Source organism: Muscardinus avellanarius (assembly GCF_963383645.1).
Source record: "Muscardinus avellanarius genome assembly, chromosome: 16".
Taxonomy (NCBI): Eukaryota; Metazoa; Chordata; class Mammalia; order Rodentia; family Gliridae; genus Muscardinus; species Muscardinus avellanarius.
This window is the reverse complement of record NC_137802.1, coordinates 33,567,270-33,709,888: the sequence shown is the minus strand read 5'-3', so window position 1 is coordinate 33,709,888 and position 142,619 is coordinate 33,567,270. Positions and strand designations below refer to the sequence as shown.

Sequence of the window (142,619 nt, the reverse complement as noted above, 5' to 3'; positions counted from 1 at the left end):
CTTAGTGAGACCCTGTTTCCAAAAAAAGTATAAGATAGGTCTGGGAGTATAGCCTGGAGGTAGAAAACCCCTGGGTTCCACTCCCAGGACCACCAAAAGTAATAATAATAATAATAAATAAATAAAGAATTAAAATAGGGCTGAGGGTATAGCTCAGAGGTAGAATGCCTTTGGGTTCCATCCCCAGGACTGCAAAAAATAGATAATAATAAAAAAAAATAGGACTGGATGTGTGGCTCAGACTATACAGTAGCTTGGACAATCCCCATTACCTCCGCCCCATACAATATGACTATTAGTGGTGGCTTATGCTTGTAATCCCTGCGCTTGGGAGGCGGAGACAGGATTGAGCAGGTTCGAAGCCAGCAGCACTGGTTTAAGCGACCCTGTTTCCAAATAAAAAAAATATAAAAAATAGGTCTGGGAGTGTGGCCCAGAGGTAGAAGTGTTTCCAGGAACCCCAGTACCACCAAAAAAAAAAAAAAAAGGCTATTATACTGGTTTACTTCAATTTGTGAAATTGATGGCTAATTTAGCATTAGGTAAATAAACTTTATATTTTATTATTATTATTTGGTGGTGGAAATTGAACCCAGGGGCTTTCTCCCTTTGAGCTAATTTATTTTTTACTTTGAAACGGGGTCTAAATTGTAGAGGGATCTTCCTGTCTTAGCCTCCCAATTACAAGGATTATAAGCCTGTGTCAGCTACCATGCCAAGCTTATATTTGTTAATTATAATCAATTACAGTTGAAGTTAATCTATTAGTGAGAGAAAATTTCTTCCTAAAGAAATGTGTGTGGAAGCCGGGTGTCGTGCCGCACACTTGTAATCCCAGTACTTGGGAGGCTGAGATAGTAAGATGGTAGGTTTGTGGCTAGCCTCAGTTACTTAGTGAGGTCCTTTGCAACTCAGTGAGATCCTGTTTCAAAATAAAAAATAAAGCTGGGTGTGGTGGCGCAAGCTTGTAATCCCCGTGCTTGGGAGGCTGAGACAGGAGGATCGTGCAGGTTCCAAGCCAGCCTCACTGGCTTAAGAGACCCTGTTTCCAAATAAAATATAAAATAGGTCTGGGAGTGTAGCCCGGAGGTAGAAGGGCCCTGGGTTCCATGCCCTGGGTTCCATCCCCAGTACTACCAAAAAAATAATAATAATAATAATAAAATAAATAATAAAAAATTAAAACCGGACTTGGTGGTGCATGCTTGTAATCTCAGCATTAAGGAGGCTGAGACAGGAGGCTCGAGGTTCATGGCCAAACTCAGCTACTTAGTGAGGCCCTTTGCAATTCAGTGAGACCTTGTTTCAAAATAAAGAAATAAAAAATAGGGACGGGGGTGTCGATGGGAGTAGAATGCCCCTTGGTCCCATCCTTGGTAATGCAAACAAACAAAAAACCTTAAGTGGGAAAAATGTGTTTCTATTTATTTATTATTTATTTGTTTTGCGGTACTGGGAATGAAACCCAGTAGCATTCTACCTCTGAGCTACACCCCCAGCCCTATTTTTTATTTATTTCGAAACAGGATCTCACTGAGTTGCAAAGGACCTCACTGAGTAGCTGAGGCTGTCCATGAACTGGGATCTTCCTGTCTCCGCCTCCCAAGCGCGGGTATTACAAGTGTGCGCCACCATGCCAGGCTGGTTTTTTTGCAGCTCTGTTCTTTGCTAGTATCTGCTATATGTTCAGGAATGAAAGTAATTAATTAAAATCAGTAACTACACATTGAGTTTGTCGCGCTCAGTGCTATTTAACAAACACGATCCGAACTAAATCTACAAAGCTTAAAGTAGGTACATTAATTGGCAGTCTTTATAGGAGCATATCTAATAATTACAAGCCACACACACACACTATATATATATATATATATATATGTAATTTTTTTTTTTTTTTTTTGCGGTACTGGGGATGGAACCCAGGGGCATTCTACCTCCGAGCTACACCCCCAGTCCTTTTTTATTCTTTATTTTGGAAAAGGGCCTCACTAAGTAGCTGAGGCTGGCCACGAACCACAATCCTCCTGTCTCAGACTCCTAAATGCTGGGATTATATTTGTGTGTGTGTGTGGAGGGGTACTGGGGATGGAACCCAGGGGCCTTCTATGCCCGGCCTACACTCCCAGACCTATTTTATATTTTGTTTGGAAACAGGGTCTAAGTTGCTGAGAGCCTCACTAAGTAGCTGAGGCTGGCTTCGAACCTGAGCCATCCTCCTGTCTCAGCCTCCCAAGCGCTGGGATTACAAGCGTGAGCCACCATGCCCTGTTTAAAATATTTTTTTTAAAAAAGTGTTTTTACACAAAACACAAGATTCTCTAAAAATGTTCAAATTTTGACTGTCTTTAACCTGTCAGAAACCACATGTACATTCTATATGCCTACTGGATTTTAGCAAATGATCACACTGTTCTGTTCTCTCGTGGAAAAGACAAATGGTAGATTATCACACCGTTGGGACTGAACAATGGTTCTTTCAGTTTATTAGGTCACCTACACTAACAGTGACCACACAATGTCATAAGTCAACATGGCTAGGGATACACCATGAGGTTTTTTGTTGTCAATTTCTAAGACTTCATGAGATGACCAAAATACTTTTTAAAGGTCAGTAACTCAGTTCTACCAGGAAGTATAGATCTGTCCTTAAGATTAGTCATAAGAGTAGTAAATGGCTGTATTCTTAAAACCATCAAGAATTTCATAAGCAAAGTACTTCCCGACTATTTTCCTTTTACCACTGACCTCTGAAAACTTCAGGGTAGGAACAGTGTACATGGCAGCGGGAGACTGTAGAGGAACTGTCTTAACAGCAGCACTACTTCTGGAAGATGGTCAGAGGCAAGGGCCTTTGGCCACCACCAGTACTTTGCCCAATATTGTCCTTAAGTTAATATTAACTTGGCCCAAGAAGTTCCTTTGGCCAGGAAACATACATAAGCCACGGTTCAATCTTCTATTTGCTTCTAGTGCGACAACAACAAAAAACCCCAGCACACGAACATTTTCCACCGCCCTCCCCCCGCGGGCCCTCGACGCGGCCTCAGACGGCGGCGCAGCTCGGGGCCGGCTCCTGCCGAGGTCGGGCGGCGGGGCCCGGGGCTGCTCGAGCTCCGGGTCGTGGAGGCGGACGGGGGTGCCAGGCGCCCGGGCACCGAGGCCAGTCCGCGGCTCCGCCGCCCGGCGCTCCTCTCTTCCGCGTCGCCGTCCTCGCTCCTCACCACTTACCCCGGCCTCGGCGGGCCTCGACCCGGGGGTCGGCGCCAGCCCCGCGCGAGGGCGGCGGGGCGCCGGCCCACGGAGTCCTCCCCGCCCGGCGCGCCCCGCCCCTCGGCGAGGGTTTCGAAAGCCGCGACCCGGGCGCGGTCTCGCGAGAAGAGGCGGCCCCGCCCCCGGCCGCGCCCGGCCCCGCCCCCGCCGCCCGCCCTCCCCCACTGCCCGCGCGCGAGCGGCCGGCGGAGCCTGGAGAGAGGAAACGGCGCTCGGAGCCGCGCTCCCGCCCAGGCCGGCCCGACGCGGGCCTCGTCAGCCGGTAACGGGGAGCAGAGGCGGGGGTCGGGGCGGCGACCGCGCACACGGTGAAGGTCAGAGCCGACGGCCCTGCGCCGACCGGGGTGAGGAGCGGGTCCGCGCCGCCCGCGCCCGGCTCCGCAGCGCCGAGGCGGGGTCGACCCCTCCCAGGGGCGGGGTCGGCTGGGCGACCGCAGCCCTGGGGACCGCCTGGGCGGGGCGCGCCGGGCCGGCGGCGGGGTGGGCGGCGGGCGGGGGCGCCCAGGCGGCGGGGGCGGGCGGGGGCGGCGGCGCCGCCGCGGCCGGGGGTGGGGTCCCCGAGCCGGGCTCCGCGGCGGGCGGGGGCGCCCCGGGCCGCGGCTCCTCCGCGCCGCCCCGAGACCCGGGCTGGAGGCTGGAGGCCGGGGGGCGGGGCGGCGGGAGGGCGGGGCCGGGCGCCGCTCGGCGCCGATTGGCTGCGCGCGTGTGGAATCGGGTGATGGGAAACGCCGCGCGGCTCCCGGGTCCCCTCCGGCTGCGCTCCCTCCCCCCCGTGGCGAATGTGCTGCGCGGCGGCGGGCGCTTACGCTCGCGGGGTTTGGCTGTTGCAGGCAGGAGCTGGGCGGAGGCGGAGGCGGCAGCGGCAGGAGCAGCGGCGGCGGCGGCGGCGGCAGCTGGGAGGAGGTGGTGACGGTGGCAACGGCAGCGTCGGGAACGATGGCGCGACTGGTGGCTGTGTGCAGGGACGGGGAGGAGGAGTTCCCCTTCGAGAGGAGGCAGATTCCCCTCTACATAGACGACACACTCACGGTGAGCGGGCCGGGCCGGGCTGGGCCCGCTGCTGCCCTGGCAGCTGTTTCCCCTCCTTCCCCTCCCCCAGGCTGAGCGCTGCGCACTGGAGAAAGAGTGTGTTGCAACTCCTAGGCGAGGCCTTCTCTCCGCCAGGCAGGCCCTACAAACTCGCCTTTGCGGTGGGGTTTTCGGCATCCTCTGCCTGCCCCCAGCGCGGCACCTCCAACGCACTTTGAACCCCTCTCCCCGGGTTTTTCTTCCTTTTAGAACCCACTTCCTTAACCCTTTCTCTTTAGGAGCCGCTGCTTTTGCCAAAGCATGCGCCTTGGAGAGAGAGGGTTTGAAGGATCTTGGGCGTTTAGGGCCTATCCCTTACAGAAACCACCTACCCTCGGGGAGGCTTAATTATCTGGAAATGTCGCAGCTGCATTGCTACCTGTATTTTTTCTATTTTAATATCATAGCTTTCACTACATGAGTATAATTATCGAGAGCAGAGTGACATGCTCTCGCACTGTAAAGATTCTACTATAATGATTCGATTTCGATGTAAGTAGCTTCATACAGTACATTAAAACTCTTGAAATGATTGTGTTGCTAGGCCATGACTCTTCAAAATGGGCTTTCTTGGCATTAGTTCATTTTTTTTAGTATACAGGTAGTCCTTTTTTTTAAGCTCAAATTATTGAATATATACGGGTATTGCAGAAAGCTGAATATTCATCTTAAGTATAAAGCCCCAGTCCTGGGTAATTTTCTTTCTTTAAAGAGTTGATGGTAGTATATCATTGCCCACCCTCTGCCCTGTGTTGCTGTACTACTTCCTTTAGGAGGAAATGGCAGAAATTTGAAATGAATCTGAACAGGAAATGAGTGCAATTGCTTGTGACTATTTCTTAAATGAAATGAACCTTTTGAAATTTGCATTTTGATGATTCTGAAGTTTTGGATTAGACATTTGCCTATTTTGATGAGATGTGTATGACTCTTCATCTTTTCACCTTTGGCCTTTATGCCCTTCAAGGGCAGCTGATCAGTTTTCTTTCTGAAATTTTTTTCACATGTCTATTGAAGGGTTTTACATTTTATATAAAATGCAAGTCATTGTAGAGATGCTAGTCTATGCCTTTCTTTTTGCTAGTCTCAATTAAGACTTGATTGAGCTGCAGTACGTTTAAAGGATTAGAAGAGCTATTGAATGACTTAATTTGTTAAAACTTTTCAAGTGAAAGCATCTATAATTATCCAAGTGCTTTTTTTTTTTCATGGAAAAAGGTGGAATGATTTAGCCTGACATAAATAGAATTTGTGATGATGCTTTAGAATTTACTTCTATGCCATGGTTATGATTTCTGACTTTTGCATTTGAATTATAATGGGCTTGTATTTATTTTACTAGATATGTAATAAAATATATAAAATACATATACAGGGTTTTTTTTTTTTTAATGAATGTCTCACTGTGTTGCCCAGTTTCATCTTGAATTTATGGGCTTAAGAGATCCTCCTGAGTTGCTAGAACTACATACAGGCCCACCCTATTGTACTCTACTCTGGACTTATATTTTAAATAGTAAAAAAAAAAAAACAAAAAAAAAACAAAAACTAGCATCCTGATTAAATTGAATGATCTTTTTAAACATTAAAACACTTGCTGATTGATTTTCTTCTTTTTCTCTCCAACATAAACACTTTTAAGTGTGATATCAGCCTTTCAAGTTTATTTTCCAGAATGGCTTTGAAATATTTTTTCAAATCCTAAGAGCTTGGATATAAGATTACATTTGAGTACCTTGAGTATGTGATAACAAAGCATAGGGAAAACCAATGTAAATTTGTGCATTTACAAAATTTTAAGATATTCTCTCCTCACATTTTTAATGGGAATGCAACACATTAATACACCTGTCATATAGTATTTTAATATGACCATTATATACCTTATATTCTCTGTAGTGTGAATTTTCAGAGTTTTTGTTGCAGAGATGTAATTTTGCACTGTGGCTTAGAATGGCAGTTATTTTGCTCTGTATTGGGCAGTTAAATTCTTGCTTTTATTGTATTAAGGTGAATAAAATTTAAGCTTAAGTATCTCAAAATGACATTTTATCAAGAAAAGGACAAGTTTTATTTTGCTTTGAAATGAGTTTTTAATCAGTAGGGAATGAAATATTATTAATTTATCTTGGAAACTTTTTTCCAGTCATTGGATGTTGTGAATGAATGAATGTTAGTGAAAATTCTCGTCAAGGATGCAGCATGTTTAGGGAGGCAAGTTTCTTTCAGGACCATTCTACCAAATACCACATAAAAAGAGAATGCAGGGTAAACACCTGTTGGTAGCAAACTGGGAAGAGAAAGTGAAGATGTCTGAGGTTTATACTCTACACTGGTCTATTGATAGTTTATGGCAATGTGTGCCTGAAGTTAACGTTTGGTTCGATCTTTGTTCCTTGGTTCTAAAAAAGTAAGGTACTGAGGAAACACTGTGTCATCCATATTTCAAGTATAGTAGTTTGAGTCTTATTGGAAGGTAGACATTAGTCTGGTTATAATGTTTACAGTTTACAGGCAGTTAAAAAATTTTATTGTTTTAGTAATATTCTAAAAACTAGCCTCAGTTAAATTTGTGTTTTTGTTTTGTTTTTTTCTGTATAGAACCCAGGGGCATTCTACCTCTGAGCTACACCCCCAGCCCTATTTTATAATTTATTTGGAAACAGGGTCTCACTAAGTTGCTGAGAGCCTCACTAAGTAGCTGAGGCTGGCTTTGAACCTGTGCGATCCTCCTGTCTCAGCCTCCCAAGCGCTGGGATTACAAGCGTGCGCCACCACACCCAGTTTGCAGCCTTCTATTTTTTTTTTTTTTTTTCAAGTCTGGGGATGTAATCCAGGGGCATTTGACCTCTGAGCTACACCTCCTGCCCTATTTTTTTATTCTTTATTTTGAAACTTGGGTCTCACTGAGTTGCAGAGGGCCTCACTAGTTGAGGCTGTCAGCAAACCATGATCCTCCGGTCTCAGCCTCTCAAATACAAGTGTGCGCCACCACACCCGGCTCACAGCCTTCTATTTTAAATTACATCTTATATCACATTTAAAAGATTCCTTTGAACTGGGTATGGTGGCACTTGCTTGTAATCCCAGTATTTGGGAGGCTGTGACAGGAAAATCACAGGTTCACAACCAGCCTTAGCTATTTAGTGAGACCCTCTGCAATTTAGTGAGACCCTGTTTTAAAAGAGAGAATAACAAATCAGCCCGGGGGTGTAGTTGTAGAATGCCCCTGAGTTCAATCGCCAGTAAAAGAGACACACACACACACACACACACACACACACACACACACACACACAGATTCCTGTGGAGAAATCACAGGTTTGTGGCTAGCCTCTGCAACTTAGTAAGACTGGGTTTATTTATTTATTTATTTTTAATTTTTGTGCTACTGGGGATGGAACCCAGGGTCATTCTACCTCTGAGCAACACCCTCAGCCCTATTTTTTATTCTTTATTTTGAAACAGGGTCTCACCGAGTTGCAAAGGGCCTCACTAAGTAGCTGAGGCTGTCTGTGAACTGCGATCCTCCTGTCTCAGCCTCCCAAATATTGAGATTACAAGTGTGTGCCACTACGCCCAGCTGGTTTTGTTTTGTTTTCTGGGACTGGGGATTGAACCCAGGGACATTCTACCTTTGAGTTACACCCCCAGCCCTATATTTTTATTCTTTATGTTGAAACAGGTTCTCACCTAGTTGCAAAGAGCCTCACTAAGTACCTGAGGCTGTCCTTGAACCAGTTTCCTCCTGTCTCAGCCTCCCAAATTCTGGGATTACAAGCCTGTGCCACCATGCCCAACTTCGAGACCGGTTTTAAAATAAAAAGATTAAAATAGGGTTAGGAGTATAGCTCAGACCTAGAATGCCCCTGGACTCCATCTCTAATACCACAAATAAATGAATAAATAAGTAAATAAATGATTTCTATGATAGTTTGGTGAGTTTTGAATACTTGAGTACAATGCTAATATTAGATATATTTGAGAAAAATCTCAAAGAACTAAACCACTGGAATAATTAGGAAAGATTAGGCTAGGTGGCCAAATGCTCTTAAGTGTTGTCATAAAAACAGCTGATATAAGCAAGGTGCTGTACCTGTAATCTCAGCTATGATGGAGACTGAGGTTGGAGAATTGCAAGTTCAAGACTACCCTAGGGAAAGTGGGGATTGGGTTGGGGATACAGCTGTGGTAGGGTGGTTGTGGATTTATTCCATAGTACCGCCACCAAAGAATTGTAAAATAACTGATAGAAAATACAGATGTGTTTTAGAGATACCATTGAAATATTCCTTTTTTTTAAATTTTTTACGGTACTGGGGGGACCCGGGGGCATTCTACCTCCAAGCGACACTCCCAGCCCTATTTTTTTTATTCTTTATTTCAAAACAGGGCCTCACTGAATTCTAAATGGGCCTCACTAAGTAGCTGAGGCTGTCCGTGAACCGCAGCCCTCCTGTTTCAGCCTCCCATATGCAGGGATTACAAGCATGCGCCACCAAGCCAGGCTGAAGTATTCCAATTTTTAAGCAAGTAATTATATTTTTAATTTTAATTTTTTTGTAGTACTGGAATTGGAACCCAGGGGAATTCTACCTCCGAGATATACCTCCAGCCCTATTTTTTATTCTTTATTTTAAAACAGGGTCTTACTAAGTTGCAAAGGAATATTTATCCTCACTAAGTCGTTGCAGAGGCTGTCCTCTAACTGTGATCCTCCTTTCTCAGCCTTCCAAATGCTGGGATTACAAGAATACGCCACCACGTGGCTTAGCAAGTAGTTTTCAAAAAAAGATGAACATCCAGGTATGGTGGTGCACACCTGTACTTGGGATGCTGAGACTTTGGGGCTTTAGCAACTTAGCAAAATGCTGGTTCAAAAAAAAAAAAAAAACCACACACATACACACTTGCATCACAATACTTGGGAGGCTGAGACAGGACAGGAGGACCGCAGGTTCATGGCCAGTCTCATCTACTTAGGCCCTCTACAACATAGTAACATAGTGAGACACTTTTCAAAATAAAGAATAAAAAATAGGGCTGTGGGTGGGGCTCAGGGATAGAATGCCTTCACAGTTTCAATCCCCAGTTCAGCAAAACAAAACAGTAAAAAGGGCTGGGAGTGTAGTTTAGAGATGTTCTAGAATCCATAGGGATTAGTCCCCAGTAATGACAACAAAAAATAAAGTAAAAATTCATATTCTTTATAAAATTTTGAAAAATCACAAGAAATAATCTAGGGAGGAATATCTTTCTCCCTAGAAATTAGCAGCATTAGATATAATCCCACTCTTATACACATAGATGCAAAGTTAAGGTACATTGTCTTTTGGAAGTTTTATATCATTTATTATTTTTCCCCCACTAATTGTGTGTGTGTGTGGGGGGGGGGTCCTGGGGCTTAAACTCAAGGACATTCAACCTCCGAGCTACACCCCCGACCTTATATTTTTATTCTTTATTTTGAAATAGGGTCTCACTGAGTTGCAGAGGGCCTCACTAAGTAGCTGAGGCTGTTCACGAACCCAGATCCTCCGGTCTCAGCCTCCCAAATTCTGGGATTACATGTGTGCACCACCACGCCCAGCTTATTCTTTATTTTATTTTATTTTATTTATTATTTATTTTATTTATTTATTTATTTACTTTTGTGGTACTGGGGTTCCTGGAAACCCTTCTACCTCTGGGCTACACTCCGAGACCTATTTTTATTCTTTTTTATTTGGAAACAGGATCTCTGAAGCCAGTGTGACAGGGTTTCATTAAGTTGTGAAGGGCCTCACTAAGTAGCTGAGTCTGGCTGCGAACCTGTGATCCTGTCTTAGCCTCCCAAGTACTGGGATTATGAGCATGCCCTCACTAAGTAGCTGAGGTTGTTCACAAACCTGGATCCTCCTTTTTTAGCTTTCCAAATGCTGGGATTGCAAGCATGCACCACCACGCCTGGTTTATTTATTTTTGAAACAGGGTCTCACTGAAATGCAGAAGTCTGGCTGTGAGTCAGGCTGCGAACCTGTAATCCTTATGTCTCAGTCTCCCAAGTACTGGGATTAGGAGAGTGCCCTCCATGCCTAGCTCTTCTTAATATTTTAAATGGCTGTATAACATTTTGTTGCATAACTTTTTTCTTTTAAGTCTTTGAGTGTGTGCTATTGGGGATTGAACCCAGGGGGTACTTGACCACTGAGTTTGTACCCTAGCCCTTTTTATTTCATTTATTTAGGTACTAGAGTTGGAACCCAGGGGCATTCTACCTTTAAGTTTCACCTGAAGCCCTTTTTATTTTGAAACAGGGTCTCATTACGTTTTGAGACTGTTCACCAACTTGCAATCTTCCTGTCTTAGCCTACTAAGTACAAGGATTACAGTTGTGTGCCACTATGCCCAAACTGCCTTTAAAAAAAATTTTTTTTTTTTTTTTTGAGCTGGGCTTGGTGGGGCATATGGTTGTAATCACAGCATTTGGGAGGCTGTGGTTCAAGGACAGCCTCAGCTACTTAGTGAGGCCCTTTGCAACTCAGTGAGATCCTGTTTCAAAATAAAGAATGCAAATAGGGTTGGGGGTGTACCCCAGAGGTAGAATGTCCCTGGGTTCCATCCATACTACCACACACACACACACACACAAAAAAAAATTGAAACAAGATCTCAAATTTCTGAGGCTGTCCTCAAACCTGTGATTCTCCTAACAGCCTCCCAAATAATGGATTAAATGTGTGGGCCACCATGTTTTGCTTTTCAACCTCCATTCCCCATGGTCTAAGTTACAAGGTTGGCCTTAAACTTGCCATTCTTCTCTCAGCCTTCCAGGTACTCAGATTATAGGCTTTGCCACCACACCTGGGTGATAATTTATAGTTTAATCAATCATTCCATTGTGGGACATTAGAGAAAGTTATAGTTTAAAGAATAAGCCGTACATGGTGGCACCTGCTTGTACTCCCAGTACTTGGGAGGCTGAGACAGGAGGATCGAAGTTCATGGGCAGCCTCAGCTACTTAGTGAGGCCCTCCGCAATTTAGACCCTGTTTCAAAATAAAGAATAAAAAAACAAAAAACAGGGCTGGGGGTATAGCTCTGAGGTAGAATGTTCCTGCATTCAATTCCTAGTAACACACACACACACACACACACACACACACACACACACACAGTAAGAATATAGATAATGATGTAAGTAAATCTTTGTATTAACATTCTTTTGGTCAGGCTTTTGGAAATAGAATTCCTAGATGGAAGGATAAGTGTTTCAAAACGTTCTCGACACATGTTGTTAGAGTGCTACAATATTTCTGGAACATAATTTACCCTTCTAATTTAAACCAATCTAAGTAAATTAGAAACTGATAAGAGTTTTTAACCGAGACATTAAAAGATAATAAGTGACTCCAGTGTGGTAGTACACATCTGTAATCTCCGTTCTTGGGAGACTAAGACAGGAAGAACACAGATGTGAGACTAGCTTCAGCAAGGGTGTAGCTCAGAGGTAAAATGCCCCTGGCTCTAATCCTTAGTACCACAAAAATGAAATAGGACTGGGGATGTAGTCCAGAGGTAGAATGCACCTGGGTTCAATCCCCAGTACCCCAAAATAAAAAATTTTAGATTTTATGTGGTAGCATCTGGAGAACTCATATAGGAAATTAGGTGTTTAGCATTTGTTATCAATTTAGTATTTAAAAGCTGGGTGTGGTGGCCCAGGCTTGTAATCTCAGTACTTGGGAGGCTGAGACAGGAGGATCACAGGTTCATGGCCAGCCTCAGCTACTTAGTGATTTAGTGAGGCCCTCCACAACCCTGTTTCAAAATAAAGAATAAAAATAGAGGTGGGGGTGTGGCTTGGAGGTAGAATGCCCCTGGGTTGAATGCCAGTACTGCAAAAAAAAAAAAAAAATTAATTTAGTATTTAATCCAGGCATTGTGGTACATGTTTATAATCTCTATACTTGGGAGGCTGAGACAAGAGGATCACAGGTTCAGGGCAGATTTCACCAGTTTATCAAGGCCCTCTACAACATAGTGAGACCTGTTTCTTTTTATTTTTGCAGAACGGGATTGAACCCAGGGGCATTCTACCTCCAAGCTACAACCCCAGCCCCATTTTTTATTCTATAAAACAGGGTCTCACTAAGTTGTGGAGGACCTCACTAAGAAGCCGAGGCTGGCCACGAACCTGTGGTCCTCCTGTCTCGGCCTCCCAAGTACTGGGATTACGAGGGTGCACCACCACACCCAGGGAGACCATGTTTCAAAATAAAAAAAAAACAAATTGGGTGAGGGTGTAGTTCATAGGTAGAATGACCTGAGTTCAGTCCCTTTTACCACACAAAAAATTAGTGTGTCATTAATGTTTTCTTTCAACTCTTGATTCTATATCTGATTTTACCAGAGATGGTAGATATTACAATTGGCTGTGCATATGAAGAGGTAAGAGTAAAAGCAAAGTGACAGTAATATTTGTGAATACAAAATTAATATTGTTGATTAAAGCTTTATGAGAATGAGCTAAAAAGATTTTTTTTTTTTTTTTTGTGGTCAGGAAAAACCAGGACAGATACTTAAGAGTGAAAGTGGGTAATGGATTCAGTAAACTTTATAAGGCAGTAATTGCAGCACAATGACTTGTTCTATTTTCGGCTAGCTTTGGTAGGCAACCTCATCATGAGGCTGAACACTAATGATTCCTCTATGAAGCCACACCTGGAATACTTTACAAGACTTCTTTTATGTAACCTAGACTTGAGGCAAGGAAGTGGGTTTAAAGAATGGAGAAAATATTGCAACTTGCCTCTGCCTTCCTTGTTTTCTTAGTGTCAGTTCATAAACCATTGAACAGCATGTAGTGATTAACTAGAAAACAGTAAGATTAAAAAGCCAGTCTGGCATGGTGGCGCAAGCCTGTGATTGCAGTATTTGGGAGGTTGAGACTGGAGGATCAAAAGTTGAAGGACAGCCTCACAATTTAGTGAGACCCTCAGCAACCTAAGGAGACCCTGTTTGAACAACAAAAATATAAACTGGGCCAGGCATGGTAGCACACGCTTGTAATCCTAGTCCTTTTGGGAGGCTAAAGCAAGAGGATCATGTGTCCAAGGACGCTATAGCTACTTAGTGAGTCCTTTTATAACGTGGTGAGACTCCATTTCAAAGTCAGTGAAGGGGCTGTGATAAAGCTCAGTGGCAGAGCACTTGCCTGCCAGTGTGCTCTGGGTTTGATCCTCATTTCCAAAAAGAGAAGGGGGTGGGGGTAAATCATGGATAGAATGCAAAAATAAAAACCAACAAGCCGGGCATGGTGGCGCACGCTTTCAATTTTAGACTTTATTTGGATTTTTAGACTTTATTTGGATTGCGGTTCGCAGACAGCTACTTAGTGAGGCCCTCTGCAACTTACTGAAACCCCATTTCAAAATTAAAAAAAAAAATAGGGCAGGGGGTGTAGCTCAGAGGTCGAATGCCCCTGGGTTCCATCCCCAGACCCGTGGGGGAAACAAGAACAACAAAAGGCAGTGACAACTGGGCGTGGTGGCGCACACTTGACCTCTGTCATCCCTTTATTTGGGAGGCAAGACAGGAAGATCAGAAGTTTGCCACCAGCCTCAGAAACTTAGTGAAGCACTCCTTAACTTGGTAAGACCTGTTTCAAAATAAAAATTAAGACAGAACTAGAGTCTGACTTAGAAAGCCCCTGGGTTCAATCCCCAGTACCTTTCCTCACAAAAAAAGGCAATGACAGCTGGGCGTGGTAAAGCACGCCTGTTGTTCCAGTGTTTGAGAGGATGAGACAGGAGGATTGAAGTTTTGAGACCAGCCTCAGTAACCTAGCAAGAACCTGTTTCAAAATAAATGAGGCGTGTGTGGTGGCATTCTTGTAACCCCAGTACTTAGGAGGCTGAGACTGGAGGATTGCAGGTTTGTGGCCAGCATTAGCTACTTAGTGAGGCTTTCTCAAACTTAGTAAGACCCTGGTTCAAAATAAAGAATAAAAAATAGAGCTGTAGGTGTAGACCAGAGGCAGAATGCCTCTGGGTTCAGTGCCCAGTACAGCAAAAATAAATAAAAACAAATAAAATAGTGCTGGGGTGTACCTCAGAGGTAAAATGCTTCTGGGCTCAATCCCCAGTACTACAACAACAGCAACAAAAGCCAAGGACAATAATTACTCAAGGCAGAATCTCTAGCCAGATTGGTAGACTATGGGCCAGGTATGGTGGTGGTGTATGCCTCCAGTCTCTACTTGGGAGGCTGAGACAGGATTTCAGGTTCAAGGAATAACCTTATCAAACAGTGAGACTCTCATTAACCTAGCAAGACTCTGTTTTTTTTTGTTTTTTTTTTTTTTTTTTTTTTTTTTTTTTTTTTGGTGGTACTGGGGTTCCTGGAAGCCCTTCTATCTCCGAGCTACACTCTCAGACCTTTTTTTTTTTTTTTAATCTATTTTTATTTGGAAACATGGTCTCTTAAGCCACTGCTGCTGGCTTCGAACCTGTGATCCTCCTGTCTCCACCTCCCAAGCACGGGGATTACAAGCATGTGCCACCACGCCCAGATTAAGACCCTGTTTTAAAGTTAAAAATAAGCTAGACATGTGATGCATGCTTGTAATACCAGTATTTGGAAGGCTGACACAGGAGAATTGCAGGTTCAAGGCCATCCTCAGCAACTTCATGAGGCCCTCTGCAACTTAGACCCAGTTTTCAAAATAAAAATGAAATAGAATTGGGGTTGTAGCTCAGAGGTAGAATACCTCTGGCTTCAATCCCCATTACTACACGTGCAATCATACACACACACACACACACACACACACACACACACACACACACAGAGCTAAGCGTATAGCTTGGAGGTATAATGCCCCTGGGTCAATTCCCAGCTACACACAAACACGCCCTTCCTTCTGGGCATGGTGAGTATGCCTATGATCCCAGTACTTGGGAGGCTGAGAGAGATTACAGGTTTTAAGCCAGACTCTGCATTAATTTAGCCAGGCTCTCAGCAACCTAAGGAGACCATGTTTCAAAATAAAAAGGGTTGGGGCTGTGATTTGGAGGTAGAATGCTTCTGGCTTCAAAGTCCAGTACCACAAAAAATGAAAAATAAGCTGGGTGTGGTGACACATGCCTGTAATCCCCTTGGGAGATCGAGGCAGGAGGATTATAGGTTTGAGGACAACTTCAGCAACATAGGGAGACCTATTTAAAAACAAAAAAGTAAGGCTGGGGATATAGCTCAGAGTTAGAATGACCCTGGCTCATACCTGTAGTATTAAGGAGGATGAGACTGGAGGATCACAGGTTTGAAACCAGCCTCAATAATTTAGCAAGACCCTGTTTCAAAATAGAGTTGGCGTGTAGCTCAGAGGTAGAATGTTCCTTGTTTCAATCTTCAGCACCACAAAATAAAAATAAAATGGAAAATAAGAAGGGCCCAGGTAGCTTGGCATGGTGGCATATGCTTGTAATCCCAACATTTGGGAGGCTGAGACAGGAGGATCACAGTTTGAGGACAGCCTCAGCCACTAAGGCCCTTTGCAACTTAGTGAGACCCTGTTTTAAAATAAAGAATAAAGCCGGGTGTGGTGGTGCACGCTTCTAATCCCCGCACTGGGGAGGCGGAGACAGGAGGATCATGCAGGTTCGAAGCCAGCCTCTTTGGCTTAAGAGACCCTGTTTCCAAATAAAAAATATAAAAATGGCTCTGGGGAGTGTAGCCCAGAGGTAGAAGGGTTTCCAGGAACCCCAGTACCACAAAAAAAAAAAAAAAAAGAATAAAAAATTAGGGCTGGGGGTGTATCTTAGGAGTAGACTGTCCCTAGGTTCCATTCCCAGTACGACAAAAAAAAAAAAAAAAAAAAAGATGGGCCCAGGTTTAACTTGTAGGTAGAATACCTCTGGGTTGATTTCTCAGTGACCCTTCCTCTAAAATAAGGGTAGCTTCAAACGAAACTCTTTAGTTTCAGTCTCCTGCGTAGTTGGGATTGTGAGTGTGCATTTCCCTAAACAGTTTATCCTGTACCTTTTTTTTTTTTTTTTTTCAATATTGGGGATGGAACCCAGGGGCATTCTACATGCTACAACCCAACCCTATTTTTACTCTTTATTTTGAAACTATCTCACTGAGTTGCAGAGGGCCTAAGTAGCTGAGGCTTTCACTGAACCATGATCCTCCTGTCTCAGCCTCCCAAATGCTGGGATTACAAGTGTGAGCCACAACACACATGCCCAATTTATTCTATTTATTTATTTATTTATTTATTTATTTATTTATTGGGTGGTATTGGGGTTCCTGGAAACCTTTCTACCTCCGGGCTACACTCCCAGACCTATTTTATATTTTTATTTGGAAACAGAGTCTCTTAAGCCAGTGAGTCTGGCTTTGAACCAGCGCCGATCCTCCTGTCTCCGCCTCTCAAGCGCGGGGATTACAAGCGTGTGCCACCACTCCTGGGTCTTTTTTATTTTTTTATTTTTTTCAGTACTGGGAATGGAACCCAGGGCCATTCTACCTCCGAGTGACACCCCTATATTTTATTCTTTATTTTGAAACAGGATCTCACTGAGTTGCAAAGGGCCTCACTAAGTTGCTGAGGCTGTCCACAAACTGCCATCCTCCTGTCTCAGCCTCCCAAATGCTGGGATTACAAGGGTGCGCCACCATGTCCAGCTCCTTATTCTTTATTTTTTTATTTTATTTTATTTTATTGTGGTATTGGGAGTGGAACCCAGGGCTTTCTACCTCTGGGCTATACTCCGAGACCTACTTTCTTTTTTCTTTTTTCTTTTTTCTTTTTTTTGGTAGTACTAGGGGTGGAACCCAGAGGCTTTCTACCTCCGGGCTATACTCCCAGACCTTTTTTGTATTTTATTTGGAAACAGGGTCGCGCTAAGTTGCTGAGAGCCTCACTAAGTGGCTGAGGCTGGCTTCGAACCCGCACGATCCTCCTGTCTCAGCCTCCCAAGCTCAGGGATTACAAGCATGCGCCACCACGCCCAGCTCTTATTCTTTATTTTGAAACAGGGTCACACTAAGTTGTTGTAGAGGGCTTTGCTAGGTAGCTGAGACTGGTGGTGAACCTGTGATCTTGTCTCAGTCTTCCAAGTACTAGGATTATAAGCATATGCCACCACACCCAGCAGTATTCTTTTTTGTTGTTGTGCTGGGGATCAAACCCAGGCAAGCACTGTGCCACTGAGCTACAGCCCCCAGACCTCGTTTAGGAATGCTTTTCTTTTCTTTTTCTCTCTTTTGTTTCTTTTCTTTTGCGATACTGGGGATAGAACCCAGGGATTTTACCTCTGAGCCACACCTTCAGCCTTATTTTATTTTACACTATTGATTGGTTGCTCTAGGGATTAGACCCAGTGGTATTCTACCTCTGAACTGTACCCCCTGCCCTGTTTTACTTTTTATTTGGAAACAGGTTCTCACTAAGTTGTAGAGTGCCTCACTAAGTAGCTGAGTTTGCCCGGAAACCCATGATTCTCCTGTCTCAGCTTCTCAAGTAGTGAGATTACAAGTGTGTACCACCACACATGGCTTATATATATATTGGTGTTTTTTTTTTTTTTTTTTTTTGGTGGTACTGGGGTTCCTAGAAGCCCTTCTACCTCCGGGCTTCACTCCCAGACCTATTTTATATTTTTTTGAAACAGGGTCTCTTAAGCCAGCGGGACTGGCTTCGAACCTGCGTGATCCTCCTGTCTCCGCCTTCCAAGCGCGGGGATTACAAGCGTGCGCCACCACGCCTGGCTTTGTTTGTTTTTTTGTTTTTTGTTTTTTTTTGTTTTTTGCGGGTCTGGAGATGGAACCCAGGGGCATTCAACATCCGAGCTATACCCCCTGCCCTATTTTTTTATTCTTTATTTTATTTTTATTTATTTATTTATTTATTTTTTGGTGGTGCTGGGGTTACTGGAAGCCCTTCTACCTCCGGGCTACACTCCCAGACCTATTTCATATTTTTGAAACAGGGTCTCTTAAGCCAGCGCGGCTGGCTTCGAACCTGCACGATCCTCCCAAGTGTGGGGATTACAAGCGTGTGCCACCACGCCTGGCTTATGCTTTATTTTGAAACTGGGTCTCACTGAGTTTCGGAGGGCCTCACTAAGTAGCTGAGGCTGTCTGTGAACCGTGATCCTCTGGTCTCCGCCTCCTGAATGCTGGGATTACAAGCGTGTGCCACCACGCCCGGCTCTATATTTTTGTTTTGAAATGGCCTCCTTAAGTTGCTGAGGCCGGCCTCAATCCTGCAGTCTTGTCTCAACCTCCCAAGTAACTGGGGTTATAGATGTGCACCATCACACCCAACTGGATTTGTGGTGCTGGGGGTTGAACTCGGGCTTTTCTACCTTTTTTTCCCCCTGTGGAACGGGGATGGAACTCGGGCATTCTACCTCTGAGGTGCACACACTTCAGCCCTATTTTTATTCTTTATTTTGAAACAGGGTCTCACTGAGTTGCAAAGGGCCTCACTAAGTAGCTGAGGCTGTCCGTGAACAGTGATCCTTCTGTCTCAGCCTCCCAAATGCTGGGATTACAAGTGTGCGCTACCACACTCGGCTTTTCTACCTTTAAGCTACACTTCTAGCCCTTTTTATTTTTATTGGAAATGGTCTTGCTAATTTGTTAAGAGCCTCACTAAGTTGCCAAGGCTAGCTTCCAACCTGGGATCTTCCTATTTCAGTGTCCCAGGTATTGAAATTACAGGTATGTGCCACCACACTTGCCTAGAACAGGCATGCTTTAAATGTTTCATTTCTAATGTGTAGGGAAGAGAATGTTCATATTCACTAAAGAAGAAAGTCTTCATGGTAATGATTGGAGAAGGGAGGGATTTATTTTTTATGTGTGTGTGGTACTGGGGATGGAACCCAGGACCATTCTGCCTCTGAGCTACCCCTATACCCCTCGCCCTATTTTCATTCTTTTATTTTGAAACAGGGTCTCATTAAGTTGCAGAGAGCCTCACTTAAGTTGCTGACGCTGGCTGCGAACCTGTGACCCTCCCCTGTCTCGGCCTATCAAGTACTGGGATTATAAAAGTACACAACCATACCCAACCTGGAGGGATTTTCTTTTTTTTTGGTGGTACTATGGGTGGAACCCAGAGGCTTTTTACCTCCAGGCCTGTTTTATATTTTATTTGGAAACAGGGTCTCAGTAAGTTGCTGAGAGCCTCACTAAGTAGCTGAGGCTGGCTTTGAACCTGTGCCATCCTCCTGTCTCAGCCTCCCAAGAGCTGGGATTACTACCAAGCGTGACTACGCCCAGCTAGTTCATTGTTTCGAAGCATACTCTTTACATATCTCTGGAATTGGGATGCTACTTTAATTTGATGGCATATTAACAGTTCAAATGGGTCTTTTATTAGTAATACAGCAAGAATGCCTTTTTAAAATCTGTGGCATTATATATCAGTGCAATGTACTAATAGTTCCCACCATATATCCCACCATAATCCCACTAGCATACTGGGATTACCTGTGTGTGCCACCATGCCCTGCTCCAGCTATCATTCTTAATTTCCTCATCTGTAAGGCAAGGTTATGCAATAATTTCTGGTATCTATCTCAGAGAGGTTGTAAGGATTATGTTATATTTTAAAGTGTTTGTTGCAGAGGCCAATAGTAGCATTTAGTAAGTCAGATAACCTGACATTTTCAGTTAATTGGTCATAACCTGGAATACATATAATTTTTTAAAATATCTAAGCTGGGTGTGGTGGCTCACGCTGTAATCCCATAACCTAAGAGACTGAGAGTGGAGAATCACAGGTTTGAGGCCAGCCTCAGCAACTTATGAAGCTCAGTTAACAAGACCTTGTTTCCAAATAAAAATAAAACAGGACTGGGGGTGTAGCCCAGAGGTAGAATGCCCCTGAGCTCAATCACTAGTACCATACACGCACACACACACGCGCACCCACACACACAAAATTTATCCTATCATGCTGGGGATATACCTCAGAGATAGAGCACTTGTCTAGCATGTAGACGGTGCTATATGAAAAAAAATCACTGTGTATCTCAGAACAGTGTCTAGCATATAGTGTTTAATCATGAAATAAAGGTATAGCTAAAATATTTATTCAATTATCAAAATGTTTTACCAGAGGAAAAATACTATAAAGCTAAGTCACCCTGGCTGGCCTTGACCTTGGGATCTTTTTGTCTCAGCTTTCCAAGTACAGGGATTATAGGCCTAAGATACCACCTCACCAGCTTTAAATTTTATTTTGAGCCGGACATGGTGGCCCACGCTTGTAAGTCCAGCATTTGGGAGGCTGAGATAGGAAGATCGTGGTTCGCAGACTGCTTCAGCTACTACTAAGTGAGGCCCTTTGCAATTCAGTAGACCCTGTTTCAAAATAAAGAATAGCCAGGCGTGGTGGCACACACTTGTAATCCCAGCATTCGGGAGGCTGAGACCAGAGGATCTCGGTTCTCAGCCAGCCTCAGCTTCTTAGTGAGGCCCTCTGCAACTCAATGATACCCTATTTCAAACTAAAGAATAAAAAATTAGGCAGGGGGTGTATCTCAGAGGTCAAATGCCTCTGGGTTCCATCCCCAGACTCTCACACACACACAAAAGAATAAGAACAAGTAGGACTAGGAATGTAACTCAGAGGTCGAATGTCCCTGGGTTCCATCCCCAGTACCGCAAAAAAAAGAAAAGAAAAGAAAAGATTTATTTTGTGCCAGGGTCTCAAATAAGTTGCCCAGTCTGGCCTCGTAATTTGTGATCCTTCTGCCTCATCTTCTCAGGGATCTTGGACTTACAGGTGTATACCAGCAAAGCCAACTATATTTAGATTTTTTTAAAACCTCTTTTTTGTATGGGAAGGGAGGAAATCTAGCATTTGAGGTCTATTTGTGTCCTAAGAGTTCATAAAGTAGACTGTATAAAGTGTTTGAAGTGAATAAAATATTTGATTTGTGTTCTGTTTGCATTTTAAGATGGTGATGGAGTTTCCTGACAATGTGTTAAATCTTGACGGGCATCAGAATAATGGTGCACAACTGAAGCAGTTTATTCAGGTAATAGTTCTTAAAATCAGTATTTTCAGAAGGTGGTATGTTTGTGTGTTTTAAAGAATCATTTAAAATGGAGCTATAGTTTTGTTTTACCTAATGTTCCTTAGGTATTCATATTGGACTGAATTTGGTTTTATTGTTATTATTGTTCTAGTTATATATCTTATTTACAGACTTGTTATATGAAGGAGAATTGGTGGTATTGTGGTAACATTTTGTTTATCCATAAGCCTCTGATCTCACTTGGTCATCTTTCTTGGTATATATGTATGTATGTATGTATGTATGTATGTATGTATGTATGTATGTATTTATTTGTTTGTTTTGTGGTACTGGGGAAACCCCAGGAGCTTGCTACCTCCAGGCTTCATGCCCAGACCTATTTTATATTTTATTTGGAAACAGGGTCTCACTAAGCTGCCAAGAGCCTCATTAAGTAGCTGAGGCTGGCCTCAAACCTGCACGATCCTCCTGTCTCAGCCTCCCAAGTACTAGAATTATAAGTGTGTGCCACCATGCCTGGCTTGTTGTTTTGTTTTGGTTTTGGTGGTTGTTCTGGTCAAGTTTTTTTTAAAAAAATACCCTGTGCATTCAATTTTTAATTTCTGAGAAATAATAATACTTTAAGCCAGGCATGGTGGCACACCCTTGTAATCCCAGCATTTGGGAGACTGAGATAGGAAGATTGCAAGTTCACAGCCAGCCTCCGCCCTTAGGCCCTTTGCAACTCACTTTTTTTTTTTTTTTTTTTTTTTGTGGTACTGGAGAAACCACAATCTGGAACGTCTGGGAGACCTCCAGATTGAGAATTCCTGTTTAAAAATAAAGAATAAAAAAATAAGGCTGGGGGTACCCCTGGGTTCTATCCCAGTACTGCAAAAAAAATTTTTTTTAAAGATTGTGTGTGTGTGTGGGGGGGGTGCTGGGGATGGATGAAACCCAGGGGCTTTCTACCTCCAGGCTACACGCCCAGGCCTATTTTACATTTTATTTGGAAACAAGGTCTCACTAAGTTGCTGAGAGCCTCATTAAGTAGATGAGGCTGGCTTTGAACCTGCAGATAGATCCTCCTGTCTCAACCTCCCAAGGGTGTTTCACCACGCCTGGCTGAAATATGATACTTTATAAATACACTTAAATACAAAATTTATAACTAAGATAATGGGAGATAACTTCTTAGTTTACTTTAGACTTCTACTCCTACCCAGGTGTGGTGGTGCACATTTGTAATCCCAGTACTTGGGAGGCTGAGATAGGAGGATCATAGGTTCATGGCCGGTCTCAGCTACTTAGGGAGGCCTTCCACATCTTAATAATACCCTGTTTCAAAATAAAGAATAAAAATCGGACTGGGGATGTAGATTGGTGGTAGAAAGCCCCAATATTGCAATACTGGAGTAGAACTCCAGTATTGCAAAAAGAAATTTATAATTCTATTCTGTCTTTTAGAAAAATCTTGATTGAATTGAAAATTAATGATAAATGTGACAAAATGTATTTTGGTAATCGTCTTTCCTGTCTGTTTGGTAAATGTGGAAGTGTTCATTGTAATTTTTTATGTGTGTGTCTATATGGTACTGAGGGTTAAACCTAGGGCCGTTCTACTTCCAACCTACACACCCAGCATTTTATTTATTTATTTATTTATTTATTTGTTTATTTATTTATTTATTTTGGTGGTACTGGGGTTCCTGGAAGCCCTTCTACCTCAGGGCTACACTCCCAGACCTATTTTATACTTCTTTTTATTTGGAAACAGGGTCTCTTAAGCCAGCACGGCTGGTTTCGAAGCTGCGTGATCCTCCTGTCTCTGCCTCCCAAACACGGGGATTACAAGTGTGCACCACCACGTCCAGCTAGCATTATTTTTTTTTTTATTCAGTAACAGGGTCCCACTGAGTTGTGGAGAGCCTTGGTAAGTTGCTGAGGCTGTCTGTGAACCTGCAGTCCTCCTGTTTCAGCTTCCTGACTACTGGGATTACAGCTGTATCTGGCTTGTAACTCCATTGGGCAGAAGTTATTACCAAAGATTTGCCCATTTTTTTACAAGTATGGCTTTCAGTTCTTTTTTCTATCTTGTCTTAATCAGCAAATAACATTCCTTTGCACAAGCATATTAGTTACTCACTGCAGGCTCCTTCATACGTAAGATAGGCCTGTTTTCTCCCACTAATTCATAACACCTGTCCAGACCTCCAGATTTAGAATTCCTGCTCTTCACAATCATCATCCCCAATATAACTCCTTTAGCAAAACCTAGTGTGGTTAAAAATTGAAAAGAAGTCATGGCAAAGCTGCATTGCCTCTTTTTTCTTTTCTTTTTTTTCAGTGATAGGACTAGGCTTAATATTCATTGTACCCCTAGATTTCCAGATGCAGGGCTTCCTTTTGCTCTGCCTAGGGTACATACTTCTTAGCCCTGCACCCCATGGTTTGGGGGGCAGGTTGTGGAGCAAACTCAGCACAGAATGGACAAGGCTGGTTATTTTGCCTTTCTGACTCAGTTGCGATGGAGGTGGCAAGTCTTGCCCAGGTTGTACTTACTGCACAAGGATGGGAAGCAGTAGCAGTGAAAGAGTAAGTAATTTTATGTCTTAAGCATTCTTCACTTTTTTTTTCCTTTTTCTCTCAGCGACATAGTATGCTTAAGCAACAAGATCTAAGTATCGCCATGGTGGTAACATCACGTGAAGTCTTGAGTGCACTTTCTCAGCTTGTCCCATGTGTTGGTTGTCGTCGGAGTGTGGAGCGCCTCTTTTCTCAGCTTGTAGAGTCTGGAAATCCTGCTCTTGAACCGCTGACAGTAGGGCCCAAGGGAGTCCTGTCTGTAACTCGAAGCTGCATGACCGATGCAAAGAAGCTTTATACATTATTTTATGTACACGGGTAAGTATAATCAATTAGGAGAAATGGCTTTGTAAACTTTTGTTTTGCGGTACTTGGGGTGGAACCCAGGTGCATTCTACCTCTGAGCTACACCCCCAGCCCTATTTTTTATTCTTCATTTTGAAACAGGGTCTCACTGAGTTGCAAAGGGCCTCACTAAGTAGTAGCTGAGGCTGTCCTTGAACTGAGATCCTCCTGTCTCAGCCTCCCAAATGCTGGAATTACAGGTGTGTGCCACCACGCCTGGCTTTTGTAAATTTTTAAACAATGTGATGACAGTGGTAACTTTTTTTTTTCTTCTAAATTTGCTTGGGGCAAAAATTGAGCTCAGTTCAACAGTTTTTATTGAGTAACTTCTAGTTTCTGCTATAATGTGTAGAGAGGGATATATTAAACAAATGATTAATTTTTAAGGTATAAGTTACAAGGAAAAAACTAGAGAAGAAAAGACAATCAGTGAGTAGCATATGAAGGATGGTCAGGGAAGGCCTCGTCGAGCGACACTGCATATGGGCTTGAGTGCAGTATAGGAGACAAGCATGTAAATGGGAAGGTAGAGAGGAGCAGCAAGTCAGAAGGCCCAGTGGCTGGGCTTCCCTTGGTGTGGCTCAAGGCCAGCAAAGAAGCTGTTGTGGCTGTAGCCAGACAGATGAAGGGAGCAGGAGTTAAAGGTGATATCAGAAGAGTAGAAGGGCCGGGCGTGGTGGTGCACGCTTGTAATCCCCGCGCTTGGGAGGCAGAGACAGGAGGATCGCGCAGGTTCAAAGTCGGCCTTGCTGGTTTAAGAGACCCTGTTTTCAAATAAAAATATAAAATAGGTCTGGGAGTGTAGCCCGGAGGTAAAAGGGATTCCAGGATCCCTAGTACCCCCCCCACACACACACAAGAATAGTAGAGGCCTGATCATTTAGTGCCTTGAAGGTTAGCCAGAGGTCTTTTTTTTTTTTTTTTTTTTTTTTAACTGAGCGAGGTAGGAATCTTTGAAAGGTTTTGAACTGATGAGCAACATAGTCTGACCTGAAGTTTGGCTTATTCTCACTTTCAAGTAGAGAATAAAGTGAGGGGGGAGTACAGGAGCAGAGATGGAAGTAGAGAAACCGGTGATTTAATGATCCATGAAAGAGGTCATGGGGAACTTGGACTAGAGTGGTAGTTGTGGAATAGAGAGAAAGGGTAGGTCCTGGATTTTTTTTCTTTTTTCTGGGGGTGGAGCCCAGAGGCTTTCTACCTCCAGGATATACTCCCAGACCTATTTTATATTTTATTTGGGGACAGGGTCTCACTAACTTACTGAGAGCCTCACTAAGTAGCTGAGACTGGCTTCAAACCTGTGTGATCCTCCTGTCTCAGCCTCCCAAATGCTGAGATTACAAGTGTGCGCCACCACACCCAGCAAAAGGTTCATTGTTTTTGGTGGTAATCAACCCAGGGCCTGCTACCTTACTAAGCTAGGGCTCTACCACTGAGCTATATCCCCAGTCCCCCAGCCATATTTTTTATTCTTTCTTTTCCAACAGGGTCTCACTGAATTGCAAAGGGCCTCACTATGCGAACTGCGATCCTCCTGTCTCAGCCTCCTGACTGCTAGGATTATAAGTGTGTGTCACCATGCCTGCCTTTTTTTGGAACAACTTGCTAAGTTGATGAGAGTCTCACTGCTTGCTGAGGCTGTCTTCATACCATCAATCCTCCTTTTTCAGTCTCCCAAATACTGGAATTACAAGCCTGTGCCACCAAGGCAGGCTATACATACATACATACATACATACATACATTTATTTGGTGGTACTGGGGTTCCTGGAAGCCCTTCTACCTCCGGGCTACACTCCCAGACCTATCTTTTTTAATATTTTTATTTGGAAACAGGGTCTCTTAAGCCAGTGAGGCTGGCTTCGAACCTGCGCGATCCTCCTGTCTCCACCTCCCAAGTGCGGGGAATACAAGCGTGCACCACCACGCCCGGCTCTACATACATTTAAAAGTCATTTGACAGCTGGGTGTGGTGGCGCACATTTGTAATTCCAGTACCTGGGAGGCTGAGACAGGAGGGTTGCAGAGTCTGGAATAGCCTCAGCGTGTTGTGAGACTCATCAACCTGGTGAGATCCTGTTTCAAAATAAAATAGGACTAGGGGGGTGTCTCAGGAAAAAAAATGCCTGTTTCCAATCCCCAGCACCACAAAAAAATAAAAACGAACTTTACTTGACAAACTTTGCTGATTGATTGAAGGTAGGGTGTATGTAGTAGCATAACATTTGTATTTGTATAAAATTTTTGTTGATGGCTTCTTATTAAGGATATTACATATTTAGAAAGTATTTGAGCAGAGGTGATTAAGAGTCATGTAGTCAGTAATAAAATATTGGCATGCCAGGCTCATCTCAAGGTAAAGGAATATTTGAGCATGTAGTCTGGAGCATAGAGCACGTTAAATAGAACAGGTTTATTCCAGCATTTTGACAGGCTGGGTATGGAGTGGGAAAATGAGCATATAGACTTTGGGTTGGAATGTATTTGATGAGAAATTTTCAGGATAAGCAATGTGTCTGTAATACTACACTTACCATGAAAAGGTGGCAAGTAGAGATCTTTAAAATTTGAAGGAAAAATGGCTATTAATAAAACCTTTAATGACTTGTTTTCCTTTAGGTCCAAACTAAATGACATGATAGATGCTATTCCAAAAAGTAAGAAGAACAAGAGATGCCAGTTGCACTCCTTAGATACGCATAAGCCAAAACCTTTGGGGTAAGTGGAATTCAATACCAAAGCGCCTCATCATGGTTAAGATGATAAATGTTGTTCATATTTAGTGAAAACAATAAACATGCTACTTTCAATTAACTGGTTATACATACCAATAAAAGTAAATATGTTCTTAATCTGTAGTCCTTTTGCCATAAGACTCTCTTAAGTCTATAGGGTCTCTATAGATTTGATTTTAAGCTTTTTTTTTTTTAAGAAGGAGGTTGAGATTTTTTTATTTTTTAGAATTGGGGATTGAAACCAGGGGCATTCTGTCTCCAAGCCATACCCCCAGCCCCATTTTTTATTTTTTATTTTGAAACAGGGTCTTCCTAAGTTGCCGAGGGCCTCACTTAGTAGCTGGGCTGGCCGCAAAGCTGCAGTCCTCCTGTCTCAGCCTCCCATTTACTGGGGTTACAAGCATGTGCCACCATGCCTGGGTAGGTTGAGATTTTTGAGGAAGTTTATGTAGCTAATATTGAGTTTTTCAAGGTCATGATATCCCTTCAGTCAATATCCATAATATATAAAGTACTTTCCTGTCTTATTTCTAGGTCTCCCTAATTATCAAGGATTTAAAAACATTTCTTGAATCCATTATGGCCGTACATTTATGTAACTAATTTGCAATTTCCTTCTTGTTAGATGCTACAATGTCCAATTGCTGCTTTTGCCCTATCTCTCAGCACAGTGCCACAGTTATTTCCTACTAATGTTTTTAGTTTATTATTTTGGTGCTGGGGATTAAACTCAGGGGCATTCTACCTCTGAGCTACAACCCCAGCCCCATTCTTTATTCTTTATTTAATTAATTATTCGCGGTACTGGGGGTGGAACTCGGGCATTCTACCTTCGAGCCACACTCCCAGCCCTATTTTTTATTCTTTATTTTGAAACAGAGTCTAACAGTTGCAAAGGGCATAAGTATCTGAGGCTTTCCTTAAACCCTGTCTTAGGCTCCCAAATGCTGGGATTATAAGCATGTGCCACCACGCCCGGCTTTTATTATTTAATTTGAAATAAGGTCTCACTGAGTTACCAAGGGCCTCTAAGTAGCTGAGGTTGGCTGTGAGCCTGAGATCCTCCTGTCTCAGCCTCTCAAGTACTGGGATTATAAGTATGTATCACCATGCCTAGCTGAAGTCAAATGTTTTAGAAGGTGGTTTGCTGGGCATGGATTCAGTATAAATGGAGTTAATAGATCTTAAGCAGTTTTCTTGACTAAGGTAGTTTCAGTTATTCCCACAGGGAATATGGATAGCAGGCCAGTGAGTATAGTTCATTTAGCAAAAAACTGTGTTAGGATGGTCACTATCGCTGTATGCTAGCTACTACAGCTCCCTGTTCTACATATTCCCACTCTTTTACCTCCCCATGCCTTTTTGTTGTTTATACTAGGCATGGGGAGGTACTCATGTATGTCATACTTTTTTTTGTAGAAAAAGTATATTTTATTAGTATATTTTACTACATATACTTTTTTGCTAGAAAAAGTATATTTTAATAGGCTTTTGCTTAATAGCAACAACCCATGTTATCTTTCTGAGAGTATTTTCAATATTCATGCTAGTAAATCCAGGTTATTTTCTGCCTGGGAGCAAGTTTGAGATCTGAAAGGAGGGGTAGGCCAGAGCTATAGGCCTGTAGCTGATGATTAAGGATTATGACATATAAAATTGCCTACAGGGAAAGAGTGGAGTATGAGAAAAGAATGCCAAGTAATTCAGTTTAATCATCAAAAAGAAGCAGCTAGACAGGCGTGGTGGTGCATGCTTGTAATCCCAGCATTCAGGAGGCGTAGGATTGGGGTTCGCTGACAGCCTCATCTACTTAGGCCCTCCACAACTCAGACCCTGTTTCAAAATAAAGAATACAAAATAGGGCGGGGGTGTAGCTTGGAGGCCGAATGCCTCTGGGTTCCATCCCCAGACCCACACAAAAATAAAAACAAAAAAATAAGAAGCAGCAGCTAGTAGAGAAACTTGGGAAACAGTGACCAGACTCAGGCATTAGTGGTGCACATCTGTAATCCTAGCTACTAGGGATGCGGAGGCAGGAGGATCCCAAGTAAAAGGCCCGCCTTGGCAACTTAAGCAAGACCTGTCTCAATAAATATAAAGATACTGAAAATGAGCATGGGATGTAGTGCAGTGGTAGAGTGCCCCCGGGTTCCATCCCAGTACAGCTTGGGGTAGAGAAACTGAGCCTACATGAGTAGGAGGAAGGCAAGAGCAAAATATTTCAAGGATCTCTCCTCAGTTTGCTGATTGCTCCCGAGTCATGGAGGATGTGAAAGTAGACATTGGATTAGCAACATTGAGATGGTTGGTGGTCTTGCTAAGAGCTTGTGGTTGATGAGAGTGGAGATGAAGTGAATACAAAGTAAGGTTGTAATGGATTAAGTTTCGGATGGAAAGGATAAGTGGAACAAGAGGTGGAAGGACTTCTCTTCCTAAAAGCTTGATTTTGAAGGAATCATATGAAAAATAAGGTCTAGAGAGATTATGATGTTCTGATTTGAGCTGTAGGTCACTAGCATAATTAAGGAAAGGAAATATGAGAGTCGTGAGTAGAGGCATTTAACACAGGAGGTAGAGCAGGACTTGAGGATTTTGTTGCCAAAAATAAAGGGAGCTAAATCTTGACTCAAGCTTTTATGAGAGGGAGTATTGGGGCTGAATTGCATGTATGGCATTATGTTGGGCTGGGGATTGAGAAATACCTGTTGTTATATACAGTAGACTAATTAAATATTCAGAGGGTTTTAATGAATTTCCATGACTATCCAAACCTGTAGAAGAATAGACAGGAACTATTTGTTGAGAATGATGAAAAATTAAGACAACTTTCCTTGAATGAAACATAGACACACATTCGTCTTGGAATGCATTTCTGCAACAAAACTTAGTGTTTGATCAGCACCACTTTGAAACCAGTAGGGAAGCCGGTTATGGAAGCACCTGAAATCACAGTGCTTGGGAGGCAGACAGAAGGATTGCAGGTTTATGGCCAGCCTCAGCTACTTAGTGAGGCTCTCAGCAACTTAGACCTTGTTTTCAAATAAAAAAATAAAATAGGTCTGGGGGTGTAGCCCAGAGGTAGAATGCCCCTGAGTTCCATCCCTAGTACCACAATCAATCAATCAATCAATCAGTCACCCAGTAGGGGTGGGAGAGAGTCTGGGAAATTTTTAGTAAGTTTAAAAATGTATATATTTGTATAGTACTTATTACTAACATAAGCTTTCTAAATTGTTTATCTTAGTGTGCTTTCTTTAATAAATGTGAAGCTTATTTACTATAGTGAAATTAATCTGTGACTTTCCCAACTACTTGTAATTGTGAAGATAATAATTTTTTTTTGTCATGGACTACCTATTAAAAGGAATGATTTTTTTTTTTAATTTATTTTTTGTGTGGTCCTGGGGATAGAACCCAGGGGCATTCTACCTTTGAGCTACCCTATTTTTTGTTCTTTATTTTGAAACTATTTTGAAACAGGGTCTCACTAAATTGGAGAGGGCCTCACTAAGTAGCTGAGGCTGTCTGCAAACCACAATCCTCCTGTTTCAGCCTCCCAAATGCTGGGATTACAAGCATGCGCCATCACACCCGGCGAATGATTGCTTTAAAGAAAAATCACTTAATGGTCATGTTAAGTAGATCAAACTTTAGAATTTTATCCCTATTTATCGGTGAAAAGAATTTTTTTTCTTTTTCTTTTTTTTTTTTTTTTTTTTTTTTTGCGGGTCTGGGGACGGAACCTAGGGGCATTCGACCTCCAAGCTACACCCCCTGCCCTACTTTTTATTCTTTATTTTGAAACCGTGTCTCATTGAGTTGCAGAGGGCCTCACTAAGTAGCTGAGGCTGTCCGCGAACTGCGATCCTCCGGTCTCAGCCTCCCGAATGCTGGGATTACAAGTGTGCGCCACCACGTCAGGCTGGTGAAAAGAATTTTAACTCTTGACTTTAAAACATATCAAGTATATTTGCTTATAAAATGCTTAGTATTTTAAACCAATTGCTATCTTGATAATTGTAAATATTATTGAATTGTAGCAGGTAAACTTGATAGTCATGTAGAAGTTTTTATATAAAGCCATGAGCACACATTTAAATAACATTTTAATATGGTTAATATGTTATTATACAAATTTGCAAACTTACCCTACTAATATTTTAATATATTAAAGAGTTGATTATTTTAATTTAGACTGTAGAAATGATTCCTTCAGGCTGTAGTGTCACTAAGCTTTGTACTATACTGCAGTGAAGGGAGCAGTAGCAGTGTCAGTTCAGAGAAGTTAAGTACAGATAAGAGAAGTAGTGAAGACCACAGGAAGGACAGCAAGTGTAGGATCATTTTCCATTATGGACCTTTCCAGGGAACAGCCAGGTAAAATAAAGCAATCCTTTATTCTGCCTTTTTAAATGTTTTACCCTTATATATTCCTCTGTTTCACTAATATCTGTTCTTTCTGCAGAGGTTGTTGGATGGATGTATGGGAACTAATGTCCCAGGAATGCAGGGATGAAGTAGTTTTAATCGACTCTAGTTGTCTTTTAGAAACGCTAGAGACATATCTGCGAAAGCACAGGTAAGTCTAAAGGTAATGGGGATCTAATGTGGAAGGTGCCTTAGTTGTCAGTCATCCAGAGTAGCATGTCCCTGCCCTCCTTCCTAGGATACTGCGCCAGCCTTTCCATTAATACTTGCCCCTAGTCAGAGCTTATTGTCAGGGTAGGCAATTCCTTTATGAGATGGCTTAATATTAGACAGCATCTTTTCTTTTTTTTTTTTTTTTTCAGTACTGGGAATGGAACCTGGGGCATTCTACCTCCAAGCTACTATACTCTCAGCCCTATTTTTTATTCTTTATTTGAGACAGGGTCTCACTAAATTTTGGAGGACCTCATTAAATAGCTGATACTGTCAGCAAACTCTTGGTCCTCCTAACTCAGCCTTCCAAGTACGGGGATTACGAGTGTGTGCCACCATGCCCAGCTCCGCATCATCTTTTTATAATTTCAACCTTTTCACTCTAGACCATCCTTTCAAGGAACACAGATTGGATGAATCAAAGTATACTTAATTACGTTGGAAGCTTGAATATTCCTTGTCTTAATGATAAAAGCATTTTATGACGGCATTTTCAAAATTAGTTAAATTAGCCACTTTTCACTTTGTAGTATTTTGAAGTATTCTATAATTATTTGCCAAGACCTTTAGTAGAATTGGAATTTGTGTGCTTCATGTACTATAAAAGTAACTTCAGATTTTTCTTTTTAGAATACTTTACAAAGGAATTTTCTAAGTGTCATTAACATTTGGAAATTCGTAGGGAGGGAGAGTGCATAGGAAAGGAAACTGGTAAGGGAGCCATCTAGAGGTGGTATTCTTGGGGTTCTACTGTTAATAAATTTGTCACATGTTGGGTTTATGGTTATGTGTTCTTTGACTTTCGGACAGATACACAATTACTCTGGGGACACTTCTAAAAAACATAGGTAAATGCTTTTAAAAACTGATGTTATCAAGATTTGGTGTTTATTTGAATATAGCATTGAGCTAATAATGACTTAACCTACAATACTAAATCCATTTCTTTTCATTTGCAAACTTTCTTGTTTACTTACATGTTTTATTTGGTTGGATTCCAAAGAGTAGAGAATATGTCAATTATTTGGGCTTGGGGGGTTTCTATATAGACAAAACATATATCATTCTTGTTTATTATTAGTGTGTGTGTGTGTGTGTGTGTGTGTGTGTGTGTATTGAACCTTAGTATTATACCTTCAAACAGGGGTTCTATATAGACAAAACATATATCATTCTTGTTTATTATTATTATTGTGTGTGTGTGTGTGTGTGTGTGTGTGTGTGTATTGAACCTTAGAAGTATTATACCTTCAAACAGCATCTCCAGCCCAATTTTTATTCTTTAGTTGGAAACAGAGTCTCTCTAAGTTGCAGAGGGCCTAAGTAGCCGAGGCTGGCCGCCAACCCACATCCTCCTATCTCATCCTCCCAAGTACTGGGATCACAAACATGTGCCACCACACCCAGCTATTTTTATTTTATTTTATTATTTTTATTTATTTATTTATTTTTTTGGTGGTACTGGGGTTCCTGGAAGCCCTTCTACCTCTGGGCTACACTCCCAGACCTATTTTTACATTTTTATTTGGAAACAGGGTCTCCTAAGCCAGGGCGCACGGCTGGCTTCAAACCTGCGCGATCCTCCTGTCTCTGCCTCCCAAGCGCGGGAATTACAAGCGTGCGCCACCATGCCTGGCCCAGCTATTTTTATTTTTATTATTATTTTTTGCGGTATTGGGGATGGAACCCAGGGGCATTCTACTTCCAAGCTACACCCCCAGCCCTATTTCTTATTCTCTATTTTGAAACAGGGTCTCACTAAGTTGCAGAGGTCCTCACTAAGTAGCTGGGGCTGGCAATGAACCTGTGATCCTTTTGTCTCAATCTCCTAAATACTGGGATTACAAGCGTGTGCCAGCATGCCTGTCTTCCTCTTTATATGTGAATTGGTTCACCCAAAAGATAGCTTTTTTTGGGGGGATAATATATTACTACTTATCAGAGCTAATGTTTTGGATTTTCCTCTGGGGCATGTTTTTATTTACTTATTTATTTTTCTGATACTGGGAATGGAACCCAGGGGCATTCTACTTTTGAGTGTCACTCCCAGCCCTATTTTTTATTCTTTATTTATTTTTTATTTTTTACATTTTTTTAGTTTTTGGTGGTACTGGGGGTGGAACCCAGAGGCTTTCTACCTCCAGGCTATACTCCCAGACCTTTTTTATATTTGGAAACAGGGTCTCACTAAGTTGCTGGAAGCCTCACTAAGTAGCTGAGGCTGGCTTCAAACCTGCGCGATCCTCCTGTCTCAGCCTTCCAAGCGCGGGGATTACAAGCGTGCACCACCACGCCCGGCTTATTCTTTATTTTGAAACAGGGTCTCACTGAGTTACAAAGGCCCTCACTGAGTAGTAGCTGAGGCTGTCCGCGAACCGCCATCCTCCTGTCTCAGCCTCGCAAATGCTGGGATTATAAGTGTGTACCACCACACCTGGTTTAAGAGTAATTTTTTTAGCTGAGCATGCACGCTTGTAATTCTAGCATTTGGGAGGCTGAGATCGGAAGATCCTTAGTGAGACCCTGTTTCAAAAATAAAAACACTAAAAAAATAGGGCTGCGGTTGTAGCTCAGAGGTAAAACCCCCTGGGTCCAATCCCCAGTACCGCATAAAAAACAAAAACTTTTTTTTTGGTACTGGGAATGGAACCTAGAGACATTAAGCATGTGCCACCATGCCCAGCTGATTAAAAGTATTTTAAAGCTGGGCGTGGTGGCGCACACTTGTAATCCCAGCATTCGGGAGGCTGAGACCTGAGGATCGCGGTTCGTGGACAGCCTCAGCTACATAGTGAGGCCCTCTGCAACTCAGTGAGACCCAGTTTCAAAACAAAGAATAAAAAATAGGGCAGGGGCTGTAGCTTGGAGGTTGAAAGCCCCTGGGTTCCATCCCCAGACCTGCAAAAAAAAAAGTAATTTAAAGGACCCAGACCGTAGTGGCGCATGCTTGTAATCCTAGCATTTGGGAGACTGAGACAGGAGAGTCTTGGTTTGCAGACCGTCTCACCTACTTAGTGAGGCCTTTTGCAACTCATGAGACTCTGTTTCCAAATAAATAAAAAATAGGGCTGGGGGTGTAGATCAGAGGTCGAATGCCCCTGGGCTCCATCCCCATTACTCTAAAAAATAAAAAAGTATTTTAAAGGAAATTGATTTGAATCTGGGTTCTATCCATTATAACTTTGTGCAAGTTACTTGACTTTTCTGTGCCTCATTTCTCTTAGGACAAAAATAATGATAGTGCTGATTTTATAGGATTTATTTTAGAATTAAGTTTAAATTTGTGAGGATTGATGTTATATAGTACGGTTTACTAAGAATAGTGTCTGACAGTGTTATAAGCATAGCAGAGAATGTTTGCATGCCAGATGTACAGATCCTTATCATTACTGTTTTTCTTGTTCTTGCTTCAAGTACAGTTTGAGTTAAGATATAACCAGGTATAAATATCATTTATTGTTATTTAGACACTTCTCAATATCTAAATAATGTACTTTTTTGCAGTATCTACTTTTTTAGCATTTATAAAAATGATTTAACAATACCATTTAGCCAGTATTATAATGTTATTACATCATTGGAAATAGGTGTTAGGAAACAGTGAAATCTCTACCATAAACTTTTGTTAAATTAGATGTAGTCATGCGTGGCTGTAATTCTGGTATGCTAAGACAGGAAGGTTTTAGGTTTGAGGGCAGCCTTAGCAACTTAGGCCCTCTACAACTTAGACACTGTTTCAAACAGAAAAATTAGATAGATATGGGAGTGTATCTCAGGGGTGGAATGCCCCTGGGTTCAATCCCCAGCACCAAAAAAATAAAAAACAAAATAGGGCTCGGAGTGTAGCTCAGATGTGGAAAGCCCTGGGTTTAATCTCCAGTATTACACAAATACAAGTCTTTTTAAATTAACAGGCAATGTTTCTTTTGCAAATGGGAAAAATCAAATTTTATTCTTAGAGTTTATATTTTTCCTTCATTTTAGTGCAGTGATTGAACCCACCATATATGCTAAGAATACATTCTGCTTCTGAGCTATATATTCCCCCCATATAATAGGTTTGATTTTTTTTTTTTTTTTTTTTTTTTTTTTGGTGGTACTGGGGGTGGAACCTAGAGACTTTGTACCTCCGGGCTATACTCCCAGACCTTTTTTTTTACATTTTATTTGGAAACAGGGTCTCACTAAGTTGCTGAGAGCCTCACTAAGTAGCTGAGGCTGGCTTCGAACCTGTGCCATCCTCCTGTCTCAGCCTCCCAAGCGCGGGGATTACAAGCGTGCGCCACCACGCCCAGCTCCCCATATAATAGTTTTAACTTGCTGTTTGTTTATGCTTAGAGTGCGATGATCAAACATATATTAAACTACTCTGGAGCTGGGTGTTTTGGCACACACCTGTAATCCCAGGACTTGGGAGGCTGAAACAGGAGGATTATAGGTTCACAGCCAGCCTCAGCAATTTGTAAGGCCCTCTGCAACTTAGTGAGACCCGGTTTCAAAATAAAGAATAAAAAATAGGACTATGGCCGGGCGTGGTGGCGCACGCTTGTAATCCCCGCGCTTGGGAGGCGGAGACAGGAGGATCGCGCAGGTTCGAAGCCAGCCACGCGCGCTGGCTTAGGATACCCTGTTTCCAAATAAAAACGTAAAAATAGGTCTGGGAGTGTAGCCCGAAGGTATAAGGGCTTCCAGGAACCCCAGTACCACCCAAAAAAAAAAATATATATATATACATATATATACATATATACATATATATACATATATATATATATATATGTATGTATATGTATATATGTATGTATATGTATATATGTATATATATATGGCTATGGGTGTAGCTCAGAGGTAGAATGCCCTTGGGTATTCAGTTAGTTCCACAAAAAAAAAAAAAACCATAAAATTAAATATATAAGATACATTTGGGGATGTAGCTCAAAGGTAGACTGTCCTTGGGTGCAATTCCCAAGATCACATAGGGGGAACAATTCAAGTTTTATTTTATTTATTTATTTATTTTTATTTAATTTTATTTTTTTGTGGTACTGGGGTTGGAATCCCAGGGGCATTCGACCTCCAAGCTACACCCCAGCCCTATTTTTTTTTTTTTTTTTTTTATTCATTTTGAAACTGGGTCTCACTGAGTTTCAGAGGGCCTCACTAAGTAGCTGAGGCTGTCTTCGAACCGCCATCTCCTGTCTCAGCCTTCTAAATGCTGAGATTACAAGCATGAGGCACCATGCCCAATTTCAAGTTTTTCATTACTATGCTATTTGCCATTTGGCCAACTATTTACCATTCTAACCTGAAAAATGTGGAATTATTGTTTCTGTGTCTGTTTTTCCTCACTTAAGGGGAAGATTGATTGGCCAGCCAGCCTGCCTGCCTTCCTTCCTTCCTCTTTTTATATGATAAAAGAATTCACAATATAAATTTAAACTCATTTTTTAAATTATTGTTTGGAGAGGGGGTATTGAGGGTTGAACCCTGAGGCATTCTACCTCAAGCCTATACCCCAGCCCTATTTTATTTTTCATTTTGAAATAGTCTCGTTAAGTTGCAGAGGGCCTCTCTAAGTACCCGAGGCAGGCCACGAACCTGTGATCATCTTATTTTTGTTGCTGCTGTTGCTGCTTCTCCCTCCCTCCCTCCCTCCCTCCCTCCCTCCCTCCCTCTGCCTGCCTCTCTCTCTCTCTTTCTCTCTCTCTCGCTCTCTCCTTCTCTCCTCTCTCCTCTCTCTTCTCTCCCTCCCTTCCCCTTCCTTCCCCCCCTTCACATTCTACTTCTGAGATACCACCAGTCCTGTTACTTTTTATTTTTTTTTCTTTTTTAATTTATTTTTTATTGGTGCAATGTATTTATACATCATAATGGTATAAAGAAAATACTTTTGTAGACATACATGCACACATCGCCCAGTTAGCCCCTACCCGATCCCCACCCCGTTCCCTCCCTGTTACTTTTTATTTTAAAACAGGGTCTCACTAAGTTGTGCAGGGCCTCACTAAGTAGCTGAGGCTTGTTGTGAATTTGTGATCCTCCTGTCTCAACCTCCCAAGTACTCGGATTAAAGCCTGTACCACCATACCCAGTTTACTCTGTTTTTAAACATATATTATAGTATTGTTAACATTGTTGTACAAATGATATCTAGAGAACTGAGTGTGGATGCACACACCTATAATCCCTGTATTTGGGAGACCGAGACAGGAAGTTTGCAGGTTCAAGACTAGCTTCAACATAGCTGGGCATGGTGGCACACATTTGTATCCTAGCGCTTGGAAGGCCGAGACAAGGAGGATCACACAGGTTCGAAGCCACCCTCAGCTACTTAGTGGGGCTCTCAGCAACTTAGTGAGATCCTGTTTCCAAATAAAGTATAAAGTAGGTCTGGAAAAGCCCCTGGGTTCCACTCTCAGTACCACAAAAAGGAGGAGAAGGAGAAGGAGATGACTAGCTTCAACAATTTAAACTCTTAGCAACCTAGTGAGATCCTGTTTCAAAACAAAAAATTATTTTAAAAAAGGGCTGGGAATGTAGCTCAGAGGTAGAAAGTCTCTGGGTTCAATCCCCAGTACCACAAAAACAGAAAACAACAACAAAAAGCTGGGTATGGTGTGCACACATGTATAATCCTAGTACTTGGGAGGCTGAGACAGGAGAATCGCGGTTCTTGGCCAGCCTCAGCTTATTAGTGATGCCCTCTGCAACTTAGTGTGGGACTCTGTTTCAAAATAATAAAAAACAGGACTGGGGGTATAGCTCGGAGGTAGAATGCTCCTGGGTTCCATCCCCAGTACTGCAAAAAAAAAAAAAAGAAAGAAAGAAAAGAACTAAAAACTCTAAAATGTCTTTACCTTAGGTAACCCATGAACAACGCTGTTTTTCCCTTCCTTCAGCCTCTGGCAGTCACCATTCTACCTTCTGTTTCTACGTTCACTTACATGTTATTTGAAATAACATATAAGTGAAATCAAGTTTTTTTGTGTGTATACTACTAGGAATGTAACCTAGGGCATTCTACCTTTGAGCTATACCCCTAGCCTGCTTTTATTTCTTATTTGGAAATAGGATTTCACTGGGATGATGAGAATCTCATTCTTTGATGAAGCTGTCCTCAAACCTGTGATCCTCCTTTCTTAGCTTCCCAAGTATTGGGATTACAGGTGTGCCCCTCATGCTTGGCTCTTATTCTTTTATTTTGAACATGATCTCACTAAATTGTGGAGGGTCTCATTGGGTTGCTGAGGCTGGCTGCAAACTTGCATTCCTCCTGTCTCAGCTTCCCAAGTACTGGAATTATAGACATGTGTTATAATGACCAGATTTTTTCTTTTTTGTTTTTGTAGTGCTAGGGATTGAACCTAAGGGCATGCTACCTCTGAGCTACACCTCCAGTTCCTCCCCTTTTTAATTTGGAAATAGTCTCACTAAGTTACAGAGGGCTATACTAAATTGTTCAGGCTGACTTTGAAGCTGCAATCCTCTTGTCTCAGCCTCCCAAGTTTTGGGATTACAGACATGGGCCACCACACCCAGCTTTTCTTTTCTTTTCTTTTCTTTTTTTTTCTTTCTTTTTTTTTTTTTTTTTTTTTTTCTTTTTTGGTGGTGCTGGGGATTGAACCCAGGGGCATTCAACCTCTCAGCTACACCCCCAGCCCTATTTTTTATTTTTTATTTTGAAACAGGTCTCACTAAGTTGTGGAACACCTCACTAATTAGCTGAGGCTGGCCATGAACCCTGATCCTCCTGTCTCAGCCTCCCAAGTACTGGGATTACAAAGGTGCACCACCATGCCCAACAGTTTCCATTCTTTTTAACACTAATGCATCTCATACTAAAATAATTTTTCTAAAACAAATCTAATTATTTCTCCCAGATTCAAATTTGTCCTCTGTATTCCTATTATTCCTGTTTTGCTGCTGCTGTTAAAAACAGGGTCTTTTTTCTGGGTGTGGTGGCGCATGCTTGTAAACCCAGTACTTGGGAGGCTGAGACAGGAGGACCACAGGTTCGCAGCCAGCCTCAGCTACTTAGTGAGATCCTCCGTAACTTAGTGAGGCCTGTTTCAAAATAATAATTTTAAAAAGGGCTGGGATTATAGCTCAGAAGTAGAATGCCTCTGGGGTTCAATTCCTAGTTCTTCAAAACAAAAACAAAAAATCCATGGTCTTGCTATATTTCCCTTGCTGTTCCCAAACTCCTAGGCTCAAGTGGTTCTTCTACCTCAGCCTCCTGAGTAGCTGGGAATAGTTAGGATTATACATGGGAGCCACCTTACCAGGCTATTCTTATTTATTTACAGCTTTTACTATAATATTTATCCTTATAATTGCCAAGCACTGTCTTGATGCCACATCCCAATAGTAGTTAACGGTATATCTATAAATGGATAAGTATTAAATTAGAGGCTAAATTATGGGTTAAATTAGAGGACTACTAGGCAAACAGAAGCAAAAAGGCTGACAAGTAACAGTCACAGTCACTGCACTTCACTAATGCTTTTAAGAATGGAGAGAAATATACAAAAATTAACTCAAAAGAGATTAAAGACCTAAATGTAAACTATATAACTCCTAGAAGAAAATATAGGAGAAAAGCATCATGGTATCAGACAGGGCAGCTCTAAGAAGAGGGAGGCCAGGTGCACATCTATAATCCCAACTATTTGGGAAGCTGAGGCAGAAGGATCACTTGAGCCCAGGAGTTTTGCAACAGGGTCTCACTGAATTGCGAAGAGCCTCGCTAAGTAGCTGAGGCTGTCCGCAAACTGCCATTCTCTGGTCTCTGCCTCCTGAATGCTGGTATTACAGTTTTGAGCCACCATGCCTGGCTTCTTCTTTCTAATTGATAAATGAGAGAAAATTTCTTCCTCCCCTAAAATTAATACAAGATCTCTGTACTTCTGCCACATTATATACATTTAAGTTTAAAACACTTTTCCATGTATATGTTGTCTATGTTATGTCTGTGTATTGAGAAATAAGCATTTTTGAAAGAAGTAATTGGATATTTTAGAAATTAACAATAAAGCCAGGTGTGGTGCTGCACACTTATAATCCCCACGCTTGGAAGGCTGAGACAGGAGGATCGCGCAGGTTGGAAGCCAGCCTCAGCTACTTAGTGAGGCGCTCGGCAACTTAGTGAGACCCTGTTTCCAAATAAAGTATAAAATAGGTCTGGGAGTATAGCCCAGAGGTAGAATGCCCCTGGGTTCCATTCCTGGTACTGCAAAAAAAAAAAAAAAAAAGAACAATAAAAATACATATACTACTTTGTCAAATGATAATCTAGCTATATTCATCTAATCCCTAAGTTTGTATTTATCTTAACATGTGTGTTTTTGGTTGGTTTGTTTTTATTTTTGAGGGTATTTTTTTGTTGTTGTTGTTCTTGCTCTGTTTTGGTATTGGGGATCGACCAGGGGCATTTTACCTCTAAGCTCCATTCCCCCAGCCCTTTATTTTTTATTTTGAAGCAGGATCTTGCTAAGTTTCTGAGGCTGTCCTCAAACCGGGGTCCTCCTGTCTCTGAATTTTAAGTAGTGGGATTACAGGTCTGTAGACTTGCAAATGGCTTGAGGGTCTTGATATGTTGCCCAGTCTGGCCCCAAACCCCTGAGCTCTCGCAATCGTTCTTTGTAGCTGGGACTCCAGGCATGCACCACTACGCTCAGCTATGCACCACTATGCTCAGCTATGTGTATGTTTTTAACGTGTGTATGGAGTTTTTTTTTATTTATTGTATGGGAGGGGAGTGCCATCATCTGTGCCATACTGTTATATGCTGCATGAAATAGTTATACAACCAGGTCTTAATTTTAGGGTTTTTCTTTTCAACAGATTTTGCACTGATTGCAAAAATAAAGTCCTCCGGGCGTACAATATTCTTATTGGTGAACTTGACTGCAGCAAAGAAAAGGGCTACTGTGCTGCACTTTATGAAGGCTTGCGGTGCTGTCCACATGAGCGACACATACATGTTTGCTGTGAAACAGACTTCATTGCACATCTTTTGGGTCGTGCTGAGCCAGAGTTCGCAGGAGGGTATGAGTATGTAGTTTGCTAGAATGGGCTATCTAGCGCTTTGCTTCATTTTATTACTGAAAGTTTATTTCTGTCATCTTCTGCCTCAATACATATGATACATGTATAAGATAATGCCTATAATGATTGTGCTCTCTCAATTACTGTGAAAATATGGAAACAACTGTTCTCCTCTGGTGTTTGGTCTAGTCCTCTGCTCCTTGCTTGAAGGGAAGGGAAGCAGGCTTTTTCTTTTTTTCTTTTTTTTTTTTTTTTTTTTGGCTATCATTATTATAGATTATCATTTTCACTTGAAAATGATTGAAAGGAATTTTTCTTTAGCTATGCATTATCATGTTTAGATTTTATTCATAATGATAGTTCTTGCATAGAAGTGAGATCTTTGCAGCAGGGGGTTAAGAAATGCTTTATTGAATGTAATTCATGAACTGTTTATACTATTATTAAATTATATAAGAACCAGAAAGGTTATCTCTGGCATTGTTGTGAAAGTAAAATCAGAAAAAGCTGTTCAAAGCATAAATCAAACCCATTTCGTTTTGTGTTTATGTCTCTACCAACCCTACTTAAGTGCCTACTTTCAGCTAGGCATCTTAGAATTCAAAGACCTCTTTTATTACTGTAGTGCTACAAACACTTGCACTAAAGACTGATCAAGAGGACTCTTGCCCATGATGAAACCACTTTGCTTTGTTTTTTTCCATTTTTTCTTAAAACCCAACAAACAAAAAACAAATAGGTATTTTTTGCTCCAATTTGAAGGTAAAAGAAACCAAGTCTACAATGAAGTAGGCACTTATTACTTTTCTAAGCCCTAAACCCCACCTCTGTGAGCCAGTTCCTGAATTACCTTATTTTATTTTTTAGCAAAATTAGGACTGTGTTCTACTTGCATGTGTATTTCTCACTGATTATACTTATGCATGCTTGTGTGTTTACATGTACATTAATTGATTATAAATGTATATATAGCTGTTGTTATTAGGTAGGCAGATTGTATTTAAAACTTTAATTTGTAGGTGTATTATTCTTTTATTGTTTTCAGTTGAGGGTACTAAGAATTAATGTGACTTATTCTCCCTTATAGGCGAAGAGAAAGGCATGCTAAGACAATAGATATAGCTCAAGAAGAAGTTCTAACTTGCTTGGGAATTCATCTTTATGAAAGACTGCATCGAATCTGGCAAAAACTGCGGGCAGAAGAACAGACCTGGCAGATGCTTTTCTATCTTGGAGTTGATGCTTTACGCAAGAGCTTTGAGGTAAGAACATTTGATGCTTTATGTAAAGTGTAGGCTGCTTCATGTCCAAAATTGCTTATTAGTTCCTCAGAGAGATGTGATTCACTCCTAACAGTTTCATAGCTTCTGGTGAGGAGTGGAGGGGGTGATCCCAGGGAACTATAATTTGGAAGTCTGCAGATTTTTTTTTTTTTTAATCCTATTACTCCTCCAGCATTATTAGACTTTCTTAGAGTAAAGAACAAAGTTGCTGATCAAAAAGATGCTGCTATGAATCATAACTAAAGAAAAGTTAAAAGCAGCAAAAAGAAAGCAACAAAATTGGAGACCTGCAGTGAGTCCCAGTTTGTCTGATGTCTGGTAGTATGAAGTAAATTAGTAATGCATGCCATGATACACTTTTAGAGGTTTGGATATGGCTGTGGTAGAATGTTTGCCTATGGTGCACAGGACCCTGGGATTCATCCCAGCACCATATGCATTCGTGCACAAACACACTTCTAGAAGTACATTCAAAGTTCTCTGTAATGCTGCTGTTTGGTTTTTGGCTTGTGATTTGGTAACATTTTTTAAAAATTACATTCTGTAAAACATATATTTGGCTAGTGAATATTTTCTATATATCAAGGCTTGATTGTAGCACTTTAACTAGTCACCAGTTGCTTTTAGGAATGGGGTGAAAGCATTCCCAGAAGCCCATTCATGAACTTCATTCGTTTATTTTTGTGGTAATGGGGATTGGAACCCTGACCAATCTACTTCCAAGTTATAACCCCTGGCCCTTTCAATTTTTTATTTTGAAACAAGTTATCTCTGCATTGCTGAGCATCTTGCTAAGTTGCTGAGGCTGGCCTCAAACCTGTGATCCTCCTGATACATGAACTGCCATGCCTGGTCTGTTCATGAACTGTAAGCAACCTGATTGGGATAATTTATACTAGTTTATGGAGAACAGATTTATTTATTTATTTATTTATTTATTTATTTATTTTGATGGTACTAGGGATTGATCCCAGAGGCATTCTACTTTTGAGCTACATCTCCAGCCTGATTTTATTTATTTGAAAACAGGGTCTTGCTAGGTTGATGAGAGTTTCACTACTTGTGTTGAGGCTGTCCTCGAACCAGCAATCCTCCTTTCTCAGCCTCCCCAGTACTGGGATTACAGGTGTGCACCACCACACTCAGCACATGAACAAATTTTATAAGTTTTTCTTTGTATGTTTCGTGCCTTTGGAGATTAGATCATTTAATTAAGTTAACTACTTTTTTTTTTTTTCAATACTGTGGTTTAAATTTAGCCCAGGGGCATTTTCCCCCTAAATTACACCTCCAGCCCTATTTCTTTATTCTTTATTTTGAACAGGGCCTTACTAAGTAGCTGAAGCTGGCCCTAAAACTGTTATCCTCCTGTCTCAGCCTTACAAGTGCTGAGATTACAAAGTGTGCATCACCATGCCCGGCTTAACTGTTCTTTTCATTAACTGAAGAAATGAATGTTTTACCCTGAGTCAGAATTGCAGCGGTCCAGGCCAATTTCACCAAATTTGTGTGAGACCCTTTTTCAAAATAGAAAATAATGTAGGGTGGAGGTGTAGCTCAGAGGTAGACTGCATCTGGGATCTAATGCCAGTATTCCAAAACAACAACAAATTTAGGCTATTAGCTGGTTTTGGTCACACGCGCATGTAATCTCAGTACTTTGGAGGCTGACAGGAAGATCACATTGCGCAGGTTCGAAGCCAGCCTCAGCTACTTAGTGAGATCCTGTTTCCAAATAAAATATAAAATAGGTCTGGGATGTAGCCCAGAGGTAGGAGGCCCCTGGGTTCCATCCCCAGTACCACAAAAAACAAAAACAGCAACAACAAAAGAAACAATTAGGCTATTGCTCATTGGAAGAGCAGTTTCTATAACTGTCTTCCTCATAGGGATTAATTGTATCAGCTTTCTGAGTGGATTTTTAAAACTGTCATTATTTAAGATAGGAAGAGTTTTCTGGACATCCAGCGATTACACACTTCAGCTAAAGATGCCAGGTGGCCCCTCCAGCCAGCCAGGCCCTCACATGAGAGCTATGCCTAGGCCTGCATCAGCAGCTCAGCCACCAGCAGCAGCCCCATCCTCTGTAGTGGGCTCACTCACGGCTGCATCCCAGCAGCCAGGTCTGATGGCATCCACTGCAGCTCATGTGGCCACAGGCGCTGCTGTTGGACACACACTGGGCCATGCCATCGCTGGGCTTAGTGGAGGAGGTGGTGGTGAGCCCTGGGCCTGACATCACTTACCAGGAGCCTCAGAGGGCACAGCAGCAGTCTGGTGGCCCTTGCCTTTTTTTTTTTTTTTTTTTTTTTTTTTTTTTTTTTTGTGGTGGTACTGGGGTTTCTGGAAACCCTTCTTCTTCTGGGCTACACTCCCAGACCTATTTTATATTTTTTTTATTTGGAAACAGGGTCTCTTAAGCCAATAAGACTGCCTTCGAACCTGTGCGGTCCTCCTGTCTCCGCCTCCCAAGCGCGGGGATTACAAGCGTGCACCACCACGCCCGGCTGGCCCTTGCTTTTTTAGATAAAACAGGTTTTTTTTTTGTTTTGTTTTGTTTTTGTTTTTTTGGTGGTACTGGGAGTGGAACCCAGGAGCTTTTCTACCTCCAGGCTATGCTCCCAGACCTATTTTATAATTTATTTGGAAACAGGGTCTCACTAAGTTGTTGAGAGCCTAAGTAGCTGAGGCTGGCTTTGAACCTGTACGATCCTCCTTTCTCAGCCTCCCAAGTGCTGGGATTACAAGCGCACACCATCATGCTCTAAAACAGTTTTTGAGTGTGCCCAGAACCAGTGACATAAAGCTCTGTGAGAATTTTAGTGAAGTGCTAAAACGGTACAAAATTGCAAATGGATTACTCTAATAAGTGGGAGCCAGATGTGGTGGTACATGATTGTAATCCCAATATTGAGGAAGCTGAGACAGGAGGATCACAGGTTTTGAGGGCAGCCTCAGCTACTTAATGAGGCCCTCTGCAATTTAGTAAGACCCTGTTTCAAAATAAAGAATAAAAAATAGGGCTGGGGATGTAGTTCAGAGATAGAATGCCCCTGGGTTCAATCCCCATTACCATACACAAAAAAGAAGTGGAAATTCTTCTCTGACCAAGTTACTTAGCATAAAAATATAATTGATAATGAAAGTATAACATGTAAAGCCGTAAGTTAAATTGCTCTTGGTATTAATAGCTCCATTGCTTCTGAATGTCAATGAAGGAGGTTATTCTAATTCTCTGGAAGTTCACTGAGTTGGTACGGAATTTGGGGCTGATGCCGGGCATGGTGGTGCAGGCTTGTTAACCCAATACTTGGGAGGCTGAGACAGGAGGATCGTGTTTTGCTGCCAGCCTCAGTTACTTAGTGAGGCCTCCTGCACTTAGGCTTTGTTTCAAAATAAAGAATAAAAAATAGGGCTGGGGATATAGTTCAGCGGTAGAATAGCCCTGGGTTCCATCCCCAGTACTAGGGGGAAAAAAGATTCTATGTCTGATTAAAATTAAAGCATAAAATTTTAGTTGAGTGTATGTGATATCATTTAAATTTAACATGAGAGCCAGGCATGGTGGCACTTGCATGGGAGGCTGAGATAGGAGGATGGCACGGTTTCAAAGCCAGCCCCACCTATTTAATGAGGCTTCAGCAACTTGGTGAGACCCCGTTTCGGGAGTATAGCCCGGAGGTAGAAAAGCCCCTGGGTTCCACCCCCAGTACCACACACAAAAAAAATTAACATGAGAATTTCTGTGGAAGTTATGACCAATATTCATTCTTAACTTTGTTTTTATAATAGATGACTGTGGAAAAGGTACAGGGAATTAGCCGCTTGGAACAACTTTGTGAGGAATTTTCAGAAGAGGAACGAGTAAGAGAACTCAAGCAAGAAAAGAAACGCCAAAAACGGAAGAATAGACGAAAAAATAAGTGTGTGTGTGATATTCCTGCTCCCTTACAAACAGCAGATGAAAAAGAAGTAAGCCAAGAGAAGGTAGTGTTTCTTAGTATAGTTCATAATTGTGTAGATACTGCTTTGGAAGTAAGTGTCCCTTTTTGCTATATTGAGATTTTTTGTTTTTCCAGAGGTGAGCTCTCACAGATGGTGTGTTGGCCTTTTTTGTGTACATCAGAATTTGTAATCTCAAAGTTAGTGTTGAGTAGTTCTCTCTCTACTTGACTATTGTACTTGGAGGCTGAATCAGGATTGCAGGTTCGCATTCAAACTCAGCTACTTAGTGAGGTCCTCCCCAACTCATTGCAACCCTGTTTCAAAAATAAAATAGGGCTGAGGATGTAGCTCAAAGGTAGAATGCCCCTGGGTTGAATCCCCAGTATAGCAACAACAACAAAAAGAGCCTGGCATGGTGGTTCACGCCTGCAATCCCAGTACTTGGGAGTCTAAGACAGAACGAATGTAGGTTCAAGGACAGCCTCACCAATTTAATGAGACTCTCAGAAGTCTAGCAAGATCCTGTTTCCAGATAAATAAAATCGGGCTTGGGGTGTAGCCGGAAGGTAGAATGCCTCTGGGTTCAGCCCAGTACCATAAATGAATAAATGAATGAATGAATGAATGAATGAATGAATGAATATAAAATATGGCTGGGGGTAGCTCGCCCCTGGGTTAATTCAAAAAAATATGGATTGCTACCTCTGCCTACAGTTCTCAAGTCACAGGAACCCTTTACATTCTTAAAAACTAAGGTGCCCAGTGAGCTTCTGCTTATGTGGTCATACTATTTTTTTTTTTTTCTTTTTTCTTTTTGGAGGGTATGTGGATGGAACCCGGGGGTATTTGACCTCCGAGCTATACCCCTGCCCTATTTTTTATTCTTTATTTTGAAACAGGGTCTCACTAAATTGTGGAGTGCCTCACTAAGTAGCTGAGGCTGTCTGCGAACCGCAATCCTCCAGTCTCAGCCTCCCAAATGCTGGGATTACAAGCGTGCATCACCATGCCTGGCTATGTGGTCATACTTATCAATATTTACTGTAGTGGAAGTACAGTGGAGCCAGGTGTGGTGGCACATGCTTGTAATTCTAGTACTTGAGAGGCTGAGACAGGAGAATCTTGCATTAACAGCTAGTCTTAGCTACTTAGGTCCTCCGCAATTTATTGAAACCCTGTTCAAAATAAAGAATAAAAAAATAGGGCTGGGGGTGTTCTATTAAAAAAAAAAGTGAATAATGCCGGGCGTGGTGGCGCATGCTTGTAATCCAGCATCCGGGAGGCTGAGGCTGGAGGATCACGGTTCGAGGACAGCCTCAGCTACTTAGTGAGGCCCTCTGCAGCTTAGTAAGACCCAGTTTCAAGTTAAAGAATAAAAAAAACTAGGGCAGGAGGGTATAGCTCGAAAGTCAAATGCTCCCGAGTTCCATCCCCAGACTCGCAAAAAAAAAAAAAAGTGAATAAAGAAAGTACAGTGGAAGCTGAGCATGGTGGTGCACTCAGGCCTGTGATTCCATTACTTGGGATGCTGAAACAGGAACATCAGATGTTCGAAGCCAACCCTCAACAACATAGCTAGACTCTCAGAATTTAACGAGACCTCTTTCTAAATAAAAAATAAAATAGGGCTGAGGGTGTAGCTCAGAGATAGAATGCCTCTAGGTTCATTCACTAGTACCACAAAAAAAGGTGTGAGGGAGAAAAGTAAAAAGCCCAGACATGGTGGTACATGCCTATAATCCCAGTACTTGGGAAATGAGAGGAGGATTGTAGATTTGAGGCTGGCTTTAGTAATTTAGTGAGACCCTGTTTTTCAAAGTAAAAAAGGACAAGTGGAGTGGCTGGATGCAGTCACTAGTACCAAAAACCAAAGAAAGAGAAGTAATTTTATTTTTGAATACCGTAAACTTTAGCTAGGCTTAGTGGTACACCCCTGTAATCTCAGTACTTTGGGAGGCTAAGTCAGGAGGATCAGAGGTTCAAAGCCAGTCTCAGCAACTTAGCAAGATCCTGTTTTCAAATTAAAAAGTAAAATAGGCCTGGAGGTGTAGTTCAGAGATAGAATGCCCCTGGGTACCACAAAAGAAACATAAATCTTTCTATGGCTGTATTCTTATATTCCAGTTACTTAGAAGGCTAAAGAAGGAGAATCCCGAGTTTGAGGTTAAACTGAGCAGATAGCAAGACCCTGTCACAAAATTAAAAAAAAAAAAAAAAAGACAAAACAACTTTTTTTTTTTTGGGTACTGGAATTGGAACCCATACACCCCCAGACCTATTTTATATTTTATTTGAAAATAGGATCTCAATATGTTGCCGACCCTCACTAAGCTTCTGAGGCTGGCCTTAAATTTGCTATCCTCCTGTCTCAGCCTCCCAAGTATTGAGATTCAAGCATGTGCCAGCATGTCTGGCTAAAATAAAAATTTAAATGGGCTGGGAATGTAGCTTAATCGTAAAGTGCCCTTGATTTCAATTCCTAGTAAAACACACACACACCAAAAAAACTCACCTCTGAGCTACACCCTCAGCCCTATTTTTTATTCTTTAATTTGAAATGGGGTCTCTGAGTTGCAAAGGGCCTCACTAAGTAGCTGAGGCTGTCCTCAAATCTGGATCTTCCTGTCTCAGCTTCCTAAATTCTGGTATTACAAGCATTAGCCACAATACCTGGCTGGAATGATAGCTGGTTTGTTTTTGTTTTTGTGGTACTGGAGATGACACCCAGGGGCAATCTACCTCTGAGCTACACTCCCTTCCCTATTTTTTATTTATTTTCAAACAGTGTCTCACTGGGTTACAAAGAGCTCACTAAGTAGCTGAGGCTGTCCGAGAACCACAGTCCTCTTGTCTCATTCTCCAAAATACTGACATTACAAGTGTGCAGCACCACGCCTGGCCAGGATGGTAGTTTTTGAAAAATCACATTTTTAAATAATGAGAGTATATGCCAGGCGTGGTGGCGCACACTTGTAATCCCTGCACTTGGGAGGCTGAGACAGGAGGATCGCATGTGTTTGAATCCAGCCTCAGCTACTTAGTGAGACCCTGTTTCCAAATAAAGTATAAAAATAGGTCTGGGAGTATAGCCCAGAGGTAGAAAGCCCCTGGGTTCCACCCCCAGTACCACCAAAAAAATTAAATAAATAAATAAGTAATGAGAGTGAAAAGAATGGTGTTATTTTTATATTTTTGCAAATAACTTTTTTTTTTTTTTTTGGCGTTACTGGGGTGGAACCCAGGGACATTGTGCCTCCAAGGCACACCCCTGCCCTATTTTATTTTCTTTATTTTGAAACAAGGTCTCACCGAGTTGCAAAGGGCCTAAGTAGCTGAGGCTGTCCTCAAACTGCGATCCTCAAAAAAGGACATAAATTTTAGTATTATCAACTTCACAATGCTGTATTCTGGTTTTGAAATTTCTGTAATTTCAAGGTGTGAAATTTTATCATTATCAATAGTATCTTATCCATTGTTTACCTTGAAATGATGGACTGAGTTCATTCAATTTTGAGGAAATGCCTGCTAAATATTCAAATTCAAATAACCGTGGTTTATCTCAGTCATTCTTTCAAGTGAAATTTATATTCCAGGGAAAAAACTAGTTTAGCAACAGCTCAATTGCCCAAGTACTTTTCCTTAAGGTAACCATTGTACTTTGGTGTGGGACAGAAATGCTTTAGGCATGCTTCCAGTCTTTCACACAAGCTGTTTAAAAGACTTTCATTAGCCAAGTGTGGTGACACACGCTTGTAATCTCAGCATTCGGGAGGCTGAGACCAGAGGATCGCAGTTCATGGACAGCCTCAGTTACTTAGTGAGGCCCTCCACGGCTTAGTGAGACTTGGTTTCAAAATAAAGAAAAAATAGGGCAGGAGGTGTAGCTTGGAAGTCGAATGCCCCTGGGTTCCATCCTCAGACCTGCAAAAATAAAAATAAGACCTTTATTCAAGCCAGGAGTAATGGCACATGCTTGTAAACCAGCAATTGGGAGGCTGAGATAGGAGGGTCTCAAGTACAAAGCCAACTTCTTAGTGAGGCCCTTTGCAGCTCAGTGAGACCCTGTTTCAAAATAAAGAATACACCGGGCATGGTGGCGCACGCTTGTAATCCCCGCGCTTGGGAGGCGGAGACAGGAGGATCGCGCTGGTTCGGAGCCAGCCTTGCTGGCTTAAGAGACTCTGTTTCCACATAAAAATGTTAAAAAAAAATAGGTCTGGGAGTGTAGCCCGTGGGAGTGTATACCGGAGGTAGAAGGGCTTCCAGGAACCCCAGTACCACCAAAAAAATAAAAATAAGAAATAAAGAATAAAAGGTAGGGCTAGAAGCTAGGTGTGGTGCCTCACGCTTGTAATCCCAGCATTTGGGAGGCTGAGACAGGAGGATTGTGGTTCAAAGACAGCCTTTTAGTTACTTAGTGAGGCTCTTTGCAACTCAGTGACACTCTGTTTCAAAATAAAGAATAAAAAATAGGAGCTGGGCTGGGCTTGGTGGTGCACAGCTTGTAATCCCTGCGCTTGGGAGGCTGAGACAGGACGATCGCACAGGTTCAAAGCCAGCCTCAGCTGGGTTAAGAGGCCCTGTTTCCAAATAAAATAGAGGTCTGAGAGTATGGCCTGGAGGTAGAAGGCCCCTGGGTTCCATCCCCAGTACCACCAAAAAAAAAAAAAAAAGAATAAAAATAGGGCTGGAGGTGTAGCTCAATGGTAAAATGCCCCTGGGTTTTATCCCCACTACTGCAAAAAAAAAAAAAAAAAGTTGGGCGTGGTGGTGCAAGCTTGTAATCCTGGCATTTGGGAGGCTGAAACAGGAGGATTGTGCAGGTTCGAAGCCAGCCTCAGCAACTTAGTGTGGCCCTTTGCAACTCAGTGAGACTCTGTTTCAAAATAAAGAATGACATATAGGGCTGGAGATACCATGCTCAGAGGTAGAATGCCCCTGGGTTCCATCCCCAGAACAGCAAAAATAAAAACCAAAAGACATTTATTCACAGTTGATATCTAATAAAATTAATACTTTTTATTGCTACATCAAAAGCATTCATTCATAAACTGGACATGTTTATGAGACCCTGTAATCCTAGCTACTTGGGAGGCTGAGGCAAAAGGATCACAAGTTTGAGGTCAGCCTCAGCAATTTATGAGATAGCAACCTAAGGAGATGTGTTTCAAAAGAAAGGGGCTGCCGGGTGTGGTGGCGCACACTTATAATCCCAGTACGTGGGAGGCTGAGACAGGAGGATCGCACAGGTTCAAAGCCAACCTCAGCCACTTAGTGAGGCTCTCAATAACTTAGTGAGACCCTGTTTCCAAATAAAATATAAAATAGGCTGGGGCTGTAGCCCAGAGGTAGAAAAGCCCCTGGGTTTCATTCCCAACACCACAAAAAATAAATAATGCCAAGCGTGGTGACACACACTTGTAATTCCCACACTTGGGAGGCCAAGACAGGAGGATCACATAGGTTCGAAGACCCTGTTTCCAAATAAAAATATAAAAATAGGCCTGGGAGTGTAGCCTGGAGGTAAAAAGGGCTTTCAGGAACCCCAGTACCACCAGGAAGGAAGGAAGGAAGGAAAGAAAAGAGGCTGGAGTATAGCTCAAAAGTAGAACATCCTTGGGTTCAGTCCTCCATACCACACACAAAAACGGGAAGGGGGAGCTGGGCATGGTGGCGCACACTTCTAATCCCAGCATTCGGGAGGCTGAGACCGGAGGTTCGTGGTTCGCAGACAGCCTCAGCTACTTACGCCCTCCACAACTCAGTGAGACCAGTTTCAAAGAATGGGAAAGGGGGTAGCCTGGAGGTTGAATGCCCCTGGGTTCCATCCCCAGACCCGCAGAAAACGGGGGCGGGGGGGGGGGGCTGAGGATGTAGCTCTGGTTGGAACACTTGCCTACCATGTGCTAGGGCCTCTTTCAGTCCTCAGTATCATAAAAAATTCTATCTGTGTGTGTGTGTGTGTGTGTGTGTGTGTGTGTGTGTGTGTGTGTGTGTGTGTGAAGTAAAATGTCAAATACTGAGAATCTGTGGCAAGTGGTGACTGCAGTGACTTTGATTACGCTTAGCTCACATTCTCTGATTTGAACTCTGGCATCATTGCTTTTGTGTTACGAGTGTGTCAGCCCAGATAAAAGTAAACAACAATCTACGTTTTGTGGAAAAAATAGTTCTGTTTTTGTTTTTAATTGGACTGGGCATTCACCCTGGTGTTCCACCCTGGAGCATTCAGCCCTTTTCATGTTTTTTGTTTGCTTTTATTTTTTGCGGGTCTGGGGATGATACCTAGTGGCATTTGACCTCAAGCTACACCCCTTGCCCTATTGTGTGGGGGTACTAGAGGTGGAACCCAGGGGCATTCTACCTCTGGGATATACTCCCAGACCTATTTGGAAACAGGGTCTCATTAAGTTGCTGCTAAGTAGCTGAAGCTGTCTGCAACTCCCCATCCTCCGGTCTCAGCCTCCTGAATGCTGGGATTACAAGCATGTGTGCCACCATATCAGCTTGTTATTTTTTTTTTTTTAATGGAGTTTCACTAAATCAGTGCACACTGGCCTTAAACCTCAATCCTCCCAAATACTGGGACTACAAGTGTGCACCACCACACCCACCCACCTGATAAAAATGGTTTTGATCTAGGGAAACATGCTAGGATCAGTGAATTATACTTTGAGAGAGCTTGATTAATACCATTCACTCTTTTTTTTTCTTTTTCTTTTTTCCGTGGTACTAGGGATGGAACCCAGGGGCATTCTACCTCTGAGCTACACCCCAAGTCCCCCCCTTTTTTTTTTTTTTTTTTGAAACAGGGTCTCACTGTGTTGCACTGTGTAGCTGAGGCTGGCCATGAACCACAATCCTCCTGTCTTAGGCTCCCAAAGTCTGGGATTATGAGTGCCATTTACTCTTAATTTTGTTTGTTTGTTTGTTTTGGTGCTGGGGGTTGATACCAGGAGATTCTACCTTCAAGCTACACCCTAGCCCTATTTTATTTTTTATTTCGAAACAGGATTTCACTAAATTACAGAGGGCCTCCCTAAGTAGCTGAGGCTGGCCGTGAACCTGCCATGTTCTTGTCTCAGCAGTGCTTGCGATCCACATACTTACTCTTAACTTACTTTTCATGGTTCATAGACATGAAGTAGCATAATGAGTTTTCATGATAAGAATCTTAATTTGTTAGCCTCGTAACTCCTAATTAGTTAATATTAAGGAAATTAAAATGTAGCCATTATAGAGGGAAAGTTTTTTACTATCTTAAATGTTAACCCTTAAAGGAAACAGACTTCATAGAGAACAGCTGCAAAGCCTGTGGCAGCACTGAAGATGGTAACAGCTGCGTAGAAGTGATTGTCACCAATGAAAACACATCGTGCACCTGTCCTAGCAGTGGCAACCTTTTGGGGTCCCCTAAAATAAAGAAAGGTGAGTAAATAATCTTTCCCTTTTTTTGTGGTACTGTGGATAGAACCCAGGGGCTTTCTACCTCTGGGCTACACTCCCAGACCTATTTTATATTTTATAAGTCTCTTTTTAATCCTTTAGAGATTTTGGAATCTGGATTTTAAATATTGCATTATCCCTCCCCCCCAAAAAAAACATAATTTAATCAGATACTTAATTTTTTTATGTTCTTTATTATTTGAAAGAAATAAAAAACTGTATGTTAACCCTATTTTTATTACTTAATTTACTTCCACTTTGTTAACCACCAATCTTAAAACTTTACTCTGGTCTTCAGTTGGTTCACTCCATTCTCGTGTAATTCCTGAATATTGATTGTAACTTTCACCTGGTTTATTCTCAGGCATATCTCCACACTGTAACGGTAGTGATTGCGGATACTCATCTAGCATGGAAGGGAGTGAGACAGGTTCTCGGGAGGGTTCAGATGTTGCCTGCACTGAAGGCATTTGTAATCACGATGAACACGGTAGGTTCAGATTAAACTTCCAGTTATTTCTACCGTATGGCTGACTTAAGAGCAAAAATAAAAAGAATTATTGATTTTTGCAGGTGATGACTCCTGTGTTCATCACTGTGAAGACAAAGAAGATGATGGTGATAGTTGTGTTGAATGTTGGGCAAATTCCGAAGAGAACAACACAAAAGGGAAAAATAAAAAGAAGAAAAAGAAAAGCAAAATGTTGAAATGTGATGAACATGTAAGTGTTATATCTCAGGTTTGGGGGGGGGGGTAGTGCAGTACTGAGAATTGAAGCCAGGGACATTCTACTTCTGAGCTACACCCCTAGCCCTTTTTTGACTTGGCATGGTGTCACACGCTTGTAATTCCAGTCCTTGGGAGGCTGAGACAAGAGGATCACAGGTTCGAGGACAGCTTCAGCAAGTAGTGAGACTCTCAGCAATGTAGGGAGACCCTGTATCCAGATAAAAATAAAATAGGGCTGGGGGTATAGTTTGGAGGTTCGATCCCCAGTGCTATAGAAAATAAAAATAATATTTTTGTTTGTTTGTTTTGTTGCAGTACTAGGTCAGGGCCTCATGATGCTAGGCAAGCATTCTACCACTGACCTACATCCTCAGTCCTATTTCTTAAAATTTTAAGCCTTTGCTGTTGAGAACACTCTGGGTTTCTTAAAGTGACATGTGCAGCCTAGCTGCTAGCATTTAATTTATTTACTTTTGTGGTACTGAGGATTGAACCCAGGGGCATTCTACCTCTGAGCTATACCCCAAAGCCCTATTTTTATGTTTTATTTTGAGATAGGTTCTCACTAAGTTGCAGAGAGCCTCACAAGTTTGCTAAGGCTGGCCACAAACCTGCCATATTCGTGTCTCAGCCTCCCAAGTACTGGGATTACAAGCGTGCGCCACCATGCCTGGTTTAGGATTTCTTTTTATAGAATAAGTATCTTAGGTAGTTCATTTTTGTGGTCATATATATATGGGAGGGTATTTACCCAAAAGTCCATTTGAGTTATAAATCCTAATTCATTCTTTGCATAATACTTTAAAATATTAGTCATATAATCTTGAGCAGTTTAATTTTCCTTTCATCAGTTGTGAAATGTAGGTAATAGTCTTTGGTATGTAAAGTTCTGTGAATATAAGTGAAGTGATGTGGCCAGTCAGCATAGCATCTGGGTTGTGTAGTAAATGCTTACTAGCAAATGCCAGCTGGCATTTACTAAAGGAAGCTGCTATTGCTCGGTGTTTCTTCTAAAGAGTTAATATCCCATCGGGGCATTTCGTTTTTTATTTTTCTCTAAAGAATAATTGCTATTATTCCCTGCCTTTTTACTTTGGAAACCTTTTACTATGATTTCAGATCCAAAAGCTTGGAAGTTGTATTACAGATCCAGGTAATCGAGAGACCTCAGGAAATAGCGTGCACACAGTGTTTCACCGTGACAAGACCAAAGATGCACATCCTGAAACCTGTTGCAGCGCTGAAAAGGGTGGGCAGCCACTGCCTTGGTTTGAGCATAGAAAAAATGTACCACAGTTTGCAGAACCCACAGAAATGTCATTTGGTCCTGATTCCGGAAAAGGTGCCAAGAGCTTAGTTGAACTCCTTGTAAGTAGTCCACTGTGCCTCGTTGTGGATGAGGGGATGGTATTTGAGGGTTTCGGGTAGGGAGTAGAGCAGCTTTTAAGAAATGTAGGAGCCGGGTGTGATGGTACCTGCCAGTGATCCCAATACTTGGGAGACTGAGGCAGGTTCCAAGACAGCCTCAGCAACGTAGACACTCAGTATTCTAGTGAGACTATGAAGAAGGGTTAGAAGTGAAGCTCAGAGATAGAACACCCCTGGGTTCAGTCCTCAGCACCACACAAAAAAGAAAGAAAGGTAGGGTGAGTATCCCATTATTCTTTTGTGACTTCATGTCTATTCTTCCATTTAAGATTTATGCAACTTCTTTGGAGCACATTTTCTTGTTCTCCTCTGTCTCGGTGTTTGAAGAGACTACTTGGGAGAGTAGGTTAGAAGTAGCATTATGTAGGAATCTGCCTCCTTGAAGAATTATTGTAAGCAAATTTTGCCTGAGTAGCAATTGATGGTAGTCACCTTTTCATGCAAGGAAAGAAACTAGACTCTGAAGTATAGCGTGCATTCTAGGTTACTTCCTTTACGTGTCATGGAGGGTAGAAACATAATAGAGGACTGGGGTGTGGCTCAGTGTAGAGCACTCACATGGTACACAGGAGGCCTCGGCTTTGATCCCAATCACGGGGGGGGGGGGTTGCATATAGCTCATTTTGGGAAATCTTTTATGATTGACGCCAATTAAGATGAATTATACCAGATTCCAAGTTGACCCAGTGTAGTGCAAGAGAGAGAGCTTGATTGATTCTCTGTGTGTGGGGGGGATTCTTGGAGGAGGAAAAAAAGAGAAGATTGGTGTCTTTTCCATAGTAATTAGGATCCTAGTGGACTTTTTTTTTTTTTTTTTTTTTTTTGGCAGTTTTGAGGATTGAACCCAGAGGCATTCTATCTTTGAGCTACACCCCCAGCCCTTTTTTTTTTTTTTCTTCTTTATTTTGAAACAGGGTCTCACTAAGTAGCTGAGGCTACGCTGAGCATGGTGGCTTACACTTTTATTCCCAGCATTAGGGAGGCTGAGACAGGAGGATCTGGGTTCGAGGACAGCCTTAGCTACTTAGTGAGGCCCATTGTAACTCAGTGAGACCCTGTTTCAAAATAAAGAATAAAAAATAGGGCTGGGAGTGTAGCTCAAAGGTTGAATGCCCCTGGATTCCATTCCCAGACCCACAAATAAATAAATAAAATAAAAAATATTATTTATCTTTTACTTACTTTGTGGTGGTAAGAATTTTGACATAAAGCTGGGCATGTGGTATATGCTTGTAATTCCAGTACTTTTGGGAGGCTGAAACAGGAAGATCGCAGGTTCAGGGCCAGCCTCAGCAATTTGGTGAAGCCCTCTGGGACTTAGTGAGGCCCTTTTTCCAAATTAAAAAATAAAGGCTGGGGGTGTAGCTTAGAGGCAGAAATAGCTCTGGGTTCAATTCCTGGTACCACACACACACACAATTTTAACAAAGGACCAGCCTATAGAGATAAGTCAAATTTGGCTAAGCTGGGTGTGGTAGTGCATTCTTGTGATCCCAGTACTTGAGAGGCTGAGGCAGGAGGATTGCAGGTCTGAAGCCAGCCTCAGCAACTTAAGTCCCCCACAACGTAGTGAGACCCTGTTTCCAAATGAGAAATAAAATCAGGCTGGGGGTAAAGCTTGGAGGTAGAGGGCCTTTGGGTATAATCCTCAGTACTAAAAAATAAAATTTGGTTAATTAGTTTTAAACATCTCTAATTAGTCATATATTCACCTCCCCCCCACCCCCCAGTACTGGGGATGGAACCCAGAGGCATTCTACCTCTGAATTACACCCCCCAGCCCTGTTTTTTATTATTTATTTTGAAACGGTCTCACTGAGTTGCAAAGGGCCTAAGTACTAGCTGAGGCTGTCCACAAATTGCGATCCTCATGTCTCCGCCTCCCAATTGCTGGGATTACAAGGTGCGCCACCATGCCTGGCTTATATATTTTTTTAAAAAAAAACAGAGATAATATAGTGATATTCTGATAGGCTAATAGGCTTCTAGGATAAATTGTAGATTCAGGGTTTCAAACCAAGTTGAGTTGGATTTTACTTTCACATTATTTTCTAAGACAAGGACATACTGCTCATTCTGTAAACACTGCAATTAAAGGCTTTGTGTGACTGAATTGAAACTAAACAGCTAGGCTGCTTTAATTTTTAGCTCTATCAACTTAGCATTTTGCATTTTTAAAGTCATGGTCTTAACTGCTGCTTTAATTTGCAGGATGAGTCTGAATGTACTTCAGATGAGGAAATCTTTATCTCACAAGATGAAATACAGTCATTTATGGCTAATAACCAGTCTTTCTACAGCAATAGAGAACAATACCGACAACATCTGAAAGAGAAATTTAATAAATACTGCCGCTTAAATGACCACAAGAGGCCCATTTGTAGTGGCTGGTTGACAACGGCTGGAGCAAATTAAATAAATAAAATAGCTCTGTCTTTCAATGAAACACTCAAGATGACTACTGCGCCTTCTCTTTCAAAAAAAAAACATAATTTAGTGACTTATGGCAAAAATTTACCTTAAATCAATGTGATTCTTTCTTGTTTGGGGAGACGGTGGAGGTAACTTCATTAGTTTGTTCTTTCTTCAGGCTTGTGTCTTTAGTTGCGTGGCTGCGCAGGCCTGCATATGATTTAAGCCATCTCTTTTCATTAAATGTTTCTCTTCTTGTGAGACTTACTAAAGCAACTTAGTGGCAAAAAGTAATGTTGTACTTATACTTCTGTACAGAAATGACAATGAACTGAATATATGGTTTTACAAAGTAGACATCCACTTGGGAAATGTTTGGATGTAATGTTAAAGCGCAATGTGCAAAATTTAAAATAAAGAATATTTATTAATACGCATAGTAAAATCTGGTGTACATGTTTTTACTTAATGTGTGGCAGTACTTGAGTTATTTGCTGCTTGTACTTGGCACTTGACCATGTCCCATGTAGAGAGATGGAGAACAAATGAGGATAGAGATACAGATTGTTGAAGATAAAATTCTTCCCTTGATCAGAGTTAACAGCTGAGAAAAGCATTTTCTCGTCTTTTGTTCTACAAGAATAAATTTATTGCAATACCTTTAAAATACTGGCTAGCATTTTACTTTTTCACAAGACATTTATTTATTTATTATTTATTTATTTTGCAGTCCGGGGATGGAACCCAGGGCATTCTACCTCTGAGCTACACCCCCAGTCCTATTTTTTATTCTTTATTTGGAAACAAGGTCTCACTAAGTTGCAGAGGGCTTCACTAAGTAGCAGAGGCTGTCTGTGAATCACGATCCTCTGGTCTCAGCCTCCCGAGTGCTGGGATTACAAGCGTGCACCACCACGCCCAGCTGAGACTTTTAATTACTATCATTTAAAATTCTCTAAGGTATATTGACCTAGAGGAATGAAAACAAAGCTTGACAATTTCAACTAAAGGCTGTCTAAAAAGTAATTACGCAGTATGTGTGACTGGATCAGAAGGCTGCGCTAAGAGCTAACACTGTGGTCTCTGTAGGTACATATTCAGCATTATTTGTGACCCGATAATAAAGTCACTGTGGTCTCACAGCTCACTTGCGGTCACAGCAAGCTGTCTGTGAGTACTGAAGAAGAAAAAAGATTCCCTGAGAGCAGCATTTTGCTGCCTTTTAAATAATTTGAGTCAAGTAGCTGGATAAACACATGTGGTTAGAGCTTTGCATCTGCATGTAGGTAATACCTCATGGGCAGCAACAAATGGTACGATACAACAGTACCTCTGTGCAGTGGAGATGGAGTGAATTTTACAGTCTTTGCTGCTTAAGATTTCTAATCAGCTTCCAAGTGGGTAGCAGTAGATATTGAAGTGAAAAAAAAAAATTTTTTTTTTTTTTTTTTTGGTGGTACTGGGGTTCCGGGAAGCCCTTCTACCTCCGGGCTACACTCCCAGACCTATTTTATATTTTTATTTGGAAACGGGGTCTCTTAAAGCCAGTGTGTCTGGCTTTGAACCTGCTCCATCCTCCTGTCTCCACCTCCCAAGCGCTGGGATTACAAACGTGCGCCGCCACGCCCGGCTTTGATGCGAAATTTAATTCTCATAATTGGTGGCATTTTTTAGATCCATCTCCTGAGTTCGTGTGTGTGTGTGTGTCTGTGTGTGTGTGTAACTGGAGATCAAACCCAGGGGCATTCTACCTCTAAGCCACACCTCCAGCCCTAATTTTATTTTTGTTTTTTGGTGGTACTGGGGTTCCTGGAAACCCTTCCTCCGGGCTACACTCCCAGACCTATTTTATAGTTTTTTATTTGGAAACAGGGTCTCTTAAGCCAGTGCAGCTGGCTTCAAACCAGCGGGATCCTCCTGTCTCTGCCTCCCAAGAGTGGGGGATTACAAGCGTGTGCCACCCCATGCGGCTTCCTCCGCCCTATTTTTAATTTTTTTTTTTTTTTAACAGTCTCACTAAGTTGTTGAGGCTGGCCATGAATCTGTGATCCTCCTGTCTCAGCCTCCCAAGTACTGGGATTACAAGTGTGTGCCGCCATGCCGGAGTCTGAGTTCTTTCAAATCTAAATGTTATATAGGAGTTGGGGCAGAGGTAAAATGAGTAAGGATTTCTCTCAGACCCTCATTTGCTTTCATTGTGAAATGCATAAAAAGTAACTGTGGGCGCTGGGCATGGTGGCGCATTCTTGTAATCCTGGCGCTTGGGAAGTGGAGAGAGGAGAATTGCGCAGGTTCGAAGCCAGCCACGCTGACTTAAGAGACCCTGTTTCCAAATAAAAATATAAAATCAGGTCTGGGAGTATAGCCCAGAGGTAGAAGGGCTTCCAGGAACCCCAGTACCACACACATAAAAAAAGTAACTGTGGTCCTGGGTAGCTCTTGGCTCTGTAGCTGATTTACTCCTCTTACCATTAGGATCAAATGTCTTTTGAGATCTCTAAAAGCAATGACTGGTTTTGTTTTAATCTTTGCCCTTGGAGTCAAACTCAGATTGGGCAAATGAGTTTGTTGAAGGAATGATATTAAATATCCTTTCTTATTTTGTTGTGCTGGGAATCAAACTGAGTGCCTTGTGCATGTGAGGCAAGTACTCTGCCACCGAACGACACCCTGGGTCACAGAGATCCTTTGGATGTGGTGGTGCACACTTGTAATCTCAGCATTTGGGAAACACTGGAGGATCGCAGTTTGTGGACAACCTCAGCTACTGCTCCTGGGCTCCATCCCCAGACCCCCATACACACACACACAAAAAAAATGCAGGGGTTGGGCATGGGGCGCACACTTATCCCAGTACTTGGGAGGCTGAGACAGGAGGGTCACTGGTTTGAGGACACCCTTAGCAAGTAATGAGACTCATCAACCTACCAAGACCCTGTCTCAAAATAGGCCTGGGTGTTTGGTTGGAGGTAGAATGTGCCTGGGTTCCCACCCCAGTACCAGGTGGTGGAAAAATGCAGAAGCCTGGCATGGAAGTGCACACTTGTAATCCCAGTATTTGGGAGGCTGAGACAGGAGGATTGCAGATTTGTGGACAGCCTCAGCAACTTGTGAGGCCCTCTGCAACTTAGTGAGATCCTGTTTCAAAATAATAAAAAATAGGGCCAGGGGAGCTTGGAGGTAGAATGCCTCGGTTCCATCCTCAGTTCTGCAAAGAAAATAGGGCTGGGGATGCAGCTCTGAGTTCAACCCCCAATACCACACAAAAAGTATGCAGAAGTAAGACAGTTTTCAGACCTTCAATGGAACAACCCTGAGTAGCTGAAGTTGTACACTGAGCTCTGCTTTTTTTGTTGTTGTTGATGGTGGTAGTACAGGGGTTCCTGGAAACCCTTCTACCTCTGGGCTATACTCCCAGACCTTTTTTTTTTTTTTTTTGCGGGCCTGGGGCTGGAACCCAGGGGCATTCGACCTCCTAGCTATACCCACAGCCCTCTATTTTTCATTCTTTATTTTGAAACAGGGTCTCACTGAGTTGCAGAGGGCCTAAGTAGCTGAGGCTGTCCGTGAACCGCGATCCTCCAGTCTCAGCCTCCCGAATGCTGGGACTACAAGCGTGCGCCACCCGACTCCCAGAGCTACTTTTATATTTTTATTTGGAAACAAGGTCTCTTAAACCAGTGAGGCTGGCTTCTCCTGTCATCTCCTGCCATCCTCCTGTCTCCGCCTCCCAAGCGCGGGGATTACAAGAGGGCGCCATGCCCGGCTACACCCAGTTTTAAAAACCTTTACTGGCTGGTTACGAAGCTCAGTGGTCGAGTGCTTCCCTAGCATGTGTGAGACCTTGGGTTCAATCTCCAGCACTACCAAAAAAAATTTTTTTTTAGTATATTGGGTGTGGAGAGTCGATGTAGCTCAGTGGTAGAGAGCTTCCTGGTATGCAAGAGGCCTTGGCTTTGACCCCCAATACTGAAGAAAAGTACTATCTCTGGATGGTTATGCAGATTCATTATTATATTTAAAGTGCTTAAAAATGCCTGCCACAGTAAGCACTTAAGTCATTGATTCTTGCTGTGTAGTCTTCGGTATACATCGTGATAAATTTACTACAAACGGGGTAAGGGGAGAAGTTTGAGACAATAGGGTCATCAGGGACAAATTCCCGCAGTACTCCCGTACTTGGAGGTTTCGATTGTCAACCATCTATTGTCTTTGGCTATAAAGCTAAGGAGTCCGGGTGAATAATAGCCCTGCCCAAGGTCACCCAAAGTAGATGGTGGGGACACTCCTTTTCCAGACCGAATCCTTCCCGTCGGTCACAGGGAGGGCGTTGGGGTCACCTTAGGCGCTCAAATTCTTCACCCCCGCCTTCGGGGTCAGGAGCGAGGAGGAAGACGCAGGAGTCAGGGCAGCTCTGCGCCTCGGACCGAGCTGGAGGACGCGCCCGAGCCGCCGCGGCGCAGGCCCTACGGTTCCCGGCCGAGGGGGCGGGGCGAGGGCGGGAAGAGCTGGGCCCGGAAGGGGCGGGGACTGTACCGGAAGGGCGGGGTCGAGGGGGCGGGGCGGGGCCGGCGGGCGGCGGCCTCCGCGGGATGTGGCCGGGCGCCGAAGACGGGAGGGCGGAGCCGCGGCCAGAGGCCGGCCAGCCCGGGGGCGGGCCAAAGCGCGGCTCGAAGCCCAGCAGGTTGGCCCCCGGGGCCGGCCCATTGACCGAGGAGCGACGAGGCTCCGGGATCCCAGTGCCCAGCTCGCCGAGCGAGGTGGGCAGGCGGCTGGGGACCATGGCCAGGGCCGGCATGGAGCGGTGGCGAAACCGGCTGGCCCTGGTGACCGGAGCCTCGGGGGGCATCGGCGCCGCGGTGGCCCGGGCCTTGGTCCAGCAGGGGCTGAAGGTGGTGGGCTGCGCCCGCACTGTGGGCAACATCGAGGTGAGGCCGGGCGGGGTGGGGACGCGCTGGAGGACGTTCCCGCGGGGTCCCCTGCGGGCAGGGGGCTGGCGGGAGCCGGGCTGTGCCCTGCCCTCGCTGGCCTGCCACCCCTCGCGGGCGCTGAAGGCTTAGGGCAAGAGAGGTGGGTGCCCAGTAAGGCCTCTTGGATCCCTTAGGGCACCTTTGCTCTAAGTCTGGTCTTTTAAGGAGCCCTTTACTACTGACAGCCCCTGACATATCTGATTCTTGGCATCTCACCCCCTATCCTACCCCAGAATATTGAGGAAAGGGGGAAAGCCAGAGATCAGGAGCTAGCTAGGCTGCCAGGGAGAAGAAAATCCGGCTATCTAGCCTTCGTGGCTAGGTTGGCTTCATCTGGTTCTCAGACCTCGCCCACCACTCCAGGCAAAGTGCTTGCCAATCAAATGAGCAGGAATTAAGAGGTTTTTATTTTTATTTTAACTTTTTTGGTACTGAGGATTGAACCCCGAGCTCTTCTATCTCCGAGCTATGCCGCCAGCCTAATTTTATTTTTATTTGGAAACCGGCTCGCTAGGTTTGATGAATCTCACTACATGCCGAGGCTCTCCTCAGACCCGTGATCCTCCTGTCTCAGCCTCCCAAGTACTGAGACTACAAGATTACAGCCGTGTGGTACCAAGCCGGGCTGAGATTTTTAGTATTTGGCCCAGGAGGGATTGGGGTAGGAGCTTTTCTTTTTCTTGTCTTTTTTTTTTTTTTCTTCTTCTTCTTTTTTTGGTGGTACTGGGGATGAAACCCAGAGGGCATTCTACCTCCAAGTTACACCCCATCCCTATTTTGTATTCTTTATTTTGAAACAGGGTCTCTCTGCATTGCAAAGGGCCTCACTAAGTAGCAGCTGAGACTGTCCCTGAACCTCCATCCTCCTGTCTCAGCCTCCCGAATGCTGGGATTTTAAGCTTGCTCCCACGCCCAGCTGGGAGCTTTTCTGAAGAGCACCTCCACCTCCCAAATCTGAGTTAAATCATACCAAATGGGCATAAGGGATGAATGGAATATTTACTGGCAGATTTTCCTCCTATTCATTTTCTTATGTGGCACTGAATAGACGAAATAGGTTGTGGAATATGTAAAACCTGAGGACAAAGGGCAGTGTAGATCCAGGGGAACTCCTGGTATCTGTGTCTGTCTCTTTGGTATTAGAGGGTTGAACCCAGGGGCATCTGCCTCTGAGCTACACCCCCAGCCCTATTTTATTTATTTATTTATTTATTTATTTTTATTTTTATTTTTTATTTTTTTTGCGGGTCTGGGGATGGAACCCAGGGGAATTCGACTTCCGAGCTACACCCTCTGCCCTATTTTTTTATTCTTTATTTTGAAACCTGGTCTTACTGTGTTGCAGAGGGTCTCACTAAGTAGCTGAGGCTGTCCGCGAACTGTGATCCTCAGGTCTCAGCCTCCCGAATGCTGGGATTACAAATGTGCTCCACCACGCCCGGCTCTATTTTTTATTTTTGAAAAAGATTCTCACTAAGTTGCTGAGGGCCTCACTGAATTATTCAGTCTGGCCTTGAACCTGCGATCCTCCTGTCTCTTGGCTTTTCTCTTAATATGGGTTTGGGAACTCCCAGGGTTATAAGCAAAGAGCTCCAGAGAAATAAGACATGAAGTTGGCTATTGTGGGGTAAGGAGGAAGGTGACAAGAGAAATTGCCATTGTAAGTTATCTTTGAATTTGCTCTGGCAACGCTGCTCTCAGGGCATGGATCAATGCTAGTTACAGGGCTCTATTTCCATTATAGCTCAAAGTCCTAAGGTAGAGAGAATAAGGAGGCTTTGGGTGGGGACAGAGGGAAAGGTGTGTAGGAAAAAGGACTGCTGTTCCTTTCCCTGGTGACCAAAGGTATGTTTTATACCCTCCCAGATAATCCTAAGGTCACAGGGCTCTGCCCTCTCTGCTCTCCTCTGTCCCTCCCTTTCTTCTGCACTGGGCCCTCAGGGCCCAGCCTGCCTTGGGACCCAGAAAATCAGATCAGGCCAATGATTAGGCAGCTAGATTTCCTAATTCTGAAGTCACTCATCTTTTTTTTTCTTTTTTTTCTTTCCTCTTTCTTTTTCTTTCTTTCTTTCCTTCTCTTCCTACCTTTGAGCTATACCCTTAGCAGTATTTTAATTTTTTATTTGGAAACAGAGCCTCACTAAGTTGCCGAGAGCCTTGGTAAGTGACTGAGGCTGTCCTTGAACCTGCAGTCCTCCTGTCAGCCTCCCAAGTACTGAGGTTACAGGTTGTGTGCCACGTGGCACCACTCTTGTCTTCCACTCCCTGATCCCAAGCTAGCCAGGAAAGGGGATCTCCTGGCTGATTTACTCAGCCCTGGGATGACTCACGATGGGAGAAGTCCCCTGCTGTGAGGAATTTCCATGATTTCAAATCTTTTTGGGGGGTAGGTGAGGGAGATGGTTCAGCTGGCACAGGTAGAAGGCAGTGAAGGAGAGACATCCTCAACCCTCCGTCCTGGTGGTGGGGACTGTGGGTCTGGAGGAGTAAGGATGAAGTTGTTGCTAGGGTAAGTGTGATCCCCAACCCCACCACACCAGGTAGAGGGCTGGCTGATCAGATGAGCTGGAGGAGCTAGAGGTTTTGAATGTTCGGCCCAGAACTGAGGGAGTGGTGGGGGTGGGAGCTTTCCTGAAGAGCACCTCCACTCCTCAGATCCGAGGGTTAACCTACACGCTTGGGAGGGGAGAACTCCTGGCTTCCTGTCCACTGTCTACTTTTATTGATGGATTCATTCATTGATATTAAAGCAAAGACAGGGTTCTGGCATTCTACAGAGAGGGGCCTATTTTCCAAGGTGGTCCTGAGTAGTAGAACTGGGTGGAGGGAACTTCTGAGTCCTGGAGGAATACATCTTTTGAACTCACAGAAAGTTAAAGCGGTTGGTGGTACATGCCTGTAATTCCAGTATTTGCGAGGCTGAGACAGGAGGACACAGGTTCAAGACCAGCTTCAACAAATTCGGGAGCCCCTCAGCAACTTAGTGGAACCTGGTTTCAAAGGAAAAATAGGGGTGTGGGGGTGTGGCTTGGAGGTAGAATGCCTCTGGGTTCAGTCTTCAGTAATACTAAAAAAGAAAAAAGCAGGAAAGTTAAAGTGAAAAGAATTTCCTCAGTCATCTGATGCAGTCCTTTATTCCTGGCTTGGTTCAGGAGGAAGAAGGGGCTGGAGGCCAGGGCAGCTGGCCAACTGGCTTTCCTCTGGGCACCCTGCACTCCCTCCCCCCCCCCCTGCCGGACACAGTCACCTTCACAAGCTTCAAGTGCCCGGTGCCTGACCTCCAAGGCCATGCAGCCTGTTTCCTTCCTGCTTCTGAGTGTCAGCTCCCCCCATAGCCATCTCTCAGTGGCTCTGCTTTCTCAGGTCTTTTCTCTGGAGATACATAGAGGGTGCACAGTGTCACCTGCCACCTGACTTACCTCAGTCTCCAGGGAAATTTAGGGTGGAGGGTGGCACACCAGGGGTTAGAGAAAGAAGAAATCTGTCCTGACCTTTTCTAGAAGGAGGAAAGGGGGTGGGGGGAGATGGGCTATTGGGCTCCATTGAAAAGCACCAGAGAAGCCAGGCACACGCCTGTAATCCCAGTACTTGGGAGGCTGAGACTGGAGGATTGAAAGTTTGAGACCAGCTTTAGCAATTTAGTGAGGCCCTCAGCAACCTAGCGAGACACTGTTTAAAAATAAAATAGGAAGCCAGGAGTGGTGGTTGTAATTCCAGTACTTAGGAGGCTGGGACAGGAAGATTACAGGTTTGTGGTCAGCCTCAGCTACTTAGTGAGGTCCTCTGCAACATGATACCCTGTTTCAAAATAAAGCATAAAAGCTGGGGGTGGTGGCACACACTTGTAATCCCAGCATTTGGGAGGCTGAGACAGGAGGATTGCACAGGTTCGAAGACAGCCTCAGCACCTTTAGTGAGGCCTTTTGCAAGTCAGTGAGACCCTGTTTTCAAATAAAGAATAAAAAATAGGGCTAAGGGTGTCGCTTGGAGGTAGAATCCGCTGGGTTCCATCCCCAGTACCAAAAAAAAGAAGAAAGAAAAATAAAGCTAAAAAAGGGAGTGTGGCTCAGAGGTAGAATGCCCCTGGGTTTAATCCCCAGTACTGATAATAAATAAATAAATAAATAAATAAATAAATAAATAAATAAAAATAGGGCTAGGAGTATGGCTCAAAAATAGAATGTTCCAAGGTTCCATCTCCAGACACACACACACACACACACACACACACACACACACACACTCACACTCTCTCTCTCTCTCTCTCTCTCACACACACACACACACACACACACACACACACACACGCAGAAAGGTGCCAGGGAGAACAACCTTAGAGTAGGCTGCTGGTTCAGAAATGAGCCTTTCAGGGATGGGTTGATTGACACCAGGAGGAGGAAAAATTGAGCCCCTGGAGTAGCCAGCTCAGTGGAAGAAGCGTGAAGGGGGACAAGAGGTGCTCCCTACTCCTACCTGTGGACAGAGGAGGTGTTCTGTGGGGAAGAGGCAGAAAAGAGATCTCCCTCCATCCCAGGATCCCTGCCCCCTCAGAACTGAAGGCTTGAGTTTATGTGCGGGGTTCCCCATTATCCTCCTGGGCCTTTCCCTCACTCACCCGCTGGACTTTGACCAAAGAATGCAAGGTTTGGGGATGGGAGTCCCAACATCTGTGTGGCCCACCACACAGTGTAGGAGAGCGCTCTGGAGTGTGATGGAGTGGGGCTGGCTCTGGGTGGGGCATGGGAATGAGCAGCTCACCCCAGTTAGACCCCTGTTGGGTTTCATAGGAGCTGGCTGCTGAATGTAAGAGTGCAGGCTACCCCGGGACTTTGATCCCCTACAGATGTGACCTGTCAAATGAGGAGGACATCCTCTCCATGTTCTCGGCCATCCGCTCTCAGCACAGCGGTGTGGACATCTGCATCAACAATGCTGGCCTGGCCCGGCCTGACACCCTGCTCTCGGGCAGCACCAGCGGCTGGAAGGACATGTTCAATGTAAGGCTGCGGCCTGTGGGGGTGGGAGGAGAGCTGGAGCAGGTCTGCCGGCCTAAGGGACGCTGGGTGGGACAACCACGAGGAGGGACCGCTTTGGCTCTCACCGGGGCATCTCAGCTCTCCCTTTGCTGCTTCTCCTACTAGAAGGGTAGGAAGCAGATCAATGCACATATCTTTTTAGCTCTCCTTTCCTTGGAGCCCCTAGAGAGAATTCTTAAAGTCTAGACTGCATTCCTCATGGTAGAAGAAAGATTGGTAGGGGAGAGAACTGCTATTTATTAAATGTCCCCCAAGGGTCAGCACCGTGCTGGGTGCTTGGGAACATGGTCTCATGGGAAGAAAAGGATCAAAGAGACAAGAGTTCTCCTCTACCCCTCCAGTAACTGTGTGACTTCAGGCAGGCTAATTAATATCGCTGCACTTCAGCTTTGCCATGTTCTAGTTGGGATGGACACACCTGTGTCATCAAAAAGTCCCCTGGAGCCAGGTAGTAAATAAAGGCTGGTCAGGCACAGGGAGCAGCGTGTGGCGAGCATGTGCCCATGGAAGGCGTGGCCGCCACTCACTTTTGGCACAGTCACTCTAAGGCAGTGTGGCTTCTTTGAGAGAAGTGGAGTCTGTGTTTTCGTTGTGATACCCCACCTCGCTCAGTCCACTAAACTGTCAGGTCTGTGAGAGCAAGGACTTTAGTCTGTTCTGTTCTTTGGTATAGCTCCAGCTACAAACTCCCAACAGATAATTGTTGAATGAATTAATACATGTTGGAAAGGTATTTAACTTGTGTGTGTGTGTGTGTGTGTGTGTGTGTGTGTGTGTGTGTATGTGTGGTACTGGGGATGGAACCCAGGAGCATTATATCTCTGAGCTATACCCCCAGCCCCTTTTTAAAAAATTCTTTATTTTGAAAAAGGCCTCACTAAGTAGCTGAGGCTGGCCGTGAACCACAGTCCTCCTGTCTCAGCCTCCCAAGTACTGGGATTATAAGCATGTGCTTACCCAAGCACCATACCCGGCTTGGAAAGGTATTTATTTATTTATTTATTTATTTATTTATTTATTTTTTTTTTTTTTTTTGCGGGTCTGGGGATGGAACCCAGGGGCATTTGACCTCCAACCTACACCTCCTGCCCTATTTTTTATTCTTTGTTTTGAAACCGGGTCTTACTGAGTTGCAGAGGTCTCACTAAGTAGCTGAGGCTGTCTGGTCTCAGCCTCCCGAATGCTGGGATTACAAGTGTGTGCCACCACGCCCGGCTTGGAAAGGTATTTAAAATATTTTATTTATTTATTTATTTATTGGTGGTACTGGGGGTGGAACCCAGAGGCTTTCTACCTCCGGGCTATACTCCCAGACCCATTTTGTATTTTATTTGGAAACGGTCTCACTAAGTTGCTGAGAGCCTCACTAAGTAGCTGAGGCTGGTTTCAAACCTGTGAGATCCTCCTGTCTCAGCCTCCCATGCGCAGGGATTACAAGCATGCGCCACCACACCCGGATTATTGTTTTTTATTTTAAAACAGGGTCTCCTCTCATTTTTTATTATAATTTATTTATTTATTTATTTATTTATTTATTTATTTATTGGTACTTGGGATGGAACCCAGGAGCATTCTATCTCTGAGCTACACCCCAGCCCTATTTTTTAATTTCTGTTTTGAAACAGGGTCTTGCTAGGTTGGTGAGAGTCTCACTACTTACTGAAGCTCTCCTAGAACCTGTGATCCTCCTGTCTCAGCCACCCAAGTACTAGGAGTACAGGTGTGTGCCACCATTCCCGGCTCCAGCTAAAATATTTTGAAGTCATGTTCAGGCCCTCACAGACTTCGGGGTGTGTGTTTTCAGTTTCCAGGCTCCATTATGGAGTGACATTCGGGTGTGAAAGCATTCCAGGAAGTTGAAAGCCTGTCTACATGGGAGGCTTCTTTCCCCCACAGTTCTTTTCACATCTGGCAGGGAAATGAAGCAGTGAACAGGAAAACAAAGCCTGTCCTCAGAGAGTCTTCTTGGGGTCATGGTCATGGCCCTAAACTGCAGCAAGTGTGTCTCTAAACCTGCACCTCAGCTTGCCTACCTGTAAAACCAGAGACTAGCCAGACGGGGTGGCACATGCCTCTAATCCCAGTACTTGGAGGGGCGAGACAGAAGGACCCCAGGTTTGAGGACAGCCTCAGCAACCTAGCAAGACCCTATTTAAAAAAAAATAGAGTTGAGAGCCAGGTGTGGTGGAGCACGCTTGTAATCCCCATTGCTTGGGAGGCTGAGACAGGCGGATCGCATAGGTTAGAAGCCAGCCTCAGGTACTTTTTTTTTTTTTTTTTTTGGTGGTACTGGGGTTCCTGGAAGCCCTTCTTCCTCCGGGCTACACTCCCAGACCTATTTTATATTTTTGAAACAGGGTCTCTTACGCCAGCACGGCTGGCTTCGAACCTGCGCGATCCTCCTGTCTCCGCCTCCCAAGCCGGGGATTACAAGCGTGCGCCACCACGCCCGGCTTAGCCTCAGGTACTTAGTGAGGCTCTCAGCAACTTAGTGAGACCCTGTTTCCAAATAAAAGTATAAAATAGGTCTGGGAGTGTAGCCCGGAGGTAGAAAAGCCCCTGGGTTCCACCCCCAGTACCACAAAAAAAAAAAAAAAAAAGAAAAAAAGAGAGTTGGTGTTCTAGCTCAGAGGTTCAATCCCCAGTACCAGAATAAGAACAGAGAAAACCAAACAAGACAAACACTGGGGACCTAAGTTCCGGTGAAGCTTGACATTAGCTAAGTCTATTAGGATCATCCTGGGAAGCCTCTGCTCCCCTCCCCTGGCCTGAGACTAGAACATTTCCTTACAGGGGCCCACACTGCTAAGCAATGAGAAGCCAGGCCGGTGGCCCTGTGCTGCCAAGCAGCAGCCACGCTAAGGGTGTTCTACGCTGACGCCTGGCTCTGGCACCTGATAAGGAGAATCATCTGCCTGCCATGGCCTGCTAAGAGCTTTATCTCTGCTTGTCCTTCTGGGTGAGGCTAAGGGGTGGAGCAGGACCAGCTCTGGCTTCAGTGCTATGAAGGGTGGGGACTTGGGGTCACCTCTGCAGACAGAACGGGAGTGGCAGTGTCCCCACCCTCTTAAGGATGTAGGTTATAGGTTAAAGGCTGGTATAAAAGGCAGGGAGGGTGGGCCTCCTCCTCCACACTTAGAGTCTTGGGGAGGGATGAGAAGGGAACAGGCAGCTGTGGAAGGTGGGAGAGGGTGGGTCTATGCTAGAGGAGAGAGATGTGAAGCCTTTTTAGGAAGGTTTTCGGTCTGTTAGGGAAGGAGCAGGCTCAAGGACACTATCCCTGAGATGATTGGGGAAGAAAATGATATTTGGGGAAGAAAAGGAAGTGACCCCCAGCTGGACACCTTGGCACATACCTGTACTTCCAGGCTGAGGCAGGAGAGTCTCAACTTTGAGGCCAGCCTAGGTAACTTACCAAGATACTGTCTTAAGATAAAAAAATAAACAGGGATTGGGATATAGCTCAGTGGTATAATGTCCCTGCATTCCATCCCCAGTATGGATGAAAGGAAGGAAATAAATAAATGATTCCCTATGGCAGAGTTCCTATGGTTTGCAGAGGATATGGCCAAGAAAGTCTCCTGGCAGGTTTGGGGGACTTCTGTTCCTATTGAAGGAGGGTAGCTTTGGCAGAGGGTACCTGCAAAGAATACAGGGTGCCCTTGATTGTCGTCGGTCTCTGGGAGGACCTGGACATTTTGGAATGCCATGACACCCTAACGCCCCAGTGCACAGGTGAGCACAAGCTGGGGACACCCCATTGCCCCCCCTGGTCCGCAGGTGAATGTGCTGGCCCTCAGCATCTGCACCCGGGAAGCCTACCAGTCCATGAAGGAGCGGGGTGTGGACGACGGCCACATCATTAACATCAACAGGTGAGGCCTCCGGGTTGGGACCTGCTGCCGCTCACTTGACCTCTGACGATTTCTGTTTCCTTGGCGGTAAAATAGGGATTCAAGCCCCGTTTAATACCCAGATGGTGTAATTTTGGTGAGAAAAACAATAGCTTCAAGCACCAGTCCTTGGTTGGCTGGGAGGGGTAATCATACCTCCTCTCTGCAAACAGCCTGGGAACATTCCTGGGACTGAGTATCACCAATCTTTAGGCCCAGCGACAAATGCCCCTGGTGTCCTAAAGAAAGCTTGCATGGGCTCAGCCATGGGGATTCTCAGGCTGAAGGGAAACTTGGCCTCTGCCTGTCCCCAGAGATCTTTCAGTAGAGCCATATCAGTGACCACATATATAAAAATGGTGAGGCTGCTGCCATCCTGCATGACCATGTGTTTGGGGCCAGCAAAGGGGCAGGTTTGGGACAGAGGTGGTTTCAGGAGCTGCTTACACAACAGAAGAGGATTCAGCGGGTTGCAGGATGGCCACCAGGATTCCCCTTCAGAGGCTCCCTGTGGGCCTCTGGGTATTGAGGCTGGTCGGAGGGCAGGGGTACCGGCTGCTTCTGTGGCGCTTCACTCTCCCCTCTCCCCTTCCCTCCTTCCACCCAGCATGTCTGGCCACCGAGTCCTACCACAGTCTGTGACCCATTTCTATAGTGCGACCAAGTACGCCGTCACTGCGCTGACAGAGGGACTGAGGCAAGAGCTCCTGGAGGCCCAGACCCACATCCGAGCCACGGTGAGGCTGTGGCCTGGCCCTGGCGGGCTGGGGGCACAGGCCCTCCCACCCACTGCCGGCCGGCGCCCCCCGGCTCTACCGTGCCTTGCATGGCTTTACTTGGCCCTCGAGGTTCCTCACTTCACTGACCAGGAGCTGACCACCAGGCTTAGACTTTAAGGTGGGAGGGGGCTGGCTTGGGGAACATGATGGAGAGAGACCAGGGGGAGCAGGGCTGTGGGAAGCCAGGCACACAGTGGCCGGACACCGGGGCTCTGGGCTCTTCCCTGGAAGGCTGCGTTATCCTGGGCAAACCCCTGAACCTCTCTAAGCCTCAGGCTTGTCATTTGTAAAAGGAACTGAGGATAGCTACCTGGTTGTGAGGTGTTAGGAACACGATTTTGTAAAGTGTTTGCCTTTACAAATACTTTGACGGGGCCGGGAACGTGATCATCGCCAGTGGCAGCTTTGGGGAGGTTGCCATCACTGTGAAGTTGGGGCCCTGGGGCTTTTGTCCTTTGCTCCCAACTTCCTCCAGGCCAGGCGATGCTCGGCCCCTGAGCAGGCCCTCTCTCTCTTGGCCCAGTGCATCTCTCCAGGCTTGGTGGAGACACAGTTCGCCTTCAAACTCCATGACAAGGACCCTGAGAAAGCAGCTGCCACCTATGAACACATAAAGGTGGGGCCTCCTCCTGGGCGTGGTGAAGGTGCTCAGGCCCCAGGTGGAGGTGCAGGGAACTTCAGTCGTCAGTTTCCACCCATCTGACTGCCACCCCTCCTGGAGGGTCGGGGTGGGGACACGCGTGCTGGAGGGGACCTCAGCAACGGGAAGGAGGCTGGCTCCCCTGCCCTTGTCTCACCCCGCTTCCCTGGTGCCCCCAGTGTCTCAAACCTGAGGATGTGGCTGAGGCTGTCGTCTACGTCCTCAGCAGCCCCCCTCACGTCCAGGTGAGTGCCTTGGCTATGTAGCCCTGGAGGAGCCCGGTTGCCAGCAGAGGAGGGGTTCAGGGAGGCTTCAGGGGTGGGGAGTGTCCTGGCTGCCTCAAGCTCTGTGCCTTCCACAGATTGGAGACATCCAGATGAGGCCCACGGAGCAGGTGACCTAGTGTCCCGGGGAGCTCCTTCCCTCCCTGCCCCTGGCTTGGTTCCTGCCTCTGGATTTTAGGTGTTGATTTCTGGACCTCTGGATCCTACTTTCTGCCCTCACCCCCACCAAGGGCTACAAAATTTGAAGTTTTTTATATCATCTTGTCAAATTATTTGCATTGCGATGTCACAAATGGGCTAGGGAGAGCACTCGTCCTGGGTCCCCTTCTTGAGCTCCATGGCCTTTGTCTGGTCTCCTTCCTTTGACCTGGGAAAGGAGACATGGCCAGAGGGGGGCTTCCCATCTTCTTGCACCCCAGCTCAGGGTTGGGGGTGGCTGAGAGAGGCCTTTGCCTTGTCTGAATGGCTCCCTGGGGCTCCAGCTGCCTTCTCTCTCTGCCCCACTGCCTCCCACCCCCAGATCTCCAGCCCAGTCCTGGCTCCTCGGCCCTCAGTGGGGTTATCACTCCACTCTATGGCAGCAGAACCCTGGGTTCTGACTCGCAGTCGATTTCACTGTGACAATTAAAAAGGGAGAATCACAACCAACCTATCGGGGCTTCAAGAGTGTCTTTCAATTCTCTTTTCTTTGTGGTCCAAGGTGAGTGGGGAGGTGGGTGGGTTTGGGGCATCACTTCTAGAGTACAGGCTATCTTGGGGAGCAGGAGAGGGCTGGGTTGGATCTTAAAAATGAAGAGGAGTTCTGGGTGTGGTGGCGCACGCTTGTAATCCCCGCGCTTGGGAGGCAGAGAGAGGAGGATCGCGCAGGTTCAAAGCCAGCTTCAGCTATTTAGTGAGGCTCTCAGCAACTTAGTGAGACCGTTTCCAAATAAAGTATAAAATAGGGCTGGGAGTATAGCCTGGAGGTAGAAAGCCCCTGGGTTCCACCTCCAGTACCACAAAAAAAGAAAAAGAAAAATGAAGTTTGCCAAAGACGAAGAGAAGGCAAACAGGGTTGGGAGGCCTGTGCGTAGTGTGTGCTTAGTGCAGGAGCAAGCTGGGCTGAATGAACATACAGGAGGCTGAGGCAGAGGACCAGGAGTTCAAGGCCATTCTGAGCAAGGAGAGGCCGAAAGGTGTCTCGTGGGATCTGAGCACTGTGCAGAAGAGTCCAGCCATTACCAGCGGGCCAAAGGCTACATCTTGTCAACTTGGACAACAAATTGGAGCTATCACTCCGGAAGAGAATCAGCTGGCCCAGGGATGGGAAATGGTTGGAGTCCTGCTGACTGGTGATGAGGATCTAACTCCGAGGATCTTATCCCAGATGGGATGTGTCTGGATGTGGGGAGGGAAGCACCAAGGATGACTAGTTGAACAGGAAGGCCAACCAATCGCGTGGGTGAATGCGCCTTGCCCTCCTGCCCCCCACCACCCACCCGGCTCGGCCCCAGGATGCAGCCAGGGGTGGGGTCAGCTCAGCCGCGCCTGGGGCTGCCGCTCGGCCGTCCCGGCAGGGGGCGCTGTGAGGCGACCCGGGGCCGCGCATGCGCGGGGCGGGGCCGCGGGAGCCCGGAAGCGGGGAGCCCTGCGGCCGGGGCAGTGCCAGCGCAGGGGTGGCGGGGTCCTCGGCGCCATGGGGCTGGGCGCGCGCGTGCTGGGCGCGGTCCGGCGGTGCTCGGGCCGCCCGGTCGCCCGGCCTCTCTCCCGGGCGGCGCGCGGGGAGCGCCCTGGTGGGGAGGAGCTGAGTCGCCTGCGGCTGGACGACCTGGCGCCGGCCCCGCGGCCGGAGCTGCTGTTCGGCCTGGCCCCGTGTCTCCTGGCGCTGCGCGCCTCCCGCCGCCGCGTGACCCGGCTCCTGCTCCAGGCCGGCAGGGCTGGCCTGCAGGGCGGTCGGGCCGAGCTGCTCCGCGCGGCCGAGGCGCGGGACATTCCGGTCCTGCGGCCCAGGCGGCGGCAGCTGGACGCCCTGTGCCACCACCGGGTGCACCAGGGCGTCTGCATGGAGGTGAGCCCGCTGCGGCCCCGGCCCTGCCCCGAGGCCGGGGAGGAGAGCCCGGGCGACGACCCCCAGCAGCTGTGGCTCGTCCTCGAGGGCATCCAGGACCCCCGGAACCTTGGGGCTGTGCTGCGCTCCGCTCACTTCCTCGGAGTGGACACAGTCGTCACCAGCCTGAGAAAAAGGCACGGACGCCCCTTATCCACCATGTGCCCAGCTTGAAGGGGCTGCCCCGTTCCTAAGCCCCTTGGCCTTGCCTTTGGGTGACGGATCCCGCAGCCAGACCCACCCCCCCCCGCCACAACTGTCACCCCAAACCCTTGGCATTCCGGGGGCGGTGGGGCGCCCGGCAAGAGACTGCCCGGCCTAAAGGGGGCCTGGGGAATCTTTGCAGCTGCCCACTCACTCCAGTAGTCAGCAAGGCCAGCGCGGGGGCTCTGGAGGTGATGGACGTGTTCTCCACTGGTGATGTCCCCGGATTTTTACAGGTAATGGGGACCGAGAGGGGAAGGAGCAGGAATGCGCCTGGCTCAGCCTTCCCAAGGGCAGCCGGCCCACAGCGGAGGAGGGGCCGCCAGAGAAGGGAGCTTGTCGCCGCCGCTTCCTACGGCCTCCTAAATCCCACTCAGACAGGAAGGGTCCCAGAGTTTTACCACAAATGAAACCCTACCTGAAGTTAAAGACTTCCTGGCTTCTTTCTTTCTTTTTTTTTTTTTTTAAACTCAACTCCTCCAAGCCGGGCGTGGTGGCGCACGCTTGTAATCCCCGTGCTTGGGAGGCTGAGACAGGAGGATCACACAGGTTCGAAGCCAGCCTCAGCTACTTAGTGAGGCTCTCAGCAACTCAGTGAGACTCTGTTTCCAAATAAAATATAGAATGGGTCTGGGAGTATAGCCCGGAGATAGAAAGCCTCCGGGTTCCACCCCCAGTACCACAAATAAATAAATAAATAAATAAATAAATAAATAAATAAACAAACTCAACTCCTCCTCCAGGCCATGGCCTCTGCCCTTTCTTGTAAGTCTACTTCAGTTTTATTGTTAGGTCTTCAGTAATGCTGTGGTTCCGCTGACGAGCAGGAGACCAGGGCTCCTGGAGTAAGGGCGCAGCTTGAAAGGAACTTGGTACCAGACACCTGCATACCTTTGGTGTGTAAGAAGGGGCAAACTTTTTTTTTTTTTTTTTTTTTTGAACCTGTGCGATCCTCCTGTCTCAGCCTCCCAAGTGCTGGGATTACAAGCCGGGCGTAGAAGGGGCAAACTTTAGGAAGCCCCTTTTACGGCGGCGCGGCTGTCTTCAGCTGTTTCTCTTGCTGGACACAAGGGGGCACTATGGCCCTATATTTGGCAGATCTCTGCCCCTACTCCTAGTCAGGGTGGTGAGAAATTGCCTTGAAGAGGGCTCGGGGATGGGGTCTAGACGGGGTCTAGAACACCGCTGTCCAATAAAAATGTAAGGCCAGTCGTGTGGTGCCGCACACCTGTAATCCCAGCACTTGGGAGGCAGAGCCAGGAGGATCACAGGTGGCCAGTCTCAGAAACTTACTAAGACCCTGTTTCAGAATAAAAAAAAATAGGCTGGACGTGGTGGCGCACGCTTGTAATCCCCGCGCTTGGGAGGCTGAAACAGAATCGCGCAGGTTTGAAGCCAGTCTCGGCTGGTTTAAGAGACCCTGTTTCCAAATATATAAAAAATATAGGTCTGGGAGTGTAGCCCAGAAGTATAAGGTCCCTGGGTTCCATCCCCAGTACCACCAAAATAAATAAATAAATAAATAATTAAATAATTAAATAAATAAATAAATAAATAAATAAATAAATAAATAGGCTGGGGGTGTAGCTAAGACGTAGAAGGCCCTTGTGTTCAATTCCCTTTCCCCCAAAAATGCCAGCCACAGCCAGACGTGCGCATGCTCGTAATCCCAGCATTCAGGAGGCTGAGACAGGAGGATTGCGGTTCACAGGCAGCCTCAGTTTATTTTACCCATATATTCAAATATTACCATTTCAACATATATTTGCGTGTGTGGGTACTGGGGATTGACTCCAGGGGCATTCTACCTCTGAACTGTACCCCTACCCTATTTTATATCTTATTTTCAGAGGACCTCACTAGGTTTCTGAGGCTGAGAACCTGGGATCATATTCTTTGTGTGAGCCTTCCAAGTAAGTAACTGGTATTACAAACATGCACCGCCATGCCTGGCTATTTAAATAATATTGTTAAATTATTATTATATTAATAATATTAATTACTATTATTATTTTGTGGTGCTGGGAATTGAGCCCAGGGGCATTATGTCTCCAAGCTATACCCAGCCCTATTTTTATTTTATTCTTTATTATTTGAAACAAGTTCTCACTAAATTGCAGAGGGCCTCAATTAAAGTAGCTGAATCTAGCTTTGAACTTGCAATCCTCCTGTCTCAGCCTCCCAGATACTGGGATTACAAATATGCACCACCACACCCAGCTTAAATATTACTCTGTGTGTGTGTGTGTGTGTGTGTGTGTGTGTGTGTGTGTGTGTTAGTTACTGGGAATTGAACCCAGAGGTATTCTCAAGTACTGGGATTACGGGTGTGTACCACCACACTCGGCTTATTAAATTTTTATTTTCTGCATTACTGGGGATAGAACCCAGAGGCATTCGACCTCTAAGCCTCACCCCCAGCCCTATTTTTCATTCTTTATTTTTTGAAACAGGGTCTCACTGAGTTGCAAAGGGCCTCAACAAGTAACTGAGGCTGTCCACGAACTGCATTCCTCCTATCTCAGCCTCCCGAATGCTGGGATTACAAGCAAGTGCCACCACTTCCGGCTGTGAGACCCTTTTCAAAACGAAAAAAAATAAGCTGGATGTGGTGGCACATGCTTGTAATCCCGGCATTCGGGAGGAGGCTGAGATTGGAGAATCGCAGTTCCTGGACAGCCTCAGCCTCAGCCAGGAGCTGGGCGTGGTGGCGTACGCGTGTAATCCCCACGCTTGGGAGGCCGAGACAGGAGGATCGCACAGGTTCGAAGCCAGCCTCAGCTACTTAGGCTTTCAGCAACTCAGTGAGGCCCTGTTTTCAAATAAAATAGAAAATAGGTCTGAGAGTGTAGCACAAAGGTAGAAAGCTTCTGGGTTCTATCCCCAACACCACACACACACACACACACACACACACACACACACACACGTAGGACTGGGGGTGTAGAATGCCCCTGCTGCAAATAAATAAATAATTAAATATTTAAAATTTTATTTATTTTTTATTTTTTTATTTTTTGGTGGTACTGGGGGTGGACCCCAGAGGCTTTCTACCTCTGAACGCGTGCAATCCTCCTGTTCAGCCTCCCAAGTGCTGGGATTACAAGCATGTACCACCACGCCCGGCATAAGTATTAAAAATTTTTAAAATGGCTGGGGGTGGGGGTGCACGTTTGTAATCCCTTGGAAGGCTGAAACAGGAGGACCGTGGGTTCACAGCCAGCCTCAGCTACTTAGTGATGCTCTCCGCAACTCAGTGAGGCCCTGTTTCAAAATAAAGAATAATTAAAAAAAAAAATAGGGCAGGGGGTATAGCTCAGAGGTAAAATGCCCCTGGGTCCCATCCCCCAGCACCACAAGAGAAGAAGAAAAAAAAAGATGTCAGATCATGTTACTTCTCTGCTCAAACCTTTCCAAGTCTTCACATTCCTCAGAGTAAAAGCCAGAGTCCTTCCAGTGGTTTTTAAGGTCCTGGCTTTGTGGCCATTGTGGTCTCTTTGGCAGCTCCCTCCCCAAGGCCACCGCACCCCGTCTCACACATCCCAGGTAAGCAGGGCCTTTGCACCTGCAGACCCCCAGCCACCTGCACTTGCAGGCCACCTCAGATAGGCCTTCCCGACCACCCTTCCACAAGGCTGGGATTTCGGTCTGTTTTATTTTGCTTGGGGCCTCATGCCTAGAACAGCCTGGCCAGGCCGAGTTGCCAAGTAACTACCGACTGAACTGAAAGGCTCTGTCAGTGAATACCCTCGTGGGCGAGGCTGCCCCCCTTTTTGGCCTGGGCTTTTATGATTTGATGAGCTAAAACTTGGTGTCTTCTTTCCTCTTTCAGACCAAAGCCCAGCAGGGCTGGCTTGTGGTGGGCACAGTGGGCTCCCCAGGGCCTGGGACCTCACAGTCGTCCGGGATCCCCATCACTAATTGCTTGGAGTTCCTCTGGGACCGGCCGACTCTCCTCGTGCTGGGTAGGTAGATGCCCCTGCTTTCCTGAGCATTTGTTGTCCAGCTGGGGCTTCTAACCCCTGCCCTGTCCCCGCAGGGAGCGAGGGCTCCGGCCTGTCGCAGGAGGTGCTGGCCTCCTGCCAGCTTCTCCTCACCATCCTGCCCGGGCGCCAGCTGCCTCCTGGATTCGAGTCTTTGAATGTGTCTGTGGCTACAGGTGAGTCACTGCTCTCCAACCACACAGGCATGGCTGACCTCTCAACCCATTTGTGGCTGAAATTCATTCTAAACTGGCTACTCAGGGTTTTTTTGTGTGTGTGTGATACTGACACTGGGGATTGAACCCAGGGGCATTCTCTCTCTGAGTTATACTCCCAGACATTTTTATATCTATTTATCTATTTGGTTTTTTTTTGGGGGGGGTGGAACCCAGGGGCCTTTTACCTCTGGTCTACACTCTCAGACCTATTTTATATTTTATTTGGAAACAGAGTCTCTTAAACCAGCTGAGGCTGACTTCAAACCTGCATGATCCTCCTGTCTCAGCCTCCCAAGCGTGGGGATTACAAGAGTGGGCCACCATACCTGGCTATTTGTTTTTAAATTTTAATTATTAAAAAACAATTATTAAAAAATTGGGTTTTTGGTGTGTGGGTCTGGGGATGGAACCCAGTGGCATTTGACCTCCGAGCCACACCCCCTGCCCTATTTTTATTCTTTATTTTGAAACAGGGTCTAAGTTGCGGAGAGCCTCACTAAGTAGCTGAGGCTGTCCGCGGACCTACGGTCTCAGCCTCCCAAATGCTGGGATTACAAGCGTGCGCTACCATGCCCGGCTTTAATTAATAATTAATTAAAATTAATTAACATTTACTTAAAATAATTAAAATTAATTATTAATTAATTTTTTGTGGTGTTGGGGATAGAACCCAGGGGGCTTTCTACCTCTGGGCTATACACCCAGACCTATTTTATATTTTATTTAGAAACAGGGTCTCACTAAGTTACTGAGAGCCTTATTAAGTAGCTAAGGTCGAACCTGCGTGATCCTCCTGTCTCAGCCTCCACACAGGCAGGCACACAGGTGGCACACAGGCAGGTGCCACCACACTGGGCTGCTATTCAGTCTTTAAAAGTGTCATGGCCTAATTTGCAGAATCTGGAATGTGTTTCCTTTTGAGAGGCAGTAAGAAAGTCCCTGGCATGACCCAGGGCTTCACCCATGGTCTTTCCTCTTTTGTCTCTCTCCTCCCCTCGTCGTCTGTCTGTGCAGGAATTCTTCTTCATTCCATTTGCAGCCAGAGGAAGGTTTGCCCTGTAAAGGAGACGAAAGAGGAAGACCCTCAAGCACCCTCGGCTACGGCTGAAGGATTCAGAGTGGCCTGGGACCCAGTACTGCCTTCAGGATCAGAAAAAGAGAGGGAAAACCGAGGCTGATGCGGGCAGCCGGATATGCCATGTGGGGGCCGTCGCAAGCGCATTCCCGGGCTCCGAGGTGCTGGAGTCCCTGCCGGAGGTGACCTGAGCCTCTGTCTGTGGACCACAGCAGTTGAACTCCAGAGAGGAGAGGACTTTGCCGTGGAGACCAGAGGAAGTTCAGTTTCCTTTTTGGTGTTGGACTTGCGGTTGGAGATGTAGTTTGTTGATTTCTGGGATGGGGGCTGGGCACGTAGCACAGCGGCGTGGCACTTGCCCAGCATGTACAAGGTTCTGGGTTCACTCCCCAGCACCACAAAAACAATTTCTGGGGTGGAATAGGATGGAGGGTGTCTGTCTTCCCAGGCCTGCCCTGTAAGCCAAGTGGAAATCTGGACATAGAAGGGATTCAGGCCAGCTGGTGTGGTGGAGCAGACCTATAATCCCAGTACTTGAGAGGCCGAGATGGTAGGATTGCAGTTCGAGGCCACCTCAGCAACCTAGTAAGACCCTGTTTCAAAATATAAAAAGGAGCCAGGCGTGGTGGCGCACGCTTGTAATCCCAGCATTCGGGAGGCTGAGACCTGGAGGATCGTGGTTCGCAGACAGCCTCAGCTACTTAGTGAGGCCCTCTGCAACTCAGTGAGACCCGGTTTCAAAATAAAGAATAAAAAATAGGGCAGGGGGTGTAGCTCAGAGGTCAAATGCCTCTGGGTTCCATCCCCAGACCTGCAAAAAAAATAAAAATAACAATAAATAAAAAGGGTGTAGCTCAGAGGTAAAATAAAAATGCCCCTGGGTTCAGTATGAGAGGTACAGATCTTCATCCTTAGGGGCCTTGGTCTGCACCTACCTTCCTGGGTTATTGTCAGAATCAAATAAAACATTACCTGGTATCCTGGAGGCACTCAGCCGAGGGGGTAGTCTACCCAGTTCCTCCACCAGGTGGCGACCTTGCTCTTTGGGCCATGGTTTTTGCACAGGTTTTGCAGCCACCTGGTGGCAGCCCCACAAGAGACAAGGAAAGTCAGCGGGCAGCCCCGCCTCCCACCACCAGCACCGCTGACCTCTCAGCCTGTCCATGGTAGTGGAAGGAACCAATGGACCAAAGCCCTCCTGGCATTTGCGTCTGGGGTGTGAGGAGAGGACCGCTGATCATTGGGCAACCCATATTGGCTTGGCATTCCTTTGTCAAGGTATCCGCAGGCAGAGCAGGAGCCACAGCCCAAGTGATGCCGATCGGTGGATCTGGTCTCGGCTGCACATTGGAGCTACCAGGCCAGCTTTAAGGAAGCCCAGGGCTGCCGCCAGAGCAACTGAGGCAGCCAGTGTGTGTGTGTAGGTAACCTGAGCATCGGAATGCTAGAGCTCCCGGCTGGCTCGCGTGCACAGCCATGGCGGAGATCCATAAGAGCAGCATTTTGCAATCTCTAGATCATCGATATCTGTGTGTGCTTGGGGACGGGGGTGGGGGTACTGCCTAGGGCCATTCTACCTCCAAGCTACACCCCCAGTGGTTTTTATTTTATTTATGTATTTTGTGGCACCAGGGATAGAACCCAGGGGCATTCTACCTCCAAGTTACATCTACGGCCAGATTTTTTATTCTTTATTTTGAAACAAGGTCCTACTAGGTAGCCAAGGCTGGCCGCGAACCTGCAATCCTCTTGTCTCAGTCTCCTAAGTACTGGGATTCCAAGTGTGCTCCACCACACCTGGCTTTCTTTTTTATTCTAAAACAGGGTCTTGCTAGGTTGCTGAGACTCCTACTAGGTTGCAGAGCCTGCAGTGCCCCTGTCTCTGCCTCCCAGCTACTGGGATTACAGGTCTGTACCACCACCATCGGCTCAGACAATTGATTCTTTGCCGTGAGAGCTGTGCTGAGCATTATAGGATATTTAGCAACAATTCTGGCTTCTAACCGCTGGATACCAGTAGCACTGCCCTCCCGGCCGTTAGGAAACCAAACTTGCCCCATCGTCCCCTCTTGAGAACCCTGCTCTGGAGCGTGTGTTGGGAGAGCAGCACCCACTAAATTGTAATCCTGATCACAGTGTGACTCGGGCAAGTTCCCTCCACTCCTGAGAGGTGCAGTTCACTCCTCGCTGAAAGGGGGCCTGTCTTACCTTTCTGGGTTCCTGGAAGGGTGTGAAGAGCAACGAGAACTTGGTGCCTCCTCTTTAGTAGCTGCTCAATAAATAGTACCTCTTAAAAATAGTACTGCTCTTCTCTGGACTTCATCAGGGATGGGTACATCTTGGATTTATAATGGCAATACTGATTTAGAACTAAATTTAAGCCGGGCGTGGTGACGCACGCCTGTAATCCCAGCATCCGGGAGGCTGAGACAGGAGGATCGTGGTTCGCGGACAGCCTCAGCTACTCAGTAAGGGCCTTTGCAACTCAGTGAGACCCTGTTTAAAAATGAAGAATAAAAAATAGGGCAGGGGGTGTAGCTCAGAGGTAGAATGCCCCTGGGTTCCATCCCCAGTACTGCAAAATTTTTTAAAAAATTGAATTTGCTTGAAAAGGGCCTAAGAAACTGGGCATGGTGGTGCACAGTTGTAATCCTAGGACTTGGGAGGCTGAGACAGGAGGATCATACGTTCACGGCCAGCTTCAGCTACTTAGTGAGGCCCTGTTTCAAAGTAAAGAATAAAATGTCGGGCTGGGGGGGTGTAGAATGTACCTGGGTTCAATCCCTAGTCCTGCAGAAAACAAAAAGGCCTAAGATCTAAGATCACTTTAAAGTTTTTCCTCTCCAGAAAGAGGACAAGTACTAGTGAGACTGTTTAAAAAAGAAATATATTGCCGGGTGTGGTGGCGCACGCTTGTAATCCCCACGCTTGGGAGGTAGAGACAGGAGGATCGTGCAGGTTCAAGGCCAGCCCCGCGCACTGGCTTAGGAGACCCTGTTTCCAAATAAAAATGTAAAAATAGGTCTGGGAGTGTAGCCCGGAGGTAGAAGGGCTTCCAGGAACCCCAGTACCACCAAAAATAAAATAAAATAAATATATTAAAAGAGCAGTATCCTTCTTTCCACAGGTGCAGTTAGCACACCCATCTGCTAATCCCTGGTTCAGTCTCCAGTACAGGAACAAGACTGTGCACCTCAGGACCAGCGCATACCTTGACATGATGCTTAATGTTCTGTCAACTTGACTGGGTCATGGGCTACCCAGATATTGGGTCAAGCATTCTGGGTGTTTTTTTTTTTTTTTTTTTTTTTTTTTTTTTGGTGGTACTGGGGTTCCTGGAAGCCCTTCTACCTCCGGGCTACACTCCCAAACCTATTTTTACATTTTTATTTGGAAACAGGGTCTCCTAAGCCAGCGCACGCGACTGGCTTCGAACCTGCACTATCCTCCTGTCTCTAAGCGCGGGGATTACAAGCGTGCGCCACCACGCCCGGCATTCTGGGTGTTTTGAGGAAGGTGTTTGTGAAAGGGATATATATATATTATATATATATATATATATATATATATATTTTTTTTTTTTGTGTGTGTGTGTGTGTGTGTGTGTGTGGTACTGGGGGTGGAACCCAGGGGCTTTCCTACCTCCGGGCTATACTCCCAGACCTTTTTTATATTTTATTTGGAAACAGGGTCTCACTAAGTTGCTGAGAGCCTCACTAAGTAGCTGAGGCTGGCTTAGAACCTGTGCGATCCTCCTGTCTCAGCCTCCCAAGCATGGGGATTACAAGCCTGCGCCACCCGGCTGAAAGGAATTGACATTTAAATCTGTAGACTGGCTGGGCCTGGTGGCTCAGGTTTGTAATCCCAGTACTTAGGTAGCTGAGACAGGGGGATCATGCAGGTTCAAAGCCAGCCTCCTCAGCTACTTAGTGAGGCTCACAGCAACTTAGTGAGACCCTGTTTCCAAATAGTCTTGGAGTGTATCCCAGAGGTAGAAAGCCCCTGGGTTCCATGCCTAGTACCACCAAAAAAAAAAAAAAAAAAAAAAAAGATTCATTACAATTAGTAAAGCAGAGAGTCATCCCGGAGGAGGGTGAGGAGGGCAGGACAGAACCTGGACAGAACAAAAGGCCAGCCATCCCCAGGAAGAGGAGTGCTTCCCACCCCCACAGCCAGCAGAAACATCTGGTTTTTGAGCCCGCTGAGTTGTGGAGGAGAGCCCTGCCGCAGGCTCTCCTGGTTCTCAGGGCAGACTCTGGCTCAACCCCGCCATTGGCTCACCTCATCTCAGGCTTTCTCACTTTCCCTGCAGATCTCGGGACTTGCCCTTCCTACATGAGCCAGCTCCTTATAATACATGTACACACACACACACACACACACACACACACACACACTTCATTCGGTTTCACTGTAGAACCCCAACTAACAGGCTGATGAGTAAGGATGTCGGTGCCCAGTGCTCCATGTTGGGGACAGAATCCAACTCTGCTCTCTGGGATCAAGCCCAGCTTGGAACCCAGAAGATGGTTGGGGTGGAGTCACAGCAGCGGTTCAGAGCAGGATGCTGGCCATTTTTATTTATGTATCTATTTGTGGAACTGGGGATTGAACCCAGGGGCATTCCACCTCTGAGATACCCCTTCCTGCTGTATTTTTTTATTTTTATTTTGAGACATGGTCTCGTGGGTTGATGACAGTTTCACTGCTTGCTGAGGCTGTCCTTGAAACTATCACCCTGTCTTAGCCTCCCAAGTAACGGGACTATAGGAGCACACCGCCGGGTCTGGCTAGGATGCTAGCTGTTCAGTACTTGTGTTGCATCCCAATGGTGTGACTTGTAGGTAGTATAAACGTGGACACATCCCTTCAATTGGAAGCCTCAATTGCAGGTTCGAGGACAGCCTCAACAAATAGTGAGACTTTCATCAACCTAGGGAGACCCTGTTTCAAAATAAATATTTTAAAAATAGGGCTAGAGGTGTAACTCAGAGGTTGAATGGCCCTGGGTTCGATATCCAGTACTATAAATTGGGACCCTCAGTCTTCACTATCTATAAAGTAGACACAGGTAGCAATAGACACCATGGTGCATGCCTGTAATCCCAGTACTTGGGAGGCTGGGGCAGGAGGATCACAAGTTTGAGGCCAGCCTCAGCAACATAGATCGTTTCAAACTAAAATAATAAATAGGGCTGGGGGTATAGCTTGGAAGTAGAATGCCCTGGGTTCAATCCCCAGGACCACAATAAATAAATACTGCCCACTTCAAAGGATTGTAATATGGATTAAAAGATCCATTAAAAAGCCCCCAGCCCCACCTAGACAAAGGTAGCTGTTCCTTCCAGCCCCTAAGGCATGTTGGAGATCAGGTCAGGGAACCGGTACACTATTCTGCCAATCTGGTCTCAGTTTCCCCTTTGGTCCTAGGGCCCCCCCTTTTTTTTTTTTTTTTTTTGGTGGTGGTACTGGGGATGGAACCCTTCTACCTCCAGGCTACACTCCCAGATATATATATTTTTTTATATTTTTATTTGGAAACAGGGTCTCTTAAACCAGCAAGGCTGGCTTCGAACCTGCGCGATCCTCCTGTCTCCACCTCCCAAGCGCGGGGATCACAAGCGTGCGCCACCACATCCGCTGCCATGGCTCGGTTGGCCCCTTTAAATTTTGATACCCTGATTCACCTGGGGGAAGGAGAGGGGGTCAAAAGAGCATCTGCAGGAACTCCTTGGCCAGCTCCCTCCCGCCCTGGCCAGGAGCTGGAAGAACCCAGAATTGGTGGCTGATTTGATATTCTCAAAGCAGGGGATGAAAGCCAGGCCTTTGGAGCCCAGCTCTAAACTGGAACCTTTTTTGGCAGGAGACAAAATTATCAAACCTCCCTCCCCCAGCCTGGGGTCCTCAGTTTAGGCTCCCTCCCTCATTCCTGGGGCCAAGCACCAGGGGTCCCCACAGTTTGTAAATTTAATCAACCTCAAGGTCTCTCACTTCCACAGGTGCAATTAGCATGCCCATCTGCTAATCCCTGATTAATGATGTTTACAAACACAGGACTCCACTCGGGGCTGTGCAGCCCCTCCTTCCTACAGCCAAGGTCTTCCCAGGAACCCCACTTCTGGCTTCCCCAGCCAAAAGCCCTCTCTGGCAGAGCTAAGCTGCCCCCCCCACCCCGGCACACTTGGGAAGCAGACAGGAGACCAGCGAGGCTCAGGGCTGGGAGCCCATCCTTCCGTCTTCCCAATCCTTTGAGGACACACTGGGACAGGTCACCTTTTCCACCATCTAGGCTCCAGCCCCAGGGCCACAGAGACGAGGCTCCCTGGGTGGAGTCCTGGCCAGGGGCGATACCAGGAGCTCAAGAACACACACTTCTGAATCTGATGGTCCTGGGTCCTGGTGTTGACTCTATAATCCAGTTACTTCACCTGATTAAAACTCAGTTCCTGCTGGGTGTGGTGGTGGCCCATGCCTGTAATCTCAGCATTTGGGAGGCTGAGACAGGAGGATCACGGTTTGTGGACAGCCCCAGCTACTTGATGAGGCCCTTTGCAACTCAGACCTGAATAAAAAATAAAGAAGAAAAAGAATAAAAAAATAAAGAATAAAAAATAGGGCGGGGGGCTGGGCGTGGTGGTGCACGCTTGTAATCCCCTTGCTTGGGAGGCAGAGACAGGAGGATCACCCAGGTTTGAAGCCAGCCGCACTGGCTTAAGAGACCCTGTTTCCAAATAAAATAGAAAATAGGTCTGGTTGTGTAGCCCAGAGGTAGAAGGTAGAAGGGTTCCATCCCCAGTACCACCAAAAAAAAAAAAAAAAAAAAAAAAAACCCCACAGGGCAGGCGCGCGCGCGTGTGTGTGTGTGTGTGTGTGTGTGTGTGTGTGTGTGTAGCTGGGGGGGTTGAATGCCCCTGGGTTCCATCCCCAGTGCCGGGGGAGGGGCAGGGATAAAACAGAATATACAGAAAAAAAGCTCTCTCTGCAGTCGTGGGGCTGGCTCCTCTGGATCCCCTTCGGACCTCTTTCCTCCTGGACTCCCCCGGCAGCATCATGGAATCCTGGCCTGTGGGCTTCAGTGCCTGGGGCACAGTAGGTGCTCAATAAACAAGCTTTTCACTGCGCTGCGGGCGGAGGCTTCTGAGCCCTGGAGATGCCGAGGGCTACCCCCACCCCTCTCTGAAGAGAAGAGCAGGTCCCAGCTCATTACTGCAGGGCTGGGCGGAGGTGTCAGATTGGAGTCACTCCCGGGTCTTTCCACAGCTTCCCCGTTTCATTAACACCTCCCAGGTGGTCCCCAGCTCATCCTGCTGGGGGAGGTGCTCCAGAAAGTTCTAACTTCCCTGCCCAGCCCTGAGCACAGTGCCCCTCACCCCTCACTCCCAGGCCCCTGCTCCAGATGTGCAGAGTGGGCTTTGTGCCTGGGGAGGCAGCTGCCGCCCAGGAAGCCATCCCTGTTCTGCTTCTCCTGAGGGCCCAGGAGGCTTGCTTGGTGGGGGGACAGGGCAGCTGAGATGACCCATCCCTAACCGCCCCTCAGACCTCTAATCCTCCCTTTGGAGTCCTGCGTGACTGTGTGACAGGGCTGGGCCTGGGTTCGGTCCCCACTCACTGCCTCCTTGCTGGCTGGCCTTGGCAAGCTGCTTATCCTCCAAGATATTAATTACTAATGTGCCTGTGCTGTAAAAAGAAAATATCAGGCCTCACAGGGGTTAGCGCAGTGCCCATGCATTGTAAATTCTCAATAACTGATAACAATTGTTATTTCACGGTGGAAAAACTGCTCTGAGAATTCTCTTTTTAACACTGAACTGTCTTCCCTCCTGTGGGTGGGTGGACGGGAAATGGGCCACAGGAGCAGGGAAGGTCCTGAGACCTAACCACGACCACTGTCCCAGCTTCTCCTACATTGGGAAGAGGGGCCGGTCTCCGCTGAATTGTGACGAGGAGGTTTATGCCAGGCTCTGCAGAGGCTGCCTCTAAATAAGACTCCTTTGGACTGTGCTCCAATGAGGATTTTTATGGAAAGGCCTGTCCTTTGTCCCTGCCCCATACCTTCTCTGATACAATAATCCATTTCAGAAGATGTCCTTTGTCAGCTGCTGCATGGGGAGTGAAGCCGGGCCTGCCTCTCTCTCTCTCTCTCTCTCTCTCTCTCTCTCTCTCTCTCTCTCTCTCTCTCTCTCTCTCTCTCACACACACACACACACACACACACACACACACACACATATCTCTTTGTAAAGCCTTTTTGTATGTTTGTTTGGTGCCAGGGATTGAACCCAAGGGTATTCTACCTCTGAGCCACACCCCCAGCCCTATTTTATTTTTTATTCTGAAACAGGATCTTGCTAACTTGCTGAGGGTCTTGTTTAAACTGCTGAGGCTGGCTCAAACCTGGGATCTCCTGTCTCTTCCCTCTCAATCCTAGGATTACAGGTGAGCACCGCCCTGTTGGTTGGGCCCCTCTTTCTCTGACACCTCTACAGCCCAGCCTCCTTCTGCCTCTCAGGCTCCTGGCTTTTTTTGCTAAGGTTTTTGGGTGCCCAAAGGGAGACTCTGCAAAAAGTGGTGTCTTTGGTGGTTTATCTGCAACCTTAAACAAATGTCCACAGGCTAAACACTTTCCCTTAAAAAGTAGAAATCCAGCCAGGGGTGGTGGTACATACTTGTAATCCCAGTACTTGGGAGGCTGAGAAAGGAGGATCGCGGTTCTTGGACAGCCTCAGCTTCTTAGTGAGGTCCTCTGCAACTCAGTGAGACCCTATTTCAAAATAAAGAATACACGCCTGGCGTGGTGGCCCACGCTTGTAATCCCTGCGCTTGGGAGGCGGAGACAGGAGGATCGCGCAGGTTTGAAGCCAGCTGCGCTGGTTTAAGAGACCCTGTTTCCAAATAAAAAAGTATAACAATAGGTCTAGGAGTGTAGCCCAGAGGTAGAAGAAAAGAAAAGAAAGAATACAGAATAGGGCTAGGGATGTAGCTCGGAATGCCCGTGGTTTCAATCCCCAATACCACACACACACACACACACAAAAAAAAAAAAAAAGAAAAGAAAAGAAAAGAAAAGAAAAAAGAAAGTAAGAAAAAGAAAAGAAGAAAAGAAAGAGAAAGAAAGCAGAAACCCAAAGACGTGGCCTTGACCCTTCTTGCAAGCAGTCTTACAGTCCCCTGCCTTGGTCCCTAAAGGTGTCTGCAGACGCTCAGTAGCCTGCCGCCACCCGAAGGTCTGCTCTATGGCACCCCTCAGCCCTGGGTTCTGCCCGAGGACCCTCCCACGGGCAGGACCGTCAGCACGGGGCAGGATGCGCAGGGCCAGTCTTGTCTAAACCTGCACCTCCGGCCGGGCGTGGTGGCTCACGCTTGTAATCCCAGCATTTGGGAGGGGGACGGAGGATCTTCGCAACCGTGTGACTTTGTTAAAAAAAAAAAAGAACTAAAGCTGCACCTTCGCGCGGTGTGGTGGGGAAGCACATGCTGGAACTGGGTCCTGCGCCTCGTCTCAATCCTTCCGTACTTCCCAGGTAACACTCGGGGCTTGGAAGGCAGGGAGGGAGGAGAGAGTGGGCGGGACCCGCGGCCCAGCGCGGCTGAGACCCAGCCTGCTCGCGCCCCAGGCCGCCGCTCCCATGTCCGCTCCAGGAGCCAACTGCGCCCCCAGAGGACAGGGTGGGGAGCGCGCCGCCCGGCTCGGGGACTGGGGCTGCTGTGAGGAGCCCCCACGCCCAGACACGCCTGACTCAGGCCTGGCTCTCTCCTAAACCCAAAGACACAGGTTGTGCCTACTCACCCTCTCCTCCTCCTCGTCCTCCTCGTCCTCCTTGTCCTCCTCCTCCTCCTCCTCCTCCTCCTCCTCCTCCTCCTCCTCCCCCACCTCCTCGTCCTCCTCCTCCTTGTCCTCCTCCTCCTCCTCCTCCTTGTCCTCCTCCCCCTCTTCCTCGTCCTTGTCCTCCTCCTCCCCCCCTCCTCCTCGTCCTCCTCCCCGTCCTCCTCGTCCTCGTCCTCCTCCTCCTCCTCCTCCTCCTCCTCCTCCTCCTCCTCCTCCTCCTTTCCGGTACTGGGGTTGAAACCCAGGGGCATTCTACCTTCGAGCTACACACCCAGCCCTATTTTCTATTTTTATTTTGAAACAGGGTCTCACTGAGTTGCAAAAAGGGCGCACTAAGTAGCTGAGGCTCAGCCGGGCGTGGTGGCACACGCTTGTAATCCCAGTATTCGGGAGGCTGAGACTGGAGGATGGTGGTTCGTGGACAGCCTCAGCTACTTAGTGAGGAGGCCCTCTGCAACTCAGTGAGACCCGGTTTCAAAATAAAGAATAAGCCGGGCGTGGTGGTGCACGCTTGTATCCCCGCGCTTGGGAGGCAGAGACAGGAGGATCGCGCAGGTTCGAAGACAGCCGCGCTGGCTTAGGAGACCCTGTTTCCAAAAAAAAAAAAAAAAAAAAAAAAAAAAGTAGAAAGTATAAAATAGGTCTGGGTGTGTAACCCGGAGGTAGGAGGGCTTCCAGAAACCCCAGTACCACCACCAAAAAAAAAAAAGTGGCCGGGCGTGGTGGCGCACGCTTGTATCCCCGCGCTTGGGAGGTGGAGACAGGAGGATCCGAGCAGTTCAAAGACAGCCCCTCTGGCTTAAGAGACCCTGTTCCCAAATAAAAAAAATATATAAAAATAGGTCTGGGAGTGTAGCCCGGAGGTAGAAGGGTTCCATCCCCAGTACCACCACCAGAAAAAAAAAAAAAAAAAAAAAAAAAGTAGCTGAGGCTGTCCACAAACTGCAGTCTTCTATCTCAGCTTCTCCCTTCTTGTAATAGAACCCAAGGGCATTCTACCTCAGAGCTACACTCTTAGCCCTTTTTAAAAAATTTGATACTTGAAACAGGGTCTTTCTAGGTTGCGGAGAGTCTCACTCCATTGCCGAGGGTGTCCTTGAACCTTCCATCCTCAGGCTTCCACATACTGGAATCACAGGTGTGCACCACCGCGCACAGGTGCATGGGTTTCTCTACCTCTGGCTTAGCTTCCTCCTGTAAGATGTGACCCGTAACTTCTTCTCCCCGGGCTGTGCTGGGGCTGGAGAGAAGGCTTGGCTGTCTGGCCTTTGGCAGCCCTTCCTCCTGGACCGCCACCTCCTCTTCCTCAGGGCCTCCCTCCCTGCCTGCCTTTCGCCCTTTTGGTTTCGTTTTGCTTTTTGTGGTACTGGGAATTGAATCTAGGGGCATTTGACCTCTGAGCTACACATACAGCCCTATTTTTTGTTTGTTTGTTTGTGGTACTGGAGATGGAACCTAGGGGCATTCTACCTCCAAGCTACACCCCCAGACCCATTTTTTATTCTTTATTTTGAAACAGGGTCTCACTGAGTGCAAAGGGCTTCACTATATAGCTGAGGCCGGCCACGAACTGCGATCCTCCTGTCTCAGCCTCCTGAATGCTGGAATTACAAGCGTGCGCCACCACGCCTGGTTCTATTTTTTTTTTTTTTTTTTGAAACAGGGTCTCACTAAGTTGTGTAGGCTGTCCTCAAATCTGCAATCCTCCTGTCTCAGCCTCCCAAGTGCTGGGATTAGGAGTGTGTGGCATCACTCTTTTTGTTTGGCTTTTTCTTTTCACCCTTTCACCTCAGGGTCGGCCTCGCCTCCTCTCCTTGGCCCTCCTCTCTGCCTGCCTGGCAGCCCCCTCTCCGGGCCTGTGTCCGGCCCCCTCTCCGGCTCCCCTGGGGGATGATCGATGGCAGCCGCTGGTTATTGATCCGGGTGGGCGTCCAAGTGTGGCTGCCTGAGGCTGGTATTGATGGACAGAATTGGTGCTGAGGCTGGGGCAGAGGCAGCTGGGAAGCCTGGGGCTGCAGCAAAAGTGGGGCTCCCCCTCCCCTGCCAGGACCTGAGAGCGGGGGTCCTTAAAGCTGCAGAGCCCATCAGCGTGGGAGTGGGGTCGGGGACCACTGAGGCCAGAAGCTCAAGGCTGAGCCAGTGTTTATTGAGGACCTACTATGTGCTGGCTGGAGACACAGTAATGAGAAAGTCAGGAAAAAATAAAAGGTTAGCCGGGCGTGGTGGTGCACGCTTGTAATCCCAGCATTTGGGAGGCTGAGACTGGAGGATCGCAGTTCGCAGACAGCCTCAGCTACTTAGTGAGGCCCTCTGCAACTCAGTGAGACCCGGTTTCAAAATAAAGAATAAAAAATAGGGCAGGGGATGTAGCTCGGAGGATAAAATGCCCCTGGGTTCCATCCCCACACCTGCAAAAAAAAAGGTTAGTAGGAGGAATGGGGCAGAGAGTTAGTAGGGTACATTCAGGGTGGCATGACTGAGGAGGACAGGGCTGGCAGCTTCCCCCACTACAGGCTGGCCTCTAACCTTCCGTCCTCCAGTCTCAGCCTCCCACATGTTGGGATCACAGGCATGTGCATCCACACCCGGCTCCTTGAAGTGTTTTTTGTGGGTGTGAAGCAAATGGTGAGGATGTGAATTGAAATCCTCTTATTACAGTATTGAAATTAGGCTACTTAATTTATCAAGTCATTTCATGCCTTGATTTTATATAGTTGTATCTCTCAAAAGACACTGTCACACTTGAAAAAACAATTCTGCCAAACACCTTTAGGTGCGTGAGAGGGAAGTGGGGGGAGAAGATTACCGCAACAGTGGGGGGACGGGCAGAAGCTCGCCCGGGAGAATGAGGCCCCCGTGGGGGTGGGGCGGCCACTGTGTGTTCAGTTTAGAATGGCTTTCTCGGGGCAGAGCCGTGACTCAGAGGCAGGATGGGGCCAGGGGGAGGCGACAGCAGCTCAGTCTCACAGGATTCCAGAAGCAGCATGAGGTACCTTGGTGGTAGTAAGATCCCTGTCACTGGTGGAGTGTAAGAACCCACCTGACCACTCAGGTGAGATGTCGTGCAGGGACTTCGGCAGAGGATCTGAAGGTGGAGCTGGTGGCTTCTGATCCCGTCTATGACTCTGTGTGTGTGTGTGTGTGTGTGTGTGTGTGTGTGTGTGTGTGTGTCTAGGTTCAGGGTTGTGGCTGGTAGGCCTCCCCACTCTGGGCCTGCAGAAGTCCTGTGGGCAGCGGGCCCCTCTGGTTTCCTGTCACCCTGGTGACCTGGGCTCCAAAAGGGAGACAGAAGATGCAGTGCTTTTAGCTGGGTGCGGTGGCACAGGCCTGTAATCCCTGTGTCTCAGGAGGCTGAAGCAGGAGGACCAAAAATTAAGAGGCCAGCCTGAAGCCGGGCATGGTGGCACATGCTTTAATCCCCGCACTTGGGAGGCTGAGACAGGAGGATCGCACAGGTTTGAAGCCATTAAATAGCTGAGGTTTGAAGCCTCAGCTATTTAGTGAGGTTCTCAGCAACTTAATGAGACCCTGTTCCAAACAAAATATAAAATAGGTCTGGGGGTGTAGCTTGAAGGTAGAATGCCTCAAAAACAAAACAAAACAAAACAAAACAGAAAAAAGAGGCCAGGCTGGGCAACTTAGTGAGAGCCTGTCTCAGGGAAAAAAAAAAAAAAGTCTGCCAGGGATGGTGGTGTGCATTTGTAATCCCAGTACTTGGGAGGCTGAGGCAGGAGGATCGCAGGTTTGCAGCCAGCCTCAGCTACTTAGTGAGGCCCTCCAGAACTTAGTGAGACCCTGTTTCAAAATAAAGAATAAAAAAATAGGACTGGAGCTGTAGCTTGGAGGTAGAATGCCCCTGGGTTCAGTCCACAGATGATTAAGAAAAAAAAAGTGGTGACTTCATTACCTAAAATGTACCTTCATTATGTTAATAAAGAAAAAAAAAATGTGGTACCAGAAAGGAGGAAGCCCAAGCCAGGCACAGAAGTGCAAACCTGAAATCCCAGTACTTGGGAGGCGGAGACAGGAAGATCACAGGCTCAAGGACAGTTGCAGCAATTTAACAAGACTTTTTTTGGGGGAGGGGGGATTACAAGCCTGCACCACCATTCCTGGCTCCTTTTTATTTTTTGAAACAAGGTCTCGCTAGATAACCGAGGGTCTTGCTATACTGCTGAGGCGATCCTCCAGGCTCCATCCTCCCGCCTCAGCCTCCCAAGTACTAGGATTACAAGCCTGCACAGCCACGCCGCTGCCCCAGGCTTTCTGCAGAGTGACAGCACCAGGCGCTTGAGCCTGGCAGGTGCTCTTGCCAGCCTTTGCAGCCAACCTGCAGGGCACCCACATCCTTGTGACTGTTTCCCACTGCTCTGGGCCCCTGGCAGGCCTGGACCCATGGGGCATTTGAGGGCTGCCAGGAGTCTGGACCCGGGGCTCACCTGGTCCACGCAGACCAGGTCCTCCGGCCTGGAGGTGGGCTGGGCGTGGCCCCGCGGGCCTCTGTCTCTGCTGAACCTGGGGTTTCCTCAGCTTCGCACCCTGCGCCCCGCTCTGTTTCTGTGCGTTACACCCAGACATCTCCACATAGCCACTAGCCCAGGCCGTTGTGAAGAAAGATCAAATCCCATTGAAAGCTATTGATTTTCTTCAAAATTTGCTGTGAGCACGCTTTGAGGCTCCTTGGTGTGCTGCGCTCAACGTCACCTACGGGGCGGTGGTGGGGGCGGCAGGGCGGGCCAGGGCCAGGGGTCTGCGGGGCTCGGGGCCGCCTTGGCCCTCCACTGTGGCAGGAGCCTGCGCACGCCCTGGGAGCCTGGGCCTGGCTCTCCCCTTCTTCCTTCCCGCCTTGGGCGGAGGGCGTGTCAGCGCGCGCTTGGGGGGCAGTCTGTAGGTCAGTCTGTCCTGAGTGCGGGCTGCTGCGAGACCCCGCAGGGGCGGCTGGCTCGCTGTAGAACTCTGACTCTGCTGCCCACAGCGCAGCAATACCCGGGGAAGAGACCTGACTTGGGTTGGACCCAAGGTGCGGGGTTGTCCCAGGGGCCAAGGGCCGGGTAGTGCTCCGAAAGGGGCTCCTTCTTCTCCTCCCTCCCACCTAGCTCTCTCTGTGTCATTTTGGAAGTGGAACATTATTGGCTCAGGGTTTGGGGGAAGGGGTCCCAAGCCTGATGGGAGTGTTAAGTTGGGTCCTGCACTCATGTGACTTTGTGTCACATGACCTCTGCAGGGCAAGGGAGGGGCTGAAACCCCCGCGAGAATTGGGCATTCCCGCGAGTAAACCCCCATCTCGCGAGATGCATGCCTTTAAAAGGAGAGCCCGCGTCCTCTAGCTTCGGACAGGCGCACGGGCCCCACGGTGCCTCACCCTGATCCCCGGGAGAGCCGTGCCATTAAAACTTTACATGCCATGTGTACCGGACCTCTCTCGTGTTTTTCACACTCCGCCGTACGCACATTATTTTTATTTTACTCGCATTTAATTTTTTATTTTACTTATCATTTGGTGCCGAACCGGGAGAACTCTTGGGTTCCTCCCCATTTTTTCTTTTTTTTTCGTATTTTTTTGTTTTTTTCTCTTTTTCTTTTTACTCTCTTTTTGAGCCCTGGACTCTCCGATCCGCCAGCAGCTCGACTGTGAGGTCCCACACCAGCGCTCCGCTTGCAGGCGTTGCTCCCGCCACTGCCGCCGCTGCCGCCCCGTGCCTGCGTGGACTACCTCCTGCACGGGCCAGGACCTCTGCCTGCTGCTTGGACCTCCTAAAACCGCCGTTCCCGCCTGCCCACGCTGCCGCCGCTGGAATGGGACCGCGCCACCCGCGGACTGCGCCACACCGCGCGCCTATGTCTTCTCCGCGCCTGGCGTTGCTTAGACCCGCCTGCCGGGGCCGCCTGCCTCCTCCATCTAGGTGGCCGCCACTCTGCTAAACAGCCCCCAGCCCGCCAAGTCCAGCCCGCGCTCCAGCTGGTTCCTCCACTCGGACTCGCGCCCTGGCGCCCTTCACCCTGTGCCTGCCCACCCCTGCTGCCTGGGCCTGGCCATTCCGGTAAGCAGCCACATGGGATTACTGGGGAGGGGGGGTCGCCAGCTTTGGCCCGCCATCTTGCACACGTGGAATCACTGGGGGGCCGCCATCTTGGTCCCACCATCTTTAACCCCTCCCACCTCATGGTCTCACTGGAGGCCTCGCCATCCTTAACCCCTCCCACCTCATGGCCTCACTGGAGGCCTCGCCATCCTTAACCCCTCCCACCTCATGGCCTCACTGGAGGCCTCTCCATCCTTAACCCCTCCCACCTCATGGCCTCACTGGAGGCCTCGCCATCTTTAACCCCTCCCACCTCATGGCCTCACTGGAGGCCTCACAATCTTTAATCCCTCCCACTTTCCACTCCTAACCAATCCTAGGAGTCGGCGGCCATCTTTCCGGCCCGAGCCAGGCAGCTTGGCACTTGCTCTGCCTGCCAACCGCCTGCGCGGGCCAGGACCTCTGCCTGCCGCTTGGACCTCCTAAAGCACCATTCCAGCTTGGTTCTCCAGTCACCGCCAGGACCTCTGGCCGGTTTGCCCCGCCCGCCCCGAGCCAGGCTCATTGGGCGGCGCACAGCCGGCTTCGGTGTCCGCCACAGTCACCCGCGCCAGGCGTAGCTCTACTTGCTGCTGCTGCTCCGTTTCACCCGCCCAAGCCAGGCTCACTGGCGGTGCTCCTCGGGGCCCAGCCTCAGTGACTGCCACGTGCCTAGAAGCCATTTTGTCTCCACGCCGCGGGCCCGGCAAGCCATGCCGCCTGCGCACCCCCACTGATCCTGCCTGCGCCAGCCGCCAGTGCCGTCCACACCAGCCACCGGCATCCACGCGCCCCAGCTCCACCACGCTCCCAGCAGCTTCTCAGCGCTTCTGTCGCAGCCAGCACTGGCTGGCAACACTTCACTCCGGTAAACTGCCTCCTTCCCTTGGTTAGCGGGTTCCGGACTTGGGTCTTCCGGTCCACTGGGACCCAAAAATCCAAGCGCTTGGTGACCCATTGTCCCCCGGTCCACTGGGACCACCCTGCGGATGACCAGGTCATCCTCCGGTTTTGAGAAGGAATGAAGACGTTCTTCCCTATCTCTTAACCTCTGTTTCCGAACGATTGAGCAGGGAAATCGGGGACGCCCATTTCCTGTTCTTCGTTTCCGCCCGCAAACCAATTATGGGGAGTCGAACCTTTATACTAGCAGATGCCCTGAGAGCCTGTCTGCCTTGATACGAGTTGGGAAATAGGTTGCGGTGGCCCAGGAATAGTTAGGAACTTTTATAAGCGGTCTGGTATCCCTCCAAATGCTCTCCCCCATCAGCTTCCATTTATTTTCCCGCCAGCTGCCATTTTGTGATGGCGCGTAGTCACTGCCTGGTGATGTCACAGTCACCATCTTGGCCCGTGCCAGACTGCAATTTTGCTGGGCGGCCCGCTCGGGCGCGCCCTAGGTGCTGTGGGAAACGCCGGGGCTGGGGCGACACCCTCTGCCCGTGGGGAGTCTGCGTTGCCATTCTTGCTGGACACCAGCCCCAGGACGCGCTCTTTGTGAGTATAGGTCCGTCACAGCTGACAGAACCTTAACATGGCATCTAAGCTTTAATTCCAGAGAGAAACAGGCGGAAATGGAGTGTACACTCCGACTTTGCCAAAAAGCAGATCCCTGGTAGCTGCCCTTCAGCTGGCGGTGGCGGCTCAGCCCTCTGGAGCGCCACCTAGGTGTGGAGGACTGCAACAACAACTACCTCCAGGAACCTGCCTCAAGTGGGGCAAAGCCACGCCCACCAATCAGACTGCTCCGTGTGTGGCCAGGAGGGCCACTGGAACAGTGCCCTTGGAAAAGGGTGGGCCCCAGGTGCCTCAACACAGGGGGAGCACCTTTCCAGACCAGGCCCCGCCGCTGGCCCTACTCAGCCTGGCTGAAGACTGATGGCTCCTGGATCCCTCAACCTCCATCCTCTTTGCCAGCTCAGGGTAGCTCTCCAGGTACTGAGTAAGCCAGTCTCCTTTTTGGTCGCCTGCTCAATCTCATGATTTGTTTTTTTCTTTAATAGCCCTTGCCTGTTCAAGCCTCCTCAAGCGCACATCACTAAGCTGTCCAGGGTAACCTCCAATTCGCACTGCAGCTATGCACCCACCCGCACCCCCTTCTGGGGAACTGGACTCCCGACTCCTCCCGGCCTGGGGCCCCCTGACGACGCCCCTTGACAGCAGGAAGAAGCTAGAGGGTCCAACGTCATCCATTATCCCTACCATCAAAAGGCCGGAATGTTAAGTTGGGTCCTGCACTCATGTGACTTTGTGTCACATGACCTCTGCAGGGCAAGGGAGGGGCTGAAACCCCCGCGAGAATTGGGCATTCCCGCGAGTAAACCCCCATCTCGCGAGATGCATGCCTTTAAAAGGAGAGCCCGCGTCCTCTAGCTTCGGACAGGCGCACGGGCCCCACGGTGCCTCGCCCTGATCCCCGGGAGAGCCGTGCCATTAAAACTTTACATGCCATGTGTACCGGACCTCTCTCGTGTTTTTCACACTCCGCCGTACGCACATTATTTTTATTTTACTCGCATTTAATTTTTTATTTTACTTATCAGGGAGTATGAGTTCCTGTCCCAAGCTTACCCCACCTGGCTGTTTAGAGATGGGTGGTTGTGTACTGACTGGTAAGTCTGGAGAGAGAGCTGAGATCAAGAGAGGCAGGGAGGGTTCCCTGTAGGAGGATGGCGTTGGTGGGCCCAGGCATGTTCCTGGGATAATGTCAAGCATGGAAGCTAGGCATGGTGGTGCACACTTGTAACTCCAGTATTTGGGAGTCTGGGACAAGAGAAGGACCACAGGTTTGAGGCCAGACTCAGCAACGTAGCAAGACCCTGTCTCAAAATGGAAAAAAAAAAAAATAGTCCAGGCATGGTGGCACACGCTTGTAATCCCAATACTGGGGAGGCTGAGACAGAAGAATCTCAGGTTCAAGACCAGCCACAACAATTTAACAAGATTTTCAGCAATGTACAGAGAACTTGTTTCAAAACAAAACATAAGCCAGGCGTGGTGGCGCACGCTTGTAATCCCCGCGCTTGGGAGGCTGAGACAGGAGGATCGCACAGGTTCGAAGCCAGCCTCAGCTACTTAGTGAGGCTCTCAGCAACTTAAGTGAGACCCTGTTTCCAAATAAAATATAAAATGGGTCTGGGAGTATAGCCCGGAGGTAGAAAGCCTCTGGGTTCCACCTCCAGTACCACAACAAAACAAAACAAAACATAAAAAAAGGGTTGGGCCAGGCATGGTAGTGCATGCTAGTAATCCCAGCATTTGGGAGGCTGAGACCAGAGGATTGTGGTTCTCAGACAGCCTCAGCTACTTAGTGAGGCCCTCTGCAACTTAGTGAGAACCTGCTTCAAAATAAAGAATAAAATATAGGGCAGGGGGTGTGGCTCAGAGGTCAAGTGCCTCGGGATTCCATCCTCAGACCTGTAAATAGATAAATAAATAAATAAATAAATAAATAAATAAATAAATAAATAAAATAAGGGTTGGGGTATAGCTTGGAGGTAAAACACCCCTGGTTTCAATCTTCAGTAACCCCACTTTAAAAAACAAAGCAAAACACATCACAGTAAGCCTTAATAGGGAAAGCATCACAAACTGGTACCCTTTGGCCCTGGTGGGTGAGGGGCCTGCCGCCTGGCTGCACACTGAGCCTCCTGCCAGGGCTGCTGTAGACCTGTGTTGGTTCTCTCAGCCCTAAGTCACCACTAACATGCCCCGCAGCCCCAGTGGGCATCTTGGTGGGGCTTCTTATAAATTCAGGGGGGACGGAGCGTGTCTCCGGGTTTGTGCCCCCCATGGAGCTGAGTGCAAGTGAGTTCACAGCTGTGCTCTCCCTGCGGCCTCTGCCTAGGAGCTGGAAGTGGCTCTCTGGGTTCCAGGGAAAGGCCAGATTTATGATGCTGGGAGAAATATTTAGGCCTGAGACAGTTTGGTTGTGTTAATTATGGAAATCTAAAGATAATCTATATTTAATGCTGAATTTTGTCAAATTTGCTAAAGAATTAGGGGAGCGTGTGCAAACAGTGACACTTCAATGAAGAACAAGGTGCAATTAAACTCTGAAATTTACAGTGGAATAATTGGAGAGCATGACAAATATAGTTATCAGCGGCGACTAATTAGGGGTCTGCTCGAGGTTTCTGGGCTTGATTAATCTCGCCTGGGTGCTAATAAGTTATGTGAGGCCCATAATACCAGTTTGCAGCCTCCTTCTTCCCACCCTCTCTCCAGAGCACGTGGGGGTGAGAATGTGATCCATTCATCTCCTCCCTTGGGACATCCTGAGCTGAAGGGGAGCGCGGGGGTGCTGCAGCTCCTACACCCCCTTCCCAGCTAACCAAGGTGCTAATACCTTGAGCTGTCCCTGCTTGGGCATCCTGGGGTCTCATTGGTTGATACATTCTTTTTTGGAGGAGAATACTGGGGATGGAACCCAGAACCCAGGGATATCCTACTTCCAAGCTACATCTTTACCCTTTTATTTTTTCATTTTTAAAATTTCTTTTCTGGCCGGGCGTGGTGGCGCATGCTTGTAATCCCCGTGCTTGGGAGGCGGAGACAGGAGGTGCTGGTTCGAAGCCAGCCTCCCTGGCTTAAGAGACCCTGTTTCTAAAAATAAAAAGAAAATAGGTCTGGGAGTGTAGCCCAGAAAAGGGCTTCCAGGAACCCCAGTACCACACAAAAAAAAATTCTTTTCTTTTATTTTTCCTCCTCCTCCTCCTCCTCCTCCTCCTCCTCCTCCTCCTCCTCCTCCTCCTCCTTCTTTTTGGTGATACTGGGGTTTCTGGAAACCCTCTACCTCCAGGCTATACTCCCAGACCTATTTTTTATATTTTTATTTGGAAACAGGGTCTCTTAAACCAGCGAGGCTGGCTTTGAAACTGCACGATCCTCCTGTCTCCGCTTCCCAAGTGCAGGGATTACAAACGTGCACCACCACACTGGGCTTATTTTTTATTTTGAAACAGGATCTCACTAAGTTGCTGAGGCTGTCCTCGAACCTGTGGTCCTCATGTTTCAGCCTCCCAAATTCTGGGATTATAGGCATGTGCCACCATGCCCAGCTGGTAAGTTCTTCTTGGTGTCTCACTTTGAGACTTCTTGGGAGAAAGGATTGGAGGCTGAGATTTAGGGTTTAGCTGATTTATTCCCTGGCTAGAGATGTAGCTAAGACTGACTCCCACCTCTCCCCACTTCATGCCTTGTGGAATAGGGTTCTGACCCCCATATTCTTCCCAGGATCCCATACACACACCCCGGCCTGGGCCCTGCATAGCTCCCTGTGTCCTCCCAGGCTCTGCCCAACTCCCCGCTCCTGACCGAGCCTGAGATCCTGATTAAAGTGTAGGCTGGAGCGAGCTCCCTGCCCGGCTGGCGTGTGCCTAGCACTCTGGGCACCATTGTTGGCCCTTCTGTGAATCCAGAGCCATCCCCTCCCTCTCCGCATCATCTCTCCCTACTGTCTGTCCTCTCCGCCCTTCAGCCCACTCCGGGAGGGGCTCCCCTCCAGCACCCACCCTTTCCTCAGAGGTTCTGCTGACTGTCAGGGGTCTCTCAACACCCCCAAAGCAAAGATGGGGTCTGCCAACTCTGTGCATGAGCCCCCTCCTGTGCAGCCCCCGCCTAACTGGTGTTTTGCTCAATGTCTGCCATAGGACAGGGACTCTGACTGGCAGCTTCAGACAAAGCTGAGGAATCCGAATAGGAAGGTAGATGCAGTGTGTGTGTGTGTGTGTGTGTGTGTGTGTGTGTGTGTGTGTGTGTTACTGGAGATTGAACCCAGGGGCATTCTGCCTCCGAGCTGCATATATCTCCAGCCCTATTTTTTATTCTTTATTTTGAAACTGGGTCTCACTAAGTTGATGAGGCTGGACTTGAACCTGTGATCCTCCTGTCTCAACCTCCCAAGTACTGGGATTACAAGTGTGTTCTACTGTACCCACTTCTTAGGCTATTCTCTCTCTCTCTCTCTCTCTCTCTCTCTCTCTCTCTCTCTTCATTAATTCATTTTTTTTGTGGTACCCAGGGGCATTTTACCTCTGGGTTATTATATTTCCAGCCCTATTTTATTTTTTATTTTGAAACAGGGGTCTTGCTAGGTTGCTGATAGCCTCACTGTGAAGCTGAGGCTAGCCTTGAACCAACAATCTTCCTGTCTCAGCCTCCCAAGTACTGAGTTTACAGGCATGTGCCATTATGCCTGGCTTGGACTATTTTTGTTTTTTTTTGGTGGTACTGGGGGTGGAACCCAGGGGCTTTTCTACCTCTGGGCTATACTCCCAGACCTATTTTATACTTTTATTTGGAAACAGGGTTTCACTAAGTTGCTGAGAGCCTAAGTAGCTGAGGCTGGCTTCAAACCTGCGCAATCCTCCTGTCTCAGCCTCCCAAGCACAGGGATTATAAGCGTGTGCCACCACGCCCAGCCTGGCTTGGACTATTCTTAACCATGTCAAGTTTGGGTTTTCTTCTTGTGGACCAAGGGTAATTACTCAATACCATTGCTCCCCGTGCCCTCCGCCCCGTCCAGGGCCATTAGGGGGAACCCAGTAAAGAGCTGGGAGCTGAGTGGACTCTCAGCATACGATCTCCCTCCCTCGGCCCCCAACTCCCTCCAGGTCCCCAGGCCTCGACTTCCAGGTGGACTTGGACTCCCATAGCTTCTGAATCAGTGGCAGCACCCTGCTGGGAAGAAGGCTGGGCTGGAGCCCAGAGCCCAGAGCTTACCCTGGTCCTTCCTTCTGCGCAGGCACAGGACCCACCAGCTCGAGGCCCGGCAGGCAGACCCACCAGCTCGAGGCCCGGCAGGCAGCAGTAAGAACCTAGGCCCGTGGGTGTGGTGCACACCTGTAATTCCAGTACTTGGGAGGCTGAGACAGGAGGATCGCAGGTGGGAGGACAGCCTCAGCAAGTCGCAAGCCTCTCAGGAACCTAGCGACACTCTATTTCAAAATCAAAATAAAATAGGGTTTGGGGTGTAGGTCTGAGGTAGAATGCCCTGAGATTCAACCCTTGTACCCCTCTACACCACATACAAACAAACGAATATAAATAACCACATACAAATGAGTATATATAAATAAATATGAATAAAAATAAAAAGGGCTAGGGGTGTTGCTCAGAGATAGAATGCTCTTAGGTTTAATACCCCTATCTATCCATCTATCTATCTATCTATCTATCTATCTATCTATCTATCTATCTCTGTCTTTCTCTTTCTATCTCTCTCACACACACCACAAATAATGAATATAAAGAATGAATATGAATAAATATAAAAAGGGCTAAGGGTGTAGCATAGATAGAATGCCCTTGGGTTCAAAACCCAGTATCTCTCAGTCTCTCTCTCTCTCTCTCTCTCTCTCTCTCTCTCTCTCTCTCTCTCTCTCTCTCTCTCTCTCTCTCTCTCTCTCCCAGAGTGTTGCCGTTGTTAATGAGTGCTGGGGGAGGTGATTCCAATCGTCACCATCTTTTCACACAGTAAGTCCTAATACAAACCAGGTCACTAGATCCTGTCCTGTCTCTGCCCAGAAACCTCTAATGGCTCCCCAGCGCCTCCAGGATCAAGTACAGACTTCTTAGCCTCTTGGTCAAAGCAGTCTGCCATTGACCCACATCTGGTTCCCACGTCCTCTCCGGCCTCGTGAAGCCCCTTTGCCCTCCCCCGCAAATGACATCCGGAGCCCTCAGCACCCACGAACCACGGGCTTTCATTAGAACTGTTTCCACTGCCCCCAAATGCTCCCTTCCCACGCCCAGCCCCACCCCAGCTTCCCCATCACCTCCCAAGCCCGCACCCCGTCCCTGCCCTCGGTGGCAGCCGTCCCTCCCGAGGCGTCAGACTCCGCCACCAGGGGGCGATAGACACCGCGGGCACGGGCCAGAAGGACCCAGGTCTGGCTTGCTGGCCGGTCCACTGGGTTTCCAGCTCGGGGTCCTCACTGCTGGACTTGAAGGCTGGGGATCTGGAGACACGGTTTGTTTTGTTCCCTTCTTAGAGATTTGGGTGGAAATGGCAGAACTCTCTTCTGAGCGTCCCGCAGTGTAGTGAGCTCGCGGGTCGTGCCGGGCTTGTCCGAGGTCCTGGGTCCCGGGGCAGGGCTGCGCTGGCCCGGGTTTCAGATGGGGAAGCACATCTGGGTCATGGCTGTGTCTCACAGAGACTGGCGAGTCACAGGTAGAGAATGTGCTGGGTACACTGAGGCCGGGAGCAAATGTCCAAAGGTAACCTCAGTAAAGGAGAGAGCTGGGACTCGAACCCGGGTCTCTCTGACTTCCAGGTTAGTAGCATCTTTTCCTCCACATCAGTTTTCCCGATCATTCGAGATCCTGGTCTGTTCCTTTACCTGTCATTGTCACAGCCCTTGGCTGGCTTCAAAACAACTGCAAATGGTGCTTTGGACCCCCGCTCCCGAATCTTCACGTGCTGTTGTGCATCTGTGGACGGGTGCCCAGCCCTTCTGAGCTTTCTTGAGGAACAGGCTGTGCTTAGCCCCTTGCTCAGAGGGTCTTGCGGGATGAAATTAGACAATGGATGGACCCCCTCTGACCCTGGACTGGAGCCCCCCAGGAGCTCTGGGTCTGCCTCTTGGGGGAAAGAGTACAAATCATCTGTCTCTGGGGGTCTCCCTCCCCGGGAGCCTCTAGCCCTGGAAGCTGCTGGACCCGATGGGGCTCCGTCACCATGGCAACGTGGGCCAGCCGCCTGCAGGCCAAGCCTGTGCCAGCAGCCTTGACCTCACTTAGGATGATCACCTTTGGGCAAATAAAATAATTGTGTTAATAAAGAGGCTGCTCCCCTCCCCAACTGCCTTGGCCTGCTCCCAGCCCCACCTGGGCAAGAGCAGCTTCTCCCACCCTTCGGGCCTGGCCTGCCTCCTCCATGAGGTGTGCAGTGCAGTTCTGCCCCGGCTTTAATCTTCACCAGCTCTAACCACTGCCCACCTGACCATCCTGCTTTCTGCCTCCTTAGTCCAAGGTCTTTGTTGAAGTTGCCCGATTGAGACACTGCTACTCAGCCTATCGTCCAGGGACATTTTTATCATCTTAATGAATCTGTTTACTAAGGGCCCAATGTGCATGAACAGACATCCTTACAAATGTCCCCCTCTAATTCCTGTACAAGTCAAGAGCTTCTGTATCATTTTACAGGTGAGAGAACAGGATCCGAAATTAAAAAAAAAAAAAAAAATATATATATATATATGTGTGTGTGTGTGTGTGTGTGTGTGTGTGTGTGTGTGTAATGATACTGGGGACTGAACCCAGGGGCATTCTACCTCCGAGCTACACCCCAGTCCTATCTCTTATTCTTTTTTTTTTTTTTTTTCGGGTCTGGGGATGGAACCCAGGGGGCATTCAAGCTCCGAGCTATACCCCCTGCCCTATTTTTTTTTATTTTTATTTTGAAACGGGTCTCACTGAGTTGCAGAGGGCCTCACTAACTAGCTGAGGCTGTCCCCGAACCACGATCCTCCGGGCTCAGCCTCCCGAATGCTGGGATTACAAGTGTGCACTGCACTATGCCCAGCTCTTTTAGTTTTTATTTGAAACAGAGTCTCACTAAGTTACAATGGGGCCTCATGAAATAGCTGAGGCTGGCTGCTAACTTGTGATCCTCCTGTCTCAGCTTCCCGAGTACTGGGATTACAAGCGTGTGCCACCATGCCCGGCTAATTTTTTTTTTTTTTCATTTCTGAGGATTATACCCCTGGTGTTTTATTACTGAGCTATACCCTTTATATTTTTACTTTCTATTTTGAGGCAAGATCTTGCCGAGTTGCCCGGGTTAACTTGCAGCCCTCCTGCTTCTGACCAGAGTTGCTGAGATCACAGGCCTGAGCTACTATACCCAGCTACAATCCATTTTTTGACAGAGCTAGAGAGTGAGACCTATCTAGTCCCTGGACTACAGAATGGCCTGTTTAGTAGACACACACCTGCCTCAGAGGAGGAAGAGAGAAACAGGGCTCCTAGGAGACACTCTGAGTCAGAGGTAGAGAGGAGGAACCGGCTGAGTGAGGCCTGGAGAGCAGGCTCCACACACAGGGCTGGGCACATCATTACGTGTGTGTGTGTGTGTGTGTGTGTGTGTGTGTGTGTGTGTGTGTGGCTGGGGATGGAACCTAGGGGCATTCTACCTCCGAGCTACACCCCCTGCCCTATTTTTTATTCTTTATTTGGAAACAGGGTCTTACTGAGTTGCAAAGGGCCTCACTAAGTAGCTGAGGCTGTCTGTGAACTGTGATCCTCCTGTCTCAGCCTCCCGAATGCTGGGATTACAAGTGTGCGCCACCACCACACATGGCTCTATTTTTTATTCTTTATTTAGAAACAGGGTCTTGCTAGATTGATGAGAGAGTTTTACTACTTGCTGAGGCCCTCCCTGAACCTGCAATTCTCCAGTCTCAGCCTCCCAAGTACTGGGATTACATATCTGGCTTGTGATCGAGGATTTAAAAGGTCCTTTAAGCCTTACAAATAAGTTAGGGCCCTAGCCAGGTAAAGTGGCAAATACCTACAATCCTAGTCCTTGGGAAGCTAAGTCAGGAGGAACGCAGGTTCAAGGCCCAGCAATTTAGCAAGACTGTTTTAAAATAAGAAAAAAATAAAAGTACTGGGGGCGTGGCTTGGAGATAGAGCACTCTTGGATTCAATCTCTGGTACCAAAAAACAAACAAACAAAAGGCCCTGTGGGGGTGTCTTCTAGTAACAAAAAGCTTTCAAATTGTGTGTGGGGGGGTGGTCCTCACGGATCCCGGGGTCTCTGCGATTGGAGGCCTAGTGTTATCCTGGTGCTATGTCAGAAGTGTAGACTTGAAGCTCTTTGTGGAGGTGAGTCGCAGGCTCCTCTGCGACTCCCATCTCACGGTTGGAGGTCCTGCCCCTGGACAACGTGAATGGACCCAGTAGCTGAGCTAGGCAGGGGCTGGAATGCCCGCTGTGCACACTAGGTGGCGCTCCGACACCAGTCAATCCTCAGATCGCGGGCTGAGGGTGGGGTGGGCAGGGCTTGAAGGGAGGCCGGTGTCACTGGACCTGACACCAGGACTGGGGCTGGCTGAAGGGACACTGGGATGTCAGGTGACGCCGAGGGATTGGGGACTCCTGGTCATTCGTGGGGTCCCCAGTGGCTGGGGCTGAAACTGTAGCACTGGAGGGACAGAGAGGCCAGTGGAGAGATGAGGGGCAGGGGCACATCTGCAGGGCCCGGCTGAACAGCCTGACCAGGGCCAGGGCCGGGGAGCCATCCTGTCGCTGATGCCAAGCCCAGGCTGTGAACCCAGCGCCCCCTCCCCTCATCCTGCAGGTGGGTCTCACGGTCTTACCTGCTCTTGGGGCTTATTTGTATGTCTCCAGCTGTTACTAGGGAAGCCTCAGGAGATGTCCGGGAGGGGCCATCTCTGCTCCAGGGTGGGCTGCAGGCACGGAACCGAAGGCCTGGCCTCCCTGTCTCTATTTAGCGGTGTCCTGACCACCATCGTGGGTGAGTTCCTTACACCTCTGCTTCATTCTTAGTGGGGTGGGGATCATAATATCAGATTTCAGAGTCCCGGGAAGCTTGAATAAGATCATGCATGCGGGGGTGCTCAGTATGCTGAACGCAAGAGGCCTCTACGGTTCTGTTTGTAGAAGTGGCATCTCACGTCCCTACGGCCCCACAGGCCCCCTTGAACGTTCATGCTGTTGTCTGATTAACGCTGGGGGTGGAAGAAGCTGCTGGGGCTGGTGGGAGATCAAAAGGGACCTTGGACACCTCAACCCATGGGGCCATCCTCCAGGGGACAGACACCTCTTAGGTTTTAGTAGTCTCCCTGTTTAGACCCGACACACACATCCTTGGGCTGGGCCCCGCGACTCCAGTGCCTGCCCTGCAACTCACCCCTTGCAGGCCTTCTCTGAGTGCCTGAAACTCTGTGGATCTAGAGAGGAAGGGGATCTCTGCCACCCCTCAGGCAGGAACACAGCCCCTTTCTCAGCTGCCTGTGCCGACTTCCCTCATATCGGTGCAGGTAGGGAAACCGAGGCAAGGGGGAGTCCTGGGACTGCCATCGTGTGGAACTCCCCACTTGTGGAGGCCTGATCCCCAGGGTGGCACCATTGGGAGGCGGGGCCTGGGGGGATGTCTTTAGGTCATGGGGGCGTGCCCTCAAAGGAGGCAGTGGACCCTTCCTCTTCCTTTCTTTTGCTTCTGGCTTTTGGGTGAGCAGTTTGGTTCCACCACCAACTTCCGGCCATTGCCATCTGGTACGCCTGCCAGAGATGTGTTCTCCCAGCCATGGACTGGAAACTCCAAAACTGTGAGCCAAAAGAAACCTTTTTTCTCTGACTTGTTTTTTGTGGTGCTGGGATCTAACCCAGGGCCTCACACATGCTAGGCAACTGATCTACCACCAAGCTAGGCCCCAGCGCAACCTTTTCTATCAATGGGTTCGCGCAGGTATCCTGTTACAGTGACAGAAATCGGTCTGACACAGTCACACAGCGTGCATCCCTGAGTGTTCTGGGAAGGGGGAGAGGTGGTGGGCTGACTTCCCAGCCCCTAAGAGGGCCTCTGTTACCCTGACTTCACTGAGGAGAGGGCTCAGATGGCTGGCTGGAGAGGTGTGGAGTCCAGATAACAAACATTCTACAGACGTTTAGAGAGCACCTCGTGTGGCCAGCCCAGTCTGAGTGCTGGGATTCAGCACCTCCCGCCCCCCAAGACAAAGTCCTTCTGCAGAATTTCCGTGGAGTTAGGCTGCTTGTGGCTGATCTACCATCACTAAATCCCTGTTCCATCAACTGCAAATTGGGGATAATAAGCAGATTGTGATGGTGCATGCCTGTAATTCCAGTATTTGGGAGGCTGAGACGGTAGGGTTAAAGGTTTGAGACCAGCCTCAGTAATTTAGCAACTTCGGTTAAGACTCTCAGCAATTTAATGGAGACCTTGTTTCAAAATACAAAATAAAAGGCTCGGCTGGTGGCACAGGCTTGTAATCCCAGCACTGGGGAGGCTGAGACCGGAGGATCACGCTTCATGGACAGCCTTAACTACTCAGTGAGGCCCTCGGCAACTCAATGAGACCCTGTTTCAAAATAAAGAATAAAAAATAGGGCAGGGGTTGTAGATCGGAGGTCGTATGCCTCTAGATTCCATCCCCAGAACTGTAATAATAATAATATAATAATAATAATAATAATAATAATAATAATAATAATAATGATGCTGGGAGTGTAGCTTGGAGGTAGAATACCTCTGGGTTCAATCCCCAGAAGTAACAGTGTCTCCCTCCTGGGGTTATCATGGTGTTAGATGCATGGAAAATACTTTACTCAGGCCAGGCTTTTTTTTTTTTTTTTTTCTTTCTTTCTTTCTTTCTTTCTTTCTTTCTTTCTTTCTTTCTTTCCTTCTGGTCTGGGGATTGAACTCGGGCATTCAACCTCTGAGCTACACCCTCGCCCTATTTTTCATTCTTTATTTCAAAACGGTCTCACTGAGTTGCGGAGGGCCTCACTAAGTAGCTGAGGGTGTCTGCGAACCATGATCCTCCGGCCTCAGCCTCCTCAGTGCTGGGATTACAAGCGTGCACCACCACATCCGGCTGGGCCAGGCATTTAATAGATGTGACCTTGGGTCGGTTTTGTCAGGTTATTGTGAATGCTGGCTCTGAAGAGCGTGACCTTGAGCCGACCACTCACCTTGAGCTTTGGGTTCCTCATCTGACAAATGGGTTCATAACATCTGCCCTGCCCTCTCCACCAGATCGTGTTGAGAGGTTCAAACCAACTAAAATAATGTAGAGGGGAGGCTTTGGAAACTACAAACACAGAGGGGGGCACCAATTTCAACCAGGGTGCAGGTAGGTGTTGTCAGCAGCAAAGGCCTGCACTGGTGCTGCGTCTTTGCCCAAGCTGCCTGGGCTCAGGGAAGCTGGCAAAGGGACCCTGGTGCTGCCCCTGTCAGGTCCTGGCAGGAGGCTTTCCTGGAGGCCTGAGGCTGCAATTGAGGTGCCTGCAGAGGGTGGAGATGCCCGGCTCTGTGGTTCTCCAAAGGCCCCAGGGAAGCCAAGAAATGAGTCTCCCAGAGGCTGGGATGGGATCCACCCTTCTCCCTGCTAACTCTGGGGGCTGAGCAGGGCTGTGTGTCTGCAGAGTTGATACCTCCCTTAGCCCCCAACCTCTCCACCACCACACCTAATTTCTTTTGCTAAGCTACAGAACAACACAGGAGAAAATAATAATACTGTTGTGCTCTGGATGTGAGGTGGTTTTTTTTTTTTTTTTTTTGGTACTGGGGATGGAACCCAATTGCTTTCTACCTCCGGGCTATACTCCCAGACCTATTTTGTATTTTATTTGGAAATGGTCTCACTAAGCTGCTGAGAGCCTCACTCAGTAGCTGAGGCTGGCTTTGAACCTGCGCGATCCTCCTGTCTCAGCCTCCCAAGCGCGGGGATTACAAGCCTGTGCCACCAGCCAGTCTCTGGATTCGAGGGTTTTGTTTTGTGATACTAGAGAGGTGTGGGTTGGGGGTAGAACCCAAGGACTTGAGCAGGCTGGACGAGCACTCTACCACTGAGCTACATCCCTACCCTTATTTTATTTTTATTTAAGACAGTGTCTTGCTAAATTGCCCAGGCTAGCCTCAAACTTTTGATCCTCCTGCCTCAGCCTCCCAAGTAGCTGCGATTACAGGTACCTGGTTCAGAGTGTTTTTTTTTTTTTTTTTTTTGCTTGTTTGTTTAAATAAGGCCTCACTGCCGGACATAGTAGAGCAGGCTTGTAATCCCAGTATTTGGGAGGCTGAGAGAGGAGGATCGCAGTTCAAGGACAGCCTCAGCTACTTAGTGAGGCCCTGTTTCAAAATAAAGACTAAAAATTAGGGCAGGGGGTGTAGCTTGGAGGTCAAATGCCCCTGGGTTCCATCTCCAGACCAGCCCCCCAAAAAATAAATAAATAGGGCCAGGGGTGTAGCTCAGAGGTAGAATGCCTCTGGGTTCCATCCCCAGTGCCGCAAATTAATCAATTAACTAATTAATTAATTAAATAGGATCTCACTGACTTGCTGAGGGCCTTGCTATAAATTGCTGAGGGTGTCCTCAAACCTGCAATCCTCCTGTCTCAGCCTCCCAAATCCTGGGATTATAGATATGGGCCACCACGCCCCACTCAGTGTTTGCTCACATATTTTATTGTGTACATGTACAATATGCAACTTGATGTTAGGAGTAGTATAACTTGTAAGATGATTACTAAATGGAAATAACATCTCCATCATCTCATACAGTTACTCTTGTTTTTGTTTTTGTTTCTGTGGCAAGAGCAGCTGAGCCAGGCGTGGTGGTGCACACCTGCAATCCCAGGACTTGGGAGGCTGAGACAGGAGGACGGCAGGTTTGAGGACGGCAGGTTTGAGGACAGCCTCAGTAACTTAGTGAGACTGTTGCCAATCTAGGGTGTAGCTCAGAGGCAGAATGGCCCTGGCTTCAATCCTCAGCACCAAAAAAAAAAAAAAAAAAGAGTAGCTGAGAATTTGCTCATTTAGCAGGGATCTCAGCCGGGCATGGTGCCGTGAGCTTGTCATCCCAGCACTTGAGAGGCTGAGACAGGAGGATTACGCGGGTTCAAAGCCAGCCTCAGCTACTTAGTGAGGCTCTCAGCAACTCAGTGAGACCCTGTTTCCAAATAAAATAGAAAATAAGTCTGGGAGTATAGCCCGGAGGTAGAAAGCCCCTGGGTTCTATCCCAGTACCACAAAAAAAATAAAATAAAATAAATAAATAAATAAAAATAAAATAGGGCTGGGGTGTAGCTCTGAGGTAGAATGCCCCTGGGTTTCATCCCAGCATCAAACACACACACACACACACACACACACACACACACACACACACACAGCAGGAATCTCAAATACAGTAAAATTTTAAAACCAATAGCCCTCAGCCAGTCCTGGTGGCGCACGCTTGTAATCCCAGCCTTGGGAGGCTGAGACAGGAGGATGGTGCAGGTTCGAAGCCAACCTCAGCTACTGAGTGAGGCTCTCAGCAACTTAGTGAGACCCTGTTTCCAAATAAAATAGAAAATAGGTCTGGGAGTGTAGCCCGGAGGTAGAAGGTCCCTGGGTTCCACCCCCAGTACCACCAAAAAAAACAAAAACAAAACCAATAAAACCCAATAGACCTCATGTTGTATATTAAATATATAGGTTTATTATCTTACATAATCTGCTATTTTGTGCCCTCTGACTGTTTTCTCACTGACCAGGAAAACCACTGTTTTATTTTCTATCTGTGTGTGTGTGTGTGTGTGTGTGTGTGTGTGTGTGTGTGTACTAGTTTCTGTGTCTGTTCACTTGTGGATGGACTCCTAGGTTGTCTCTACATCTTGGCTGTTCTGAATAAAGCTTCAGTGGACACTGGGGTGCAGCTGTCTATGAGCTGGTGATATCATTTCTTTTGGGCTTATGGCAGAAAAGGATTGCTACCCCAGGGAGGTCTCTTCTTCCCTCCTTCCCTTCCCTTCCCTTCCCTTCCCTTCCCTTCCCTTCCCACCTCTTCTCTTCTCTCCTCCTCTTCTCTTTTGCCCTCCCTCTTCCTTCTCTCCCTCCTTTTTCTTCTCTTCCTCCTCCTCTTTCTCTCTATCCTTTTCTTTTCTTGCAGTACTAGGACTTAAACCAGGGGCACTGTACCACTGAGCTACATTCCCAATTCTTTTTATTAATTTGAGATACTGTCTTGTTAAGTTGCCCAGGCTGGCCTTGAACCTGTGGTCCTCCTGCCTCAACTTCCCCAGTAGCTGGGGTTACAGGTGTCCATCATGGTGCCTGGCTCCCTGGAGGTTTCGAATGTCCGTCTCTGGGCTGTTGATGTGATGAGAAGGTGCCTGTTCCCTTCTGTTTAGTGCTCGGTAGGGCTGGACCCCAACCCCGCCCCACCTGCCCAACAGCTGGATGGGTTCAGCTTGGAACCAGGGCTGCCAAGGAAGGACCAGGAGGGGCATTAGGAGTGGAAGAGGGGACTCGAATGGACCCTTTCTAACCCTCCATCCCAGGAAAAGCATGTAGGGAGCAGAGGGGGCTCAGTCCTTCTCTAGGTGGGGTTTCTCGGGCAGGCGAGATAGAATGTGGATGGGGGTGAACACAACCTTTGGGGGTCATAGTGTCAGAACTGGGAATCCAGTTCCAGTTAACTGGAATGGGGCCGGTCCTGGCCTCCCATGTCCCCATTCCGGCTGTTCTCAAATGTGGATTCATTGACCCAGTGACAGGTGTCCTGGGGGGAGCAAGATGAGGCCCTCCAGTTGGGGGACGAGGTGCGAGCTGAGGATCCCAGACTATATCTCCCCTCTGGGGTAGCAGAGAAGAAAAATAGCTTTTCCATTTGGGAGAGTCCCACAGAAACAGGGAGTGGTTTGGAATCAGATTTCTTGGGGTTTGGAATCAGATTTCTTGGGTGGCTCAGATGCACAGTGGAGAGAGGTGGGGGGGGGGAACCTGGTGGAAGGAAACCAGTAGGCGAAGGGCTGGAGGGCGGGGCACCCGGAGCGGCACAGCTGGCTTCCTGGGGGTAGGGTGAGTGAGAGCACACATGCTGGAGAGCGGACATGCAGGTGCCTGTCTGCAGTCCCAGTGCCTGGGAGACTGAGACAGGAGGATGGCAGGTTTGAGGCCAACCTCAGCAACATAGCCAGACCCTGTTTCCAAATAAGAAATAAAAAGGGCTGGGCTGTAGTTCGGGAGTCTAATCCCCAGTCTCAGAAAACAAAACAAACCAGTCAGGGGTGATGGCCTACGCTTGTAATCCCAGCATTTGGGAAGCTGAGACCGGATGATCGCAGTTCACGGACAGCCTCGGCTACTTAGTGAGGCCCTTTGTAACTCAGTGAGGCCCTGTTTCAAAATAAAGAATAAAGCCAGGTGTGGTGGCACGCACTTGTAATCCCAGCACTTGGGAGGCTGAGACAGGAGGATCACACAGGTTCGAAGCCAGCCTTAGCTACTTAGTGAGGCTCTCAGCAACTTAGTGAGACCCTCTTTCCAAATAATTATAAAATAGGTCTGGGAGTATAGCCCGGAGGTAGAAAGATCCTGGGTTCCAGCCCCAGTACCCCAAAAATAAAAAAATAAAAATAAAATATAGGGCTAGGGATGTCACTCGGAGGTAGAATACCCCTGGGTTCCATCCCTGGTACCACAAAAAAGACAAAAACAAAACAAAACAAAAACCCCCCAAAACTCAAGGGAAGCTGGGTGTGGTGGCACAAGCCTGTAATTTCTAGTACTCAGGAGGCTGAGACAGGAGAATCACAAGTTTGAGGACAGCTTCAGCAGTTTAGTAAGGCTATTAGCAACTTAGCAAGACTGTTTCCAAATAAAAACTAAAAAGGACTGGAGGTGTAGCTGAGAGGTAGAATGCCCTTGAGTTCAATCCACAATAGCAAAACTAACCAACTAACTAACTCACTCACTAACTAACTAACTGGGAATGTATTGGAAAGAGAGCAGTAGGCTAAATTGTGTGGAAAATTACTCAAATGTTCTTTCAAATCCCTGGGTTTGCTTGAATCTTTCAAGGTGACCTGCCTCCTTTCACTTTCTTGTCTGGAATGAGAGGCTTAAAAAAGACAGAAGATAAATCCCCCCTCCCCCCCAAAAAAGCTTCCTTCCCTTTCCCTCCTCTTCTCCCCCAGCCCACTGTGTGGCTTAACCCATCCCCACTCCTCAGAGACGAGGGGAGGGGGATGTGAGGAGGGCGGCTGCGTGTGTATGTGCGTGTGTGTGTGTGTGTGTGTGTGTGTGTGTGTGTGTGTGTGTGTGGCTGAAGCCATGTTTTGTCCTGGTCCACTAGAGCAGGTACCCAGGAGGAGGGGTCTGTCCCCTCACTCAGAAATGTCCCTGAAAGTGATTCACAGCGTCCAGCCCTCCTCCTTCAGTAAAGGAACGCTGGGAGTTGGCCACAACTGGATGCTGTGGGTTGGACCACAGAGATGGAGGAGGGCGGGAGCGAGCGGAGGGGAAAGAGGACAGAAGGAGACGGGTAGAGGAAGGAGGAGGCCGGAGGCCAGCTGCCCCTACTGGTGGCTTATTTTATGTTTCTTATTGCTGGAACAGCTGCCAGAGCCAGTCCCTGACCCACAGCAACAGGAGGTAAGACGGTCGAAGAGCAGCCCATGGGGCCTGTTCCCCAGGCTCCTCGCTCCGCCTCCATCTCTCCACCTCTCTGCCCCTCTGTCTCTTTCCGGTCCTCTGTCTGGAGAGACAGATCCCAGTATCCCAGGCACCGCCCTGGGTTTCCCGGGCTGTGCCGGGTGGGCACAATGTTCCTTCCTTCCCAGTTAAGACCACTTGGGATTGACCAAGTCCAGTTCCTGAGGTATGGCTTTGGTCCTCTTGGGGGACCCGGGAGCCATATTTCTCTGTCCCCCCAGTCTTCCAGGGCCTAGCTGGCCTTAAAGGGCCACCGGCTCATCCTCACTAGAGAATCTTCAAAGCTCCTTCCTTCCAAACCCCTCCCTCCCTTTCTTCCTTTTTGATACTGGCAGTTGAACCCAGGGGCTTCACCTGCAGCTAATTCTTATTTTTTATTTTTGAAACAAGATCTCACTAAGTTGCTGTGGGTTTTATTAAGTTGCTGAGGCTGGCCTTGAACCTACAACCTTCCTGTCTCAGCCTCCAAAGTACTGGGATTACAGGCATGTAACACCATGCCTGGCTCTGTCTCATTCCTTTCCCCTCCCTCCCTCCCTTCCTTGAAAAAATTCTTTATTATAAAATTCACAGAGGCTGGGCGTGGTGGCGCACGCCTGTAGTCCCAGCATTCGGGAAGCTGAGACCTGAGGATCGCAGTTTGCAGACAGCCTCAGATACTTAGTGAGGCCCTCTGCAACCCAGTGAGACCCCGTTTCAAAATAAAGAATAAAAAATAGGGCAGGGGGTGTAGCTCGGAGGTCGAATGCCCCTGGGTTCCATCCCCTGACCTGCAAAAAAAAAAAGTGTGTGTATATGTATTTATAAACAGTCTCTCTCTCTCTCTCTCTCTCTCTCTCTCTCTCTCTCTCTCTCTCTCTCCCACACACACAAAGCTGGGTGCATACCTGTGAACCCAGATACTCTGTAGACACAGGCAGGAGGATCGCATGTTTGAGGCCAGCCTGGACAACTTAGCAAGAACCCGTCTCAAAATAAAAAAATTTAAAGAGATGGGGCTGTAATTAGCAGTAGAGTGCCCTGGGTTCAATCCCTGCTACTGAAAACAACAACAAAAACTCAAAAAACAGCCCCACACAAATGTGAGCACACTAGCGGCACTCTCCTGTGCCTCCCTCCCTTCTTCAAAACAGGTCCAAAGAATTTTAATTTCAAAACATTTATGTTCCCATCAATTTTTTTTCTGAATTTTTGCTGCCTTCAGGGGTAGTACTGTTGCTAAGTACCTGAAGGTCCTGTGTGCTGGGTACTGGCTGTCACACTGCTGGGACTACAGATGGACAACTGAGGCTCGTGAGTGGCCGAACCCAGACCCGAGCCCAGGTCCCCCGGCCGCGTGTCACGCCTGCCCTTGCTCTGTGTTTCCCGCTTGCAGCCAGCGGGACGCACGCAGACGCTCCCGGGGTGGCAGAGCCCACGGTCTTGTCACTTTAAGGGCTACGTGGCGCTCCATCATGCGGAAGGATTGTTTTGTTTGGTCACTCCCACATTGTTGGGCACAGGAAAGGAGTCTGATTTCTCGCTATGATGAATGCAACCGTCCTGAGTATTTTGTTCAGACGGCTTGTCTCCATCCCCACGAGCGTTCCACGCGCAGGCTCAGGGCTGGCGCCGTGGCTGCAGCTCCGCTGGGGCTAGACACAGGTCAGGATCTGTTATTTTGACCCCAAAGCCTGACCAGGGCAGGGATGGATGGCGGCCACTCTGGTGGCTGATTTCGATTCACTTCCAGTCAGAAGAGGTTACAGTGACCCCTCTGGGGGCCGGCACGTTGATGCTAGCAATTCTGTGTGCACGCGTGGGGCAAAGCCAGGTTTCGCTTCCCTGATACATGGCACGGCTTGTCTTAACAGAGCCACCACTGCAACCACATATACTGAGAGCTGAAACCACCGGCAGGATAATCTGCTTCAAGTGTTAGCAAGGCACTTTTTTTTTTTTTTTTTTTTTTTTTTGCAGTACTGGGGTTTGAACCCAAGGGCATTTGACCTCTGAGCTACACCCCCAGCCCTATTTTTTATTCTTTGAAACAGGGTCTCACTGAGTTGCAAAGGACCTCACTAAGTAGCTGAGGCTGTCCTCAAACCATGATCCTCCTGTCTCAGCCTCCTGAATGCTGGGATTACAAGTGTGCACCACCATGCCTGGCTCCAGCCCTATTTTTTATTCTTTATTTTGAAACAGGGTCTCTCTAAGTTGCAGACAGCCTCACTAAGTAGCTGAGGCTGGCTGGCTGTAAACCTGCAACACTCCTGTTTCAGCCTCCCCAAGTGCTGGGATTACAAGTGTGTGCCACCACACCTGGCTGCGTTTTCTTTTTCTTTAGTACTAGAGATTGAACCTAGGTTTGCTCTACCTCTGAGCTATACCCCCAGACCTTTTTTTTTTTTTTAACTTTGAAACAGGGTCTTGCTGGGTTGCTGAGAGTCTTGATGCATTGCGGAGGCTGGCCTCAAGCCTACAATCCTCCTCCCAAGTACTGGAGTCACAGGCATGTACCACCATGCCTGGCTCAAATATTACCAAGAAATTTAAGGTGAGCCAAATGACCAATGCTATTAGCAGAACCTCTAATACATTCCCCGACACAGTGACATGTTTAGAGATTAAACATGGTTAAATGGTATAACCCGGAAGTTCAGTCTTTAGCTCTACCTGTCTGGTGTGAAGTGTTTGCTTGATGAACAAAGCAGGTGATTTGAGAAAAGGAATTAACTACAGGAAGGGACCTTTGCTTCTGCTCCAGTGGAAGGGAGGTTTGTGGTTCAGGTGGTGGATGGAGCAGGGAATTCACTCCAGGGGTGTGAGGCTCTGGGATAGGCAGAGAGGGAGGTGGTCGGCATTGGTCACTGTGGAGGGACAAGGAAGAGGCAGGTCCTCCTGATCCAGGGGGAATTAAAGGCACGGAGCAGGATTGGATTCCTGTGGAGTTCCAAGCATCTGAGCCACGCTGCCTCCTGGTTTTGCAAAGCATGGATATTAATAAGGGTGATTAGTAATCATGACGTGTGAATAATAAGGGGGTGGTTAATTGTCCTGGTTATGATGAACAGCAGTCACTGAGAGAGGGTGGGGGAGTTGGAACCTCAGCACACACACACACACACACACACATGCGCGCACACACACACACACCCTTGCTCACAAATGCACTGTTCCTGTCGTTGCTTAGGGGACTGCAAAACAAGCAAGCTAGAAGAGGAACAGGATTTTTTTTTTTAAATAAAGCTTAATAAAGAAGAATCTGAGGCTGGGAACGCAGCTCAGTGGTAGAGCTCTTGCCTAGTATGTGCAAGGAAGACTCTGGGTTCAATACTCAGCTATGCCAAAAAAAAAAAAAAAAAGGCAGAAGTCAGGCGTGGTGGTGCACACCTGTAATCCCAGGAGTTGGGTGGCCGAGACTGGAAGATCGCAGGTTAGAGGCCAGCCTCAGCAATTTAATGAGGCCCTGTTTCCAAATAAAATAAATAAAATAGAGCTGGGGGTGTAGCTCAGAGGCAGAAAACCTCTGGGTTCAATATTTCAGTGTCCTGGGTGGGGGGCAGATTTTTAAACGTCAATTATTGTTTCCTTTGTGTGCATATGTGTGTGTTACTGGGATGACCAGGGTCATTCTAACTCTGAGCTACACCACCAGCCCTTTCTAGTTTTTATTTGGAAACAGAGTCTCACTATGTTGCTGAGGCTGGCCTCAAACCTGGGATCCTCCTGTCTCAGCTTCTCAAGTACTGGGATTACAGGTGTGTGACACCACATCTGGATATTAGTTTTTTTTTTTTTTTGAGTACTGGGGATTGAATCGAGGAGTGCTCTACTGAGCTAAACCCCCGCCCTTTTATTTTTTGAGACAGAGTTTCACTGAGTTGTTCAGGCTGGCTTCAAACTCATGACCGCCTCTGGAGTGGCGGGTATGACAGGCACACGCCACTGTGCCCAGCACTTTTATTAGTCTTTGTATGCAGGTTTAATCCATTCATTTATTCACCCACTCACTAAACGGGAATTATTCATTATCTACTTCATGACCAGCCAGCCCACCTGCCAGCTGCCACCACAGGCACAGTCCTTCACCTTTCTGTCTCAAAGTCCTCATCTGTAAACTGGGGCTACGATCACGGCACCTACTGCCAAGTGTGGGTGTGGGAATGCCGTGAAGGAGCGAATGTGAAGTGCTGGCTACAATTCCAGCCCCGTACACAGTAAGTGCTCGATAACCTTCAGCGATCATCATCACCGCCATCGCTGCGGGCCTCCAGCCAGGCGCTGTGGAGAAAGAGCCGCCCCAGACACAGTCCTGCTCTCAGGGAGAGCAGACTCCACCGCCCTCAGGACCCGCACAGAAGGGGTTCGCAGGCGAGCCCTCTACCCGTGCCCCTGCCCAGCGCAGGTCTGGTCAGCGTGCGGCTCCGTCCAGTCCTTCAAAGCTGGGCCGGCCCCCTCCCCGCACACCCCGCTCCGCTCCAGCACGCAGCCTGCTTGGAGAGGTGACGAAAAATTAAAATTAAAGCTAAATTAAAACGAAGATTCCCATTTCCTCTCCCCATCACACTTTCCACCTTAATTTTATCGCATCTTCCTTCTCGTTTTATTGACTTTTAGAAGCATTGCCACAAGATTTAGTGTGGAGCAGGAGGGGAGGCAATAAATGTGTTCCTCTGTCTCCAATTAATTCTGCCAGGGTGGGGGCAGGTGGAGAAGAAGGGGCGGGGGGCGGGTGAGGCCCCAGGAGGGGTACTCCAAGACCCCAGAGGTGGGAGACGTACCCCGAGGTGGGGTGATGGTGCCGTTTGGCTTTTGTCCCCTCCCTGGGCCAGTTTTCCAGTGATGGGGAGAAAGAGAAGCAGTCCCAACAGCTAATCAGGCCAGAAAAACAGAAAATAGAATTTACACTGTCTCTGTTCTAGCTATAAAAACAACTCCAGAACTCTCCCCTCCCCCAGTGCCACCCCTGATTCCTGGGACAAAGATTCCCCGCCCCCCAAACAGATCTTTATTTAATTTTATTTTATTTTATGCTCTGCTGGTGCAAGGCGTTTTCCCTCCTCCCCACCTCCCTCTCGTCTTTCTTCCTCTATTTACTTTTTGTTGCCCCCTCCAATCTCTCATATCATTTTCACCCACCCACGGCGACGCTGCATGTTTGTAATTTTCTTCTGACCCTAATGGCTTTGCTTTCCCCTCAGTATTTAAGCGGAACAAGACAGAGGTAAGTGGCAAATAAACAGCGTTTCCTATTTACGCTGCCAATTCTGGTTGACGGTGGAGAGGCTGCCTTGAAATGAATTCTGCCGCTGTCTGGTGCAGAGGAACGTTTGCGGGTGGCAGGCAGCTCCCACCATCTATTAAAGCCCCTTCCCTGTTTTTCCCTGGGGTCTCCCGGGAGAAGTGGGCGTGGAGGGCTGGTGTCCAAAGTGTCTTTTTTTTTTTTTTTCCCTAAATAGGCCCCTCTTCTTGGCCTAGGCCTTTCATCTCTATAGACCAGCCCCGGTTTCCCAGGTGTGTTCCCTTGACCAGCAGCAGAGAACTTGTTAGAAATTAACATTCTCCAGCCACCTAGATCTAAAATCAGGAACACCGGGGACAGGATTCACCAATCTGTGTTTAAAGAAACCAAAAAGCTTAGCCGGGCGTGGTGGAGCACGCTTGTAATCCCAGCATTCGGGAGGCTGAGACCTGGAGGATCGCGGTTCGCAGACAGCCTCAGCTACTTAGTGAGGCCCTCTGCAACTCATTGAGACCTGGTTTCAAAATAAAGAATAAAATATAGGGCAGGGGGTGTAGCTCGGAGGTCAAATGCCCTTGGGTTCCATCCCCAGACCCGCCAAAAAAAAAAAAAAGCTATTGATTAATAATTTACTATAAAACTCACCCATTTAAAGCATCCTATCCCATGATTTGTAGTGAATGTATTAAGTTCTGAAACCATCACACAACCCAGTTACAAAACATTTCACTCATCCCCAAAAGTTCCCTGGCGCCCATTTAGAGTGAATCCCCTCCCAACCTCCAGCTCTAGGCAACCAATCACTAATCAATTTAGATTTGCCTTTTCTGGATTACCTTTTGAATCTAGCTTCTTTAGCTTAGCATAATGTTTTGTTTCATTTTATTAACAGCTTTACTGAGATATAATTCACACACCCTGCAATTTACCCACGAAAAATGTACAATTCAAGCCGAGTGTGGTAGCCCATGTTTGTAACCCCAGAGGTTGGGAGGCTGACAGGAAGATTTCAGGATCTCAGCCAGTCTCAGCTACTTAGTGACGCCCTCTGCAACTTAGTGAGATTCTGTTTAAAAATAAAAATCAAAAAGTAGGGCTAGGAGTATAGCTCAGATGTAGAATGCTTCTGGGTTCAATCCCCAGTAACATAAAAGATAAGAAAAAAATCTGCAATTCAGTGGGGCATGGTAACATATGCTTGTAATTCCAATACTTGAGAGGCTGAGACAGGAGGATCACATGTTCTCGGTCAGCCTCAATAATTTAGTGAGGTTCTCTGCAACTTAGTGAGATCTGGTTTCAAAATAAAAAATAAAATAGGGATGGGGGTATAGCTCAGAGGTGGAATGGCCCTGGGTTCAACCCCCAGCATAAACCAATCAATTAATAAATAAAATAAAATGCACAATTCAGCTAAGCATGGTGTTCAAGTTCCAGGATCACCAAATACATACATAAATAAATAAATAAATAAAATGCACAATTGAGAGCCGGGCATGGTGGTGCACGCTTGTAAACCCAGCATTTAGGAGGCTGAGACAGGAGAATCGTGGTTATTGGATAGCCTCGGCTACTTAGTGAGGTTCTTTGCAACTCATTGAGACCCTATTTAAAAATAAACAATCAAAAATAGAGTTGGGGATGTAGCTCAGAGGTAGGATTCCATCCTCAGTACTGAAAAAACAAAAAGCACAAATGAGCCAGGCATGGCCGTGCATGCTTGGAATCCCAGTACTTGGGAGGCTGAGACAGAAGGATTGCAGGTTTGAGGATAGTCTAAGCATCTTAGTGAGACCCTCAGGAAATTAGTGAGATCCTGATTCAAAATATATGGGCTGGGGTTGTAACTCAGAGGTAGAATGTCCATGTGTTCAATCTCTAGTATCCTCCCAAAATATATCATTCAGAGCCAGGTATGGTAGCACAAGCCTGTAATCCAGGTACTCAGAAGGCTGAGACAGGAGGATCACAGGTTCAAGGACAGCCTCAGCAAGTAGTGAGACTCCTAAGAAGACCATCTTTCAAAAATAAAAGTAAAATAGGGGTGGGGATGTAGCTCAGAGGTAGAATGGCTCTGGGTTCCATCCCCAGTACCACACACACACAATGTATAACTCAGTGGCTTTTAGTTTATTTATAGAGTTGTATGACCAGAATTGCAATTTTAGAATAATTTTATTAGCTACAAAATAAGTCCTGTACCCAAAACCTGTTATCTCTAGATTCCCTTATCCTTCCAACTCTAGGCAACCACTCTTCTACTTTAAAGATTTGCCTATCTGCTGGGCGTGGTGGCGCACGCTTGTAATCCCTGCGCTTGGGAGGCAGAGACAGGAGGATCGCGCAGGTTCGAAGCCAGCCGTGCTGGCTTAGGAGACCATGTTTCCAAATAAAAATATAAAAATAGGTCTGGGAGTGTAGCCCGGAGGTAGAAGGGTTTCCAGGAACCCCCCACAAAAAAATTTGCCTAATTGGGGCATTTCTATAAATAAAATCTCACACTATGTGGTCTTTTGTGCATGGCTTCTTCTTTTTTTTTTTTTTGCGGGTCTGGGGATGGAACCCAGGGACATTCGACCTCTGAGCTACAGCCCCTGCCCTATTTTTTAATCTTTTTATTTTGAAACCAGGTCTCACTGAGTTGCAGAGGGCCTCACTAAGTGGCTGAGGCTGTCCGCCAACCCTGATCCTCCGGTCTCAGCCTCCCGAATGCTGGGATTACAAGCGTGCCCACCACGCCCGGCTTTGTGCCTGGCCTCTTTACTTAGCGTACTTTCACGGTTCATCCCTGACATAACAATGTATTTGTAGTTGAGTCCTTTGTATTGCTGAATAATATTCCCTTGTATGGATTTGCTGCATTTGTTTGCACATTTGTCATCTGCACGTTTGTGGTGTTCACGCTTTTTGGCTGTCATGAGTAATGCTGCCAAGAAAAATGTGTCTAAGAGCCAGACCTAGTGGCGCACGCTCGTAATCCCAGCTTTGGGGAGGCTGAGACAGGAGGATCGCGGTTCGCGGACAGCCTCAGCTACTTAGTGAGGCCCTCTGCAACTCAGTGAGACCTGTTTTAAAAGTAAAGAATAAAAAATAGGGCAGGGGGTGTAGCTTGGGGGTAGCATGCCCTGGGTTCCACCCCTAGTACTGAAAAAAAAAGACTAAAAAATAGGATTGGGAGTATGGCTCAGAGGTATAACGCGCCTGGGTTCCATCCTCAGTACTGGGGGGAAAAAAAGTGTGTCTCAGTTGCAGCATGAACATTAGAAATCCATTCTTTGCCAGCATGGTTGCACATGCTTTTAATCACTTTATCTGAGAGGCGGAGACAGGAGAATCGAAGGTTTGAGGCCAGCCTCAGCAACTTAGTGAGAATTTGTTTCAAAATAAAAAATAAAACAGAACTGAGAGTGTTGCCCAGAGGTAGAATGCCCCCCCACACCGTCTCAATTCCCAGGTCTACAAACAAAACAAAACAAGGACAAAATGAGTATTTTAATCTGATCAGGATAAATTTGAGAACTCCTCTCCAGGCCTCTTCCCCATTTCCCTTCTAGATCTTTCCTTGGCTCAGGACCTCCCCCACCTCACATGGAAGTGGGTCCTCTGTTGACCTCAAGTCCCTCCCTCCTGTCACCTGCCCCTCTTCCCAGACCTGCCTCCCCTCCCTGGAGCCCGGGCCCACCTCCATCCCGCCAGGAGCCAGGAGCGCAGCAGGGGCCAGGGGCAGGGGACAGAAATCCACAAAAATAGCCGGTGCAGAGTCGGGCGTGGTGGGCACGCTTGTAATCCTAGCATTGGGGAGGCTGAGACCATAGGGTCGCGGTTCAAGGACAGCCTCAGCTACTTAGTGGGGGCCTCCAAAACTTAGTGAGGCCCTGCTTCAAAATAAAAGAATAGAGCCGGGCGTGGTGGCGCACGCTGTAACCCCAGCATTCGGGAGGCTGAGACCTGGAGGATCGCGGTTCGCAGACAGCCTCAGCTACTTAGTGAGGCCCTCTGCAACTCAGTGAGACCTGGTTTCAAAATAAAGAATAAAAAATAGGGCAAGGGGGTGTAGCTCGGAGGTCAAATGCCCTTGGGTTCCATCCCCAGACCCGCAAAAATAAATAAATGAATAAATAATAAATAAATATAAAAAATAAAAGAATAGATCTGGGCGTGGCGGCGTACGCTTGTAATCCCTGCGCTTGGGAGGCGGAGAGAGTAGGATCACACAGGTTCGAAGCCAGCCTCAGCTACTTAGTGAGACCCTGCTTCCAAATAAAATATAAAATAGGTCTGGTAATACTGCCCGGAGGTAGAAAAGCCCCTGGGTTCTACCCCCAGTACCACCTAAATAAATAAATAAATAAATAAAGTAAATGAATAAAAACAAAACAATAAAAATAGGACAGGGGGTGTAGATCGGAGGGCGAATGCCCTTGGGTTCCATCCCCAGATCCGCAAAAAAAAAAAAAAAAAAAAAAGAAAAAGAAAAAAGAAAAAGAAAAAGAAAAAGAAAAAGAAAATGCAGGCCACGTCGCAGCTTGGGGTCTGTATAAACTCTGCCCCCTCGTCCAGGGCGCCCTGTTCGGTGCCAGACCGTCTCCCCGAAAGCGAGGGGTCCCGGGCCGCCCGGCCTCCTCCTCGCGCTCGCAGCCGCGCTAAACACCTCATTAGCGTGTTTGTTTTTATTGGACGCACAATAACCGTGATGGGCGCGGGGGCGCTAATTGCATCATGAATATTCATAGCGCGGCTCTCGGCAGGAGCGCGGGGCTGGGCCGGGATCGGGGTCGCAGCTCCTGCCCGCCTCCCGCCTCCCCCAAGCCCGCACCCAGTGCAGACTTCCCTCCCAGGCCGCTCCTGACATGGTTTTTGGTATTGGGGATTGAACCCAATGGGATTCTATCTCCAGGCCACATACACTAACTAGGTTGCTGAGTCTTGGGGTGTTGCTGAGGCTGGTCTTGAACCTGCAATCCTCCTGTCTCAGCCTCCCAAGTACTGGGATTACAGGTGTGCGCCACCACGCTGGGGTCCTGTCTTTTCGTTTCCTTTCCTTTCCCTCACCTCCTCAAAGCGTTTTGAGCGGGATTTGGGAATCTGGCGTCCCGACAGCAATCCTCCTGCGCTCCCCGCTACCCTTTTGCTGGCCTAGGTCCTCTTTCTCGGTGGTCTTTGTCCCTTTTTCTTGGTCTCCTCACCGGTGCTCTCGGCCTGGGGAAAGTTACACAAACTCCTCGTGGGGCCAGCGGGCTTGGGCGCCCATAAAGAGAAGCGTGTGCCTTGTGAATTAAGAGATATAGTCACTTGTGGAATGACTTTATTTTATAGCGACTTCCTCCCCGACTGAGTGATGTTGCATGCATTGGTTGTATTTATAACTTAATAGCTTTTCTCAATTTTATTATACTTTTTATGATACTTGTGGCTTTATGGGACTTCATAATTTTTCTCAGATTCATTAAATTCAGCTGAGGGTGGAGCTAAGGACAGATCGGGTACCCGATCATCCAGGTTTTTGGAGGTGAAGCAGGTGGGGGCCCAGCAGGCTCGGATCCGGCTGACGAGCCTGAGTTTCCTCATCTGGGGCCTGCAATGCCCGGCTCCTGCCTGAGAGATTCCTGGCTGTTTCTGGGTAGAGGCTGGTCCAGAGCCATCCTGCTCTAGATCATGGGCTGAATCTGATCTAGACTTGCTGTGGGTCCCCCTCCCTGCATTTCTTTCTCTCCCTCTCTCTGGTACTTGAGATTGGACCCAGGGGCACTCTACCTCCGAGCTACACCCCGGCCCATCTTTATTTGTTACTTTGAAACAGGCCCTTGGTAAGGTTGTGAGGCTGGCCTCAAACCCGCGACCTTCCTGTCTCAGCCTCCCAGGTACTGGGATTACAAATGCGCACCACCCTACCCAGCCTCTCTCTCATTCTCTGCAGCACCAGTTCCCAGAACCAGAAACGCCTCCAGATTTTCCAGTCCAACCGCCTCACTTTAGAGATGGGAAACGAAGGCTCAGAGACAGGGTTACAGGATCCCGGGCAGCAGACCCGCTTCTCTTCGCATCCGGTCCAAACCTCTTTCTCCCTCTTTCCATTGACTTCCAGCAACAATTTCCTCTTCGGAAGCTTTGTCCTCACTTTCCCCCCGGCTCTCAGAGGAGAGAATCATCCTAATAGTTAACATTTCTAGCGCGCACGTAGTATGTCCTTTAAGATGCCCTCAACAAGCCGACAAGTATGCCGAGCACGGCTGCTGGTGCTCACCTCCATCGCACAGGTGAAGCGACGGAGGTGTGGAGGTGCAGCCGTGGCGCGCTGGGTGGGAAGACTCCAGACCCCTGCACTTGGCAGCGTCTAGTGCTCAAAGCCCAGCCGGTCCTTTGCAAACGCTCCTGATGGGCGCTCTCTCTCTCCCTCTGGAAGTTCGTTTTTGTCGGAGGAGGTGAGTAGGAAGAACTAGTCCAGAGGCTAAGTAAGCAGAGCAGGGCCTCTTGCTTCCAGAGCTGAGGGAGAGGGTGGGCGGGCAGAGGGAGAGGCGGGTCGCCTCGGGGTCTCTAGCATCCAGGACAGTGGCACTTTGAGTCCTAGCCCTGTTGCCCAGAGCCTTGCTGGGACCTGCACGCCTCTTGTAATTTTAAGGCTTCAATATTTTTATTTATTTAATTATTTTTGGTACTGGGGATTGAACCAGGTGCATTCTGCCTCTGGGTTTTACTCTTGGACCTATTTTTTATTTTTATTTATTTACTTATTTATTTTTGTGGTGCTGGGGATTGGACCCAGGGGTATTTTTACCTTCGAGTTACATCCCAGCCCTATTTTCTTTTATTTATTTATTTATTTATTTATTTATTTATTTATTTATTGTGGTATTGAGGATGGAACCAAGGGGCATTCTACCTCTGAGCTAAATCTTTAGCCCTGTTTTATTCTTTTTTTTAATTGGCAATACTGGGGATTGAACCCGGGGGCATTCTACCTCTGAGCTACACCCCAGACCTATTTTTTACTTTTTTTTTTTTTTTTTTTTTATTCTTTTGGTACTGGGGATGAACCCAGAGGCATTCTATCTCCAAGTCACACTCCCAGAATGATTTTTTTTTTTTTAATTTCTTATTTGGAGACAGGGACTCAGTAGGCTGCTGAGAGCCTTGCAAAGTTTCAGAGGATGGCTTTGAACCTGTGATCCTCCTGTTTCAGCCTCCCAAGTACTGGGGTTACAAGCATGCACCACAATCCTGGCTTATTTATTTTCAAACAGGGACTCACTAAGTTGCAGAGGGCCTCACTAAATGGCTGAGAACCTGCGATCCTCCTGTCTCAGCCTCTCAAGTAGTAGGATTACAAGCGTGCACTGCCATGCCTGGCTTATTTTTTATTTTGAAACAGGATCTCACCAGGTTGCTGAGTCTCACTAAATTGCAAAGGCTGTCCTGGAACTTGCAATCCTCCTGCCTCCCAAGTACTGGGATTACAGGTGTTTACCATGTCCAGCTTCATCTTTCTTTCTTTCTTTCTTTCTTTCTTTCTTTCTTTCTTTCTTTCTTTCTTTCTTTCTTTCTTTTTCTTTTTTGTACTGGAGATTAAACCCAGGGGCATTCATCTTTGGGCTACACCCCTAGTCCTGTTTTATTTTTATTTTTAAGTAGGGTCTCAATAGGCTGCTAAGTCTCACTACTTGCTGAGGCTGTCCTCAAACCTGTGCTGCTCCTGTCTCAGCAATCCAAGTACTGGGTTACAAGTATGCACCACCATGCCTGGCTTTCAGTACCTTTAAAAATAAACAGCCTTGTAAGGTGGTGCGTACCCACAGTCCTAGCTACTTAGGAGGCTGAGACAGAAGGAAACTTAAAGCCCAAGAGATGGGGGACAGTTGGAGCAAAATAGCAAGACATTGTTTTAAAAGGAGGTCGTGCAGGCACATGCCTATAATCCCAGTGTGCGGGAGGCTGACACAGGGTTGTAGGTTCACCGCCAACCTTAGCAATTTAGCGAGGCTCTCATCAACTTAGTGAGAACTTGTTTCCAGATAAAAAAAATAAATAAGGCTGAGGATGTAGCTCAGAGGTAGAATGTCCCTGGGTTCAATCCTCAGCACCACCCCAAACAAGCAAGCAAACAAAACAACAACAACAACAACAACAACAACAACAACAACAGAAAGAAAAAGGGAGAAGAATGCTAAACAGGGTTACAAAAAGTATCATGTGATTGCCATTCTACAGGTTAACACTTTTAACTCACAGAACCAGGCCCAGGCTTAGCAAATGAGCCCTGGGGGATGAGATCCAGAGAGCAGGCCTTCTCGGCAGTCGTGGCCCCTCCGCAGCCAGCGGTGGGTGCAGTGCTGGGCGCAGCAGGGGCTCCCTGGGCTTTGCTGCACTCAGGAGTGACTGAGGGTCTCCGGGTAGTGGGGCCTGTGTGTCCAGGGTAGACCTTGAGGGAAGATGCCTTCTTTCAACCCCGTTGGAGCATCCTGGTGGTTGTCAACAAACCCCATCTGGGTATCATAACAAAAGAATCATTTTGGTCTTTGCTGGCTGTGAGGCCACCAGTCCCGGTCCTGCCCGGCTGCCTCCCACCCAGCCCTTCTCAGGGAGTCCTGGGTTCACCTTGCCCACGCCATAAACCCCTGGCCCTGTAGGCCCCGTCGGAATCAGAGCTGTGTCTGCAGGACCCTGGAGTCCTCGCCGGGGGCGGGGCAGGGGGGGTGGTCTTCTGATCCCCAACCATGCCTACGGTGCTAGGGGACCAACAGAGGCTCTGTCTTGGTGATGTCTCTGTGTTTATGGTTTTCTCCCCCAGAACTATAGCAACAAGTAGAATTAAAATTCCTTTCAAGTGTTTCTGGATTTAGTGTAGTTTTGGGTCATTAGGCATTTCCTCAATCTCTGGATATTAGACTCACAATCACTCTGTGCCTGTGAGTACACGTGGCTAGCAGGGTGCCCAGTAATTTTTAGAGTCTAAAAAAAGTTTTTTTTTTTTTTTTTTTTTTTTTTTTTTTTTTAATCTGGACAGCTGGATGCTCCAGCTTAGAAAATGCTATCTTAGCCAGGTGTGGTTCTTGGGAGGCTAAGACAGGAGGATCACAGGTTCGAGGCCAGCCTCGGTGACTTAGCATGGCCCTCAGCAACTGATGGGTCATGACCTGTCAGCCTAGCCACTCTCACGGCATGGTGATGGTGTGGCTTGTATGTGCACAGAAAGTATGTTCAGGCCGGGCGTGGTGCACACGCTTGCATCCCAGCATTCGGGAGGCTGAGACTTGGAGGATCGCGGTTCGCGGACAGCCTCAGCTACTTAGTGAGGCCCTCTGCAACTCAGTGAGACCCGGTTTCAAAATAAAAGAATAAAAAAAATAGGGCAGGGGGTGTAGCTCGGAGGTAGAATGTCCCTGGGTTCCATCCCCAGACCCATTAAAAAAAAAAAAAAAGAAAGTATGTTCAGTACTGATGCGCGGCCAGTGATAGCTCCTCGAGGGCAGTGGTGGAAGGGGTCCCTGGGTTCGAATCCTTGCTCCCCCTGTGAGTTACAGCATCATCTTCAGCCAAATCATGGCCTCTTATTTATTTATTTATTTATTTTTTGGTACTGGGGTATTCTGCCTCTGAGCTACACCTCTAACCCTTTTATTTTGAAACAGGGTCTTGTCAAAATCACCGAGACTAGCCTCGAACCTGTAATCCTCCTGTCTCAGCCTCCCAAGTACTAGGATTACCAACGTGTGCTCCCACACCCCGCTAAATCCCAGCCTCCTTAAGTCTCAGTTTCCTTCACCTGTAAAATGGGTGAAATAGCCGGGCGTGGTGGCGCACGCTTGTAATCCCCGCGCTTGGGAGGCGGAGACAGGAGGATGGCACAGGTTCGAAGCCAGCCGCGCTGGCTTAAGAGACCCTGTTGCCAAATAAAAAGTATAAAATAGGTCTGGGAGTGTAGCCCAGTGGTACAAGGGTTTCCAGGAACCCCAGTACCACCAAAAAAAAAAAAAAAAGGGTGAAATAAACCAGCTCCCCGAAGTGGGTGATGGTGATCAGAAAAAGACTTATAAATTACAAAGTGCCAAATCAGTTGTCATGGTGATACCCCCCCCCCAGTGATCCTTCTCATATGCGGGGTGCACTCTGTGAACCTGTGGGTGAAACACGAGACCCAACAACCAGGCCAACCGCGGATAAGGGGGTCCTCTGGCTCCCACCTCGCGGGCTCCTGGCCTGCGCGAGGGCTCCACGCTCACCCCCTTGTCCCGCTCAGAGCCTCCATTACCAACCTCAAGTACAACATCCTCCAGATGCATTTGTAATTTTTATTGTTATATCTTTTAATTTTATTTTGCTCTTCCCGCTGTCTTGAGTAGGGAGATAGGGAGCTGGTATTTATGGCTGCTCCTGCGACCTACCTCTTGGAATGTATGTATCAGTTAATTTAATCTCCTCCGGTTTTATTTAACTGTTTTTCCTGATTCACTCTCTTCACTTCTCCATCCACAACTCTCCCTCCCCTGCTCCTCCCCACCCAGGCCCCCTCCCCTCTGTTCACCCTCCTCTCTGTGTCCCTTCCCCTTCTCCCTCCTCTTCTTCCTTATCTTCCTCCCTCCGCCCCCTCCTCCTCCCTCCTCCCGCCTCCCCTCCCCCTCCCCCTCCCTCTCCTTCCCCTTCTCCTCCCCTCCTCCTCCCCCCCTTCCTCCTCCTCCCCCTCTCCCCCCTCCTCCTCAGGCTTCCTCCTTCTTGGCTTGCTCTTTCCCCCTCCTCCCCACCTCTGGTCCAGCCTTTCCCTTGCTGGGTTCTTGTATGGTGCTACAGTATTTTCCTGGCTTCACTCTCTCTGCCCTGTTGCCTGATTGACATTTACAAATTACCCAGCTGAAAGTGTTCAATCCCTGACCCGCCTGTTTCTGTTCAGCAATGAGTGAGATTTGCAAGCATTTTGTCATATAATTACTGCAAATCCCTTGAAAATTTCCACAACAAGGCCAGACGAATGGTAATTTGGGGGCCTCCAGCCCCTAGTCGCCTTGCCAGACGAATCCAGAGGCCAGAGATGCAAACCAGCCCCCAAGTCCTTGGGCTTTATTTATTTGGGGTGGGGAGGAAGGCTCATTGGTTGTTTTGTCTGTTTCCCTTTGAGATTTCTGGGAAAATCTTGACCGGTGCTCACACACTTCTCCACCCCACCTGTTGCGTGTGCTGTAAAATATTTGGATTGGGAGATTTATTTGCTTTACACGACTGTATTTGTGCTGATTTTATTGTATTGACTGGGCGCATTTTTTTCTGCGTTCTACTACAGTTTTATTGTGTGCCAGGCGTGGGCATACATCACCCACATTGTTTTCTGCAAAAATTACGCCCCGTTTCACTGTGTCTTGATAGGACTCACTGCATTAGTGTGCTAAGTGCCGGGATGTGCTGCCGCTGCTGCTGTAGCCGGCCCGCCGTCAGGGGACCAGCCCATCTGGGTGGCACCATGGGCTTTGGGCCGCAGACATGGGCGCCTGGGTTTCTGTGGCTGCCCCTGTGGCCCCTGCTACCTGGCAGACCCGGCTTGTAGACAGATGGAGCTGGTGACTGGAGATGGTGGGGTATAGATCAGTGACCATGGGTGGAGGGTGGAGGACTGTACCTGAGCAGTAGACCGAGGAAGGGGTGGCCTCTGAAGAGAGGCACTCTGATCATTGGTCTGCTTCCATCAGCAGTTATTTCCTACTCACAGTCTAGATTCATCTCCGAGGGAAGGATGCTCGTGGGCCTTTCGGGGTCCCTCCTGGGGACTTAGGAGCAGGATGGAGACCAGGAATCCCCCGCATACTGTGGGCAGAGGCTTGGCTGGTATGGCCTGGTTATTTCCCCCGATCTCAGATAGGGAATGGTGGTGCGGAGAGACATGGTCACTTGCGCTGGGTCACGGAGTTAATGAGTGGCAGCCGGAACACAAGCCTGTGTCTGTCTGATGCTGGAGCCTGGTTCTTGCCCTCCAGGAAAGCAGAAAGAAAGGGACATGTACTGGGGTGGAGATTTAAGGCCTAAGAGGAGCCAGGTGTGCATGCCTGTAATCCCAGTGTTTGGGAGGCTGAGATAGGAGGATCGCAGGTTCAAAGTCAGCCGACTGTTGAGGGTCAGGTGGAGGAGTCTTCTTTTCCCAGTGAGAGTTATAGAGTTGGGGTCTCACTTTGGGGCGTCTGTCTCACCGTGGCATTTAAGTGTATGTGTGTGTGTGTGTGTGTGTGGGTGAGTCAGTCAGTGTGTATGTGTACATGGTGGGGGTTGTAGAGTGTGTCATGGCCTGATAGGTGGGTGATCTGAAGTAGGTCCAGGATCCCTGCTGGCCCCCAAGGTGGTGTTGAACTTAGCCTGTCCAATTTTCCTGCCTGGTGGTTCCACGGTGAATTTTGTGTATGTGGCAGGGCGGGGGTGCTTCCATGGAAGATTTGAGCCTGACTTGTTACCAGGACTTTCAGAGTCACCTGCCCATTTATTTATTTTATTTATTTATTTTTTGGTGGCACTGGGGTTCCTGGAAACACTTCTACCTCTGGGCTACACTCCCAGACCTATTTTATATTTTTATTTGGAAACAGGGTCTCTTAAGCCAGCGAGGCTGGCTTCGAAACTGCACGATCCTCCTGTCTCCGCCTCCCAAGTGCGGGGATTACAAACGTGTGCCACCACGCCCGGCTTATTTTTTATTTTGAGATAGGGTCTCACTAAGTTGCAAAGGCTGGCCTTGAACTTGTGATCCTCCTGCTTCAGCTTCCCAAGTATCTGGGCTTACATGCATGTGCCTGTCTTTTCGTACTACTTTTTTTTTTTTTAATTAAAGACCAAAGCTTCTATAACTGACTTAAAACAAGATGTGTCTTATAATAAACTGTATTTCCTCATGGTAAAGTCCCAATTTTGAGGTGAAGTTGTGAAATCGTATCTAGAAATGTTTTCCTTTGGGTATTAGTGGTTTCTTCCGGTTAATTGTTTCAATCATTCTATCAGAAACTTGCAAGAGAAGGCGGTGGGGAGGTCTCGCCTCCTCCTCTTGTGGGGGGCATGGGGTGGGGTGTATCTGCGATGCTGTGGACATGGAGACCCCTGCAGAGATGGGCAGGAAGGCCCCCGCTCCTCAGCCAGCCCTGCAGCTCCTGACACATGTCCTGCCCTTCTGCGCTGTGCCCACGTGTGACACCCAGCCCGTGCACAGGTCGACATCGGCATCACGAGCATGCAGGCCGACACGTGGCACATTGCAGTCAACTCATTGGCATGTATGAACGCACACATGCATGTCGTGGGCACTGCTATGGGCACAGGAGGTCGGTTAAGGCTGGAGGGAGGGGAGAGGCGAGGCTGGGAGAGCGAGCGGGTTCTGTAGGGAATGTCAGGAATTTTTATTTTGGTATTGTGGATTGAACCAGGGGTGTTCTACCTCCGAGTTATACTCCAGCAGCTCCCACTTTTAAATTTTGAATCAGGGTCTCACTAAGTTACTGAGGCTAGCCTCAAGCCTGAGATCTTCCTGTTTCAGCCTCCCAAGTACTGAGATCACAGGACTGCGTCACTCTTTCTGGCTAAATGTCAGGAGTTCTTAACCCCGAGATCACCTATGCCTCCTTTACAGTGAGGCTCTTGACTCAGTTTCCCCGACAAGGTAGAAGTGGAAGAATGAATTCAGTTTTGAGACAGGTGTCTGCCTTGGTATCCTAGGTGGATTTCCAAAGCATCGAATTTCTCCCCTCCCCTAAATTAACTTCCTCACTGGGGGAGCAGGGTGGTAACCAGGGGCAACCCTCCCCGCTCCCTCATCCTGAGTTAATGCCACTGGAGAGCTCTCCAGGGCTGAACATCACCCACACAATTATCCTGGAGGTAATGGCCTTGGAGAGCAGGGGGGGCAGGGCGGGCAGGGTGCTGAGGCTGGGGGAGGAGTGGGAGGTGGGCCTGGGCAGGTGGGGTTTCAGTTGCCCACCTGCATCCTCCACCTCTTCTTAGGATGACACTGACAGAGACAGGGGGCTGGGGCAGCGGTGGGAGGAAGGTACTTATTACTGTGCCTTTTTTTTTCCTTGCTCAGAGCCTGAATTCTTGCCCAAATTGGATTTAAAGGCTGGGTTTGTCTTCTATTGTCTGTTTGACAGTGTGTGTGTGTGTGTGTGTGTGTGTGTGTGTGTGTGTGTACGCCTGTGCACTCACGCGAGTGTGTAGGGTTTTCTAGCTTGGGGACAGGCAGGCCCATACTAGGTACACACTGTGTAGGTTCTGTGTTCTCTCTTTAAGCTTCGGTTCTTTTCTTGGAGAAAGGGGTGAGCAGGAGGAGGGTGGCAGCCATCAGACAAGGCCATGTAGGCTACAGCTCCCCAACTCAGGCCCACAATACTTCCTAAGCAGAGAGAGGAGTGTGTGTGTGTGTGTGTGTGTGTGTGTGTGTGTGTGTGTGTGACAGACAGACCCCCGGGGAGCCATAGAGGAGATGGGAGGGGCTGCGCTGGGTGGAATTTCTGGGGTGGGGGGGTGATCTTCCAGGAAGGAGCTAACTTCCGGGCGCAGGGTCCCCCATCACCAGGCAAGCCTGGGGTCATCGTAGGTCTGTGGGAAGGCCGCGTCCACTTCATCAGTGCCTGGCCGTTTCTTGCCTCCTGCCAGCCCATCCCAGCTCAGCTCCGGCACAAATTTGCATTTAAATAGAGATTTTTTTTTTTTTAATGAGAAGGACCCAAGGGAGCCCCCAGACTATTAAGTTTTCTTCTGGGGGCTGTGTGGAGCCTTCTTCATCTGCCCCTCGCCCCAGCCTTCCACCCCTCCTCCCTCAATTTCATATTATTCCGTGGCGTCTATTCCGAGGGCCAGATGAGGCGCTGGTTGTGCCTATCTGAGGGCACTTGTCGGGACAATGGGGCTGGCGCTCCTGGGAGGACAGAAGATGCAAAGCTCTTGACCCCAGTACTCCTGCGTCTTTGTCTGCTCCTGGCCTGAGCACCCCACCGAGACTCCTGTGATTTCTCCGTGTCTGCTGGGACGGGCTGGGGGTCCTGTTGCAGCCTCTGGGCTGCAGGGGACGGCACAGTGTACGGGGAAGCAGCAGCGTGGGGCTGGGAAGAGTGAGTCACTCAGGAGGCAGGAGGCAGGAGGCGGCCTGAATGTTGAGCTGGCTCTGCTGTCCCCAGGCTGTGTTAACCGTGGGCCAGTCACTCGACCCCTCTGAGCCTCGACGTCCTCATCTGTGGAGCGGGAAGGAAGATGGGATTGTGGGTGTGGGGCTGGAATGAGATTGTGCAGCTTGCTCTTGAACAAAGTATTGGACTGAGAAGCTGGAGAGGCTGAGATTTCGAGGGAAGAGTCTGATAGCGTGGTGAAGAGAGTGGGACGTGGGGTCCAGGGCCAGGACTGGCTCCCCCACCTGGCCCGGTGATAAGCTGGAGGCCTTTCCCTCTGGGGCTTGAACTCTCCTCATCTTTCCTGGAGATTCTGAGTTAAACTCACCTCAAAGGGCTTGTGTGAGCATCAGATGATACAGCCGAGGCTCAGGGTCCCCAGCCCATGGTCGGTGCTCAGCTCAGCCTCTTCTTCTCCATAGCATGGACAGGCCAGAGAGGCGTTCCTGGGGCTTGGAGAAGATTGGAAGGGTGTTTGGGGAGAACGGGGCTGGGTGGGGCGCTGGTGGGTCCTAGAGCCTATCTGGGGAGCTGACGCCATAGGTAAGGAGAGAGACGCCGTGCCCTGGGCTGCTGCGCGCAGGCATCCTCCTCCTTCCTCTTTCTCTTCTTCTGTACTGAGGATTGAACCCAGGAGTGTTCTACCTCAACATCTCCCTAGTCCTATTTTTTTCTTTCGAAACAAGGTCTAACCGAGTTGCTGAGGGCCTTGCTAGTTGCTGAAACTGGCCTCGAACCTGCAACCCTCCTGTCTCAGGCTCCCAAGTACTGAGATTACAGACGTGCACTGTTGTACCCTGGTCAAGTTCTTTGATTAGGAAACATCTTTGTGGTTGATTTTTCCTCTTTCCCCCTTGGACTCTTCCTCTCCCTCCTTTCCCTTTCCTTTTTCCTCCCTTCCTCTCCTCTTCCTCTCCCTCCTATCCTCTGGCTCAGTTTTTACTTCCTCTCTCTTTTTTTCTCGTTTTTTTTTTGTTTTTTTCAAAGAAATATGTCTTACAGACATAGTTGAAGAGCCCCTGCCCCTGGGGCCTGGATGGCTCCTAAGGCGTCTCTATACCTCTGAGCTATACTCCCGGTCCTATTTTATTCTTTTTTTTTTAAACAAGGCCTCACTAGGTTGCTGAGGCTGTCCTCAAACCTGCGACCCTCCTGTCTCAGCCTAGTACTGGGATTGCAAGCGTGTGCCATCGCGCCTGGCTCCACATTGGCACGTTTCTATCCCCTCATCTTCCTCTTCAGTTTCTTTTCCTCTTCCCAGCACTCACCATTAAGGGTCTTTGCATGTCTTTACGTAGCAACTCTCCTATGTGTGCGTTGTTATCTAGACACAGGGGCATGTTTCTGTGTCTTTCTCTTAGGGCTCAGCGCATAATGGGAGCTCAGAATTGTGACCGGGTTGTGTGAGTCTATGTGTCTCTCCATGGGTTTTAGCGCTCCGCCCCCCCCCCCCTTCCCTGGGCTGAGGGGAACCCACGGGTCAGGCACAGTGGTCAACGCCTGTAATCCCAGTACTTGGGAGTCTGAGACAGGAGGATGGCAGGTTCAGAGACTTAGTGAGACCTTCAGCAACTTAGCAAGACCCTGTTTCAAAGTAAAAAATAAATAGGGCTAGGGGTTTAGCTGGGAAGAAGAATGTCCCTGGATTTAACCCCCTGCACCCAAAACAAAACAGTAAAAAATATATATATATAAATAGAGCTGGGGGTAGAGCCAGGAGGTAGAATGTCCCTGGGTTCAGTCCCTAGTACCAAAAAACCCCAAAACAAAACAAAAAGGACCCCCAAAGTTGAAGCCCCATTCCCTTTTAGTCTTTTCCCCATAATACCCAATCTTCCACAAAGCACAAAAAGGGAAAACCGAGGCCACCCTTGTCCCACCCTGCCCTACTGGCCTGGGGAGGGAGTCTCCCTTTCTCTTTCCCCAGACCCATCGGGCCTCCAAGTCCAGAGCTAGCAGGGCCGGGCGGGAGGAGGCCAGGGAGCCGGGGAGGCGGCGGGACTGCGGCCCCTGGGACCCCTTCCACAAGGACGGAGGCGGCACCAGCTGCTCCACAGAAGAAATATTCCCAAAGTCAGAGTGGTCGTCTCGTATTTTAAGTGGCCCTTATTTATCACCATCCTCCTGGGCTCCCTTTTGCAGCAAATGATGATAAAAGACAGCGACAAGGGGGGCGCGGGGCGCTCCCGGGGGCCTGGCAGCTGCTGGGGTGGCGGCCCCAGGGGAGGTGTGCACAGAGACACATGGGCATGGACACAGATGTGTAGTACCGCACATGCCAACCACACACACACGTAACATGTGCACACGCAGAGGCAGCCCTTGTGGGCAGCGTGTCCACCAGCACGCACACTGTGAGCACACACACACAGACATACACCAGCACACACACACAGTGATGTATGCACAGTGTTAAAGACACACATCAGGGCACACGTGAACACCCATCAAAACAAACACATGCTTACAGGCCCGCTCTGGGCACTCGCTCCTGACAGAGGACATTGCCCCCCCCATCCCAAGGCAGGGCTGGGTGCTGACGCACGCCCAGCTCTGCAAGTGTGCACAGGCCTCTAACTGTGCACAAATCAGGCAGTCAGCAGGTGTGTGTGCATGCGTGTTTATATGCGTACAATCTCTACTCTGTATACATTGTATGTTTGTATGTATGTGTATATGTATGTGTGTATGTATTAGGGATTGAACCCAGGGGCATTCTACCTCTGAGCTATACTTCCATCCCGATTTTATTTTTTATTCTTAAACAAGGTCTCACTAAGCCTGTCCACGGACCTGCGATCCTCCGGTCTCAGCCTCCCAAGTACTGGGATTACAAACCTGTGCCACCATGCCCGGCTACTCTCTACACATTTATCCAAACACGTGGACACGCAGATGTACTCATAGCCCAGTTGGAAAAAAAGTGAACATCAAACCTACCTCACACCACAGACAGAAATGAAGGCAAAATGGACCCTGAACTACGTGTAAAATGTAAAACAGAACTGGGCGAAAACAAAGATTTGTGGATCCTGAAGCGGGCAAAGATGCATATCTGGCATGCAGCATTAAGCACTGGCTTTGAAGTCGAAAAGCTCTCTTTGATTCTTGTTGTATTACGTAACTGGCCGAATTTACCTTGGGTAAGTTACTTGCCTTCTCTGAGCTTAGCACCTTATTTTACAAAGAAAGTATAGTACTACCTACCTCTCTGGATGCCTGTAAAGTCCAGAGGACTGGTGTATGTGAAATATCCTCTAAAATCTGTGATGACAGTTGGGCGTGGTGGCGCACGCTTGTGATCCCAGCGCTGGGGAGGCTGAGACAGGAGGATCGCACAGGTTCGAAGCCAGCCTCAGCTACTGAGTGAGGCTCTCAGCAACTTAATGAGACCCTGTTTCCAAATACAATATAAAATAGGTCTGGGAGTGTAGCCCAGAGGTAGAAGGCCCCTGGATTTCATCCCTAGCACCACAAAAAAGAAAAAGAAAAAATCTGTGATGTGTCACGTACCTGTAATACCAGTACTTGGGAGGCTGAGATAGGAGGATCACAGGTTTGGGGCCAACCTTAGTCACTTAGTGAGGCCCTCAGCAACTTGGTGAGATCCTGATTCAAAAATAAAAAATAAAAAGAGCTGGAAGTATATAGTTCAAAAGCAGAATGCCCCTGGGTTCCATCCCTAGTATAAAAAAAATCAGTTTTATATGATATCATCATTACACACATACCTCGGTGCACCTTTAAGCAGCAGTCCGTAACCCTCACACCCGGCTGCCTGTTGACTCAGGGGAGCTGGGGCTTGTTGACTGCCCCTCTCCAGGAAGCCTCCCCAGTCCTGATGGCACACCGCTTCCACTCCAGGCGCCCAGTTGCCAATCAACCTCCCTCCCCAGCCTCAGCCCATTAGTACAGCTCCCTGGGGGAATCTATTTTTTAAAGGTTATTAGCAGATTATTGGTTCTTTATCAACCTCAGGCCCCAATCTCCAATCTCCCAATGAAGCCATTGTCGCCTAATAAGATGTACTTGATACTCTTGGCGTGAGGGTAGTGGAAGGCCCCGTGGGGGTAGGGCGGCTGGAAGGAGGGAAGGGTTAACAGCACCGCCCTGGCCCCCACCCCCTCGGTCCTCAAATAGCTGAACTACTGTATGTTGTAGTTTTCAACTGCAAATCATCTTTAATAGCAGACATCACGGGATGGCTCATTACATTAAGCTATTTTTCATGCTATCTCCTGTAATATCCTCTAATCCAATGCGTTTCAAATCACCTCGGGCTAAAATAAGAGACATAGCGATGTAATAGCCTAGTGTATTAGTGGGTTAATTGCCCTGTTGTACTCTTTCTAGTAGCTATCTCTGGAATGACTTCTATATTAATTGTAAATTGCTTAATACATTTAACTCCTTGCCACGGCCCCATCCCCTAACGAAGGCGGCCACTACCCAGTTGCTTCATGGGAATGCGCGTGTGTATGTGTTTTGTGGCTACTCCTTTACAAACCTGGTTCCCCTCTGCTTGGCCCGAGCTGGAAGAGGAGGCTTGGAATGTACTTCTCAGTCTTACAGAGGGAAGAGAAAAAAATCAACATTTATTGAACACCTACTATATACCAGGCCCTGGACTAGGCCTTTCTGCCCAATGCTGTCTGTTCAACCGGAGCCTCAGGAGACTAAGTCTTCTCCATAGAGGTGCTGTGACTTGGCCATGAGGATATGACGTGAGGAGGGGCGCTGTACTCCTGGAACCACAATGACCGAGATGGGGCAGGCCCCTGGGACTGTGAACACTAGTGTGTTCACACCTAGTAGGTCAGGTGTAGTCAGCAGGGTCCTGGGGGCTCCCTCAGCCAGGCATGTTGGCACACACCTGTAATCCCAGTACTTGGGAGGCTGAGACAGGAGGATCCCAGGTTTAAGGATGGTCTCAGCAAGTACTGAGACTCTCATCGACCTAGTGAGACACCATTTAAAGAAAAAAGAATAGAGCTGGGTTGTAGCTCAGAGGTAGAATGCCCTTGAGTTCAATTTCCAGTACCAGAAAAAGGAAAAGAAAAAGGAAAAGGAAAAG

The 142,619-nt window shown here is 47.4% G+C and overlaps 3 protein-coding genes across 6 annotated transcripts; all 3 read left to right on the top strand.

The window, feature by feature from the left end:
- Window positions 1-4,044: 4,044 nt before the first annotated feature.
- Window positions 4,045-58,963, top strand: GGNBP2 (gametogenetin binding protein 2; the record flags this gene model as incomplete). Of its 4 annotated transcripts, none has more annotated exons than XM_080712392.1 (14): window positions 4,045-4,299; window positions 21,300-21,380; window positions 24,010-24,263; window positions 26,913-27,011; window positions 31,280-31,405; window positions 31,494-31,607; window positions 41,513-41,722; window positions 42,804-42,978; window positions 46,792-46,986; window positions 54,225-54,372; window positions 54,755-54,880; window positions 54,964-55,112; window positions 56,240-56,488; window positions 58,760-58,963. In XM_080712392.1, the coding sequence occupies 14 exons, from the start codon at window positions 4,207-4,209 to the stop codon at window positions 58,961-58,963; spliced, it is 2,223 nt and encodes a 740-aa protein (XP_080568518.1). The 4 variants fall into 4 exon arrangements, with proteins under 4 accessions (XP_080568518.1, XP_080568515.1, XP_080568517.1 ...); XM_080712389.1 differs by having other exon boundaries at window positions 4,207-4,299; window positions 41,513-41,716; XM_080712391.1 differs by lacking the exon at window positions 31,280-31,405 and having other exon boundaries at window positions 4,207-4,299; window positions 41,513-41,716.
- Window positions 58,964-63,720: 4,757 nt separating this feature from the next.
- On the top strand, window positions 63,721-74,681 carry DHRS11 (dehydrogenase/reductase 11; the record flags this gene model as incomplete). Its single annotated transcript, XM_080713401.1, has 7 exons — window positions 63,721-63,888; window positions 68,718-68,927; window positions 72,747-72,841; window positions 73,467-73,596; window positions 74,162-74,254; window positions 74,458-74,523; window positions 74,640-74,681. The coding sequence occupies exons 1-7, from the start codon at window positions 63,742-63,744 to the stop codon at window positions 74,679-74,681; spliced, it is 783 nt and encodes a 260-aa protein (XP_080569527.1). The 5' UTR covers window positions 63,721-63,741.
- A 1,556-nt stretch (window positions 74,682-76,237) lies between these two features.
- MRM1 (mitochondrial rRNA methyltransferase 1) lies at window positions 76,238-127,073 on the top strand (the record flags this gene model as incomplete). Its single annotated transcript, XM_080714025.1, has 13 exons — window positions 76,238-76,785; window positions 76,995-77,088; window positions 80,685-80,817; window positions 80,892-81,011; window positions 82,068-82,186; window positions 83,194-83,294; window positions 91,315-91,414; window positions 93,797-93,889; window positions 94,002-94,133; window positions 96,340-96,427; window positions 121,424-121,555; window positions 122,386-122,408; window positions 126,987-127,073. The coding sequence occupies 13 exons, from the start codon at window positions 76,238-76,240 to the stop codon at window positions 127,071-127,073; spliced, it is 1,770 nt and encodes a 589-aa protein (XP_080570151.1).
- Between the last annotated feature and the right edge of the window lie 15,546 nt (window positions 127,074-142,619).